General features: G+C 44.4%; 8 protein-coding genes across 10 annotated transcripts in view; 4 read left to right on the top strand and 4 right to left on the bottom strand.

The window, feature by feature from the left end:
* Nucleotides 1–7,981: 7,981 nt before the first annotated feature.
* On the top strand, nucleotides 7,982–12,369 carry LOC129338689 (sulfotransferase 1C2-like). Its single transcript, XM_054993107.1, has 7 exons — nucleotides 7,982–8,349; nucleotides 8,482–8,610; nucleotides 8,930–9,027; nucleotides 9,425–9,551; nucleotides 9,822–9,916; nucleotides 10,115–10,295; nucleotides 12,107–12,369. Exons 1-7 carry the CDS (start codon nucleotides 8,178–8,180, stop codon nucleotides 12,217–12,219), a joined length of 915 nt encoding a protein of 304 aa, XP_054849082.1. The 5' UTR covers nucleotides 7,982–8,177; the 3' UTR covers nucleotides 12,220–12,369.
* Nucleotides 12,370–14,257: 1,888 nt separating this feature from the next.
* Nucleotides 14,258–22,312, top strand: LOC129338960 (uncharacterized). 2 transcript variants are annotated; one of them, XM_054993532.1, is made up of 12 exons: nucleotides 14,258–14,439; nucleotides 14,526–14,637; nucleotides 15,786–15,879; nucleotides 16,252–16,306; nucleotides 16,563–16,703; nucleotides 17,140–17,300; nucleotides 17,436–17,534; nucleotides 17,682–17,827; nucleotides 19,284–19,458; nucleotides 19,890–20,002; nucleotides 20,118–20,202; nucleotides 20,408–22,312. In XM_054993532.1, exons 1-12 carry the CDS (start codon nucleotides 14,316–14,318, stop codon nucleotides 20,462–20,464), a joined length of 1,362 nt encoding a protein of 453 aa, XP_054849507.1. In that variant the 5' UTR covers nucleotides 14,258–14,315; the 3' UTR covers nucleotides 20,465–22,312. The 2 variants fall into 2 exon arrangements, with proteins under 2 accessions (XP_054849507.1, XP_054849506.1); XM_054993531.1 differs by having other exon boundaries at nucleotides 16,563–16,712.
* A 117-nt stretch (nucleotides 22,313–22,429) lies between these two features.
* On the bottom strand, nucleotides 22,430–25,576 carry NUPR1 (nuclear protein 1, transcriptional regulator). Its single transcript, XM_054995465.1, has 3 exons — nucleotides 25,380–25,576; nucleotides 23,399–23,556; nucleotides 22,430–23,105 (listed from the first exon to the last, which is right to left on the bottom strand). The coding sequence occupies exons 1-2, from the start codon at nucleotides 25,480–25,482 to the stop codon at nucleotides 23,408–23,410; spliced, it is 252 nt and encodes an 83-aa protein (XP_054851440.1). The 5' UTR covers nucleotides 25,483–25,576; the 3' UTR covers nucleotides 22,430–23,105; nucleotides 23,399–23,407.
* A 9,015-nt stretch (nucleotides 25,577–34,591) lies between these two features.
* On the top strand, nucleotides 34,592–43,793 carry SGF29 (SAGA complex associated factor 29). 2 transcript variants are annotated; one of them, XM_054993469.1, is made up of 10 exons: nucleotides 34,592–34,715; nucleotides 37,208–37,286; nucleotides 37,604–37,679; nucleotides 37,959–38,031; nucleotides 39,596–39,660; nucleotides 40,708–40,837; nucleotides 40,929–41,075; nucleotides 41,774–41,809; nucleotides 41,896–42,058; nucleotides 43,570–43,793. In XM_054993469.1, exons 2-10 carry the CDS (start codon nucleotides 37,212–37,214, stop codon nucleotides 43,684–43,686), a joined length of 882 nt encoding a protein of 293 aa, XP_054849444.1. In that variant the 5' UTR covers nucleotides 34,592–34,715; nucleotides 37,208–37,211; the 3' UTR covers nucleotides 43,687–43,793. The 2 variants fall into 2 exon arrangements, with proteins under 2 accessions (XP_054849444.1, XP_054849445.1); XM_054993470.1 differs by lacking the exon at nucleotides 34,592–34,715 and having other exon boundaries at nucleotides 37,206–37,286; nucleotides 37,608–37,679.
* A 5,449-nt stretch (nucleotides 43,794–49,242) lies between these two features.
* LOC129340062 (sulfotransferase 1 family member D1-like) lies at nucleotides 49,243–58,191 on the bottom strand. Its single transcript, XM_054994617.1, has 8 exons — nucleotides 58,115–58,191; nucleotides 57,319–57,467; nucleotides 55,657–55,782; nucleotides 55,400–55,497; nucleotides 54,910–55,036; nucleotides 54,073–54,167; nucleotides 52,952–53,132; nucleotides 49,243–52,046 (listed from the first exon to the last, which is right to left on the bottom strand). The coding sequence occupies exons 2-8, from the start codon at nucleotides 57,464–57,466 to the stop codon at nucleotides 51,934–51,936; spliced, it is 888 nt and encodes a 295-aa protein (XP_054850592.1). The 5' UTR covers nucleotide 57,467; nucleotides 58,115–58,191; the 3' UTR covers nucleotides 49,243–51,933.
* An 8,123-nt stretch (nucleotides 58,192–66,314) lies between these two features.
* LOC129340063 (sulfotransferase 1C2-like) lies at nucleotides 66,315–72,098 on the bottom strand. The gene is made up of 9 exons (XM_054994619.1): nucleotides 72,048–72,098; nucleotides 71,742–71,925; nucleotides 71,498–71,626; nucleotides 71,308–71,405; nucleotides 70,502–70,628; nucleotides 70,116–70,210; nucleotides 69,709–69,893; nucleotides 69,044–69,048; nucleotides 66,315–66,418 (listed from the first exon to the last, which is right to left on the bottom strand). The coding sequence occupies exons 2-9, from the start codon at nucleotides 71,911–71,913 to the stop codon at nucleotides 66,315–66,317; spliced, it is 915 nt and encodes a 304-aa protein (XP_054850594.1). The 5' UTR covers nucleotides 71,914–71,925; nucleotides 72,048–72,098.
* Nucleotides 72,099–81,516: 9,418 nt separating this feature from the next.
* Nucleotides 81,517–96,642, bottom strand: LOC129338226 (zinc finger protein 585A-like). Its single transcript, XM_054992282.1, has 4 exons — nucleotides 95,785–96,642; nucleotides 87,158–87,284; nucleotides 85,278–85,331; nucleotides 81,517–84,282 (listed from the first exon to the last, which is right to left on the bottom strand). Exons 2-4 carry the CDS (start codon nucleotides 87,198–87,200, stop codon nucleotides 82,976–82,978), a joined length of 1,404 nt encoding a protein of 467 aa, XP_054848257.1. The 5' UTR covers nucleotides 87,201–87,284; nucleotides 95,785–96,642; the 3' UTR covers nucleotides 81,517–82,975.
* Nucleotides 96,643–107,872: 11,230 nt separating this feature from the next.
* The window catches only part of LOC129339009 (zinc finger and SCAN domain-containing protein 16-like), a 9,221-nt gene continuing 999 nt past the window's right edge, over nucleotides 107,873–116,094 (top strand). The window contains exons 1-4 of the mRNA XM_054993601.1: nucleotides 107,873–108,688; nucleotides 109,823–109,949; nucleotides 112,066–112,155; nucleotides 113,695–116,094. The exon at nucleotides 113,695–116,094 is cut by the window's right edge and continues 999 nt beyond it. Coding sequence (XP_054849576.1) covers nucleotides 107,888–108,688; nucleotides 109,823–109,949; nucleotides 112,066–112,155; nucleotides 113,695–114,155 — 1,479 coding nt within the window. The 5' untranslated portion in view covers nucleotides 107,873–107,887 and the 3' untranslated portion in view covers nucleotides 114,156–116,094. The remainder of the gene's footprint in view (nucleotides 108,689–109,822; nucleotides 109,950–112,065; nucleotides 112,156–113,694) is intronic.

The following is a 116,094-nucleotide window of genomic DNA, read 5'->3' as shown; positions in this document are numbered from 1 at the left end:
AAACTCATTCTTTTAATGAAATTGTTTTTTAATGTTTAACTTTATTTAACTGAAGCCTCTTTTTGTCACCAGCGGAAAGTTCAGGTTGTATCACTGAGGGCACTGGCTGCATTCTTTCCAAGCTGAAAGCACATGGAATAAAATTTCTGTTCTCTGCTGGCAATTGGCACATGATATTATTCTCCCAAAAGCACACCTATCACACACAGGTCAAACTCATCATCAGTGCATGGACTGTCCTGGCAGAATGTCCAGTTCTAGGCTAGTGTGCAAGAAACCTCAGCCAAGAGTGCCTCTCCCCATTTCTGTTGCTTTCACTCTCTCTCATTCACAAACCCCAGCCAAACCGTAGGAAGCAAGACAGAGAAGGCAAGGAAAGAAAGGACCTCTGCCTGCCTGAGAGAACTGAAGCAGGTAAGTGGCCATGCCGTTTTATACAGGCAGAGCCAGAGAAAGAGGGCTAGGACCCCAAAAAGCAAAGCAAGGGGAGGCCAGGCATAATGATCTCCTGTTTCCTGTTTTAATGTCCTGTCAGACGATGGATTTCAAATCTGAACTTGAATGTTTAGACTCCATGAAGCACTTGAAGCTGGTGGAAGTTGAGGGGGTCCCTTTACTGAGCACTTCTGCAGACAACTGGGACCTCCTGTGGATATTTAAAGCCCAGCTTGATGACTTTCTTATCAGCAGTTTTCCAAGATCAGGTACATGAGGGTAGACTAAAGGAACAAACTCTTTAAGAAGGCAGTAGGTTGAGAGAGAAAAACACAATTTGAACTATTAATAGCTGGCGATCTGAAGCATTTCTTGGAACAGATCTACAAAATCTTACTGCAATACCACACAGAAATTGAGCAAGTAAAAACCTGTATGATAAAATGGATGGATGAACTTATGGGAAAATTTATGGACTAAAGACATTAAATTTACAGATTGCCAGTTATTGAGAGGGAATTGGTATAAAATGTTCTTTAGATGGTACACTACCCCCAAAGACACTGCAAGGATGAGTAAGGGTTACAGTGGACTTTGTTGGAAATATCAAAGCATGGACGCAACATTTTACCAGTTGTGGTGGACTTGCAAGAAAACACAAAAATATTGGATAAAGATACATGAAGAGATGCAGAAGATACTTAGATTTAAGTTAAATCCAAAAAATATGCTCTTAAACATCCTACCAACTAATGTTAGAACAGAGAGATCTTTTCCATTATATGGTGACAGTAGCAAGAGTATTATATGCAGCAAAATGGAAAACAGATATTTATCCTGATGTGTCATAGTGGAGGGATAAGGTTTATGAATATGCATCAATGGCTAAATTAACTACTTATCTGCATAATAGACCGATAGCCGAATTTTGGGGGAAGTGGAAGGATTTCTTTGACTATTTAGGAAGAAATTAACATTAATTAAGGTAACTTAGTATAAAGACAAGAAGATAAAATATAGAGAATTAAGGGAAGGAAAATAAAAGCTGATAGTATAGTTTGTGTAAGTAAAATTAACTAAGGAAAGAGATGGAGAGTTGTTACACAATTATGTTTAGTTACAGCAAATTTTGAACGTATTCCTTTATTATTTCAATGTAATTTTAAATGCAGTGCTTGTATAAGTCTCAAACAAATTCCAAATGTACTGTTTATATAAGACTGTATTAGTCTCAAGTCAATTTCCAGTGTAGTATTTGTATAATCTTTTACTATACACTTTCTATTTTTTAATATCTTTTCTTTTTAAATAAATCTTTTTAAAGAAAGAAAGAAAGAAAGAAAGAAAGAAAGAAAGAAAGAAAGAAAGAAAGAAAGAAAGAAAGAAAGAAAGAAAGAAAGAAAGAAAGAAAGAAAGAAAGAAAGAAAGATGGTGTTTCCAACACTACAAGGGAAGAAGCATGGGGTAGGAGGAGGCTCACAGGCTGAATTATAGTGGATCCAGGAAATTGTGGACATGCTCCAACATGGAGGGGATGCAAAGAAATGTGCTCAGGCCCCCATGTACAGAAGAATGCCCTTTATAGATATATTCCCTCAGGAATCCTTCCCATTAGGTCGGTAGAAAGTTTTACTTCAGGAAACTGATGTGTGAAGGTGTGTGTGGCGGTGGTGGGGAATCTCCTGGCATGAGGCTGAATATTGTCCCCTGGCATTTTAGGTTTGGAAGAGGCGGAGGCAATGCCCTCTCCCAGCACACTGAAATCTCAGTTCCCATTTCAGCTTCTGCCCTCTTCCTTCCTTCTGTAAGATCAGGACAACTGGGGTGATGTTGTTGAAGGGAGGACAAGTCCTTGGGAACCTGTTTCAGTTTCCTGGCTTAAGCTCGTTAAGTGTGAAGTGCAGTGAGTGCTTCTACACATGTTCAGATCTTAATTCAGCCCAGAGCAGAACAAACAGTGCCTTTTGGAATATGTGAAAGTAAGAAACTGATTCTGGGCACAAGTAGAGTACCTTTCCCACATCACTGATAGACGAGGGCCGAATCCACACTACCATCGTTCTCGCGGCAGTTTTTCACTTCCGCAGCACCATTCCTTCATCTGTTCACATGTATCGTCTCCAAAGCCGTCATTAATTCGGCATGGCGTCGCCACAGCCCATTGCACTTTCGCCGCGGGTTATCTTTTGATGAATAACTGCCCTCCGTTGAATTCCAAGCCTCTCTAGACCCGCCTCCCAATTAAGGAGTAATTCTCCGCCTTTGTCCCCACCCCTTTTTTTAAAAAATAAAAGAGTACCGTGTCGATATGGCGACATCTCATCATATTAATCTCATTTTAAAAAAGCAGGCAGACCTCAAATATCAGAGGAACAATTTCATATGTTAATTCAATTTATATATTTGGGGGGGGGCATCCACATGATACTGAAATCATGGCTCATGTTACGCCCCGACACGGACTGTGCCGACGAGTTAGGCACAGATGTCAATTTTCCAAAGACAAAATGAAGCTCTGCTGTGGGATGCTGCTGTAGGTGATAGTGACCGCTCACCCATTCCCGGATGATTTCAACCAGCATGCAGGCTGTGATGTTCCGAGCGCTCATCGTAAGTGTCTCGGTGATTTTTTAAAATATATTATATTAATGGTGTCATTGTACCATTGAACCAGGATGCTTATTTGTCGCTATAGCATCAATTTGTCCTTTAAAAAAAAACAAAAACGCGGGGCCGTTCGGGTTTTTCCCGCCCCTTTACCCGTCTTTTTGAAAGGGGATGTGATCAACGGATTGCGCAGGAGAAGCGCTATTCAAAGGGTGATGTGGACAAACAAGCGAAGAACGCACAATAACAGATGGAGCAATCATTGCACAAGAAAAGCGGGAGCTAAGGTAGTGTGGAATCGGCCCAGAACTCTGAGACTTCCAACATCTTAATAATTTTCCAGATCAGAATGTTTATGGTTTCCAGGGATTTGAATCCTGATGCTTTTTCTGAGAGAGAGAGAGAGAGAGAGAGAGAGAGATGGCAACCCCTGCTAGGGCTTTCAAGGCAAGTGAGGAGCAGAGGTGGTTCACCGTTGCCTTCCTCTTCAGAGTCTTCCTTGGTGGTCTCCTATCCAAGTACTGATTCAGCTTAGCTTCTGAGACTTGATGAGATCGGACTATACTATGCCGCCTTCCATCCTAAGGATGGTCAGCAAATGGCAGAATTTAACTTGCAGGTTTAAGTGAGGTAGAGAGTAAACTCTTTAGAGCTTGAACTCTGGAGTCCTTAAGATTATTTTGTATGTATCCAACTTCACCATCAAAGGGGACTAAGTTTTAGACCTAAGGTGAGGGGAAGTGTGTATTACTCATTTTCTTTGCTCAGATGTTGTTAGTCAATTTTTGCCCAGCTACATATGTTTGTGTTTTTAAAAATTTTAAAAATAATCTATGACTGTTTATACAAGTAAAAATTTATTTGTCTCGGTGTTATGGTAGTTGGCATGCACCCACACAAAAACCTAACTGGGCTTACACTTGCCAAGATACAAAAAGGGTAGAGTAATGTCTGCTTGGGTCTGAATTACTCTAAAAATTGATAGATCCAGAGGAGTTAGCCGTGTTAATCTGTAGTAGCGAAATAGTAAAGAGTCCAGTAGCACCTTTAAGACTAACCAACTTTACTGGAGCATAAGCTTTCGAGAGCCACAGCTCTCTTTGTCAGATGCATCAACGAAGAGAACTGTGGCTCTCGAAAGCTTATGCTACAGTAAAGTTGGTTAGTCTTAAAGGTGCTACTGAGTGAGATTTCCAGAGGGTTCTTCTACATCCATAGCGGTTTGGAGTAAGAGGAGTGGATCTTAATTTGAAGAGGAAAGGCATAGGAGCAAAGTATATAGGGTCCAAAATATTAGACAATCACATATCTAATTCATATGCTGATGGTGACAGCAATAAGAATGTTATAAACATTTGGGGGAGGAATAGACCTGGAGATTGCTTGGGACCTAGGCCCACTGAGTAAATTATTTTATTTTTATTTTATTTTTTATTTATTTCAAATTTGTATTCCACCCTCCCCGCAAGTGGGCTCAGGGGGGATAACAACATATTAAAATACAGTTAAAAATTCATATTCATTAAAAACAACACATTTAAAACAAGATGGTAGACAGCCTTCACAGGGAGGGTTTTATACACCCCTTTTTTCCAGGCCAGCGGAAGCCCAGCCTTAGCCATATGCCTGGCGGAACAACTCTGTCTTGCAGGCCCGGCGAAAAGATAGTAAGTCCTGCCGGGCCCTGATTTCAGCAAACAGAGCATTCCACCAGGTGGGAGCCAGACCTTTTCCGCTGTAGTTCCTTCAGGCAGTGGGAGAAAAATAAACAAAAAATCACCAGTATCGTGCATAGTGTGACCCCAGTTCTGGGGAAAACCCAGAAGTAATGTCATGTCACTCTAGCAATTACTGGAAACTCTATGGTTATATCAGATAAAGTCGAGAGATTCCTAGAGTAGTGTGACATTACTTCCTCTGGAAGTGACATCATGCCATATGTGATGCAGGGCCCCATGTCCCTGCCACCCCCCATCTCCCACAGGGTGCCAGCCATTGGCTGTCAAATTTATTCTTACAGTTGCCAGATGTCTGTTTTTCACCCAGACAGTCTGGTATATGTGCTCACTGTCTGGGAAGGGTCAGTCTATGGAGAACAGGATACGGTGGAGCTGACTCCCCCCTTGCAGCAAGAAATCCAAGCTCTCTTGAGTCAAGGTTTTTTAATGAGAAATCTTAACTACAGCGTATATATGTCCATAGTTTACACAGAAGCAATAAAAGCGTCTGGCTGTATACAGGGCTCTTGTTGAGAAAGACGTATGGAATGTTTGCTACAAGGTTTCAGTCCCTCTCTGTAAGCCCCCCACCCTTGATGTCCGACCAGCTGGGCATAGTCAGTGGGAGAGTAGGAAGGAGCTGTCCCAAGGCTGCTGTGGTGAGCCATCTTAGATAAGAGTAAAGTCTTCCGAGCAGCTGGACAGCTTATGTGAAAAGCTACACACACACACAGAAGATGAATGCAAAGTTCAGAAAGATGGAGGGACTGTGGGCAACAGACCTGACAGGAAGTAAACTGACATTCCTCATTACTATGTATGAATGTGAAATTGGGACAATGAAGAAAACTGACACAAAGAATATTGATTCATTTGAAATGTAGAGTTAGAGAGGAGTTTTATTTATACCATGGATGACCAAAAAGACAAATAAATGGGTTCTAGATAAAATCAAGCCTGAATTCTTCCTAGGAACAAAAATGACGAAACGAAGGCCATCATATTTTGGTCACATAACGAGAAGACAAGACTCACCAGAAAAGACAATTCTAGGAAAAATTGAAGGCAGTAGGAAAAGAAGAAGACACATCATGGGATAGATTTAGGGTTACCAGTCCCTCACTGGGGGCAGAGCATCCCCTGCTCTCACCCTCCACCCCCTGCCCCTGCTTACCTGGCTGGCAGGGGGAACATGCCTCTCGGGCGGTAAGGCATACTCTTGTGCTCTGCAGCAGCCTGAATTGGGCTGGATTTGGGCAAAATCGGGCTGCTGCGGAGTGCGGGAACGCTCCCATGCTCGGAAGCAGCCATATTCCAGCTGGTTCAGGCCCAATGTGGCCCCCTGAGGAGCATGGGAGTGCTCTTAGGGCAGCACATGACCCACATGCTTCCTGAAAGTGACATCATCACGCAGGCCAGAAGCATGCATGCACAGAGAGCACATGCGAAAGGGCCATGAAAAGGTAGGTGCCGGGCCTCCAACCTCCCACCCAGGGAGGTAGGGGGACCTGGCAACCCTAATACATTGACTCAATAAAGAAAGCCACTTTGCAAGACCTGAGCAAGGCTGTCAATGAAAGGAAATTTTGGAAGGCATTCATTCATAGGGTTGCCATTAAGTTGGATGTGACGTGATGGCACATAACACACACACAAATGCTCAGCAATCCAAGTATGCCTATTTTGGAACACCTCTGGTTATTGTTATTTTTAGTTCTTCCATTGTTAACTGTTTTATTTACGTTCCTTATAATGTGCTATTTTGTGTGTAAAGTGCCATCAAGTCACTGCTGATTTATAGCGATCTGTCATGGAGTTTTCAAAGTCACCCGGCAAGCTCTGTTCCTCTGTTTCAAGGAACAGAGGTGGCTTGCCTTTGCCTGCTTTTGTGTAGCAACTCTAAACCTCCTTAGTGGTCTCCTATCCAAGGGCTGACCAGGGCTGACTCTTCTTAGCTTCCAAGATCTGATGAGATCAGACTAGCCTGTTATTGTCCATGGATATTGGTAATAAATTAATATCACTTTTTTAAAAGAAAGAACACTTAGTATGACAATTCATACTTCACAGCATCTCCTGTCAGTTCATCCTTCTTCTTCATTGTCTGGATTCGTTCGTTTTAGAAACTACAGTGTGGAAGGTCAACGGATGATACCAGTTTGTTGCATACCCAAATGTAGTAGTTCTAAGCCTACCTCCACACTGCAATCAGCAAACCCTCCATTGAAGCCATTTTGACTGTTTGAAAAAAACCATCTCCTACTTCCAGTCAGATTGGTACATATTATCTAGTGAACTTCATAACTGAGTGGAAATTTGAAACCTGGTTTTGTCAGTCCCAGACCAATACCACATGGTACAACATACTGGCTCTTTCCATCACATGTTGAAGCCATTGGCTCAATCCTTGATTTATAAGAAGTCCCCAGCCCTCTTGGTTTTTATGAAGTCAAAAATTACAAAAGGATTCAAATGGTGAAACTGAAGAGGTGGAGCTTGTGGTTTTCATTAAGAGCCCCCTTTCTTTCCTTCAAAATGCAGACCATTGCATAAGAAACACTCCCACAGGGCAGGGGATTCACATGCAAGAGCTACTCACTCACCAAATAATCAATCATGCTGACTGTGTTGTCAGCCAACTATCAGTAACCTCCGAGAATGTACAGTACGACTGGTGTAGAAAAGAGGATACTATCAGGACTGTCTATGAGTTTACAGTTTCACGTTACAGCTACCTCACAGAGGCACCACAACTTGGATGTGGTTCTAACAGTTCCTTCATGGTAGCCGATAACATTATTGTTCTTAGGGAACTTTGTCCTGTGACTATACAAAACCTCTGAGGCAGAAATGATGTTTGATCCCAGTACGTTTGTGCCAGTCCGGTTTGTTTTCCCGTGGTAAACAAGCTCTCAGGGTTTCTAGGTGTTATCCAAACCATCAAAGATTATTGTGGCATTGGTTGGGGCAAAGGGCAGCTGTATCTACCGGGGTTACCTGGGTACTCTACAGGGAATAAACTTTAAGGCATTAAAAGCACATGAGGTGACAACAGGTTATTCTGGCAGCAACTGTCCTATATCTAAATATATACCCTCACATAGTACTTTATTACAAAATCTGAACCATTGCCTAAGTTGCTGGCAGAATGCCCAGCCTTAGCGTGCAAGAAACATTTATCCAGAAATACACCCCCTCGATCTCTGACAAGTTCACAGGCTCAGCCCATTTTTTTAGGCCCTGCAGAAACCTAATAAAGCACGAGAGAAAGAAGAGACTTAAACAACGCTGCATCTAGAAGAGAGGAGTGAATCTGGCATGCCTGATACGCCTGCCTTTTTACCTCAGAGTCAAGCAGCGGTACCAGAGTGAGTGGAACAAGGTCTTCTACGACTGTTTCTGCCACCCTGCCAGAAGATGGCTCTCGACTCAAAGCTGAAAGATTTGGAATCCATGACTATCAAGCGCTCAGAGATTGGACTCGTTCAGGGAGTCCCTTTGGTCAAAGATATGGCAGACAACTGGAATGTCATATGGAACTTCCAAGCCCGGCCAGATGACCTTGTCATCTGCACTTACCCCAAAGCAGGTATGTTGGGGTACTGGGCATTAGTCAAGGGTCTGGAAATACAGCAACAGGGGTCTATGGATCTGTGATATTGAAGGCAACAGGCAAAATTAGGGGATCACCATGCTTCCTTCCCCCTCCTTTCCCCATCAGGGACCACATGGATCCAGGAAATTGTGAACCTGATCCAGCATGGAGGTGATCCAGAGAAAAGCGATCAGGTTCCCATCACCACACGGATGCCTTTCATAGAGTTAATTCTTCCAAAGCCTTTCCCCTCAGGTAAGTAAGATTTCAAGTTGGGGTTGCCAACCTCCAGGTGGGGTCTGGAGATATCTCTCAGAATTACAACTGATCTCTAGGCTACAAAGATCAGTTCCTTTGGAGGAAATGGGTTCTTTGGAGGGAGAATTCTATGGCATTATAGCCCAGAGGTCCTTTTCATCTCCAAACCCCACCCTCCCTGAACTTCACTCCCAAATTTCCAGGAATTTCCCTACCCAGAGGTGGCAATCCTAGTTCTAAGTCATGGTGCTTAGAGGCAAATGTAGAGTGAAGAGTTTATCAGCACAGGGCTCCATGTTGCCCTCTTACATTTCAGACTTAAAAAAGGCAGAAGCAATGCCTTCTCCACGCACGCTCAAATTTCATCTACCAGTTCAGCTTATGCCTCCTTCGTTCTGGGAAAAGAACTGTAAGGTCAGTATAACAGAGATGTCATTGATAAGAAAACAGGATTTAATATAATTCTTCCCTGGGACCCTTTCCTGTTTTCTAAGCTCAAGTCAGTAAATGTTTCTAAACTTGTGTGGTGTGAACTGCTGAATTTCACCCTGGGTTCAGTTGTGGAATCTGACTGCAGTGTGAAGGCTGTGCTCTCGGATATGTATAACAAGTAAGTGGCTGCCTTCAAGCATCAACAGAGTGCCTTTCCTTTACCACCAGTTCACCACAACTTCAGGCTTTCCCTCATCTGAGTAATAAGCTGAATGTTTGAATCCATGTTTCTCAAACGAGTTAAAAATTGGAGTGGGGGAGGTAGAGAGGCTTGGCACTAAATCTTGAGGGTTCTCCCATGTCCATCCTATCTCCAAAGATCATATATGTGGCCAGGAATGCCAAGGACAATGCGGTCTCCTATTTCCACTTCCACCGCATGAACCAGGGGATGCCAGAGCCGGGAAACTGGGACCAGTTTTTGGAGGATTTCCTTGATTCCAAAGGTGAGTGGAGACTGGAGCTGGAAAACAGGAGTAAAAGCTTTCTTCCTTGTGCTTTGTCAAGGGCAAAAGGCCTGGACTCAGTCTCTAGATAGGGAATAGGGATGCTGCTATTGGCCTCATGGAAGAGTTGGGGATTAGTAAAATGGGAAATAAATCTGAGCACCTGCATAGCTCTTCATGGTTTTCTTTCCAACCATATAATATATAAAGCCTGTCAAGGGACAATGATGGAAATCAGGATGCCACAACTCTGTATCCACCTCTTTGCAGTTGCTTGGGGCTCTTGGTTTGACCATGTTCGAGGCTGGTGGGAGGCCAAGGACCGACACCCAATTCTGTATCTCTTCTACGAAGACATGAAAGAGGTGAGTGGGCCATGCACGCACAGAAACACAGGGCTCTTCCAAATAGTTCTTTCTGCTGCAAAGGAAAACTGAGGATAGAAACGCTCGGTGGAATTACTCTGATGCTATGGACTTGTCACAGGAGTGTCCCAATCAAATGCTTGCTTTGACATCCTCTTAAGACTTCCCATCAACCCTTTTGTCTCTCTCCCTTGCTAGGATCCAGCCCGGGAAATCCAGAAAGTAGCCCATTTTCTGGGCACGGAGCTTTCAGAAGCAGTTCTCACCCGGATTGTACAACACACAATGTTTGAGAACATGAAAGGAAACCCAATGGTGAATTATTCCACTATTCCTTCTTTTGTCATGGACCATACCATATCGCCTTTCATGAGAAAAGGTAAGTTAGTTTGGTCACAGGATAATGTCAAGGAAGAATTGCTGTGGATCGGGCCAGTATAGGAGTCTTGCTGACCGCACTGTGAGATAGTTCTTAAAGTATGCATGGAAGTGAACACTCTCTGTGGCTGGGATCCAGCCACTCACTCAATTCTCCTCTTTACTATAGATCCCAGCCCACTCGGCTTTTGTACATGCAAGTCTCCTTTTTTGATGGGCAAATGTAAAAAGAGCTGGTTGGATCCCATTCTTGGAATCTTTCTTTGGTTTCTTAACATTGAACATTTCACTAGTTTTATATACTAATCTTTATTAAAATCTGAATTTCATTCTAATTCTTTATCTTCAGTCCTTGTCTATGGCCTTTCTTTTGAGGCTCTCCAAGTTTGTATTATTTTAATCATTAATGACATTTAAAAGGAAAAATGTGAAGGGAGAGAAAACGTCACAAAAATAAAAGCGTCACTGGTTCAGTTCACACAAGGGAGAAACAATATCAAAACAGGCATTTTCCAGGAGGAAAAAAAACAGGGCTGCAATATTTGGGAGCATCCTTCATCCCTACATTCAAGTTCTTCTGAGGTCCAAGAGGGATCCCTAATTCTAGCTGAAAGTGGATTTGCATAGTGTTGATTGGCCAGTCCTTGCATTAGTCTGAATGAAACCCCTGCCTCCTTCTTGAGGGCCATTTCAAAGTTCATGTAAACAGCAGGAGTGGGATGGTTTTTAAAAAGAAAATAAAGTGCCAAACTCAGGAGAAATGAAAAATACTCCTTTGGGGAAAAACAGTCAAAAGAGAGTAGACAGCCAACTCGATGTAGAGGTTGAAGAACAAGGACAACCTTTCGATCTGAGGCTGCATCTACAGATCACTGGCTATTGGGCTACTGTTGTGCTATAACAATGATATGCAATTGGATTGTCTTTGTCTAGGGCTGTGGCTCAGTGGTAGAACATCTGTTTTGCATCTAGAAGATCCCAGATCCAGTCTCCAAAGTATCAGGAAAGATCTCTGTCTGAGACCCTGGAGAGCTGCTGCCAGTCAGACTAGGCAATGCTGACCTCAAGAGACCAAGGGTCTGCCTCATTATAAAGCAGCTTCACATATCTACACAGGGAAGTCCACTGATTGCTATAGTGTAATGATAGTGCAATATCTAATTGTGTGTGGACGCAGCCTGAAACAAGAGTCCAGTGGCACCTTAAACACTAACAACATTTATTCCAGGAATACATTTTAAGTGCAGTCATAAGCAGAGTTACTCCATTGATGTCTGTTGGGGGATAAACACCGTACCCCAACTTTGGGTAAAAATTCCCTTACAATTTCAATAGGCTTAAACTAAAGTAACTCTTCTAAGATTGCACTGTTTGTTAGCCTTTGAAGGGCCACTGGAATCCTGTTTCATTTTGCTGCTACAGACTAAGAGGATATCCCCCTTGAATTACCTTTCAATCTGGAGGCTGTACAGGAGTTGGGCGGGGGCGTGCTCTGCAGCTACAAAAATGGCACTTGTACCTCTTTCGTGGTGTCTCCTAGTGCAGAGAAGACATCAGCAAACTGATCCATGGAAGGTGATTCCTGAAGCCGGAAAATCTGAAAGCCGCTAGGTTAGAAGAGCAGAAAAGGAACTACTTGGAAACAAGATGGTTGAGGATAGTTTTAGGTGGGTAGCCATGTTGGTCTGTAGTAGTAAAGCAGGAATTAAGTCCAGTGGGAACCAAGAGTCCAACAAGATTTTCTGAGTGTTAGCTTTTGAGTCAGAGCTCCCTTCCTCTGATGGCTGAGTTCTTTCTTTTTCTCACCTACAGGCACCGTAGGAGACTGGAAGAACCACTTCACGGTCGCTCAGAGTGAACAGCTAGATGAAGTGTATGCCCGGGAACTGGAGGGCAGCGGCCTGACCTTCCGCACAAACCTATAAGCCTCCCTCGGGTCTCTTCAGCTATTCACCAAATGTGCCTGGATGGATGATTTTTTCAGTGCTAACAAGTCAAGCGGAAGCTTTTAAAAATGTTCAGATATTTTGTAAATGAATATTAATGAAGTGAAATAAAAACTTGGCATATGCATATTCTCCTTTCATGGGGCAGTTCTTAACATATTTGTATCCTAGCTTTCCTCTAAGGAGAGCAGGACAGCACATTCCATTTTATCCGCTAAACAATTCTTACTAGATTTGGCAAATCTTACTAGATTTGGCATGGACAGTGTGATGTAGCGTAGTGGTCAGACTGTTAAACCAGGGTCTAAGGGTTCCTCAATGTGGCACCCACTAGTACTTCCCCTAGTGCCTGCTGAGCTTTTCAGAAAATGGGCAGGGCAGTTGTAAGGCAGGGCTTGTTACTGCCGGACCTCATTCAAAGAAAAGGACTTTCCACAACTGCAATAGCAGCTGCAGCCACTGGAGGATCAGGGGGATCGGTAAGCATTTGGCCTTTCCTTAGCCAGTGTGTGGTTCTATTCCTGCTTCAGACAGATTGCCATCTCTTGGCTGGGAAATTCCTGGAGATTTGGGGGTGGAGCCTGGGAACAGCAGGCACTGGGGGCAGGAGAGAGCTCTGCAAGGTATAATGCCATAGAAGCATTATACAGACATTTACTCCAGGGGAACTGATCTCTTAGTCTGGAATAAAATTTTGTGGTATGTTAACATGCCCCAAGACTACTATTTATTTTATTAAGAACCTAGACACTATGTTTTATTAGCCACTTTTTGATGTATGGATAGTTTTTGACTGTAACTGTGTACTAATGTTTTATTATGCAGTTTGTTTTAAAATTGCTTTGAGCTCCTTTAGGTAGGGTAGCCAATTCTGGGTGGGAAAATTCCAGGAGATTTGGGGGTGGAGCCTGGGGAAGGCAGGTTTTCAGGAGGGAAGGGATCTCAGCATAGTATAATTCCATTGAGTCCACAATCAAAAGTAGCCATTTTCTCCAAAAGAATTGATTCTGTAGTTTGGGGATCTACTGTAATTCTGGAAGATTGCTAGGCTCCGCCTGGAGGTTGGCAGCCCTACCTCGAGGTAGGAAGGCAGCTAATAAAAATCTTAAATAAATAAATATGTTATGACTCAGTAAAGACAACAGATTCTGTCACCCATCCATTCTATAGAATTTCAGTATAGTCACTGAATGCCGAGCCAGCGAAAGGGGCAGTGGAAATATTTTGGCCAGCACCTGCTACCCTTTGCTGCTCCCTTTGACTGTCTCTAGATAGGAAGCTGCAAGGACCCGTTAAGAATTTTGGAATATGCTTCCACGTTAAAGTTCTGTTAGACGCTGCCTTTAATGTCACGATCCTCTGCCCAAAACGCTGCCTAGGAAGTAGAAATGAAACACATGCAGTCCCCCCACCCCATTGTTGTATTTCTGTGATGGGAACAGTAGTGCCTGTTGCATGTCACTTGCACTGTACAAGCCTCTTGCTGTCTCCTTCTTTAGCTTAATGACCCCTCCCCCATTATTTTGGGTAGAGGGTATGATTATTTCGAAGCCCGACAACGAAATACAGTCTAATCGACTTTATCCGAGTTATTTATTTATGTTATTTATAGTCCGCCATTCTCACTGAGACGCAAGGCGGATCCACGAGGCAAATCAGCAAAGTCAATTCCAATGACAGTTCAATAAACAGTGCAAATTTGCAAAGATTTAAACCAGCAGAAATCTGGTGGAAGAAACGCGGGCACAGAGCATAAGCAATTCTAAGGACAACATATTAAGCACCTTTCTCATTCATTCATATGTATTCCCACCCACCTTGACCCGCACGTGGAAGTTACAACCGCCAGTAATCGCTCTATCACCGGAGCCTAGCGAACCAGTGTCTCTTTCGCGCCTGCGTACGCTTTGCCTCATGGGAGTTGTAGGCCTCTTCTTATAAGCCCGTGTTGCTTGATGGGAAACCCGAGCCTTTCCTATGAAATGCCCCCTGGGAGTTGTAGTGCCTTCCCTTGTGAGCCTCTTCCCAAGTTTCCTTCCTTGCCGTTTCCGTTGCCCGGTTACCAGTCACTAGCCATGCCCGGGGGCAGAGGCGGGAAGTCCCGCGAGGCCGCGAACCCAGCTGCAGGGAGTGGGGCTGAGTCGGTAACTGAGCGGGTCTTGCGAGAGGCCCACTCGCTCTATGTACATCCGGGTCATGGTGAGAAGGGGCTGGGGGAGGAGGGTTGAAGTGGGTGCGGGATACTTTAACTTTGTATCTGAAAACCCTAAACTTTTTCTTCCTAGGGCTGGTGACCATTGGGGCACGACTGGGCCTCACCCTGCTCCCTCCACGCCGCAAAGTGACTGTCATGGTGATGGGGAACCACAGTGCTGGCAAGAGCAGCTTCATCAATTGGTGAGCCCTCACCAAAAGTCTAGGGTGGAGAAGGATAAAGTTAGATTAGGGTATTCTGCCAAGGAGTGTTGGCATGGGTGTAAGGCATTGTGGGAAAATCTTGCGGAGTTGACATGGGTGCTGCTAAGCATTGTGGGAAAATCCTGAGAAGTTGACACAGATGCTAAGCATTGTGGGAAAATCTTGAGGAGTTGGTGTGGGTAAAAGGTAGCATAGTCTCAAAATTATCCAATGAATGGCGCTTTCAAAAGCTTATTCCCTGAAAATCAGAGATATTTTAATACTGGTATGCTATAATAAGCCCTGACCTGCATAGCCTTAGGTGAGCCTGATCTCATCAGATCTCAGAAGCCAAGCAGGGCTGGCCTTGGTTAGTAATTGGATGGGAGACCTCCAACAAAGACCAGGGTTGTAGAGGCAGGCAATGGCAAACTACCTCTGTTAGTCTCTTACCATGAAAACCCCACCAGGGGCATCGCCATAAGTCAGCTATGACTTGAGGGCACTCTTGACCATGCTATAAAAAAGTTGGCCTTGGTTAGTTATTTGATGGGAGTCCTCCAAGGAAGGCCACAGTCGCTATGCAGAGGCAGGCAATAGCAAACCACCTCTTGTTAGTCTCTTGCCTTGAAAACCCCACCAGAGGTCGCCATAAGTCAACTATGACATGACAGCAATTTCCACCAACACCGCATGTTGTAATAAAAAAAATCAACGTTATTTAGCTTGCAGAAAGGAATGGGCATGGTCTGATATAGGAAAGGAAATGTCTATTAAGTATATCCTCAATTCCTTGTTTGTGGATTATACAAGATAACCAGTAAGGTTGGCATTTACACTGATTTTTCAGTACTTGGATGTGGGTTGTAAGCCACAGGGCATCTTGAGTATTTGACTGATGGAATCCAGCAGCAATTTGGAAAGAAGGTAGATGCCAAAAAGATGCAGGGGAATTTAAAGGCAGTTACCTGTGCAGACCTTCTTGTGCAACTGGTGGTGGTATCTGATGCTTTGCCAGGTTTTATGGCAGAGGATTTTGGTGTCCTTGGGATGTTGTATTTTATCTTTCTGGTTCCATCTCCCACCCTCAGTGTGGAACCAGACATATTTGTATATTCCCTCTTATTTTCTTGGCTGCTTCCTTACAGGTATGTGGAGGAGCACATCCAGCGAACTGGGGTAGCTATTGAAACTCAAGGCTTCACTTTCATCACCAGTGGAAGGAAGCGAGAATCTCTCACGGTGAGATCTTCCTGCCCCAATTTGCTATCCTCCCAGAGAATCCATGTTCCTGAATTCTCTGAACTAAATATTTAAGGAATTCTTGTTGTGTTAAAACACAAGCCTGTCAAGTCCAGCACTTCGTCACCTATAATCAGGTGCCCAAGGGAAGCTCGGAAACAAGCCAAGATGGGCATAGCCGTCCCTTGGTTTTTTTGGCCCCAGTGGAGATACACTCTTTGAGAATAGTTCTCTGTTTTGGATTATAGTGGCTAATAGCCATTGACAAACCCTCTCCTTTATGATTTCACGTAACCTTTTTTTAAAAAGCCAGCTATGCTGAAGCAGCATCTGTGTCCTAAATCCCCCTCTTTTTCCTTTCTGTTGCTGCAGGGTAATGCTACGCTTCATCTGTATCCCCATTTCCAGGCCTTACAGGGCTTCAAAGGTTAGTTCAGCTGCTGCAAACAATTGGGATGAGCGCAGAGGTGAAGAGAAGTCTGTTCAACATTCAGATGAATTGGATGGAAATGTTACCTTACGACTGCAAGTTGGCATCTAAACTTGCAATCACTAAGATGCTGCATGTGTAATGAAATCCAGGGGGTGGCATTTCTAGTGGAGACAGTAAACAGGCAGGGGGTTTAGTGACTGTCAGTGGTAAGAAGCTGAGAGAATAACTCATTTCCCCCCTCTTACATTAGGAGTACCAGAGTACCTGAGCACAGAGATCTGCACCTCAAAACAGAAGCAGTTCCCTCTGGTCACTTTCCTTGACACTCCAGGCTTGGTGGACGGTGATATGAAGTACCCTTTTGATGTTGAAGCAGCGCTTATCTGGTTTGGTGAGCAGGGTGAGGTAGATAGGTGGGATTTTATTGGTTACTGCAGTGGATTCTGTTAATCTGGATAGTGGTAACGCAAAGATAAGGTAATAGAAATATTGTCAGCCTAGCAGCTCAGAGGCCGAAAGGAGTTGGGCTTCTCATAAGGAAAGCTGGAGCAGGGTAGAGGTGTAAAGAGAGGGGATAGTGGGTAAACGAGGGGGAACTGAAATCTCTGGGGAAATGTTAATGTAAAGTATGGGGTTTTAGGGTCTTTCGTTGGTAACGATAAAGGAAAGGGCATGTATGAGAGAAACTCAGAATATTTCTCTGTGAAGAGAGGACTTTGTGGACAAAGGGCAGCGCTTTGGTATCATGAGATGATATTTTAGCAAGACGCATCCTCCGCTGTGTTCATTTCCTCTTTTTCCACTCTCCTCCCCCCATCTTACTTCAGGTCAGCTCTGTGATCTCATCTTGGTCTTCTTTGATCCCATGGGACAGGCCCTGTGCAAGCGCACTCTCAACATTGTGGAGAATCTCAACGAAGGGCATGGAGACAAGCTGCGTTTCTACCTCAGCAAGGCTGATGAGGCGGGCGCTGAGGGGGACAGGCAGGTAACTGCAGGGAAAGCATCCCTAGGGAATTAGCCAGGACAGACTCCTGTTTCCATGGGTAGGAAACAGCTAGGAGTAGGAAAAAAGCCTCTTGGTGGATTTTTCTTGATACGGGTCCCTACTTCTCCCTGGCAGAGGGTTTTGATGCAAATTGTCCAGGAACTTTGCAAGCGCCCAGGCCTCAACAAGTGCGGATTCGACATGCCTACAGTCTACATCCCCAGCCCCAGTAAGGTGAGTGGTAAGCTGTGCAATTTTAGAGTTAGGGGAGAGGGGTGGGATTCTCCAGAAAGCAAAACGTGTTGTGACTTACTGTGATTTAAAAGTCAAATGTTGACCATTGGAAAGTGGTGACATTAGTAACCTGTCCTCCTCCTTCAGCCAAGCCGCTGTGTCAATCAGATTGAGGAGATCTGCCGAACCATCGAGAAGACGATCAGTCAGACAGTACAGCACACACTCAATTCCCTTGAGCGGGATTGCCACCTCATTGACAAGGCTACGTGCAATCTGCTAGAGGAGGACAGGTCAGAGCATTGTGGGAATTAGAAGGGTCAGCAGTGTCAGAAGGGCAACGGTAATATTTCTAAGGCCATATGCTGGTTGTCTGCAAAAATTGAAGTGGCTAGTACCTAGGGAGGAGTGTGAGAAGAAAAATGTCTAGGAGAGGGGATGTCACATCTTGAACAGAAAGCACAGTTTTGGTTTGAGGGGGAAAATAGCCTGAACAGCAGACTGGCCCTGCTGAACTTTGAGGTAAAGAGAAGTCAAATTATCAGTGGAAGGAAATCAAGCTGAGTGCAGGAGATTGGGTGGGAAGTTAATATCTGTGTGCAAGCCATCCTGTTTCGGCCTGATTTTCCTCAAAGAGAGTCTGAGAGAGTAAAATCAGCTCCTGAGAAGAAAGGTGAGATGCAACTATAGTGGGTATTGCATAATGGAGATCATTTCAGATTCTTAATGTTGGCTTTTATGGTTATTTTATAACTAGCAACAAAGCCCATTGTGGGAAAATATACAACAGGCGCTAGAAAGGGGAGGGCGGGCAGGTAGGCATTCCCTCCTCCTCCTTCACTGATCCCAGCCGGATGAAGGCAGGGGGGGTGGGCATGGCCACTTCCTCTGCACCTGATCCCGGCTGAGTGAGGGGGGGCAGGCATTGCCACCTGCTCTGTGCCTGATCCCAGCCAGGTGAATGGGGGGCGGGCATTACCTTCTGCTCCACACCTGATCCTGGCTGGGTGAAGGGGGGGTATTGCCACCTGCTCTGCACCTGATCCCGGCTGGGTGAATGCAGGAGGTGGGCATTGCCACCTACTCTCCTCCTGATCCCAGGTGGATGAAAGCGGGGGACGGGCATTGCCACTTGCTTTGCTCCTCATCCCAGCTGGGTGAAGACAGGAGGGTGGGCATTGCCATCTGCTCCGTTCCTGATCCCAGCTGGGTGAAGCCAGGGGATGGGCATTGGCACCTGCTCCACTCTTGATCCCAGCTGGGTGAAGGCAGAGGACGCAGGCATTGCCACCTGCTTCGCACCTGATCTCACCTGGGCTTCTCACCGTGGTGTGCTCTCTGTAGGTCTGGCTTCCTCATCTGGGCTTCCCTCTACAACAGCGCCCTTTGGTGGCGCTCCAGGATAGGAAGTGAGTTGTCTTGAATATGCTTAGCCTTTTATATAGTAGGATTATTTCATTATATTTGTTTTTATTTTATAAGATGCCTCAAACAGGCTTCTCGAGAGGGTGATGTGCATTTTCTATAATAGAATAATCTATTAAACTATTATTAGATGCAGAGGAAGTTGTGGTCATCGATCCTTGGCAAAAAGAGTGAAAAGAAATGATGTTTGAGAGGAAGAATGAATACAAAAATGAGACAATATGTGCCTATGAAAGGCATTGTGTGATGGGATGGTAGTCAAGAGGACTTTCTCCTGATTCCTGGGCATTTTTACTTTACTATTTCCCCTTCTTCTTTCCATAGGGAGGCCAGAAACAGAAACTTCCATGCTCGGTTTCGGGGAGTCCTGTTGGGCATAGCCGGCTGCCTGATACCTTTCTTTCTCCTAATCACTCTGCTTTTTGGTACAACAATGGCTCGCCAATTGTGGACTCTTATCTTGGGGAAGGAACAGAGCCAGGCACTGGAGCTATACGTGGTGAATACTTTTTACTTAATGTTCTTGCTCTTTAAAAGATTATGCTATGTATTAAACTGTAAATCTTTTCTCAAAACAGTTTTTGTTGTTAGGATTTTAATAATAGCATTTATATAGCACTTTCAATGTTCAAGGTGCTTCATGTGTATCATCTTGTCATAACCCTTACAACATCCTTGTAAGGTAGGCTAATATCCCCCTGTTGTAGATGGAGAGAGGGGTTAAGTCCACCTAGTGTGGCAGAAATGAGCTTTGTACTGAGACCTCTCCTATGCTTATTTTGCATCATCTCTTCTCAATGCAGCGTTTAGATTGCCACGGCATGGTGGTTTTATTTTGTACAGAAGCATAGAGAGAGCATAAACTCTGTTCAGGGTTACCACTATGAATGCCAGTTCCATGCATTTTAAAACCCACATCCTGTTTTTCAGCGGCCGGTTGCCTCTGCTTGGAGCCTTGTCCCTGAAGACCACACCTTAACTGTATTCTTTGGCCTTCTTTGTTTCTCCATCCTCCTCCTGCTCCTGGCCAGCTATGCTTTCCAGTAAGAAGCTTTCTGCATTTAACGCTAAGGGCAGTCCATACAAAAAGGACACTTTGCATGTTTTGTGCAGAGTTCCTTCTTCCTTGACTGTAGCCATGATTTCTTCCCCTACTAGGACAAAGCCCACTTTATCAAAAAAACAGAAGCGGCAGCTAGAGGACCGGCAGGATTACGTGTTGGATGTGGTGCTGGAGAAAAAGGTTGAAAGCCATGGGGAATTAGGCATGGTGGTTTGGGGACTGTGTCCCGGAGCTTGATTCTGTGCCAAAGGATCATGGGTGGCAGAGCAGGGTGCCTGGGCCTAGTGTGGGATTTTAGGTAGAGCAAGGGTGTATCCCTTGAGGGATTGTGGGAGAGAAGGGGGTTGGCCAGTGCATGGAATTAATTAATGCTGTTTCCTTGCAGAGGCAGCTCTATGAGGAATACCTACGCCAAAGCATCGGCGAACAGGATCTGAGCTGAAGATTCCTCCCCAGTGTACCCCCCCAGAGACTGCCAACCTTATACCTACATGCCACATTATTGTTTGTCATCTGTTAGCCATTCCAGAGAGAGATTGTTGGCTCTGAGCAGACAGTATCATACGACAGTGAACCTTTGATGGGTGCTGATTTTTCTCCTCTCCTCCAGCTTCAATGCCTTCTCATCCAGTTGGCAACTTTTTATACCCCTTGTGTTGTCGATCAGCTAACCACCCATCCCCATATGAACTGTGATTCAGCATAGCTCAGATGCTATGCAACCGCTAAGGCATACCTTAGCTAGAATAGGCTAAGTATACCTCTTCTGCTAGTCTGTTGCACTCCTCAGTTCCTTTCTCTTACCTGGGAGGGGGGATAATATCAGCACTACCCTGCTGCTTTTTATGACCTATTGGATTGTGCCCCTCCATCCTTTAGGACCATAAAGCCGTGCATTGAAGTCTTAACAGACCAGTGATTTTTTTTTATTGGCTACTGTCATGAACACCTGGGGCATTTTTATCCAGTAAGATTGCAGCATCCACTTCCCGTATCCTAATTGGTACTCCCCTGCTTTGGCAATGTACCCTCCGCCTCTGTACATTTTGTGACTGCCCATTTCACATACTGACTAGCTGTGATGGGCCAGGGTCAAGCACTGTAAATCTTGATGACTTTTCTCTCTGTTCGCTGTGACATATTACATCTTCATCTGTTATTTGGATGTAGTACCCCACATCTGTGAACTTCTCTGGATGTGCTGTAGGATGTACATGTTCATCTCCATCTTTCTCACTAACTTGTGCCTTCAACTGATTACCAGTGCTTGGGCAGAAAGGGGTGGGGGGGGGACATCTTATGGCTTCTACTGTCCCCTGCTCCATGTCCTTTTCTCCAGGTCCTTCAGACTGACCTGGACTTTCGTTCAACACTGTGAAATCTCCATCAGCCTATGGTTTGCTAGAAGCTGTAATTAGCATCCTTTGGAGCATACTGGAACTATCCTCCCAGTCCCCTACAGTGGTAGATTACTAATAAGAGGGACTCTTTTGGCTATTGTTAACTCATTTGTTTCTCCTTCCTTGCATTTGTTAACTCTGGGATACCACCACTGTATTGTGACTGTCAGTATCTTAGGGTGGGGAACGGTGCTATCAGGAAATGAGATCATTCCAGCTATTGGAGTCGCTCTGTGTAGTGGGGCAAGTGATGTGAATAGTAGTTGGTGATCCAACTTTCAGGAATAGAAATTTTCATTCTAGAATTAGTCTTTTTTCCAGTTCCTTGCCTTAAGAAAACATTTCTCAGGTACAACCTATAATAATGGGATGAAGTTGGCTTAATCTAATGTTTTCAATAGCCCTCACACAGCCCAAAAGTTATTTGGGCTGTGGCTCTTTTAAGTATGAAATTAGATTGCAATGCTTTCCAGGGGTGTAACTTTTGTGTTCGTAGCCTTTTCCTCCCAGTAAATAGCCAGTATTGGGAGCAGCAAAGAATACATGTATGCCAACCACGGTGTCAGAGTTTCAGATCTCTGTTTTGGGAAGCAGGAGGAAGTGGATGGGTGTGCGGTTGCAGATTGGCTAACTTCACTTCTGCTTTTCTTCCTGCCTTTTTAACTCATCGTCTCTTCAGGGTAGCATGAAGTGCTGCTATAGTAGAGGTCGGGGGGAGAATGCAGTCTGAATCCATTCTGTGGTAAAAGTTACCTTCTGTGTACATCTCTCTTCCATTACCTCTTTCTGGAGCACCGCCAAAACACCAGACAAAGCCCTGTTCCTGCAATGGATGTAGCTGGGAATTTAGGGAGGGGGGATGTATCTGTAACATTTAATAAAGCTCACTTTAGAACATGTCTCCCTTCTTTTCTGTCTAAAAGCTGCTTTCTTGTCATCTTGTGCCTTTTGGTGCTGTTTTCACAGGAGTTTATAATCCAATTCCACTCAAATGAAGGTAATTAGGAAACAATTTAACATTTTTATTTAGCACAGAAAAAGACATTGACGTTGTGGTGTTGGAAAATATTGCCTTTCAGCCTGCCCCATAACATGCTTTCCCTTCTAGATCAGAGAAAATGTTTTGGCCTGAGGGTCGCATCTAGGTCTCCGCCTGCTCCTGAAGGCTCCCTGTTGGATACTGGCTCTAATTGTTTTAAGTGTCAGATGTGGCCTCTGGGCTCTAATAAGCCTTCCTCCACCCTTTACACATTTCATGTCTACCTTCCTAACAGGTCTCTGTCATGTCTTCATTCCATGTATATTCTATATATATCTCCATTCCACTTCCCCTTCCCTCCCAAGGAGAAAGGCAAAGGTGTTAGTAAGAACCAATATTAGCAAGAACCACTAATTTAAACAGGCGAGGAATTTCCCCATGAAAACTGGGTGGCTTTTCTATTTCTAGCCTAATAAAGCATCATTCCATTGGCCTTTATGAGGCCTGAGTGTCCATCTTGGCCATCTCTCATGTTTGGAGTGAGCTGCAGCGATCTTGATGCTCTCATTTTATGAGAGCAATGGACTCTTCCTCCTTAACACAAGTAACCCCACTGTATCGCCTGGCGTCGGTCCGTCCATCTCCATATCCACGTAGACATTGCCATTGTGTCCAGAACCTGAGTAGCATGTTGAGACTCAGAGCTAGGGAGGAAGAAGACAGTTTTTGAGCACTATGCAGCTTTTCATATTGTTGGGGGATGGGGGAAGAATACCTCAGTTTGTTTCAACAGGTTTGAGATCAAGTTACAGGTGCACAGAGTTGGTACATGTGGATTTTTTATATAAACACAAACTTACATGAGGGAAGCCCTTTTTGAGGGGTGAATGGTGGACATCTCCCCTACTTGTTCATACAGTATAGTGCCATTTTGGATGGTGCTCTGCCACCAGCGAGACTGGCGGCCATTTTGGTCCACCACACACAGATCCCTCACCTGCATTTTTCATTCCTTGGATGGGGTCCCCTTCCGTTTCTGCTCTGTGCGTTGCAACTTCAAGACGATCTTACGTTCGTGACCACCAGGATTTGGACGGTTTGTGTGATCCTCAGCCTCTCGCTTGGAACGGCCCTTGCGGGAACAGCCACCTGGTGCTACAGAACCAAGGACAGTTAAAAGCATAGTTTGAAGCACAGGCTTTGTGATTAATTCCTGGCAGATTAGTTGCTCTAAAATTTAACCAAGCAAAACTGGGTTTGTTGCAACAGTCTTTGATGTTTTTCTTTCACTCTTTTTTAGTTTGGGAAATTTTTTTAAAATTATGATTAACCAAAAATATCACTGTGTCCTTCTGTCTTCTGCAAGACTCTTAATTAGACTAGACGTTCAATACCAAAATGGGGAAGAATGGAAAGATCTTGAGAGATTACAGCCTGGGGCATCAAAACAGGATCTACAAACTGCTGCTCAGCGGCACTGCCATCATACTTTGAAATAACCGCACCCTTTTTTGGTATAGAATCTCTAGTCTGATGAAGAGTTCTGAATAACTTAAACTTGCTTATTGGTACTATGGTTCTGATTTTTTAAAAAACAGCACACTACTACTGTTTTTAGAAACTTTCAATTTCCTTTGTCTTTATCTCAGAAGCTCTCCTCTTTTGCATTCTTAACTTTGCTGTGTCACCTAGTCTTATTTTTGACACACATGGGTGAAAATCCATAAAGCTGAGGTCTACCAATGGGCTACCCTTAATTGTTTACAATTTCCAGACTCTCCAAAACCCCACGTCACACTCCAGGGTGACAAAGGACTGGTTCGCACAGTACATTTTTCCTATACGTGAGCTGTGTTGCTTTTCCTTGACCACAGAAGTGCCTGCAGTCAGGAGGAATGAATGATGGTTGAAACTAAAAAGCCTAAAGGAAGAGGAGGATGAATGGAGGAATTTTAATACTTTTGTGTTGTGTCCCTTTATATCCTGCTTCTTCAGCATGAGTTCAAGGCATCTTAAAGCCTACTTTGAGGGGGAAATGCCAATAGCATATTTTCCAGCCATAGCTATCACAGGAAGCACTGCGGCAGTGCATGCAAACCATTTGGTTCATGGTTCTCTCGGTACATGCAATGTTTTGAAGATTGGGTGTAGGAAAAGCCTACTGTTTGAACAGCCCATGTGGTGGAACACTGAATACAGAATAGATGTCATTTTGATTGGTCTTAATAAAAGCCTTTCTGTGGCTTTTTGTTTCTGACTGCAGGGCAGTTACTTTTAGTCTGTTGCAGGGAAAGGGAAGGAGGCTTAAAGAGGAGCGGGGTGGGTGTGGAGAGTCCTCCAGTCTCTTAATGTGGATTCTCATATGGAATGGAGAAGCATTTAAACACATAGACTACACAGCCTGCTTCTTGAAATGGAATGTGGATTAGCTACTGCAGGTCCAGAACCACAGAGTAATTGTTATTGTTGTTGTTATTATTATTGATGATGATAGAGCAAGAGTCCAGTAGCACCTGTAAGACTAATAACATTATTTGTGGTAGGGTATGAGCTTTTCTGAGTCACAGCTCAGTTCTTCAGACACCTGGTATCTGAAGAAGTGAGCTGTGACTCAGGAAAGCTCATGAGCTAATACAAATTTTGTTAGTCATATAGGTGCGACTGGATTCTTGCTCTTTTCATCTGCTACAGACAGCCTAACACGGCTGCCCATCTTGATTATTATTAAGACTTAGAATCTGTCATGGCTTGTTATACTAGTTCTACACTGGTCATAACCCAGTATGAAATAACCTACCTAAAAAGAAATCCACGATGCTTTACTATGCCCCATATTAAAAGGATGACACCCCCTCCCTTTTACACCTCTTCGGCTGTTTTTAAATCCAGGGCCGGATTCCCCAGGCTCAGAACCGCGCCCTGTGACCGTTATCCCCCACTCCTCTCCACCCCACCCGCTGGGCTGCGAATGCACTTACTGGTGTATCTGTCCGTTAGACTGTAAAAATCGTACTGGTCGAAATATTCCACCTCGAAAGCGGTTGGGCGCAGCTTCTCGGCTTGGACGAAGGAAGTCGACATGGTGGGGCGATTCTTTAGACACAAAGGGGGAAACCCCAGGCGCTGGTGGCACTTCTCGGCTACGCGAGTTTGTTTGTTTCTCCCTGGGTGCCTGGAGGGCTGCTATATATCCTCCTCCGCCGCCGCCCCCCCCCCCAACAACAACACCCACTATTGCATCATGTGCCTTCCACCCCTTAAAGCCACAGGCAAACAGAACATGATGGAACTGATCAAAACACCAGCCTGCCTGACTCATGAGACTCCCGGCCAGCCAGCACCAGGGGGCTTGGCCATCCCACCAAGGAATGCTAAGGGCCTAATAGTGTAAGCCTATGCAGAGCTGCAAGCCTATGCAGAGTTGATTTCACTAGCTTAGACTGGAGTAACTCTGCATAAACCTCATCCTCCCAGCCAGAGGGATTCATCCTGCGGCAGGGAAGTGAGGGTGGGGAGGTGTGTTTGTGAGAACCCTGCATACAGCTGTGATCAACAGAAAATTGAAACATCTTGTTCCTTGGAACAAATGTCCATTTTACTCTCCCTGGTATACATGCAAAGTTGCCTGATGGACTAATTGCTTAAGTAATTATAAGTGGCTAATGACAATTAATTCCAGAAGAGGAATCTTGACTGTCTGTTGTAACAAAATTCAACAGGAATCCAGTAGCACTTAACTACTATTGCTAACACAATGTATTCCCACATAAACTTTTGTGAGTCACAGCTCAGTTCTTCACTTGAATGGACACTCCAATGCATCCGATGGTGAGCTCTAGCTCAAAAAAAGCTCATGCTGCCATAAATTTTGTTAGTCTTTAAGGTACTACTGGACTCCTGTTTCATGAGGACTAGTAACATATGTTAACTTAAAGAAAGAGCTGTGGCTCAGGGGCAGAGCACCAATTTGACATGCAGAAAAAAGATAGGTTTAATACATCTCTTTCTCTCATACCTGTGGGGTGTTAATTTCTATCAGGATACTTTCCTCCAGGAGGGGGGAGGGTTAACCCCCCTGCCTAAGAATCAGAACCCTGATCCCAATTGCAGCCCTTCCGAATGGCTGCTTTTAAATAAAGGCGCTGGAAGATCTGATCAAAGGGTCAAAGTGAAGCTGTAAGTAGCAGATATTAGGAAAGATCTTATTCTGCCTGTAAAAGCTGCTTCTAGGGCTTTGGGACTGCATAAACTGCTTCCACGCAGTTACAATTCTCTGTGTTTGCAGCAGCAACGGAACATCAGCATAGTAGTTTCCCCTGAGCTTTCCTTGCTTCAGTCTCTCACGGCTGGCAACCACACCAGAGGGTTCTTTTGGATTTTTTAAAAAATTTGCATTTGCTGTATCTCTGTAATGCTATAGCAATGATCTTTTAAGCCCAAAAAGTCCTAGGAAGGTGGCAGCTGGGTTGGGGGGTTGAGGCAAGGAAAATGGTGCCATTGAAGCCAGGACCTTCAAAAACACACACCTTCCCATCCCCACAGTGCAAACAGGATTTGACTGAGATCTTTCTCAAAAGAGAAGGGGAAAACAGGAGGGGGAAACCTGGCTAGTGGGTGATTAGGGAATGATAGAGAGCCAGTTTGGTGTAGCAGTTAAGAGTGGTAGGACTCTCTCTGGAGAACCAGGTTTGATTCCCCACTTGAAGCCAGCTGGGTGACCTTGGGTCAGTTGTAGCTCTCTCAGAGCTCTCTCAGCCTCACCTACCTCACAGGAAGTCTGTTTGTGGGCCTAGTAATGATATTGACTTTGTAAACCGCTCTGTGGTATTAAGTTGTCCTGAAGAGTGGCATATAAGCACAGGGCTGTTGTTGTTGTTATATCATGTGGATGCTCCTTTCTCTATTTATCCTCAGAAAACCCTGTGAAGTAGGCTAGGCTGAGAGAGTGACAGGCCTAAAGTCACCGGTGAGTTTCTTGGTTTAGTGGGGGTCTAACATTCTAACTGCTACACTACACTGCCTCATGCCCACGCAGGGGCTTCTTGAGTTCTTTGTCCTTCAGTCTGCTCATCTGGAAGTACAGACAATTCTGTCCCTCTCCTGGTACCTCATGCCATCCATGTGCAAACCATGGCTTCCTATGCAGGTGGACTCATAAGGTATCCCTAGTATTGATGACATATGATGCTGTGTGAATGGCTGGGACTGGGGTCTTTTCCACATGGAGACAGGCTTGTTAGGGTTCTCTGTTGCTTCTACAGCTGCTGATACGACATAGTGACAACTGATCAAGAGGAGTTAGCCGTGTTCGTCTGCAGTCGCAAAATAGTAGAGTCCAGTAGCACCTTTAAGACTGACCAATTTTATTGTAGCATAAGCTTTCGAGTACCACAGTTCTCTTCAACAGATGCATCTGACAAAGAGAGCTGTGGCTCTTGAAAGCTTATGCTACAGTAAAGTTGGTTAGTCTTAAAGGTACTACTGCACTCTTTATTATAGTGATAACTGGGCATTCATTCCACATATTTTTCCCTGACCCACTCTCCCAGGCGGTCCTCCCCCCACCCTCCATGCCACTGGGGTGCCTTTTCTTTGAATTGGCATATCATTATACATTATTATAAAATTCTGTCTAACTGAATTCCCAGCTTTTGTTGTAAAAACACATCTTTAACTCCTTTCATTGTATGTCTCTGCAACGAAAGGGGCTAGAGACTTGAAAGTGGGGAATTCAGATAGATTGTTAGAATATTATACAAACATGTCAATTACCATTTTTTAAAAATGACCCTCAGTAGGCTGTAGGTGACCAGAGAAGGGAAAATGGCATTGATGTGGGTGGGACAGGGAATATCTGACTTTCCCATTCACATGGATGCTGCCTCTACTTTGCTGTGATCTTCCTCAAAAAGTTGCAGCTGGAGGTGGGGGGTGGGTGGAAAAGATCAGAGGAAAGAAGGGGAAAACCCAGGAGGTGGGGGGTGGGCAGAGAAAACCCTGTTCCCCCAACAGCATTCGAGTTGGGCCAGCCACCTTGTGTGTAAGTAACCTGGGCATTTTGCTTTGAAACAAATTTAGGCACACATATGGAATCATGCAACAGTAGCTATTCCAGATTATTTTGTTCGTAGCAAGGGGTATCTGCAATTGTGAGGAAATATGCTCTTCTGGCTTTTTCAGGGATACTGAAGGAACTCTTGTCCTCAGAGAGTCCCCAAACCCTGATCCTCCAGATACCCACATTTCTGAGTGGGCTTTCAAGGTCCCCCTTTATGGGGGCCCCGTGTATATGAGCCAAGTCACTGTGGTTTGGACTGCACAAAAAGCATACAAACAAACCAGATCACGAGAGAGACTGAGTCAATGTTATTGCTATTTTCCAAGGTGACTTACCCTGTATGGCTTTGTTCCTAATTCGCTGGCACACCCTCTTCCCGCCCAGTCTCAAAAAAGCCTATCAGTAGCACATCCAACTGTTACTGCTCTGTATGGGTAATTTGATTGTATCAGAAACCGGGTTTGTTTTAAGAGATAAACAAGGGAAAGTGAAGATATTCACGGTTCCTGGTCAAACAGGATTTCAGAATCAGGTGCTCACATCAAATATTTTTTCTCTCAGGCATTCTCAGCAACAATCCCAATAAGAGTCAACACCTGACATTGTTTGGGCATGAAAAGAGATTTGTGGAAAGATGTGTATCTTAAACCTATGGTATCTTTCGCCTGGAAAAGACTGGGGAGGGGGAAGGGATGATTGTACTCTTCCAGTACTTGAAGGGTAGTCCCATGGTCTACAGAACTTCTTCGAACTCTGTGCTTCTGTAGCACCCTTGCAGATTTAATCCATACTATATTGCATTCACACATCATTAGATACTACGTTATTGTTGTGCTACAGCAATCATTTACAGATGGATTTTTCTGTGAGGACAAGGCAATCCATAAGGTGAATGGTGGCTGTAGAGCAACAATTCCCAATATGGTCCCCATGGGCTTGTCAATGTCCACTAATGTGTTTCCTAGTGCCCGCATCCTTCTTCCCCAAAACAAAGAGCCAATCCTGTTTTTCTTCCATCTTACTGGAGCCCACCTTTGTATCTGCCCAGGACATCCATTCAGAAACAATTACCTCCATCATAGGGGGACACTTGGCTTGGAACTTCCCAACGTTTTCTGACTGGCCACAGCTAGGGTTGCCAGGTCCCCTTACCCTCCCGGCAGGAGGGTAGGGGAGACCTGGCTCTTATCTTGTTCTTCCCTTCTTTATAACACTGTGCAGTGACATCACTGCTGGTGACATCACTTCCGGTGACATCACTGCATAGACGCAGGGGGTACACCCACTTCACAGTAGACTGATTTGGGCCTCAAACAGGCCCAATTTGGTCCATTTGGCGCTCAAATCAGCCCACAGTGAAGTGCAGAAGTGCTCCTGGGGCAGTACGATGACGTCAGTGATGTCGTCGTGCCACCCCGGAAGCATGCCTTGGAGGCCTGTTCCCTTGCCTTCCTCCCCTGCCAGCTAGATAAGTGAAGGCCGGGGGGGGTGAAAGCAGGGGATCCCCCACCCCCACCACGGGGAATGGAATCCCTAGCCACAGCCCCCATGACATTTCTTTTTTGGATTGCTGAATCCCCACCTGCAGCAGCCATTTTGTGGTGTTTTTCAAAATTCCAAACGTGCCCACAGGTTCAACAAGGTAGAGGGCACATGCAATAGGGTAACAATCGTGCCATATCCAGTAAAGTATGGATGCAGCTGTATGCAAGTGCCATTTTTCAATCAAGATTGGCTCCCAGTGCAGGTTACAACCGTTGAAATCCAGCACATAGATATACTATAGGATGTTAGGGACTGAAGGAGCTCCCGGTGCACTCTAGAGCTGACTGATGGTAAAGATAGTGTGCCACAGAAGCAGCCCTTCCATGGATAATTACAGCTCAAAAATCAAAAACATCTCATCAGCTCAGCAGATATTTCCAAAAGAGTTTTAGAGCATTTGTTTTGTACAAAGAACTGAGTATTGAGCAAGCTAAAAAAACATTGTGAAACTCCCTAGTATTTAGCAAGAAAATATTTCTTAGCTGTACTTCTCAGGATGGCAAGAAGTTCCAGTCCCGCCCCCATCTGCTTTCTTTGAGGAGGGTGTTATTAGACTCATGAAATTTTAGAATATTGGTTTATTCACCAGCAGATCACGGGAGAGCAAGCAAGCACCCATAGTAAAGTGAAGTTAGTGTTGGGCTCAGACATTTAGAATAAATAGCTGAAAATGGCAAGGTCTGGTAGCTTCAACAAATGTGCAGAAAAGCCTCCAAAATCCTTGGTTATAAAAAGCCCTTTCTAAAATTGTTCTTGAAAATATTCTGACCATTGTGAGTGCAAGAAAATTCAATTTGATTCCTTAGTTCCACATATGTCTTGTTAGTTGAAGAGACAATGATTATTTTAATTAAACAAAGAGAATTGTTGGGACCTTCTGTATGTGTATCACAGCTGTTGGGATGGAAGGAAGGTGGCAGCATAGCCCGATCTTGTCAGATCTTGGAAACTGAGGAGGACCACCAAGGAAGACTCTGCAGAGGAAGGGAATGATAGATCACCTCTGTTCCTGCTCACTGCTTTGAAAGCCCCATGCTGGGGTCGCCATAAGTGATTTATGACTTGGAGGCACATGCGTATTTATCAGAGCTATCAAATCAAACACACTGCAACATTCTGTTTTTTATTTGAAATATCTAGGTGGCGCTGGATTACCAACGAAGAAGAAAGAGGGTAGGGGGAAAGCCCGCACAAACTAAACCTAAACAAGCAGGGGGGAAAAAAGAGGGGTCAAGACACATCCTAAAATATAAAATATATTCCAAGAAGGTATTTATTATGGATGTGCACGAAATATAGGTTAAAAAGTTAAAAACTTAAGGCCTGAATGGCAGGCTACATGCATATGTTAAAAATTGCTAAAACGTTCTCCATACACAGATGATGATACAGTTCAATAATTAACACAAAGACAGACCATACGCGTTTCGGCCCTAAGGCCTTCCTCAGTGGTCATCTGTACCATATTTATAATCAACCACACCCATACATTCAGAAACCAATATAGAAATGCTCCTGATGCTTTATCTCTTATATTGTGTGGTATAATGCAAATGTTACTGCAGACCAGGACTGCACTCACTCAGTGCTCTTCATTTGGTATTCTATTCTGAGGTTTGATTTCCAGTGTATTTGGGTAGGTTTCATCAATCTGCAGTTGAAATAAAATGGCACTGGATTACCACACATCTTCATTTGTTAAATTTTTTATCCCACTTACCCTCCAAGAAACTCAGTATAAGACACGTAATCCCCCCCCCCCCCGTTTTTATTATCACGACAATCCTGTGATGGACATTCAGTTGAGACAGCAACTGACCCAAGGTCTGCCGCCTATATTTATTTTATTTACATTGCACTTTTCGACCCAATAGGAACCCAAAGTGGCTGACAGCATCCTCTCCTTCTCCATTTTATTTATTTATGTGAAGTGCAAAAGTCCATTTTGAGACTGGTGGTCCCTGGCCAGAGCAGGTAAGGGCAGTAACAGAAGTGATTTTATTCAGATAGGTAAGAACAGGGGTCATTTTGTAGAAAAAGAGCAGGAGGGACTCATTAGCATAACTCATTAGCATATGCCACATCCCTTGACAGCACCAGAAATGTGTCATTGGCATAACTGATTTGCATATGCCACACACCCTGACATCATCTATCTTGGCTGTTTTGGACCCAATCCTGGCCATTCAGGGTTGAAATTGGGCGCAAAATGGCAAAAAGGGGCTGAAAATGGCCAAAAAGGGGCCCAAAATGGTCAGGATTGGGCCACTGCTGAATGGGAGAGTGATCCACCACCCGTCAGAGGCCCGATCTGGGCCATTTCAGCCTCAATCCAGGCCAAAATGGGCCCAAAATAGCTGAGAGGTGGGCGGGGCCACCTGACATGTGACCTCTTTGGGGAACTACCAGAACTGCATTCCGTTCCCCCTCAAAATGAGCCCTGGGTAAGAACCTAATCACAAAATGTGAATGTCCTTGTTTCGTTTTTATCTCCCTGGCCTTTGTTCAAGGTAACCCTGTGCTTGTATTAAAAGTGAATGTACAAGAAAGCAGACTACATTTTGTCTTCCCAATCCAAACAAGACTTTTCCTCAGCAGGTCTTTTGGGGGAAAGAACCTGTTTAAGAGGCAGTGGTTACAATTAGGTTTCACTTTCTGCACAATCTGCGGTGTGTGCATGTGTGCAATGTTTTGTTTATTTACTTTAAAAAAGGCTAACCTGCTTTTCCTGTCCAGTATACAATCAAACAACAGACTGTCAAATTAAAAAAAAAAGATGATATAAAAACACACACAACAGTGACTGAATGGTAATGCACTTCAATCTAAACTAGGCCAAAATCTATGAACCTCATACAGTTGCCTTGCCAACAGGCTGGAAGAAAAATGTCCTGTCTGTTTAATAGATGCTCAATGTATTGGAATGGGCAGTTGAAGCTTTTCATGGCATGGAGGTAAATAATATCCTCTGGTTAAAAAGTTCCATTAAACCTCTATTAAAGGGGGTAGGCTATTTTTCTCTAGGTCTATTGGCAGCTCAAGGACCTGTTGTCTAAAGGTGGGCATGGTTTGAGTAGGGGATTTCAAATGACAGATGCCAGAGCAGAAAAGGCCTTGTCCTGCCTATACCCTCTGTATTTTGTTAGGACCTTCTGGGGACACGGTAGGGTTGCCAGCTCCAGGAAATTCCTGGAGACTTCGAGGTGGAGCCTGGGGAGGGCAGAGTTTGGGAAGGTTGTTCAGCAGGGATGTGATGCTATAGGATCCACCTTCCAAAGTTGCCATCTTCTCCTTTTCCAGGGAAGCTGATCTCTGTTGTCTGGAGATCAGTTTTAATTCTGTGAGAACTCCACCTCCCAGTTAAATCTCCGAGTTACACATTCTGTGACAACTGAGTATTTTTTCAAAGGCAGCTGCATGCAGGAGAGCATGAAATAAATAGCTGCCAACCCCCAGGAGGGGCCTGGAGATCTCTAGGAATTACAATTGACCTCCAGACTACAGACATCAGTTCCCCTGGAGAAAATGACTGCTTTGGAGGGTGGACTCTATGCACTCTATCCTGCAGTGGTCCCTTCCCTCCCTAAACCCTGCCGCCTCCTGCCCCAGATCTCCAGGAATTTTTCAGCCCATAGTTGACAGCCCTGCGCAATATGCACACATTTCTTCTGCATATCAACACATTGCAATTTTCAATTTTTCTTGAACATCAAGTCTGAGGAAGAGTTCTGCATTACTCAGATCTCTGCATACCTGAAAAACATAGCTGGGTGCTTTTAATTTTTTTGGACTCTGTTATCCTCTGTCTCCCCTATTAGTGCCTGTCCCTGCTCAGCCAGTTCTGTGCACTCTTATCTATGATAAAAATGCTAGTTCAGTTTGTTCCTTGGAGCTATGAGTCGAACAATGATTAACTGGAGCCAGGAGGCAGCGCAGGGTGCATTGAGGGGGGATCCTTGAATGAGAACCAAACTACAACCTGAGAACTGAGTCCCCAAAGCAGCTATTTCCAGGCCCCCTAATATGTTCTTTCTCGTACCCTTTTGCAGAGTACAAGCATGGGGAAAGAACGAACACACTTTCCAAAGGCTCAGGAATTCCAGACAGACTGTGCCCAGCTGCAAGCCCATTATATTTCACACATGCTGAATAATGTACTTACTTTCAATCCACTTTCAGTGCTTTGCAACTGGACTTTACTGTGTGAAATACGAAAATCCACTTGCAAACGATCGCTAAAGTGCATTGACTGAAAATGCATTAATCAGCGTGTGTGAAGCTTTTTATGTAACTTCAGGAATAAAATAGAACGTTTTCTTTTGTGATGCACGTGTGAATGGCAAGAGGACTAACTAACTAACTAACTAACTAACTAACTAACTAACTAAAAGAGGGCATCTGAAAACTCAACCTTCCCTGAAGATTTCGGGAGGGGCAGGCGGGTTCTAATGAATTTGAAATCGCGGGGGGGGGGGGGCTCCGACTGCAAGCGTAAGCAACGAACAGCAAAAACTAGGAAGTGTAATAGATAAAGGACTACATTTCCCAACAGCCTCTGCCTCTGATGTAAACATTAGTTGCCTTTTGCAGAGGGGAGAGCTGGGTGAGAAAAGGGAGGAGAAGGAAAAAGGTCTGGGGGTGAACTGCAACCCGGGAGAAGACCCGGGAAAATCTTGGAGCAAAAGAGTCCTCCATTCAGACTGAAGCAAAGGTAAAACAGACTATGCCAGGAGAGCCCTAGGAAAAGGGCCTATACTCCACGTAATTCTGATTCTTAACTAGCCGTCACCAAAAGCAAGAAAGAAAAAAGCCTACTAAAAGCTTTACTCCTTGGAACCCAATGATTATTTCTCACTCCCCGGGGGTGAAGTGGGTTAGCTCCAGCCAGCTTTTTAAATTTAATCTTCTCCAGTTCCCTTCCTTGCTATAATCCTCCAGTCCACATGGTTTTTGTACGTTCAGGTTTAATGATCCCCAGCGTAGGGGTTTCTTTTAAAACAAAAAAGCTAAAAGTTGCAGTCAGCCCAGCGTGATTACTAGAACTCAGTGAGGTCAATATGACCCCACTGCCTTCCCTAGCCTCAAGGTCTGTTTCCACAGGCTCTCTGATTCGTGATTGCATTACAAAAGCTTACAGAAATAAAGAGGAGTCTCGTGACACTATAAAGGTTGACACGTTTTTCTTCTAATGCAAAGGCTTCTGTTTATCTGATGCAACAGGCTCAACACAGCTACTCCTCTAGAATGGTTGGACTGAGTTGTTGCCAGTGGCTGCAGTCAGAACGGGTTTTATGATTATCTTGTGTAAATTGGAGATGTGTCATATAGACTATATGCTACACTCGCACCCCAAACAGACAGAAATTCAGGCAGCCTTATTGGTGCATTAGAAACAAAGGTCAAAAAGCAGGATTCAGAAGGTATTATACTGTAGTTGGATGTTGTATAGATTCAATCTGGTACAGTTATAGTCCTTAGTAACAAATTTCACTGAGGTGGCGATGTTCATCTGGTACAGAAAAAAACAAAATAAAGACTGATGAATTGATTGAAACATGCTTTCGTGGGCTAGGTAATCCTGCTACATCAGATGTGTGAAATGAATCTCTCGTCAGTAGATAGATGGATATCTGTCTACACGCGCAGAGAGAGTGGCAGGAATATTGTGAACAGTAGATTTAAAGATCATAAAATGAAAACAGGATTGTTTGTGTCATTGCTAGGCAAAGCTTTAAGGTATGCCAGATAAACATGGTCACCATTACAATAGCTATAATTGGTGATGTTGAAAACAGATGTTCTAAAATATGCTTGAGTAGGTATCTTTCTTTTCATCCCATCATCTAACCTGATACCAGAATTTTATGCAAGTGATTCTTTTTTTTTATAAAAATTTTTTATTTTTAATTTCTAACATAGAAAACTACAAAAATATAAAGGAAAAAAGGGGACTGGGGAAAAGGGAAGAGCAACATATAAACAGAAAACACACACTACATCTACATGTCTTGTATTCCCTTCATACTTCAATTTTTCTTTGAAGTTAACTTTCTAATATGCTATCAGATTGGTAGATCTTATAAAATACAGACTACATTCAGGATCAGGTCTCCCCCCCCCCCCCCCCCCCGCGTCTCGGTCTCAGTTCTCTCTGCGCAGCTACAATAGCTGTGCTCGTTCCCTCCTCCCCCCCACTCTCCCCTTCAGACTTTGGACTTTCTTCTTGCTGAAACTCCTGATGGTTAAACAAAAACCAGCTGTACTTCCGATGTTATCTTGTAGTGTAGCCTGGGATATGGTCTTGTCCTAGTTAGTTCCCATCCTTTGAGATAAGCTTTAACCCTACTGAGATTTAATTGGTATCATTCATTGTTTTGGAAGGCAGATTTGCCTATGTTCCATATCTCTGTTTTTGTGCAACTGCCTCATCTAAAATGCCCCATCTGTGTATCTGTTAGGACTAAATTTCTTAACCAGTTGCTGCTGGGTATGTCAAAAAGATGTGAATGTCAAAAGATGAATGACAAAGATGTCAAAAAGTGTGAATCAAGTGTGGTATAGTGATTAAAGCATCAAACTAGGATCCGAGATACATGGGTACAAATGTTCTCTCTGACACAAAGCTTACCAACAAATTAGCCTACTTACCTTGGAGGGTTGTTAGGAGAATAAAATGGGGAAGAGAGAACTATATATTGCCACCTAAAGTACCTTCAAGGAACAGGATAAAAATCCACAGCTTATGGTTAAACATGATCAGAATCTCATGCTCCGTTTACCGAGTCTCATATTGTAAACTGTTACTGAGAGTGCTGTGATGAAAACTTTTTAGAGAATTTTTTGATATTTATTTTTACTTTATTTATACCCTGAATTACCCCCAGTAAGGACCCAAAGCTACTTAAAATGAAAAAGTTACCTTTTTCATTTTATCCTCACAACAACCCTGTGAGATAGGTTATGATGAAAGTGTGTGCCTGTCCCAAGCTCACCCAGCAAGCTTTTGTGGTAGAATGGTGGTTCGAACCTGGATCTCCCTTCCCTACTCTGACCCTCTATCCACTACACTACACTGACAGGTGGAAATATGTGCTGCATTTTTTATACTTAGGCTGATATGGAAATAAGAACTGAATTGGCTCAAGCTGGAGGACATCCTGGGAATTTAATATCTGAGTTAATTTTTCTTTTTGTTCCCATCAGCGTCATGGCTCTGGTATCAGCTGATTCCCGCATTGCTGAACTTCTGGGAGAATTGCATCAGCTTATCAAACAGACCCAGGTGATGAGACAACTTTTCTGGAATACTTAAAGTTGTAAAGGCTGGATTGGCTGGGACAGAGGGTTTTTCCTTTTTTCTCTCCTTGGTGCTTTTTCAGGATGGGAGAAGGAAAATTCCGGCAGCTTAGTGGGATAGAGGATATCACTGATTTTACAGACACCGTTTTGTGTCATGACATGTCAGAGGGGCTGTGTCATTAAGACTGACCAAGGAAGGGGCAAGCAAGTAGCAGTTTGAGTAGGAGGAAATGGCTTTGGAGTTCGGGTGGGAATTGTGGTTGCTTAGAAAGTTACATAGAAACCCTTTTTTATCACCAGGAAGAGCGGTCAAGGAGCGAACACAACCTGGTGAACATTCAGAAAACGCACGAGAGGATGCAGACTGAGAACAAGAGTGAGTTGGGGTTTCTTGGGACACAGCAAGCTGCCTCATTCTCTCAGTGCCTTCTGTGCTGTTCTACCCGAGGTGCCTTTTCAAAGCCTTTAAGACTGCAGGCCTACAAAGGGCACCTGAGAGTAAGTCCCACTGAAATTAGTGGGATTTCCTTCCAAGTAAACACATACGTTTGGGCTGAAAAGGGTTAAAATTGGGCGAGGGGGAGACAGGCTGTGTGAGAAACCTCGTGGCAAGATTGGGAGTACCTCCTTATTGCCCTTTCTTTCTCTTCCTCAGTTTCTCCATATTATCGGACCAAGTTACGCGGTCTTTACACAACAGCCAAGGCTGATGCAGAAGCAGAATGCAAGTGAGTGGAATTTATTGTTTTAAAATTTAAATCAAGTATGTGTAACTTGCCACTTTTCTCCTCAATAGGGACCAAAAGCAGCTTACAGCATTGTTGTGCTCTCCTCCATTTTATCTTCACAACAACTCTGTGAGGAAAGGTTAGGCTGAGAAAGAGTGACTGGCCAGGGTATCCGGTCTTGCCAGGTACTACCCCAAACACTTCACTGCATCACTCCAGTGTATGAGTTAAAGATGTTTTGTTAAGGTAAATACCAGTATCAAGATTCAGTAACTAGGGGATTGACAGGAATCCCTAAAAGGGGGGGGGAAGTCAGATCAGTTATAGGTCAATGTCTCCTCCCCCTCCCAGTAGGAAGAAGAGACAGTAGTTTTGGCGCGCATCGCCTGGGAAGAAGGGAAGAGGGAGAAGATGAGCTCAGTTCAGTCTCTGTAGCAACTCCAAGGTCACTTTTTCAGGTTCCAGCAGGAACTGGTAACCAAAACACCTTGCTTGGAAGATAAGCAGTTAGCAACAGGTCTACATAACTTTGGCTCTACTCTGCACGCACGCAGAAGCACTGAAGTAATACATACATCCAAAATACATATGATGCACGAAGCATAGCAGATATGCTGACAGCCTATCTGACACAGGGTCACCCAATGAGCTTCTGTGGGAGAGTGGAGACTCTAACCTGGTTCTCCCAGATCCTAGTTTGGCACCAGCTATACCACATTGGCTCTCAGGTACAAACATGTTTGTGGCCCATTTTGCCATCACAAGGCTTTTAATCTGGCATATAAAAAGCAGGGCTTTTTTTCAGCGGGAACGCATGGAGTTCCAGCACCTCTTGAAAACCCCCTGATCTCCAGACAGAGGAGAATTTAGATTGCCCTCCGCGCAGTGGCGCGGAGGGCAATCTAAACTCCCCTCTGTCTGGAGATCAGGGGGCGGGGCCACCGGCCATGTGACCATTTCGCCAAGGGCGATTTAAACTTTAAAAAACTCCCCCCTTCTTCCAGCTAACCCAAAGTGACATCATTGTGTGATCCTGAGTTCCACCACCTCTTTTCCCAGAAAAAAAGCCCTGATAAAAAGTAAAGATGAATCTACAACAATTTAAAAACAATCCATTTTGAAAGCCATAGACAGGCAGATCTTGCTCATCTGTCTTTTCCTCCCAATCCCCTTGCATATCTCAAATATTGTTTAGCCAGGCAGCAAGAACCTGTCTCTCTTCACCTGATGTGAACCACTTTGGAAGAAAACTAGATACAAATAAATGAAAACAGCTGCCCCAAAGTGGAAGGAATGGGACTCAGGATGCTAGACTAGGGGGGCTTTGAGCCTGACCTAGCGGGGTTGATCTTAGATTCTAGATACCCAATAAAAATTTCTGGAGAGGGTTCCAGTCACGACACTGCCATAGAAAAAGACTCATCCCTGATCAGTGGTGATTAATCACTGAAGGTTGGATTGCTCTGATCAGTACCTTATCTGATGAGTTCCATGTGTTACTTTCCCAGTTACTTCTAATGTTTCCATTTACTCACCTTCACCTCTGCCCTCCTCCCTTTTCCAGTATCCTACGGAAAGCCCTGGACAAGATTGCAGAGATCAAGTCTCTTTTAGAAGAACGGCGTATTGGTGAGTGCAATGCAGTCTCGAGGAGGCAAGATCAAATTTGTTGGGTGACCTACTTTAGAGCATGGGGCAAATTGCTTCAATGCCACAACAAGCCAAGTTGACAACGTTATGGTAGCCAGAGGTACTAAGTGGGAAGGGGATTGTCCAACATTGGGCAATTGAGCTTGACTGTACTCAGAAGCAGGCCATATGAAAAGAAGGTCCTGTATTCCTTTGAGGAAGGAGAAGGGGAGGCCACTGAGAGAGGCAGCAGCTGTGGGTAAAAAGTCAGTGCTTCAGTTTGTTAGCAAAATAGCAAAGAGTCCAGTAGCACCTTTAAGACTAACCAACTTTATTGTAGCATAAGCTTTCAAGAGCCACAGCTCTCTTCGTTAGCTGCACAAAGAGAGCTGTGGTTTATGCTACAATAAAGTTGGTTAGTCTTAAAGGTGCTACTGGATTCTTTGCTATTTTACGACTGCAGACTAACATGGCTAACTCCTCTGGATAAGTTTGTTAGGTGTCTCAAAGGAGGAAACATCAGCCACCTCTTGTGGTATCTCAGTGATGGAGGCTTTCAGCCCTTTATATTCATTTTCTGGCGCTGTCCATCCAAGGGTCGATAGGCGGGTTTGGTTTGCTGCACAAAGGAAGCTCTGTAGGCCCCTAAATTCCATTCTGGAATGTGAGGAGTGAAGACAGAGCTTCAGTTTGTTTGGGGATGAAGAGCAAGTAACATAGCCCCCTCCTGTCATGCAGAATATCCCATGACTGGTCCCTGAGGGATGTGATGTGCTAAAAAGGGAAGAAACTTCCGGAATTTCTCATGACTAAAAAGTCACGAGGTGTTTGTATCTCAGCTCATCTATGACATGGAAGTAAAGAGGAGAATGTGGTTGTGGTGTTGAATAGGAATAGGTCTGTAGCATAGGATGTTGTCAGGAGAGCCTTCTCTCTGGAGGACCAGAGTGTATACTTTGTAATGTAAACCACAGAGCTAGCTTTGAATGACTAGAGCGGTGCTTTGAGTCAGTCTTCGTGATCTGTTTTCTTTTCCTCCCCCTACAGCTGCCAAAATTGCTGGTCTCTACAATGACTCGGAGCCACCGCGCAAAACCATGCGCCGGGGTGTACTGATGACGCTCCTCCAGCAATCGGCCATGACTCTTCCTCTGTGGATCGGGAAACCTGGAGAAAAGTGATTATTCTGTGGGTGTGGTGGGTGCTGAGGGTCTTCTTCGGCTTGTTTGGCCTTACTTAAAACTCCCAACCCACTATTTTCCCCTCAGGCCTCCTCCACTCTGTGGCGCCATCCCTGCCTCCAGCGATTATGTGGCCAAACCAGGGGACAAGGTGGCTGCCCGTGTCAAGGCCGTCGATGGAGATGAGCAGTGGATCTTGGCAGAGGCTGTGAGCTACAACCACGCCACCAACAAGTGAGTTTGTTCAACTTCTGTCAGCACTGCCAGGCCACTGACCATTGATGGCCATCATTCAGTACCTCAGTTGAGGCACAGCTGCTCAGTGTGGTTCCTCCTTCTCTGCCTTGGGACAGTAAAAAGGTCTGCAGTCCTGGGGAGGGATGGGGGTGGAAGTAAAGAGGACACAGCTGACCATCTGATCATCAGTGGTCAGGAGAGTAGAGATTGGATGGAAGGCGCTGGAGGCAGCTAGAAGGGCTTCATAAGAATTGGAGTTTGAGTGGGATGCCTCTTTGGAGTATTCCTATGTCAGAGGAGAGGGGACTATCCCCTAATGATCATTTATGGAGATTTTTATTGATCAGAGCTGGATTAGAAATCAATATCAACTGGTCTGCAGTAGAACAGCAGGATTTGAGTCCAGTGGCACCTTACATCCAGACTCCTTTCTTTGCTCCAACCCTCCCACCTCCGGACTGGAATATAAAGGCTCAGGGATCTCCTCTCCCCCTTGTATCTGAAGAAGAGAGCCTTGACTCTCAAAAGCTTACTATATCCTGGAAATCCTGTTGGTCTCTAAGGTGCCACTGGACTCAAATCCTGCAGTATCAACAGACCTGCAGAATCTCAACTTTACCTCAGACTCCAGCTCTCTTTCTGATATGGTTTAGATGACTTTGGATTCTCACCCACCATCTTCTTCTCTTCCTCAGATATGAAGTGGACGACATTGATGAAGAAGGGAAAGAGTAAGTGATTGTAGAGGAGGGCCTCAGCGGGGAACGTGGGAGATGGTGGAGATTGCCTCATCTCAATTTTTACGTACTCTCTCTAGGCGCCACACCCTGAGCCGACGGCGTATCATCCCCCTGCCCCAGTGGAAAGCCAACCCTGAAACAGACCCTGAGGCCTTGTTCCAGAAAGACCAGCTGGTGCTGGCGTTATACCCACAAACCACCTGCTTCTACCGAGCACTTATTCACACTCCTCCTCAGCGGGTAAAGGAAAAGGCTTGGGAATCATTTCTTCTTCCTCAGTCCACAAAGCACCTGCTGGGCAACACCTCTTTTTCTCTCACTGTTGCTTCCTGATCCCAGCCAGCAAAAGCATTTCCCTGTTGGATCATATAAAGGTCCATCTAGTCCATCTTCCAGTCAAGGATGTGAATGTCTGTGAATACAAAGTGTTTGTCGTGGCTCATACTCACCTATAAGGCCTATCCTCCGTGAATCTTCCTGTTCCCTTCCGAAAGCCATCTAAACTGGCTTCAATCTGCTACATCCTCTGTGCCAGAAAGTTTATTTTAAAACATTCATGTACCCCACCTTTTGGCTCTAATCCTGGAAGAAGGCAGCCAAAATTCCCACCCCCAGATACAGCACAGCCAGAGTTTCTGTGTACTTGTGGGACTCACTAGGTGTACAGAAAAGTTTTTGTTCTTTAAAAGGGTCTTTTTACAAAGACCGTCTGTGGTCTGATGAGAACGCAGCATACCCATTGCCTCAAGAATGTTGAGAGTCCCTTCAGTTCCCTGTGTTCACCTCAGCTTCTATCGACTAATACCGAAACAGCAAAATTCAGTTTATCAAAGCATACTGAATGCCCAGCTAAGAGTATACCAAATGTCTTAAAGAAGGGGTCCCTGATGTTTTTGAGCCTGTAGGCACCTTTGGAATTCTGACACAAGGTAACAGAGCCAACCACAAAATATCAGGGCATGGGGTTATGCCCAACTCTAAGAGTAACTCTTCAACATTTCAGGCACAAGCTCTGTTTAACAGGATGCCTTTTAAAACAAGTATCCTGTTTTGAAGTATTTTCTTGTTTACACACAGCTTAATTTCAGACATGCAGTGAAGATCCTTGTGCTGTGGTCACAGCTGCTGCCAAAGCAGTGTTTTAAAAATTCTGCACAGTCAATGAGCTCTCCAGTGGCCAATCAGAAGCCCTGCTGGGCAGGAGCTGCATCTGGCTCCACCCACTTTCTGAAAACACTTTGCTGGTGTCGTGAAAGGTGGTTAGCAGGTCTGACAGAATAAATAAGGGAAACGAATATCCCAAATGAGGTGCCACTGCACAAAAAGCCCTGTTTCTGATAGATTTTCTCTTAACCTCAGATGGCATACAGAGTAGGACCATTTCAGAGACTGGGCAGCCCTTCAGTTGCCCCAGTGAGCAAGTAGTGTAGTGAGGAAGACTGCATTGTCTGTCCTGAGCTTACCACAGATCATCATCATTGTGTAATCTTGACATTGGGTGACCTAGCATGTTACGTGAGTATGTGAACTAAGATGCCAGCAGATGTTGTAAGCCCGGGACACAGCCCATTGGAATCCAGGTGGTGAGTTAATGGTGTGTGTCATCCTGGCCCATCTTTAACTGAGTAACATTGCTCAAGAATTGACTCTCAGTCCAAACTTGCTGAGTCAAGGGGGTACGAGGGACTGGATCTGCAGCCTTTCCCCTTCTGCGAGATAATGTGTACCTCTCTCTCCTTCCTCTTTCTCAGCCCCAGGACGATTACTCCGTGCTGTTTGAAGATACAAGCTATGCAGATGGCTACTCCCCACCCCTCAACGTGGCTCAGCGTTATGTAGTGGCTTGCAAAGAAACCAAAAAGAAGTGACAGTGCCCTCTAGTGGCTGGTGGTGGTGTAGGCATGACGAAGAACCAGCTCTAGTGAATAGGGTGTTGTGGGTTTTCTGGTTTTAATAAAAAAAACATGCGTTTTAATCCCTTTCTGAGCACTTCTTTCTACCAGAAAAGGGGGTGGGTAGGTAGGCAAATTCAGTATCTCACAGCTTGTCATGGAAATACGTGAAACTGAATCTGTGGACCAAGTTTTGACAAGTGAGCTTGGAGCTGCCATTTTTGGCTCTGGTAAAGGAAAATGGCCCAGGCCATCATGAATTCGAGGACTTTCAACTTCCATCGTATATTAAAGGACTTGTCTTGTTTTGTCTCCTAGCAGGCTTGAGATCTAGAAGGGTTTGCTGCCCTTCTGATTCTCCAGATGGAGATCCACACAGAACATTTGAGTGTGCACCAACTCTTATGAGCACTAAGGGCTTCATTCTGCCAGAAATATGAATCTGGTACTACTGTATAAAGCTCTTGTTTTGGGCTGGGGGAGAGGAAGTTTCAGAAGGCGGAGGTGATTAAAACTACAGTTATTCTTCCAAACCCTGCCCTTGCTGTTCCATATACAGCTAAACAGCTTGAGTTGGGGTTTAATTGTTTTTAATGTTTCTCTAGCAGCGTGGGTATGAGAAGAGATGTGGGGGGGCAGGTTTCCCGCCCAAAGATGGAATCCAGCAGCTGCAGTCTGAATTGATGCAGGCCACAGATGTAAAAAAATAGCACAGTCAAAGCATCTTTGAATGCCATGTGGATAGGGAGATGTGCTGTTTTGTAGGTCCTATCCACACTGGTGTCATTTCATCTTCGTCCTGTGGCTGCTATTTTTTCAACCCAGCAAAATCAGTAACTGACAGATAATTGCTACAAATTGCTATAACACAATGGTGTATTAAGCTGTAGCATAACAATGTACTAGTTCCCAACAAAAAGCCCCTTTTGTTGCAGTTATAGGGGGAAAGGTGTGGATGCACATTTTTACAGTAAGTATAGAGACAATTTTTTAAACTAATGAATGTTGGGAGATAATACATGGTTGCAGTTGATTGTTACAATATTAATGAACTACAGCTAACTTAATTTCCATTTTTTTTCCAAAGCAAGTCCGGTAGTTGCCAGGGCCTGTTTTGAGCTGAGGGTTGCCAGCGCCAAGATGGGAAATTCCTGAAATTTGGTGGAGCCTTGGGAAGGCAGAGTTTGGGGAGGGGAATGAACTCGGCAGGGTATAATGCCACAGAATCCACCCCCCAAAGCAGTCATTTTCTTAGGAAGCAGATCTTTTTTAAAATTTCAGGAGATGGCCAGGCCTGACTTGAAGGTTGGCAACTCCCTAATCTAAGAACTCCCAAGAGGTGATGAGCCGACACCAGAAGTATAGCTCAATGAGCTAGATGGGGCTGGGAGAGCATGTACTAGTGAGAGTCACAGAAGGGAATGGGAGCCTGAAGGAACCAGGTGAGTGGAGAAACTGCTTAGCCAGCAAGGCCCCCCCACCCACCCACAGGCCCAGCATGGTGTACCTGGAGAGAACTGCACTGGAGGAAGTGCCACTAGCTGGCAAAAACATGCCTTCCCAGCTGCCAAGCTTTCCATTCATAGCCCAAGTAGGCAAACATAATGGGCAAATTCTGTCTAAAAGCAGCAGTCGTGAGCATTGCCTATTCTTTGGAAATGGTTCATCAGCTTTTTCTTTCCTTGCAAGGGCTCTTGCAAACTTTCCGCCTTGCTAAGTTGCTTTTGCAAATCTCACAGTGCAAAATTACCTGTCTCCTCACAGCCCTTGCTTGGATGTTCAAAGACAAAAAGTTATTTTCCCTCCCTCCTTTGGTACATTGTTGTGATGGTGGCAGCTCAGTATCTGGTCCTGTAGGTGTAGCTGGGCCTCTAATCCTTTCTGAGTTTGCTTCCTAGAGGAATGGGCTCAGTGTCTAGCCACAAGTGGTTCTTGAGAGGGACATGTTCAACAGTGCAATCCTGTGCAGAGGTCATCCAGATTCAACCCATTGAAATCAATGGACTTAGGCTGGAGTAACTCTGCATAGGATCACACTGTTAAAGAGCGGAAATCAGACAAGCAGACATGCTAGTCTGTAGCAACAAAATAAAACGGGAGTCCAATGGCACCATAAAGAGTAATAAACTTTATTCCAGCATGAGCTTTCAATATGTCAGAACTTGTCTCAACAGGAGCATGAAGTGTTCATTTATTAAGCAAGCAGCAGAAAGAAGCAGGAAGCAAAGCCTTGTGTTGAGAATGTTACTGGTAATATCCTTCAAAAGAAACTCAAAACATCCTAATCATGGCTGACTGCAAGAGAATGAGGTGCAGTGGTGTTTTCCTTCTCTTTTCTCACCAGCAAAAAGCCAAAATACAGCTGGCAGGGAAAACACACATGGGTGCACACTCCTTTTCCTTCACCTGCCCAAAGGAGAAGCTCTCCACAATTGTATTAACTTGCCAGTGCAGGTGTAGACCGTAATTATGCTATGCGCATTATGTTGCACGTTATGCAACAAACCACAAATCCACTCTCCCCCAGGCACAATGGGAGAAGCACAGAACGGGTGAGAGTCGTGTCTCGAAGCACTAAGGACAGGTCTGCCGGAGGCTTGGTCTTGAGCGTGTATGTGTTGAAAGAGACCTCTTCAAGCAGCTTCTGTTGTGGCTCCCACCTTGTGGAATGGCCTGCCTGAGGAGGTCAGGAGGGCTGTCACTCTCAAAAGTTCATGCCCTGGAAATCTACTTGGTCTTTAAGGTGCTACTGGACCCCAGTCTTGCTCTTCTACTACAGGCCAACATGGCTACCCACCTGAAACTATCTGCAAACTATGTAAAGCAGGATTGTTCAGGACTTTCCTATAAAAGTAATAAGGCTGTACCATAATGGAACCGTTCAAGGAGGTGCTTATAAAGGGAAAGGAACTGTGGCATATACTACTGGGCACAGGACATATTACCTGTTTATTGTATTATCCTGCTGTCACTGCCTTGTTTTCTACTGACGTAAAACTCCCTCCTGCATTGTTCTATCTGCCAATTAAGATCATATGCTTGTTGCACACAATCTGTGTTGTGAATGTCCCTCAGCCAATTCAATAAGAGACAGATGCAGAGTCCTGTGAATGAAGCAAGTCTACAATGTTTACTTAAATGTGGAGGAGCGTCAGTTACAGAAAGAGTAAAGGTCCCTTGTGTCCAATGCTCGTCCAAGCTACAATGGCTTGTGCAAGGCATTTTGTACCCGTGGGTTAATTACAATGTTGGGGGTCCCATTGGCTCAAGCTTTATTCTGGACCCCATTGGTCCATTCTGGGGGACACCCCTCATAATCCAGTGGCTATCCATTAGCAGAACAATTCTGACAAAATATAATACTCATATTTCTAATTAGCATCACTTATCACCTTCAAGCATTGTTTTGGTCTCTTAGAGGAACATCTCACTCTTATCGCACACTTTCCCTATCTGTAGAGTTAACAGCATTTCCTGCTTTCCATTGCCATTGTCACAATTGCCAAGGGCATCTTATTGCAGCCTTAGCAACTTTTCGCTATACAGAGTAACTTCCTTGGCCCCTTTGATGGGAGGGGGAGAGGAATCTCCCCTTTCCCTTTCTCCTGGTTCTTTGCCACTGTTTCTCTTCTTCTTCTATCTGCTGCTTCTGGACTAAAGTTCAACTTTTGCTTCTGGTTGCTTCTGAAAGTAACCTTTTCCCTACTTTGCCCCCATCTGCAGCTGGCTTAATTCTAGCATAGGTTTTATCAGCCTATGAATAGTTCATGCTGTATAGTGTGTAGTGATGCAGGTGTCTACTTTTGCTAATAATTCTATTGTTTCTTGTGCCTATACGGGTGGCCTAAGCTACAAATGTCTATTATTTCTCACACTGACTGGTATACATCCGCATGTCTTCTCTGCTTCTCTACTTTGAATAGTAATAATACAGTGTAAGCACCTGAGAGCGCAGAAAAATTGCATAGAGACAGGAAAGGCACATGAAAATATTCTAGTACATTAAATTCACTTCCATCATGCTGAAGTCCTGCTGTCTGTGCCCCGCACCTGTAGAGGAGAGCAGGGGGCAGTCTTAGAGATTTTGGGTCCGTAGCCAAAAGTCCAGGATGGGTCCCCAGTACCACTGTGACCCTAACCCCCCTCTAGGCCTGCCGTTTGCCTAGCTGGGGACAGGAGATCTCCTTGGCTGCTCTTCTGGAAATTATAAAACTAAATATTTGGGTGATGTAAACAACTCTTTTATAATACTTTAACAATTACATAACATGCGTTATACAGTATCTTAACATGTAGAAATCCATTGTCATCACTCAATGCATCCCGCTAATCCTCCTTCAAGGGAACTTTCATTGCACAATCTTGTGGGAAAGATACAGATGGTTTTAATGAAAGCGGCTCCCTCCCAGCATTGGTGATCTGAGCTGTAACTTTTCAAGTCTCTGTGGGATACTGGTCTGCTGATCTCTTTCGACTCTGACAGAGTTTGAGAACAGTGAAAATTCCTGCTTTCTGTAGCGAGAGGCGATGACCACAGATACTGGGTTCAATGTAGTAAAGCTCTTCGGGGATGCTAGCTTTTTATTTGATCACCAAACCTTTTTTTCTTTGGAGCTGGGCCGTTTCCAGATGGCTTACCTGCACCCGGGACGTCGCGCCACGTTTCAGATCGTGCCGGGGAAAACGCGAAATATCGTGTTTTCTCGCGCAAGTTTTGCGCGACGTTGCGCAAAACTCGTGCAAGAAAACGCGATATTTCGCGTTTTCCCCAGCATGATCCGAAACGTGGCGCGACGTCCCGGGTGCAGGTAAGCCATCTGGAAACGGCCCTAGTTCAGCTTGGGCTGTATTGTTTGATGTATGTAGCAGAGGTTGGGGTGGGGGTGGCCCACCAGGGTTCACAGAGCCCAAGCTGTGAGATCAGGAAAGCACATGGATTAGAAAGGGACAGGAAGGTTGGCTGATCTGAGTGCCTTACAAATACCCTTCTCCACATTTAAAAATCCTGCATTGCACAGCCTGAAAATTCAAGATCTTAACCATCTTTGGCTTCCTAGCTCTGCCCAGTGGGAACTTCAGTCCTTTAGGGCATACTCAGAACAGATCAAAGACTTAAGCCGGAAGTGGCTTGAATGACCCTTCATTCATGCGCCACGTATGCACCTTCTATTCAAGCCCAGAGTTCTGAAAAAGAATAAGGGATGTACTACAGAAGGAAGAACAGGGTTTCAAGAAAGAACGCCGAAAAGGAGATCATCAAGGAGGAGGCTATGCTGTAACATATTTATATTGAGATGTTGGCCCTCTACAGCGGAGAGGTTTTTGAACATTTGAACATTGTATGATCCCCTCCCCCACGTTCATGCTGAAATTGGGTAATCCTAGCAGACTTGAAGCACGTGCTTTTTTTAAGCAGAGAAATCAGCTTGCAGCTAAACCTGCTGATAATATTTGGTTAATGCGATCTAAGAATAGTTTGGTAAGGTTCGAACAATGTATTTAGAGTTCACAAGCAGAGGCAAAGAAAAAACGTCAAGAAAAGGCTTTGTTTTATTTCATGATTGGAAAGAGAGATGTAAACCGTGTAAATCTGAGTATCTATGCCATTTATATAAATGCTTAGTGTTTTCAAGTGAATATATATATATATATATATATATATATATATATATATATATATGTCTACATACAAAAGTTATTAAAATTCTATTAAAAGACAAAGAAGTGAGAAGTTCTGGTTTTAAAAATCTCCCCAACGCCTAAAAGGGTAAACAGTATTCAAAAATATATTGCTTTTGGAAATATAACAATTACCAGATGTTCTTGGACTCTTTCCTTTTCTGCTTACAAGGGAAGGGAATCAGAAGTGAATAAACAGCAGGACTATTAGTCTCGGCAAGGTATCAAAAATATTGTTTTTTAATTTTCATTGCTATATGTTTTCCTGATGTGGTTGATAAGAAGAGAGTAGCCTCAAAAGTTACAGGGTGGTTCACAACAGCATTAAATTATGCCCAATAACGGGGAAATTGTCTTCCTGTTCAAGATTTTTTCTGTTTGGGGGAAAAGTTAGAGGGATTGTGAAGGCACTTTAAATTGGTGCTAGACAGGAATCTTCCACTAAACTAAATGAATCCAGAGATACAATTTTTAAAAATCCTAAATGTTGGAGGAAATAGAGAAGGCACGGATTTTTCCCTCTAACAGGGAAGAGAAAGTCATCAGGGAGGGAGAAAACTGGAGCTGAGGACAGACTGCCTCACTCTGGTAGCGGGTGCAGGTTTCTCTCCTGCAGAGCAAGCTCTGCTTTTCTATCACTTCACTTTTGACACACAAACCTGTGAGCAATGTAGGGCAAATAAGTGGAGCAATTCAGAGAGTACAGCTAAGTGGTTGTGAGTGCGTGCTGATAAGGCAATAAACTCACACTTGCTTCAGTAAAGAAAGTAAGAGTCCTTTTAGAAACTCCACTCAAGATAGGAAAGAGGAAAGACAGAATCTAACTAATCAAATCTATCTAAACTATGGTGGTGGATACAGGGAGCAAGCCCTGTGTCCTCTGCGGTGGCAAGATGGAGAGAGAGTGTGTGTGCACATGAGGGATAGCATCAGCTAGAGCAGTATAGTGTGTCTTCCTCTCTCTCTCTCTATTGTAAGCCCCCTCTGTAACTTGAGATTAGGAACAGGGACAAGGTACAAATCCTTCCATTTCTTACAATCCCCCTTGCTGGCATTTGGTCGGGTCGTAGATCCTTGAAGCGAAGCAGCCGTCTGCTCAGTAGGGCAATAGGTCAGCTTGACTACATTTTCTTCTGTATTTTCTTCACCCTGTGCTACTTTATGTCAATATGCTTGTCATGTTGATTCACATTCTCTTGCTGTGAAAACTGGAGGCTTGATTGTCTTCATAGATTGTTACAGGCTTTAGAATATTTATGCCTAGATCTGTGAATAGCTGAAGTAGTCTTTCTGCTTCTTGAGAACTCAGTGATGCTGATACGTTATGTCCATGGTAGAAATTGCAACCTTGCCTTGCTTCTTGCTGGACCAACTTATGGCTCTGCCTCCAAAGAAGAATAGATGTCCACTAATGGAGGCCCTATCCTTTTGGTCTCCTCCCCACTCGGCAGAAAGGAGCCTCAAAAGTTACATGGTGGTTCACAACAGCATTAAATTATGCCCAATAATGGAGAAATTGTCTCCCTGTTCAGTATTTTTTCTGTTTGGGGGAGAAGTTAGAGGGATTGTGAAGGCACAATGTAGAGGGGAGACATTTCCCCATTTCTGCTGCTCCACATGGAGGTATTGTATGCATCTGCGGCACTGGTTAATTAAGAGTTGTATTTTATAGGATGTTTATGCTTATATTTATTAACTGCCTTGAGTGTTTTTGTTTAATGTTGTAACCTGCCCTAAGCCTGCTTGCAGGGCGGGCAGGCTATAAATCGAATATAAATCAAATAAATGAATTAAAACTCCGCACTGTTTTTGCACAGGGAGAAAAGCTTGGGAGAAAGGCAGCTTTCCCTCCCCTGGCGGGAGCTTTCTGAGTCTATCTGCATGCTGTTTTTTTTTTATAGAAGTCAGTCCCAGAGGTGATGTGTGTCTGCACAGAGCACGGGTTGGCTCTGTGGAGAACTTGTAAAAGAAGGAAGGTGTAGAGTGATTGTAAGTGGGGGATCTGACACTGGTGATGGTCTCTCTCTCTCTGTTTTGCATTAAAAAAAAAACCCTGTAAGTAGTGTTCTGCAAAAGGAGAGGGGTTTGTGATTGTTTTCGGCCGGCCAATCAAAACTCTGTACAATGTGGCAGTGGCTCCATGATTGCCACTAAGGATAGCCAACCAACACTTCACATAGCCAGCTCTTCCTAAAAATAGGAAGAACAAGTAACTTCTGGGTTTGGAAAGGGAGGAATGGATGTATGGCAGTCTGTCCAAAATGCAGTGAGTGAATGTGAATGCAGATCCACAAAAAACTTGGCACTCAAGCAATGTCTTGTCTGTCTTTGTGATAGAAATTGTGAGTGTTCAAAGGCAGTTGAATGTAAGAGAGAATCCAGGAAACCATAGACTCCTTTTTTTCACTTCTTTTCTGACATCTTACCTGCAAATTTAATTATCAGACGAGAACCTGGGTAGGTAGATTTACAGAAGCTAAAAGTACCACTATCTTGCTTTTAATAGGATGGTGTTTGAGAACAGCTCAGATGAAGCTGGAGCATTCAGATCTCTGTCCGGAAGTGGAGGGTTGTTCCTTCCATTTGCTTCTTGTAATCAGCATCAAAAAGTTCATTTTGAGCCACTGTGAAAAGGTTCTTCCAGTCACCAGTGATTCCTGAGCAGAAGAGAAGAGAAAAGATATGAATGACTAAACAGGAGAAAGGCCAAGGGCGGTTGCCATCTGGGTTGGGAAATTCCTGGATATTGGAGGGCAGGGCTTAGGAAGGGAAGAGTTAGTGGAGGGGAGTTCAGCAGAGATGCAATGCCACAGAATCCACTATCCAAAGCTGCTGTTTTCTCCAGGGGAAATGAGCTGTTTAGTCCGAGGATCATTTGTAACACTGGGAAGACTCCAGGCCCCAGCTGGAGGTTGGCTACCTTAAGGCTGAGGTTTATAAAACTGCTTCCTAAAGAAAGACCCATCACTTTTGAAGGAAGAAGAAATAAAGAGTTCCTTGGTCTCCTGATTCTCCCCTACCACCAGTTGAAGGCGTGACCTTAAACAATAGGTCCTAGTTTTCCATCGCTGGCCCTCCTTTTTATTCCTCTAAAAAACAACAACAACAGCATTCAATTTATATATCACCCTTCAGGACAACTTAACCCCACTCAGAGTGGTTTACAAAGTATGTTATTATTATCCCCACAACAAACACCCTGTGAGGTGGCTGAGGCTGAGAGAGCTCTGGAAGAGCTGTGACTGACCCAAGGTCACCCAGCTGGCTTCAAGTGGAGGAGTGGGGAATCAAACCTGGTTCTCCAGATTAGAGTCCCGCGCTCTTAACCACTACACCAAACTTGCTCTCTAGTCTTTGGGCCCCGAATAAGAGGATACTTACATCCTCTCTCCCAGCCCAGAAGCTGCATTTGGGATTGGCATAAGAATTCACACATACAGGGCAAGAAGGCAGAGCCCTGTGATAGCAGAATGGGTAGCAAGTTTGTGATGGTAAATTCTGTTTTTGCACTATACCAGTCCCCACCTCCCACCCCAACCCTCCAGCTATCTGCCCGGCTCACCCTTCCTCATGAAAGGGGAGATACTGTGGTCCATGACGGAGGTGGGAATGGTTTTGTAATTGGCCATCTCATTCTGCTGCATCTGTTTGAAGGAGGTGTGGTATGCAATCTTCTCTACCAACTGGGCATCAGGGGGCCTCTCCAAGAATTCCATGACTTTCCGGATTTCCCTCTTTGGATCCTAGAGGGAGAAACAATGTTGGATATTAAAATCAGGCCTCCTAGATCAGAAAGGGAGGCAAGGAGAAGGATGTGGTATTCAGAGCGCTCGACGTTTCTGTTCTGCTGGATTTTTAAATTAAAGATGAGGTCAAATTTTTTAAGCTGTCTGGTTTAATTGGACCACCTTGTTTAGAGAAACCACTGAATCTCAATTTTGCACCAGTTTCACTTTCCTTGCACTGAGTTTTTCCCCACTAAAGTTAACACATTTTCCTCAACATTATTATTGTGTCTGCTGCACATCCATGACTTATGAGTGATATTAAAATGGTATATATCCTAGATATGACATGAAAGAAACAAAAGAATCATCAAGAAGCTCAACGAAAACAAGGTAAAAGAAACCAACTAGCATGACAGCCTGCAAAGGCAAATAGAAACAAAAAGAGCTGCCTCCATCACTGTCAAATACATTTTCCACCCTTTAGCTGGTTGACTTCTGCTGCTGTTTTGATTTGATTTGATAAGAGTTGCCAGATGCAGCTAGGAGAAACTGGGTGTGTGGACAGTCTTCTGTGTTGGCCAAACATGCAATGTCACTTCTGTTGCAGAAGCGACATCATCATGTCTTGGTGACACTCTGGGATTTGCCCATGACCATGAGCCGTGATTACAAAATGGAACCTCCATGTTCAGAGGCAATATACCTCTGATTATCATAGGCTGGGAGATAAACCATGGTGGATGTTCATCACCTTCAAATTTTATTTGTGAGCTTCCAGAATTGTTTGGAGGACTGATGTTGGGAGGAAAAAATAAATGTTTTGACCCATAGTGGCTCCAGCACAGGGAAAACAAGCCAACTTAGGGGGCTCTTTTTTTTCTTTCTGAACTGGCTTTGAGAGGTTAAAATGGGGAGGAACAGAAAATTGGGAACTGAGGAGAGGGAAGGGTCTTGCCTCTTTCAGGTCTTCGTAGAAGAGGTAAAGCATCCTTTGTTCCTTGCTCTTATCCCACCAGCCTTTGACATGGTCGTACCAGGATCCAAAAGAAACTGAGAAGAGACATTTGCAGATAACAGGCTTCAGAAAGTGGCTCTGTGGGGTAAAAGCCCAGCTGAGTAGACAAGGGTCTGCCTAGGCCAAAGCAGCTGGAGATTTTGAACTGGAAAAACGCAGCTACAAAGGCCCTGAATCAGATAAGGACCATAGTGTTGGGGGATGTTTTGATGTGTTTCCCCTGCTTTGCACCCCTCCCCCTCCAAAGCTGTTATTTGCCCCCAGGAAAGAACAGAAAGAACATACTGCATGTATGTTCCACCCCCACCCGCATACTTTTAACTTTAAAAATATGTGGAAGGTCCCGATTACAAATTTTTCACATCTTGTCAAGTTTGGCCCTCTGAATAAGGGAGCTTCATGTAGTCATGAGATCCCACACCACACAGATGAAAACACAAAAGACGCCCATAGATATCAGCATGTCCATTCCACCCCAGATTGTCCCCATGGTTCCTTTTAACTTTTAAAAAATGTGGAAGATCTTGATTACACTTTTCACATCTTGCCAACTTGGCCCTCAGAATAAGGGAGCATCTCAGGGTTATGACCTCCAGTTGTTCACAGTCTCCACCCTTCGTGCAAGGACAGGCAACTGGAGAAGCATGCACCAAAGATAAACCAGGTCCAATGAAGCAGTTTGTAGACATCACATAACGGATGTCAAGCATTTCCGACCTTTGCGAAGCCCTACAGGATAAAAGCCTCAGACCTCCTCTCCTACTGCTCAGGCCTTACCATTTCCGGTCATATATGACTCCAGGAATTCATTCCAGGTTCCAGGATCAGGGTGTACTTTTGCCATTTGGTAGAAGTAAAAATATGAGACGGCCACATCTTTGGCATTTCTGGCCACATAGATCATCTGCAGTGTGGAGAAGGTAATGCAATTTAAGCAGTTCTGCATAATTTATTCTGACTCCTCTGATTATGCGGAGGAGTAAAGAAGGCCTTGAAACCCATCCCCCTGAATTAACTGTAACTCTAACATTATCCCTAACCCAGTCTTGGTCAGCAATTTCCCCTACCTTTTGAGATTTCACTGGGCTTTATCCATACACTTTCAAGCTTGTTTTCACACCCAGGAGGACTAGAAACCTACTTTTTATTTTATTTTTAATGAACATTTCCCAATGCTGAATCAACATGTTTCTGCCTTGGCTACAAAAGAAAAAATCTTTGCTATCTGTTCCCATTTGTGGTACATTCAGCCAGTGTACTTGTTTACCTTGCAATCCTTGTTCCAGAAGGATTCGGGGAGCAATTGGACAGGAAGGTGGGTTTTAATCATACGTGGGGGTGATAATTTATTCAGTAGTTCAATGCCTGAAGGGGGACATAGAGGCAGAGAAGAGATTTCTCCTACCCTCTCCCAATTGTTCTTTATCCCTGCAGAACCCCTAGAGCAAATCTCAATGATTCCTCCATCCCAGAAAACTAATGTGCCCTTCTCATTACCTGGGGTGGAGACCAAGGGTGTCTTACCTGAGGGAACTCCTGGAGCTTTAAACTCCAAGAAAGGGACTCGTGTGTAGATGGGATTTCGTTTGCATTTCTCTGTGTCACCCTCTGTAAAGATCAAGTCTATAACCTCACTGATCCAGGTAGTTCCTGAAAAATGTTGATAAAAGGGGCTCAGGCACTTCAAATCAAAATGGTGGTGCAAAAGGGAAACTCAAAAATGAGACCATGTTCTCACAAATAGCAACTTCAACTTCATCCCCCCACTCCTTGCATTTTTAACTCAAGGTCTTGGAGGGAGTCATCAGTACGGTCTCCTCTTTAAAGAGGAATACTTACCCATCTTTTGAATTGTTTGCATGAATCTTATTCGAATGGCCAAGATCTTTTAAAATGAAGGTTAGGAAGTTAAGCATTACCACTGTTATATTTAATAGTAAAATGTGTGGCTTGTGCCAGTCTTTAAAGCTGCAAAACCAAGCAACCCACAGACAAGGCAGGGGGGTTGAGACAAGTATGACTTAGTAAGTTAACCAAGGAAAAATGAATTAAGACCCCAAAGGCCCTGAACGTTGAAAACAGTTGAGAGGCAGTTAAATTGGCCTGCTCAACCCCTGAGACCTTAGAAAATTTTAATGAGGGAAATACGGGGAAGGAAGGATTCCAAATCACTGCTGTACTCTGTGAAAGAAAAGGAGTAGATAGAAACAGACACTTTCAGCTATTTATTAAAATATTATTGGGATTTTGATTTTTTAAAATAATTATTTAAAATCCTTTATAAGCCTCTTCCATGTGTTTGAAATAGATGGTGGAGGGGAAGATATTTTGAGGAGTGCCCTAAAAATTAAAATAAATAAATAAATAAATAATGGAAATGAGTCTTTGGAAGCTGCAGTTTTGAATGGTGTTCTGATGTAAAAAGGAGAGGATGCTTAACTCTTTCCCCAATGGTACTTTTCTTGCCCAAAAGCACGCACGCGCACACACACAGAGAAAGAGAGAGAGAGAGTTCATGTAAGTCTGTGGGAAGGAATTAACTTGGGGCCAAGCTTGACAGGCAGGTTTTAAAACTCAAGTTTCTGCAGCCGTACAGCAGTTAAAAAGTAAATGGATGTTAAAAAACAGAGAACAGTCCAAAGAAGCCTCAGAATGCCTTGGTGGCGGGGGGGGGGGGGGGGAGGGAAGGGCGCCTCCTTCCCCCTCAAGCCATTCCCACCCCATGTCAAAACAGCACAGGGGGAGCTCCCCCCCTGTTTTTACTGCTCCACATGCACAAACTTCTCCATGTAGAGCAGAAAAAACCTCCCTCTCCTGCTATTTTGACATGGGGAGAAAGAGGAGCCCTTCCTCCCTCTCCTAGAGGCATTCTGAAGCCGTTTGGTGTCTCGTTTATTTTTTAACAGCATTTCGCTAAAGCTGCTGTGTAGCTGCAGGAAACTTGAGCTGGGTTTGAGGAACCCAGATCCAACCTAGACCCAGCTCTTTACAGACCTGCACATCTAGCTTGGTCCTTGGAAGGGAGTGGTTTTTGAAGAGAAGAACAGAATATGAGGAAAACCTGAACCACCCTTCGTCTTGTCCTCCTCAGGCAAATTGTAAAACCGTGCTGGAACTTCTTGAAGAAGTGGATCCCTACCTGATATCCTGGCAGTTGAATATATACAGCTTCCAGACCTCACTCACCAGACTTGGGATAAGTAGAGATGAGCAAGTCATCCGGATGTGCTTCGAAGCCTTCCACCTCACTCCAGACCTCAGAAAAATATTTGATCATGGGAACCCCCTTAATGGGAACTAAGGGGGGGCGCCCCACCTCTTCTTCTGGCTTCATCCTGCCGGAGAAAGAGTTAATGCAGACAGCTACACGTCTTTAGTTCAGCCTAGTGAACTCCAAAAGGACTGAACGGCACATCCTCCCTCCCTCCCTCAGCAGCTAAAGTTTGTTCAGGGGGTGGGACGGAATGCCTCCTCCGCCCTCCCCTGGCCAGGCCTTCCTGGAGCTCTCTGGAAGAGTCTCCTCTGCCTTCTGACTACTCCTCCGACTGCCAGATGGTCAGAAAAACAAAATAGCATCGAACTTCACTGGCCCATCCACTTCCTCTCCTTTCATAAAGAAACTAACATTCAGAAATCAGCCAGTGAAGCTTTTCACAGCAACACCTAAATATTACTGGTGCTCACAAATACGTGCAGCGCTGGCAACCTTCTAGGGTTGTTAAGAGAAATTCTTTTCATTCCTCTTTATCCAGTTTTGCCCTGAAATCAGCTCCTATCTTCCTGCCAGATCATCACCCTGGGGTGTTTAATATAAAACAACCGCAAGGGCTGAAGTTACATAATGGTGCCTTGATTTCTCTGTGAAGAGAAAGGAAAGTGAAATGCTGCTCTTAAAAGAGAAAAAAAAAGAGATCTATTATCTAAAAAAGAGAATTTTGGAAAAAGAAATTTTTGGGTTTCCCAGAGATGTCATTATGCTTACCTAGAGGGGCTAGCTGACTTGGTGGCAGCTTTGTGGCTGGCTCCAGTTTGGGTGCCAAAGTACAAGCCTCTTTCTCTTTTACTAGCTCTAGCCAGAAGTGGGAGGAGGAGAAAGACTTTGTGGAAAGTTAATTGGCAGAAAGAGGGAGGGAGATTATTTGTCAAAGTGCTACTGGGATTAATTCAGCCCTTTGATTCAATGGAGGGACAATCTTGTATTATGAAACAAGACACATGTCGTAATAGTTTGGGGCAATCTTTCCTGTCACCTAGTGAGGGCCAAGCCTGCATTTCTACAAAGTGGCAGGGGTCTGAGCTGTACATCCCCTCTGAATATGACTCATTAATTCAAGACATGCATTTTGTGCATGCTCAGGAATGCTCTCTTCTTTATTATTAGTTTATATATTTTATGACATCAAAAAGAAGTTTCTTGGCTGACTCCAGCCCAAACTAGACAGAATGTATTTAAATGAGTTGGCTCCAGATTCCCTAGCTGCACAACAGCTGGAAGAAAATTAATTTTAAAGCACCTCAGGGGATTTTAAAGCATAGCTGGGGACTGTGGCATTGGGGAGGAGAAGTTTCTGCCTTCTCTCCTTCCTGCACCATTTTCTTGAGGCAAAATGGTCCTGGGGCATTACTTGCCCTATTTTGGAGCTGCAAGAGTGGTATTCAGTGTGCGTGTGCGTGTGTGTGTGCGTGTGCGTGTGTGTGTAGGCTGAATAATGTAGAAGAGGCCCGCTGGTCAAATAATGCTCCTGGAGCAATTGTAGCTCAGGGTAAAAACAAAACAAAACACAGAACACTAGGATCCAACTTGTTTTAAAACATTACATCCAATTTGACTCTAAGATGAAGATTTGGCATCCTATAGAGGTCCTTAAGAATAATAACTGCACTTATATATTGCTCTTCTAGACAGATCAGTGCCTCACTCAGAGTGGTGAACAAAGTCAGTGTTATCATTATTCCCACAATGCAGCTGGGGAGCTGGAGCTGAGAGGAGTGGCTTACCCGAGGCCACCTACTAAGCTCATGGCAGGAGTGGGATCTGAACCAGCAGAGTGCTGATTCATAGCCCAACCACTTAACGACTATGCTTCCAAAACTGAGCTAGATCTTAGGCCTGTGCACCTGAGGATTCTGTCTCATATGGCCTGCCTGACAAAGTTAGGAAGGTTCCCAGGCTCCCATAGTCCTGCAGAAAGTGTCAAATAGAACTGTTCAGGAGGCCTTTTTATAAAGGGAACAAGGTCACAGTTAACATTCTGTGAAATTATAGGAAGTTTTTAGTATACAGGTGTGTATACTTCATTGTCTTATAATTCTGCCTTTTGGCTTTATTACATGGTTTATTGTATGCAGTATATTATTTCATTGCAAGGTTCCCCATTCTTGCAACCCCTGCTATATTGGCCATTTCCACACATCCTTAAAGGGACAACTCACTGAACGCTGGCAGCTTTCCCCCTTCATTCCAGACATCTCTATTTTCAAAACGGTTGCAGGCTGTTTGACTTCCATTTTTTCAGCATCTTTTTGTGGACCATGAGAAAGTGCATTCCCAGAAAAGGCGGCGAAGAAACTGAAGCCAAATGGCCTGCAACCATTTTGAAAACAGAGGCATCTGGAGTGAAGGGGAAAAGCCCCCAGCGTTCGGTAAGAAGCTGTCCCTTTAAGAACGTGCGGAAATGGCCATTTTCTGTATTACTGCATTTTTAGTTCAACTGTTACTCTCTGGTTTGCTAATCAATTCCTATGGAATCATCGGTTGTATATACTCTTCTGCTCTCTCTGCATTGATTTTAGTTGTAATCTGTCTTGAAACTCAGCACGAAAAGTGGACTATAAAAGAAGTAAACAGTGCCCTGCTGTCTCAAAACTCAGCAAGAAAGGTAGACTGTAAAAGAAGTAAACAGTGCCCTGTTTGCATTAGCTGTTTTCACACACACCCATAATCCTCTGGAAAATCGTGCAAAACTCACGGCTTGAAGTGTCTTCCTAGCGCAATTTCCTGTTTAATGGTGCAATGATGTCAGAAATTGCGCCATTAAACGGGATCATGATGGGAAATTGCACTAGGAAGACGCTTCATGCCATGAGTTTTCCGCAATTTTCCAGAGGCTACAGGTGTGTGAAAATGGCCATTGTTTCCTAATTTCTGTAGTCTTAGTCCTATTGCATTGTTATGGGAGGTTTTATGCTGTCTGATTGTTTTCTATATTTTGTAATGTGCCTTGTGTCTCACTTCACTGAGAAAGGTGGGCGATGAATAATATAGATAAAAATAAATAATACAGAGAGAGATCAGATGATGTCTTGTGTCTGGTTTGGTGTATGTGTTTAGTACTAAGAAAGAAGTTCAAAGAGATTTATGGAGAGGCCAAATATTCCACTGAACATTCTTAAGGAACTGTTTGGGTCACTTGACTCTCATATGAGGCTTTAGAAGCCAAAGCAAGAAGAAGCTTTTGCAAAGTCAATTAATGAAGGGGCAGAAAAAGCTGCTTTAACTGTGATAAAATAATTGGATGAGTGCCCAGGCCATGCTTCTTGATGTTACCAGCACATAGAAGCATCCTTATTTTCATTCATGAAATATTATAGCAGTAATCCTCAGCATGGCACATAAGAGGAGAATGGTGCCCCCTGATGAATTTCCTGAAGTGCATTTGCTTGAGTCATGGCCAAAAAGGGTCTCGAAAGGAACAGAAAAAAGAACCAGGGAATTCTGGAGCATACCTTACCGATTGACTGACTGGTAAAGCACTGAGCTCAAATGGAGCAAGCATGCCACTGCTGTGCATCTTCTGCTTGGCTCTAGACCCAGACTCTCTGTGAGGGAGCAAACTCTCTTCCCTTTAAGAAATAATTCCACTTACCTCCCAGCCCCCCGCTGGTTGCCCATTTGTGATGACCCCGCCCCAATGGCAGACCCTTTATGACTGGCCTTGCCATCCGTGGCAGCCATTTTGTGGTTGCATCTACCCTTTCCCCAAATCCCCAAGGCTGAAAAAGGCTGGTGATTCCTCTACAACATCTGGTGTTGGATGCAAGCATAAGCCGCAGGTTGTTCATGGTTGATACAGTTCCCTGCAGGATAAACCTGTTTTCAGTTTAATAGTTGTGGACCACCCAGTTGGGGCAAGGCTGGGTAAATACCAGGAAGAAAGTCTAGTTAGCCAAGGTTACAACTTCTGTCACATTGCTTTATAGACATGTATAAAAATCTCAAATGTGTTTATGGAGGGAGGGGGTAACACAAATTTGCCTGCATTCCTTCCAAATTGCTCAAGCAAGTAGAAGGATTTCACTGGCCTCTGGGGTGAAGAGGCTTTATCTCAGCATTCTCATGGCCAAATGAGTCCAGAAAAGTCCATATGCTCTAGAAGATACCCAAATTGACAGAAGAAGTGATCTTTAGCAAAGAGAGAAGTGGCAGCTGCCCCTTGCCTATTTTATAAGACTCTAAGAGCCCTGCTAAATGAAACCAAAGGATCATCTACTCTCGCATCATGTTTTCGACAGCAGTCAGCCAGATGCCCTCCAGGAAGCTCATAAACAGGACACAAATGTTCCCCCTTTCATTGCTCTCCTGTGTCTGTTCCTCAAAGGTACACTGCCTGTGGACGTGGAGGTTCCATTTAGCCATCATTGTTTATTAACTGCTGTTAATAGCTATTCTCCATGAATTTTTGCACAATTTTAGGTTTTCATTATGCAATACTTATGGCTGTCATTACCAACCCATCTTGTGGTGGTGAGTTTGTATTATATTAAGATTTATGTTTTTAAAATCTATTCTGATTATATTGCTAGTGAATTTCACAGGATGACTCTGACTTCTAGTTCTAGTGTTGGGAGGGGGGGCGTCTCTTTTCAAAAGATGCACAACTTTATATGCCTTTATATTCCTGCTGTAGTCACCTGTTTGGGAACTAAAAATGCATTTCCTAAATGTCTCAATTGCTAATTGCTCTTTCCTCCACCTTTTCTACCTCTGTGATATTATCACGTAACGCAAGGAAAACATTTGTCAAAATTTGACAATTTTTTTCCTTGCGATATCCTTTTGGAGATGGGGAACAGGATGTACTCACTGTTTCCAAATGTGGTTGTGCTGTAGATCTAGGTTCCCACAGGACGCAGTAGAAATCTTAGATCGCTACCTGACAGCCGTGGTGAAATGGTTGAAAAACAACAAATTGAAATTGAACCCAGACAAGACTGAAGTGATGCTTGTTGGGAAGGCAGAGATCTTGAAGGATATTGTACTCCCCGCTTTCAATGGAGTTTGTTTGACCCTCGCTGTCTCGGTTAAGAGCCTAGAAGTTATACTGGATCCAGTACTACTACTAGAAAAACAAGTTAAGGCAGCAGCAAAAAATGCTTTTTTACAACCTTACTCTTGCCTGGAACATGGCTTCTTATCTCGACACGGCCAGCCTGGCCACCTGGATCCATGCTATGATAACATCAAGGCTTGACTATTGTAATGCATTATACATAGGTCTCCCATCTAAGCTAACTAGGAGGCTCCAATTGGTGCAAAATGCTGCCGCTTGACTGATATCAGGAGCGAGCAGGAGCATCACTCCCATCCTACAGTCACTCCATTGGCTACCTATCAGTTACTGTGCTCAGTTCAAGGTATTGGTTATTACATACAAAGCTCTTCATGGTCTTGGTCTGGCATACCTGCAGGACTGTCTCCCTCCCTGTGTTCCTCTATGGCAGCTTCGCTCATCTGAACAGGGTCTCCTGCAGGTGCCAGGCTGCACATAGGAGAAATCAACAGCAGCCTGTACACGGGCCTTCTCTGTGGTGGCCCCCGTCCTGTGGAATGACCTGCCTGAGGAGATCAGGAGAGCCCCCACTCTCTCCAGCCTTTCCGCAAACATTGCAAAACTGAATTATTCAAAAAGGCTTTTTACTCAAATGGGAGGGCTGTATTGTAGGGATGGGGTCTCAGATGCTTCACTAATGACTTAGGGACCATAGACTTCACTATTATGTTGCCTTACATATTATCTGTTGCTTTAAATATGTACCTTCCTATGTACTACCTGTGCTTTAAGTTGTCTAATGTCAATCCTAGAAATGATTATGTTTTGTTTCAGTATTTTCTTCTAGTTTGTATTGGATTCTTGCTAATGCTATGTCTTTTAAAACTTGTATCTATTTACCCTATGGCATTGTTTATGGAAATGTCCTTGATACTGTATGGAAATGTACTTGATACGGATCGTACTAATTTCATACTGTGTAATTCACCTTGAGTCTCAGCGAGAAAGGCGGACTATAAACAAACAAACAATTAAATAAAAGATTGCTATATAAGAGGTATGACAATGCTTCTTTTTATGCTTGGCATTTTTGCAAATCCTTTTTTTCTTTGTAAAATTCTTGAATTTGGTAGGAAGACCTAAAACATTGTTGTTAGAAACTGCCATATCTTTCTGAATTATTAGGCACCATAAAGATGTACTACTTTAAAAACAAACAAAACAAAGCAAAAAAAGCTTTTCTTGCCTATGAAGCCAGAGTATGTCACTGTTTGGAGCCAGAGTCTGCACTGGGTCATGATGGAGGAGAGGGAAAGATTTGGCTGGCCTGCTTTTACCTCCTCAAAGTTGCACAGAACTAGCTGTTGACCAGGGGTCATCTTTGTGGGTTTTTTTTTGTCATTTGGATTTTATTTCTCAGAACAGCACCTTCTTGCAGTTTCCAGAAGAAGATACAAAACAAGATTTGGTTTCAGGCATAAACTGGCTGTAGAAAAGAACAAGAGGTGACCCCCATGAGAAAAGCTCTGCCTCGGCGCTGGGGCGTGTTGATCCTCCAGATGAATGACCAAGGTCTCACCATCTCTCTGGCACGGAGGAGTCCACTTAGCCACCAGCACTTCTCCTTGACAAATCTCCCATGGAGAAGATAAGGAGACTGGAAGTCATGTTGGCAATTGGAATATGCCGTTCCCAAGCCCATCCCTGACCCAAAAGTGACAGGCCATGTTTTCCTTTTAAAGAAGATGACTGAGAAGACGATGCCCAGCCCAAAACCGGCACCCAGCTTGACTATCAAGTCAGCCAAGCACCGGTCCCACTTCCTGCCCAGCTCACCCTCCGACGCCATCTTGGCTCCTTCTCCTCGACTAGGGCCATCTTGAGGAAGATATTCTACTCTCTAGCAACATGCAAGGGAGGGTAGGTAAAATATGACCTAGTGTGGTGTACTTGTTAGGGTTGAACTAGGATCTGGCAGTCCCAGGTTCGAATCCCTGCTCTGCCGTGAAAGCTTGCTGGGTTACTTTGGGCCAGTCATACACTCTCAGCCTAACCTACCTCACAGAATTATTGCAAGGATAAAATGGAGGAGAGAATGATGTAAGCTGCGTTGTGTCCCCATTAGGGAGAAAGGCAGGGTAAGCAAGTCAATAAATAAATATTAGCTATAGGGCATGAGGCCCCAGTTACCTTCTCAAAGGTGAAAGCAGTGAGTTCATTTTTTATTCTCTCTTTTGCATTTCTATTATTTACTCTTAGGTTGTTTGAAAGTTCTGGGCCCAAACAAGTGGATCAAAGGAGACCACCCCTCCCTGACACTACCTGTAGGCACTGCTAAATTATCTTGTCATCATATGCGACCCACAACTATTTTGCACTGTTCTCCCCTTAGGTGGAAGAAAGAAAACATAAAAAATAAAATAAATAAAATCTTATCCCTCCCTGTGAAGGCTGTCCACTATCCTGTTTTACACGTGTATGGATTTTTATTGTATTTTAATATGTTTTTATTGTATTTTGTATTTTAATATGTTGTTATCCACCCTGAGCCCACTTGTGGGGAGGGCGGAATAGAAATTTGAAATAAATAAATAAAATATATGGAATAACATATCATAAAGAAAGGTATCTTTGAGTATGTACAGGTTGCCTTTTCCCATATTTGAAACTCTGTCACCTATCTACATGCATTTAGGCCATCCACATGCACAAACTGAACTGGGCCCATACGACATTTGGGAACTCCCAGCAGCTGCTCTGTGAATGAGGGAAATGAAAATAGAGGGGACCCTAACTTGATACTTTTAAAAAGTCACATCTGGCTTATATTTCAGTTTCAGAGCTTCCTCACAGCCAGGGCATGTTTCTTGACATCATCTCCAAGCAAGTAAATATTATGACATTACTCAGGCATAATACATCAAATTGACATCAGGCATCTTTGTTGTAAGAATTTGTTATTAAGGTCATTCTCCATTAATAGATCCAGAGGAGTTAGCCGTGTTAGTCTGTAGTAGCAAAATAGAAAAGAGTCCAGTAGCAGCTTTAAGACTAACCAACTTTACTGTAGCATAAGCTTTCGAGAATCACAGTTCATCTGACGAAGAGAACTGTGCATCTGACGAAGAGAACTGTGATTCTCGAAAGCTTATGCTACAGTAAAGTTGGTTAGTCTTAAAGCTGCTACGGGACTCTTTTCTATTTTTCTCCATTAATACAAATTGAATTAGAGAACAGCAGCAGGATGGCGAGGTGAGGTCACTCTGTGGTTGAGAAGATTCCTCCTGGACTCTGATCCTTGCCTTGTTCCTCACTGTGGTACACCTCCTGGTGCTTGGCTTTTATTTCCCGACCACTGCCCTTTGATCTGCTGCCCATGGTCCAGGCCTTGACACTGATGACATCATAACTCAGGCTGCCCCTCTTCCTGTTGCATGACTGATGTCATGTGACTTCCTGTTTCATGTTTGCAGCTGTAAATTTCATGCTCACCGCTGCGGATCCCATGCTCAGTAATTACTGTGTATGGAAAGGTTGAAGATCAGTTCCCAAAATAGATTTTCGGTATTTAAAACAAATGTTTGGAAAATATTGGTTGGGATTCTGTCTCATTGGTGAGTTATTTAAAATATTTATATCCTGCATTCTTAAGACTGAATTCCCAAGCTGATAGCAATGCAACATTTGCATATGATTTAACTATGATAATTACTATCAGATTGTGATTTTATCAGTAATTGAAATTCATTTACAAATGGGAAAAACCACACAACAGTGATAAATCACATTTTTTTAAAAAAAAACTGGATACAAAATTTGCTTTCACTTTTGGCTTATTTTATTTAGCACAAGCAAAATTAACACTCCAGGCGCACTTCTGTGTAAGTTTCAGTGAGCAACACAAAGGTGGACTTACAGCTGCGTGTGGAAGGTCAGGCCGCTGCCCTCCAGTTTCCGAGCACAGACATCATCTAGCTGTTCACTCTGAGCCACTGTGAAGTGTTCCTTCCAGTCTCCTAACGGTGCCTGCAGATGCAGAAAAAACAATCAAGACAGAAATAAATAATCTGTTTTCCCTTCTTCCTTCTTGTCATTCTAACCCAGAGGGTCTAAAACTTTTACCTTCAGTAACTTCATTTTAAATCAATTTCTCTGCCACTTCTTTGTACATATGCCTCACAAATTCCAAAGTGTTGCAGAGGATTATGGGAGTGTTCCATATTGTAAGGCGCTGATCCAGCAGAGGTTTTCCTGATGCGTTTCCACCCACCCTGCCTTGCTTAATGAATAGTCTAGACCGGGGCTTTTTTTCAGCTGGAACGCGGTGGGACAGAGTTCCGGAACCTCTTGAAAATGGTCACATGACTGGTGGCCCCGCCCCCTGATCTCCAGACAGAGGGGAGTTTAGATTGTTCTCTGTGCCACCAAGCAGAGCAGAGGGCAATCTAAACTCCCTTCTGTCTGGAGATCAGGGGGGCGGGGCCACCAACCATGTGACCATTTTCAAGAGGTTCCGGAACTCTGTCCCACCGCGTTCCAGCTGAAAAAAAGCCCTGGTCTAGACAATAACCACATTATAAAATTCTCATGTTCTCCCTTGCTCCATGTTCTGTTGCTCTTTAAACTTGCCATGTGTTCCCAGAATCACACCAATATTTATTTCCATGTTCAAAACCTTAGTGCTGATACAGTGATATATGGCCAGACTTTACATATTATATATTAATTTAAACAATTTATATTTATTTAAACAATTTATACATCAATGAAATATGCTTGGAGCTGGTCACAGCAAAAATTTAAAACAGTAACAATATATCACTCCATAATATAAGAAGCAGAAACAACAGATGCAGGAACAGAATAGACATGTTAAAACATAGAAACGGAGGCATATTAAAATAAATCCATGGAACAACACTTGAATCCTGAAACACTTTATAACTCAAAGGTATAAATATCCTAAAGCTCAGAAAATTAGCAAAATTCAGCTAAAAAAACAGCTGCACATTTAAAACAACATACAGAGCAGAGATACAAAACACTCCATCGCTGGGGAAATTTAACAAAATGCTTGAGAGAATCGAAGTGTTTTTGCTTGGCACAGCGGCTGAAGTGCTTGAAGCCAAAGGAAGTGAAGCAAAGGGCCCAGTGAAGGGAAGCAAATCTGATGCCCATCCAATGCCTTTTGGGAGGGAGTTGTTGCCACAACTGGTAAGGCTTTACCTTCTCATGACAAGGCACTTTGGCAGAAGGTGAGGCTAGCCCCTACGATGTCCCCAGAAAGCCTAGGGGACTGCACAATCAAAAACGGGTAGCTCTGACATACCCAGGAAGGCCAATCTGGTGGGCTGAGCGTGGCCAAGCACTGCCCGGCTCGATCAGGAGCGGCTGGCAAGAGCATTGGCCCCGGGGAGGAGGCCAATGGTGCTGGGGTGCCAAGGCATCTGAAGAGTTGGCTGCTCCCTGCCCAGCAAACACCTGCCTCTTGGGCTGAGCACTGAAGCAAGTTGCCTGGTACAGCCTCAGTTTGAATGAGCGGCCAGCAAGGGAGGAAAGACAAGAGCACAGGAAGCAAGGGAGTGGTGGGAAGTGTTCGCTGTAATTGGGTCCCACTACACAGAGGAAAGAGTAAAAGAACTTGGCTCCTGACAACATGCCCTTGTCTCGCCTGCTTTATTGGGAGAGCACAGTAGACCAGCAGCTCCTGTCCTAAGCCTCCCCATTACAGAATCTCATTATTTCAGATGCTACAGGGTTAAATAATTGTCCCCCAGTATCACCTTCTGAAATTGGGCAGCTGGGTATGAACAAAACCACTGGAAGCAGCTGAAGGATACCCTGGCTGAGGATATCAAAAGCTGCTGAGTTGTCCAGGAGGGTCACATTCACTGCTGTCCCCTTCTTGGTGAATCAGGTCAGAAACTAGACTGAAAAAGGTCCGGGCACTCTGCCTCATTCAAGAAAGTCTGGACTAGCCTGACCACCACACCATGCCCAAAAGGGATATTTGCAACTTGAACATCCAGGGTAGCCTCTTTCTAAGCAGTAAGGGCTGTCCTGTCCCTCCATATCACCACCCTCAGGATTCAGCTACGCCACAAGGAGCAAGTGTCAAAAATCAAAATGGTTGGTTGTATTCCTCCAAGAAGGTAGCCTGTATTTTTGAACTACAGCAATGGAAATTCATCCAGATAAATAAGACTGTATTTTAATGAGCAGTTTAAAAAAACAGCTAGGGGTGATGGAATGTAATGGGGGAGGGGGATATAATCCCTGTGCCATTTAGTCTATAAAAATTGCCTTCCATTGCCCGAGGAAAGGGGGAAAGGCAATAGGTGGGAAAATGGCAAGTTATCTGGAGAAAGCCCTTCCACACAGCACTGAAACCCAACCCTCCTCTTTCCCGGTGGCAGCTTTTTTAATATTAAAGAAAATGTTAGAAATTCCAACCGTGGATTTCCTAGGGATGTATACTTTACTCCTGGGCCATCATCTTGTTTAGAGTCGGAGAGTAAACAATGAGCGGGAAATCTCTCCCACAGAATATACACTTTTATAGATACGCATGTGTATGAGATTTGTTAACAGGCTTTTGCTGACCTTTGTTTTGTAGTCTGATACCCACCCACCCCCCATACCAGGCCTTAACTGCAATCATTTAGCACCACTTCCTCACACCTTCTGCTCTTCTCTACAGAAACAAGGTATGGCGTGATATCTGTTAAGGAAAGGTGCCTCTGAATTTGCCTTTAACTGTCTGTATCCACTCAGAATTATGTGCCAGAGCCGCCTTGTAGATCAGGTATCCTCAGGGCACTCCCGCAAGTCTCAAGTCTCACCTCATTCCTTCTCAGTTTAGGAATGAAGCCTCACCGCCCCCCCGCCCCCCCCCCCCGTTTCCTTGACAATGTTCTAAGTCCAAAATCACATTTCACATTTCTAAAGCACACAGCTTACTTTGTTACTTCAGGACCACTGCCAACAGATTACGCCACTTGACCTTTTGGCTCTTGAATCTAATGATTCCCACAAAGGATTTCCTCCTCTCTCCGCATTGAGACCAGAAGCCAGCCTGCAGCACTCATAGGGTTGCACACATCCAGGTGGTGGCTGAAGATCTCCTGGAATTGCAATGGATCTCCAGGACATGGAGATCAGTTCCCCTGGAGAAAACGGCTGTTTTGGAAGGTGGATTCAATGGAATTATAAATTGCTACGGTCCCCTCCCCAAACTCTGCCATCCTCAGGCTCCACCCTCAAAATCTCCAGGAATTTCCCAACCCAGAGCTGGCAACCGAAGCACCCACCTTTTCTCATGAAAGGTGACACGGTTTGGTCCAGAAAGGAAGAAGGGATCGTGCTGTAATTAGTCATCGGGTTTGCTTTCATGATCTCAAATGTTGTGTTCTGCTCGATCCGTTTCAGAACTGGTTCTGTGAGCTCTATACTGAGGAACTGGGCTACTTTCTGGATTTCCCTGGCTGGGTCCTAGAGAGAGACAAAACTGTTGAGTGGAAGGTTATGCTGCCGTTAGCAGTTGTTTCTTGTTCAATTGAGGCACTGCTGTGAGAAACTCAATGCAGCAAACTAATTCCTCAGAGTATTTCTAGCAGCACAGCTCCTTCAAGGTAAAATAAATACCTGAAAGAAGTGTGTGAGAGAGAATGCATTTGCATATGTGTGACAGAGAGAGGGAGAGGGAGTTCTCACCTCCTTCATATCTTCATAAAAGAGGTATAGAATTGGGTGCCGGTCCTTGGCTTCCCACCAGCCACGGACATGGTCAAACCAAGACCCACACGCAACTGCAGACACAAAGTGTAAAGTAAATTGTAGAATTTTGACTTGCCTACTTCATTCATTGCCCACTGATGTCTGTAATTTTTTGTAGGGTTGAAAAGAAAATAGCGAACAGCTATGCACATTGATATCATTTCCCATTTGTTCTGCTAACCAATACCACCCAGTTCTTGTGGTAAACCCCACACAATATCTACAGGTTGAACCCATGTGTGTGTGTGGGGGGGGGGTGGACTAGCCCTTCTCCAAACCAAGCACTGTCTCTTTCCTAATTTCCAGCTCCAGCGTCCACTCACCTTTCCCAGCAAGAAAATCTTGTAGAAACTGGTCCCAGTTTCCTGGTTCTGGCATCCCCTGGTTCATGCGGTGGAAGTGAAAATAGGAGACTACATTGTCCTTGGCATTCCTGGCCATATAAATGACCTGTGGAAATGTAGCAGAAACAAGAGAGAACCCAGAAGTCCTAACATCAGTCCTATAACCTTTCCCTGCTCCAGTTGGCAAGATTCACCTCCCTCCATTTTCTCACTAATGTTTAAACCCTCTAAGAAGGGTTGGAAGAAGAGCCTTCCATGCAGGGGGCAGCAAGGATCACTTAGGACAGTGAGAGCAGCATCTCTCTTGTTTCCTGGGGGTCATTTCCTTGTCTTGTCTCCTATTGGGCTAAACAGGGCAATATCCTGCTTCTTCTCTCTCCTGCTTCCACTTCTTTTCTCTCTCTCTGCAAGATGTAGTCAGATAGCAAGGAATCTCTCTCTTCTCTTTACTATCAAGTATGTATTTCCTCAGATAAACTTTGTTTGCCTCTTTAATCAGCACAGCGTAACTTCACTGCTCTTTTTTGCACTCAGCTTTGTTCTTAGAGGACTTAAACATTAGAGGCCAGTTTGCAGAGGCACTCCCAGGTGGATTATTTAACATTTGCTAGAGCATAACTCCAAGGTTGAGATTTGGGCCAGATTAAGCCCTGCACATATGCTCAGAGGCACTCTCAGCTTGTATTATATGACTACAGATGTTCCACCCTCTTGAGTCTAGAAGAGGCCCCAAAGACTAATCAATCCTGTCCCACCTTCAGTTCCCTCACCCTAGTTGTCCTGACCTTGCATTTCTGTACCCAGAAGGAAGGAGGCAAGAGCTGAACTGGAAGGTGAGTTTTCAGGGTGCGTGGAGAAGGCATCGCCTCTGCATCTTCCAGTCCTGAAACACCAGCAGGCAAGACCCAGCTCCATGCTGAAAAACCCTTCCACACAACTTGACCCCTATTTCCTCAAACAGCACCCCTTACACACCTGAAGTCATAGGTTTTGGAGGGAACAAGTCTGTGAAGGGCATACGCTCATGTATTGGGGCCCGAGCACATTTCTGTGGGTCTCCTCCGTGCTGAACCATGTCCACAATCTCCTGAATCCAGGTGGTACCTGATAGAGGTGAGGGGAAGAGACATACAGATCTTATAATCCAACTATTGGTCTTTAATCTGCCCAGATCCTTTTGCTTTGCTAGGATCGCTGGTTTTCAGTCTAACTCTGCTACCTGCTTTGGGATAAGTGCAGATCAGAAGATCCTCTGGTCTGGCTTTAAAGGCCCACAAGTGACCCCAGTTTGTTGCTGTATTGATGATCAGAGGGACTCCCTTGACTTCCACCAGTTTGGAACGCTTGATCAAGTTGCAGTCCAAAACCTCCTGCCTTGGTTTGAGATCCATCACCTTGAGGGCCTACAAAAGAGATAATATGAATTAGAAGCTCTCCCCGCTTCTAAGTAGAGTGCCCCCCTCCTCCACTGCTTGGTCTCTGGTGCCACCTGAGGGAACTATTGTAAAAAGGCACACCCACTTACTGATTTTACTTGCTTCTCAAGCAGTCAGAGTTCCTTACTTCAGTTTTTCTCATTCTGACTGCTTTAAACTTTTTCAGGTTTGCCCACTCAGCAGGGCCTATAAAATGGGTTGCGTGTATCTGACTATAAGAGGGAGTGGAGGCCAGAGGGTGTGCAGTATGCCACGTGATAGGGCCGGGCATCTTGCCAGGACCTTCCCTTCACATCCCTTGATAATGGATTAAGCCAGTTGGCATGTCATGGTGTATGCCAGGGAACGGCATCTTTGACCACAGGTGCCATAACCACCTTTAACACACACATTTGCAGAGAAGAACTCAAGTGACTTAGGAGATAGTCTGAACTTTGTCCTTTCTTCTACTATGCTAACGAAGGCAGGTCCTTGCTTAGCCCTGGAAAATAAAGATTTGGGAGCTGGAAAGAGAGCTGAGATTGTGATCCATCCCCACTTCTGCTACATACCAATAATGTGGTCTTATAGCTGAACTATGCCCTGTCACTGGAAGGGTTCCTTGACTGACCTCTCAAGTGTTTTTTATTTTGAAAAGCAGGAACACGGGATCCCCAATTCAGGCTGAGACCACGACATTGGGGTAGGGTTGCCAACCTCCTGATGCAGATCTCCTGAAATTATAACAGATCTCCAGACCACATTGATCAACTACCCTGGAGTAAATGGCTGGTTTGGAGGGTGGACTCCAAAGCAGCACTCTGTGGCATTAAAAATCTCCAAGGTCCCTCACCTCCTCAAACATTGCCTTCCACAAGTTCCATCCGCATATCTCCAGCTATTTTCATGACTGAAGTTGTCGACTCTGCATGGAGGGTGTGTGAGGTTAAGGCTTTCCTATCTGTGCCATTTCCCTAAAGTGAAATGGTCTCATTAGGTCTTGCTGTGTTTGTTTTTCAGCTGGGACACTGCTCTGAGAAGCTTACAGCATCAGAGTAATTGTTTGGAGTTTCTCCATAAGTGAAATTGCTACCTGGAAGGGATTGGTTTGCTCACCTTTCAGGTCTTCCTAACAGAGGTACAGAACTGAGTGTCTGTCCTTGTCCTCCCACTAACCATATATATGGTAATACCAAGAGCCCCAGGCAACTGCAGAGACAGAAGAGTGAGTGTTGACTGGTGTCCCTGTAATCCCCCCTCCCCCAAATCAGCCTGTAATTTCTTAAGAAGAAAAATAGTAACGGTGTTTGAAAGGTACGTTTATCTGTTCTCTGCCTCTCAGTATCCTTGAATAACACTTCAGATGCCACTTTCCCATCTCATATTTAGAAACTGAGCCAGGGGTCTTGGCCCTCCTTCTTACACCAAACGCTCTCTCCTTTCTTGTATTTTCCAATGCCAGTCTCTACTTTCTGCATAATTTCAGCTAAGAAATTATCCAGAAACTGATCCCCATTTCCCAGGTCTGGCACCCCCTGATTCATACAGTGCAAGTGGAAATCAGAGACTGTTGTCCTTGTTTTTTCCAGCCATGTCAATGATCTGGTAAAGACAACAAAGAAGGGGAGAAAAAAATGTACAAAAATACCTGTATATGAGTGCTTTTACTATGTATATATACAAGGTTTTAGTACTTATATGTTGAACCATATTTTGGAATCTAATTTATTTATTTTTAATTGATGAATTAAATTATATACTGTTTTAATCTATTCTCTTACACTTTTAGTTGCACTTATTTTTTCTTTTGTTTCATGTCAATGAACTACTCAAAGACATCAACAAAAAAAGAGAGAGAGAATCCAGGTGTCCATATACAACAAATTTATCCTCTTGCGAAAAAATAAACAAGACTCAACAGAAACAACATGAAATTCCACCAAACCATCTTTCCAATGAGCTACAAAGATAACAGCTCAAGTCCTGTTTCAGCCGGTCTTGCTTCTTTTCCTGAAACCACTCAGTCCTAAGTTGTTTTGTTTAATGTAGTTCTTATTCATTTGCTAATTTTCATTTTTTTCCATTTTATACTTATTTTTTGTTGTTGTTCTTTGTTTTGGTGATCCATGATTGCAAAGTGAGATATTTCAGCAAAAAAATTGATTATGCGGTCTTGCTATAGGAATCTTGAAGATTCCTATAGCACCCTTGATCAAGGATAATGTTCTGTGTAGCACCACAGTGTGCAAATATTTTACAGCACGCACTAGGAATGCAGTCTCCACCACAAGCTATAAGATGCCTTGATTCACATACGTGTGTGAATGATTGCACACATACAATCAGCAAAAATGACTTAGCTGGAATGCCCCCTTCCCCCAGTTTTAGATCCTCTTATCTGTCTTTACAGCCAAAATGGGCTGGGTTGTACAATATGTGTGCTGCTGTCTTAGAAATTTCAAAGGGTTTTTTTATTAGAATACTCTGTTTGCCAATACAATTCCCCTTTCACCCAGTACCTCACAAGCATTTTAAGACACCAAGTAATCTATCAAGAAATATGAGTTATATTGTTTCCAAATAAAGCTCAGATGCATACTCTCCTTAACTCATATGCAGAAAGAACAGTTACATCAGAGAACCTTTTATACCTTAATACTAATTGCTTACAGAATAAGAGATCAAAAAGATTAATACAAACCTCTCTTCAGAATTACATTTTCCCCAGAATACATGGCATTCCACAAGCTTGAGTGACAGGACTGTCAGACCTCACTATAATACAAATACCTCAAATACTGGAGCCTTACTTTTGTTATGAGTTCGAAACAGGTTCTGGGAAGAAGCTCAGCCAAGGCTAAATTCTTAGTTATGGAACAAAAACAACAGGATATTTACAATTTGAAAGGAACTTTCTCGCTTACTGTGAGATTGGTCTGACCTGCAGTTTAATCTCAGAAGTGAGGGAGAAAGAATTTGCCACCAAGACAGGTTTTGTCTCCTGCCTGGGTGTCTTGCGAGAATGAATGCTCACAGACAAGTTTTAAGGGAGGGGTCCCCCAATGAAAAAAACCCTTAACAAAATTGTAATACATATTTATTGATGTTTTTATCTTGTTTTAAATTAACATGTTTATGCATTTTTATATATGTTGTATTCCGCTCTGAGCCTGTTTGCGAGGATAGCGGATTAGAAATATAATAAATAATAGCAAAAATTGGGCAGGGAATTTTATTTATCTATCTATTGACTAAGTGCCATATGAGACTGTCTCCCACCTGCTCCTTACTTCCATGTTTCCACACATCTGTAACCACTGCAACAAGCTCCACATCTCCCAAGAGGGATCTTCTGAGAATTGGGGGAACCCTCTTGGCTGTACTGTTCAAAGAGGACTGGGAAATAAGCAGGGAAGGAGAGCTGGCTGTTCTGGCATAAGTAGGGTTGCCAGCCTCCAGGTGGGTCTGGAGAACCAGAATTACAAGTGGTCTCCAGACGACAAATATAAGATCCTCTGGAGAAAATGGCTCCTTTGGAGGTAGATTGTACAGCATTTTGTCCTGCTGAGGTCCCTCTCCTCCCCAAACTCTGCCTTCCCCAGGCCCCACCCCTCAAATCTCCAGGAATTTCCCAACCTGGATTTGACAACCCAGGCATGGGTGCAGTTCAGAGAAGATCAAGCAAAAGGGTGTTGGCTGCCAACCATCCCCAAATGCACTGTCTAAAGACACTGCTTTATCTCATCTCACTAGAGATGGCTGCTGGGAGTCCAGGTGTAAGGGTTCTCATCTTCCTATGAGTTGAAATATATAAGGGTAAGAAATCGAGCTTTCTCGCTTGTAGCAACACAGCTGTAGAATTTGCTCCCATCCTAAGTCCTGCCAACTTGTAAACTTCCAGAAGACATATATGTTAATTTAAAAATACCCACACTTTAGACAGGTGATTGTGGGCTAAGGAGGATTTGGTTTATGACACTATATTCTGTTTTGGTATGATGGTTTTGCATGGTCTGCTTCATAGTAAGTTTTTGATCATTTTGTCTGAAGTTTGACTATGTTTTTATTGCTGTTTTGAAAGGTGGCCTGCTCACCATCCAGCAGAAGGGCAAGGAATAAAGTTGAAAGACAGGCCCAATAACTTTTCCTGACCTTAGTAAACATTTAAAATGTGACAGAGTGACCTTCTTGTGGGTTCTTCTGAGCCTTGGGCTCCTCCTAGTGGTTGAGGTTTTGAAATCATGACAATAATGGAACAACTGTATGCCTATTTTGACAAGCTAAAGCAGCCCCCCACCCCAACTTTTTGATCCTGAGGGCACCTTTGGAATTCTGACTCAGGAGTTGGAGCCACAAGAAGCGGGGCCAACCAAAAATGTCAAGGAGTGAAGTTATGCATAATTCCAGTAGTAACACTTCAACATTTCAGGCAATAGGTCTGCTTCAGGGTGCCTTTTAATAGGAACATATTGCATAAAAATAGTTTCTTGAACACACACAGCCTAGCTTCAGTCACACAGTGATGGTTCTTGTGCTGTGGTGACAGCTGCTGACAAAGCATTTTTTTTAAAAAAATCTACACTGCTGACAAGATCACCAGTGACCAATCAGAAGCCCTGCTGTGTAAAAGCTCCATCTTTCTTAAAACATTTGGCGGACACCAGGAAAGGTGTCAGCAAGCACCATGGTACCTGCAGGCGCCCCATTGGAGACCCCTGAGCTAAAGAATTCCTTCCAGATTCCACAAAATAGTAAAGAGTCCAGTAGCACCTTTAAGACTAACCATAACCAACTTGATTGAGGCAGATTCCGGTACTGAGTGCCTGTATGTATAAGTCTGTCTAATATTTTTGTCACACTTTTCCTCCAAGGAAATCAGAGGGCCCCTCTTTCCTTTTAATCCTCATAACACCCACTTGTGAAGTAGGCTAGGATGAGAATGACTGGCCCAGGATCATCTAGGCAACTTAGGACCAAGCTACAAGTGACGAATGACACTTGAATGGCAAGTGTATTTCTCCTTGTTCACTTGCCCTCCACTCAATCCACTTGCCGTTCAAGGGTCATTTGTCACTTGTAGCTTGGCCCTTAGATGCCTGACACAGGTTGGACACTTGTCAGCTTCCCTCCAGTTTTGATGGGAAATGTAGGCAGCTTGGCGGAATGTTGGACAAGTGACAGTTGAAAAGTCCATTGGACAGCAGTCGGAGAGCCAAGCTGCGAGACCAGGATGCCTACATTTCCCATCAAAACTTGAGGGAAGCTGACAAGTGTCCAACCTGTGTCAGGCGTCACTTGTGGTTCCGCTCTTAGATTTATACCCATATCTCCCCAGTCCTAGTCTAACATTGGTCACTTCACCATACTGCCTCCCATTGGAATACAGACTCTGTCATTAATAATAAATATTAATTATGCAGCTTATCATTAGATTATTACTTGTATTGATAAACAGATATAACAGACCAAGAGCCAGTGTGTTGTAGAGGTTAGAGTGTCAGACTAGGCTCTGGGAAACCCAGGTTCAAATCCCTGCTCGCTGTGAGACTTACTGAGTGATCTTGAGTCACTCATTCTCCTTCAGCCTAATTTGTCTCATAGGGTTATTGTCAGGATGAAATGGAGGAGGGGAGAACCATCTAATATCACTCTGAGTTACTTGAAGGGAGGTTGAGAAAAAATATGCTAGCTAAATATTAAATATTAGTACTAAATATTAATAATTAATGTTTCCTTTTAAAATATGAGATATGTTTCAAAAGTAATAAACAGCTCATTTATTTTATACTGTTGTTAGTAATGGTTAATTATGATGGATATATTAATGGATACTATTTGTTGTAATAATGTTAATAATTACAGCTTAATGCACGTCATTACTCACAATAAGATAAGCCCATGGAAATAAACAGGGCTTTCTTCTAAGTAAGTATGAATATAGAAAAGGAGTTTGAGGTGTGAATACTGTAAATATGGGCATATCAAGTGGAGGAGAGTGATTTCTATATTAGTACCTTCCTGCTAATACAAGATAACGTTTCTCCTGAACATTTCATTCATGAGTTGATCGGGGGGGGGGCAGTGGAGTTCCAGCCCACCGATTAAAACAGAGCCTGACTTACCAGCTGATCAACTTCATTCCTACATCTGGTGCAGCTCATCTTCAAGCTCTGGCAGCTGGGGTTGGCAAAGTATTTTGGCCTAACCCGATCCCACCTCCATTACTTATTTATCTCCATAAAATACTGGAAAGTACACTGGTTAATCCTGAGACGTATTTTCAGAACCTCAGCCAAACTGAGTTTTGCTGCAACTTGATAGTATTTGTCCTATCAACATAACCCATTAAAAACTCTCTTTCTTCCGCAGGCAGATCCATATTTCTATCATCCGTTGATCTTAGTTTAGACGTCTACATGGCAGTTCTCTGTTCCAGACAGTCCAGTTATCATAAAAGTTATCATGAAAAACAAAAAAAATTGTCTGAATAAAGTTCTGACACATATGCAACAGTGCCAGAAGAGTCACTGTGGTAGTCAAGCAGGTCTCTGGAGAGGCAGCATACAAGTTTTCTAGCAAAACCAAAAAAGGAGACTTGCCCAACTTAAAAGATTCACCTGACCTCTTGAGACGTAGACCACATGAGCTCTGGTTCTGATCCTCTCTGATCTCTTCTGCTCCCTTTGTCTCCATCTTCCACGCTGATCCATGGGATGGCTTGCCCTTTTTTTCCTGCCAGGGCTCCTACATCCTTATCAGCTAGAAATTCAAGATATTTGGCCTGAATGACCAACAGAATTTTAATCATGCTGCTCCAACTGCCTTGGAGAATGGACCAGATACAGAAAGGAATAAACAAACAATTTAAATGTCCGTTACGAGACACAAAGTGCTAAGACAAATCAAGAAACACAGTATCATCTTACAGACTCAAAACAGAAGTCTTATTTTTAGGATTCATTGGTGTTTTAGCACTTAGCATCTAATTTGATGGTCAGCAGTGGGGAGGGAGACAGAAGAGAAACACGGCCAGGAGGGCCTCCTGGAGAACGGTAGTGATTTCTCCCAAGTGTATGAACTGCTGCAGAGTAGAACATTCAGCATTGTCACCATCTCAGCTGTTGATTTAAAAACCAAAGTTTCTAGAGTTTTAAGCTGCATAGGAATCGAAGTTTGTTGGGCCTCACCAGCCTCTGGAGAAATGTTTCAAAATGCAATAGCATTTTGCTAGATCAACCTAGTGGTCCATCTAGATCAAGATCCTGTTTCAAGGATCCAAGGCCTTCCTCTGATGTTGCTTCCAAGCACTGGTATTCAGAGGTGGCCAGTGAACATGGAGTTTCCTTTAGCCAACATGGCTAGTAGTCACAGATGGACCTCTCTACCATGAATCTGTCTAATCCCATTTGAAAGCTATCCATTCTCGTGGCCATCCCTACATCCATTGATGGTGAATTCTACAATTAAATTACATGTTTAGTAAAGCTTTTTTCTTTTGCCTGAACTGAATCTATTGGTAACATCAATCCGTGTGGTGTAGTGGTTAGTGTCGGTCTAGGATCATGGAAGCTTGCCTTGGCACACTCTCAGCCTAACCTACCTTATAGCATTGTGAGGATAAAATGGGGGAGGAGACCAATATAAACTGCTTGGAGTCCCCACTGGAGAGAAAAACAGAGTATAAATAAATAAGTAAACAAGTAAATAAACTTCATTGGGTGACCCTGGAAGTTCTAGTATTAAGGGAGAGGGAGAAAAAGTTCTCTTCATCCACTTTCTCCAGCAAGACAGAGAACACTACCACAATTTTTTTCTAAGAACATCATCGGATATCAGCTTGTCTCCAGCCATGATTCAAAGAGCTGGTTTCGACCCTACGTGATCCTGGCTCACAGTATCCAAAGGGCCATATGAACCTGCCCATCCATTAACAACTTCTGGAAAGGTCTTCTTCTGCCAATTGAGGGGAGGTGACAAGAAGCAGTACTGCCTCACATGCACAATTTTAGTGGCATGGGCACAAGTCATGTGCTGTCATATAGTGTATGGGTTGATCTAGATGGCATGGATAGCACCCAGAAGGAATAATTTACTGGGGGCTAAAGATGGTACTCTACAGCCTTGACAAAGAAAGGACATTCTAATGAAAGTGTCTCAGTTCTAGAACGTTCTTTTCCCCAAGACTCACCTGGTGTCTTCTTTGATGGTGTAAAGCATCAAGTGCAACATGGCTGTTTTGTGTAGCTTCTCCCAAATGGACTGAGTTACTGCTGCCTGCTCCTTCCCTCTATATCGTAGATAGTGATTGCTGATTGTGCTCCTGTGGTCTTTTAAACTTTGGACTGGTTTTTAAATCTTTGTTACTACCAGCAGAATGTATAGCGTAATAATCATTTTCTTTGTTAACATTCGAGAGTCATTTTAAACTGTGAGAAAGGCAAACTAGGAAAAGCTTTTAAGTAAACACAATACTTTTTATTGAAACAGGATGGGATCCTAAAAGCCACAGGGCTGGATCCTGACTGTCTTCCACCAAGTCTTCCTCCTACAGAGAAAACTTCCAAAGAAAGACACTTTTTCACCAGAGGAAGCCTTTCTCTACCAAAATAATTCATTTTCCACGAAGAAAGTCTTTCCCCCTTGATGGCTTAGCAGAATAGAGTCACATGATCCAACTCAATAGAAGACTCACAGGATCCAACTCACAGTATCTGAGCAGGATGCCGGAGGATGAGGTTTCAGCAGTTACTTCCCTATTGAAAGCCACTGCGGTGTAATGCTTAAGGTGTTTGACAAAGCTCAGGGTTCAAATCCCCACTCGGCCATGTGTGATCTCAGACCAGTCACCCACTCTCAGTGTAACCTATTTCACAGGGTCACTGCAAAGACAAAGGTGGGTAGGGGAGAATGACGAGGTGCAACCCAGAGATTCTAAGAGAAAGGGTGGGATACAAATGGACAGAGATTGCCCCTGCACCCTTCCTGACAGTTAACAAGATCAGAACTCTGCGAAATAAGCCACGGCAGCTGATTTTCCTGGATCCAGGCAGAGCATAATATTCAGGCTAGCCAGCTTAAGGCAGGACTCTGTCTTTTAAAAGGCTCTTATTTGCTTGCAAAAAGGAGAGATCAAAATCTCAAATCTCCAAAGAAACTGGGGATGATAGGGTTTGCTGTTTTCCTAGACCTCAGAGCAAAAGGTCTAGGGCAAACCTGAGTTTTCAGCATTGTTTCCCTTCTTATACTGAGGGCTGCTGAATGGCCTGGAGAAAAATGTTCTGTCCTTTTGAGAGAAGCTTAATGTGTGGACGTAGGCAGCTGAAGCCTTTCACAGAGGTAAATAACATCCCCCAATAAGATCCCATTAAGCCTCTACTAAAGGGACAGGTTATTTTTCTCCAGGCCTATTGGCAACACTAATCTGTAAAACATTCATAAGTTTATTAACTACATCTGGGGTCTGGTTTAACAAGAGTTGAGCACCTGATCCTGCTCCATCCTCTGCAAAGCAGCAAGTCACACACAAGGAAGTTTGTAGAAAGCTCTTTATTAGAAGCTGATTCAAAAAAAATGAGTCCATTCTTGTTTTTAGGAGGTCCCAATTGTCTCAAGTGTTAATCCAAAGAGGAGGAAAAAAGAAGATAAATGTCCTTCAAGAAAATGTTGACCCTTTTCTCCCCCTATAACTGAGAAGCACTGCAGAGAGGGAGTGAAATCAACCCAAGAAGCCACAGAATTGGCGAGGGGGGACAGGGTTGACTCAGTGCTTCTGTACTCTCAGCTGCCCAACACTCGGGGGTTATTTATAAAGTTGAATCCAGTTCAGAGTTGAACCATCTACCCCCATTTTAAATTCTGGAGCTGGCTGGTCCAAGTTTGCCCTTTTTCCTACTCATATCCCAAGATCAATCGATTATCTACTTGTTCAATTATCCTTTCAGAACATCCTACCACTGAAGTTGACATTTTATGCTCATCCTACTGCAGCTCATATTTCTACTCCATGAGGGTGGTCTCATATTCTCTTGGATATAAATAGCCCACACCCAGAACGAAAATGAAGGAAACCCTGTGCAGATCCATCCTCCTTGCCCTTTGTTTTCCAAGAAAGGAATGGGGAAAGACAAAATGGAAGAAAGTGCTCTGGAAGGTGAAAATACCACTGGCAAAAAAGGATGATACTTCTGCTTCATGCTCTTTTATAAATTAGGTCTATTAATTGAATTTCTTGTGTAGGAGGGAAAGAAAAGGGGAATTTGCTACTGAGGAAACAGCTTGCCAAATTTCATTCAGAACCAAGTTCTCGTGCTTTGTGTGTGTGGGGGGGGGATTGGGAAAGTGACAACTTCTCCCACAGTGTCTGACAGGAAAAGTGGCTCTCATCCCAATTCTCCTTTCTGTATGAGGATTTAAAAGCAAAAATGCCCTGCGGCACATGGAACCCAGCAATCCTGCAAGCCCAACAGAATGAGAGGCCTGAATGCTGGGAAAGTCACCTTCCACAGACCTCTTGGGAGATGGATCCAGTGACTCAAGTCAAACTGTGATACAGTACTAAACTGAAGAACAGGAATCAGTTTGAGAGAGGAAAAAAGTACAGCTTCCCACCCACTCAATAATTCATCACATGTTCCAGGGAAGAGTGTTCTGGCTGCTGAGGGGAAGAGACCCTCTCTACAGATTCTGAAGTGCTTCTCTCTCCCTGTAGATACTACACAGGGGAAGTCAGCAGGGCTAACCAGGGCAGCTTTTGAGGGGTGGTTGCTAAAGAAACAGCACACAAATCAAGAGGTGTGCGGGTTCACATCCCAGGATCCTATACAATGGGCACACAATCCAAGAACTTGAGTCTCCAGTGTCCTTCACCACATTGCAAAAGATTCCAGGGAACGTCACTCGCATTCCACAGTGCAGACACTTAGGATGGCAAAAAACTCTCAGGCCAGCTCTGTAGGGCAAAGGAGTACAAGAGGAACACTGTTGGATTTTGTGACAATCAACTTAACACCCACCCACCCTGTGTTCCTGTTTTCAAGTTTCAAATTGTTACATGGATGGGGCTCTGGAGATGGTCAGGAAGGTTTGGCAGGTCCGGTCCAATGGAGGATTCCCTCAAATGGATTCTCTGGTGGTACATCATGCTGTGTCTCCGCCTGAACCGTACCCCACACTCTCCGCACTGATACGGTCTCTCTCCGGTGTGGATTCTCAGGTGCCGAGTTAGGTGAGATTGACGGCCAAACCTTTTCCCACACTCAATACATGGATACGGTCTCTCCCCAGTGTGGGTTATCCGGTGACGAGTCAGGTGAGATTGCCGGCTAAACGTTTTCCCACACTCAGCACAGGGATACACTTTGCTTCCCAAGTGGGTTTTCTGATGTCTTGTAAGTGTATAGAGGTCATGGAATATTTTCCCACATTCCATGCAATGATAAGATTGCTTTTCAGTATGGGTTCTCTGGTGAGCAGCGAGCTCTGAGGGCCATATGAACCCTTTCCCACACTCTGTGCAGAAATAACGTTTTTCCCCTGTGTGAATTCTCTGGTGTGTGGCAAGCTCCGATGGCCATCGGAATGCTTTGCCACACTCTCCGCAAACATGGCGTTTCTCGGCTACGTTTGCTCCCAGGTATGTAGTGAGATGCTGTGGCTGACCATTGCTATTCCTGCAATCTGCAACAAGAGGGAAATTGTCTCCTGTGTGGGTTCTCTGGTGTGCGGCAAGCTCCGATGGCCACTGGAATCCTTTTCCACACTCTGCACAGAGGTAGTGTTTGTTTTTGTTATGGGTTTTCTGGTGCGCAGCAAGCTCTGATGGCCACCGGAATCCTTTCCCACACTCTGGACAGAGGTGGGGCTTCTTGACTGTGTGGGTTTTTACAACCTCAACAGCCGGAGGGGTTTTCTCACTAGTGAAAATACTCTGGTGGCCTGCGAGTTCTGATGGCCACTGGAACAAAGTCTCGGGGTCCAAGGCATAATGTGGCTGCCCACCCGTGTGGATCAGCTGGTGGATAGCAAGCTCTGTCGGCCACCGGAACCGCTTGCCACACTCAGTACAAAGGTGGCATTCCTCAACCATATGGGTTTTCTGGTGCCTGGTGAGATGCGAAGATCGGCCAAACTGCTTCCCGCACTCAGTACAATGATAGGATTTTGGCCTTGTGTGAACTTTTTGGTGTAGGGCGAGCTCTGACTGGCACCGGAACCGTTTCCCACATTCTATACAGGGATGGCGTTTCTCTCTCACACGGATCCTTTTAGGGACCAAGTGTTGCATTGCTCCGTTGAGCCGTTCTCCAAATTCAAACTGGGGCTCTGCTCTGCTTGGGGTCCTGGCACCTGCTTTGGAGATGGGGTAGGAGAGAATTCATGTGTTTCACCCATACAAATTCACAAATAGCTACCACTCACACATCACCTGCAGACAGGATTGAACCTAACCCAGTTCCCATTTTACAGATCAACTTTGGTTCCCAGTAATGACAGCGTAGCCCTTTGGATTTTTTCGGTCCAGTCTCATATTATGACCTAGATCTTTATGCTGCTGTAAAGATTCATGGTAGGCAATGATCTATGATTTCTGCAACTCTGCACTCAACAAACACAAAAAGTTCTGGATGTGGGACTCAGTGTCCTGAAAACCTGACGGTCAAACTAAACAGGACAGGATTACCGATCCCTGTTTATTTCTGCTATGCAGGACAGAGGATGTCTATTCATAGACTCCCGGTAGATGTGGCTGGCTCTGTGTTTGCATGAACAGAATGGAAATTAATTCTGTTGCGGGCTTCTGTGCATGGAAACTGCCTGCAGAAATCTCCAAAGCCCAAGAGATGCTGAATAAAATTGCCTGTCACTGAAGGAGCAACCCTTGGCCTCTCAGTGCTATTGACAAGTGCAGAATAAACTATGCAGAACAGAGGAGCAAGACAAATTATGGGACATTTGCTTAATTTGGGTAATTTATGCAGGATGGGAGAAAAATCAGATTAGTTTGGTGCAAAATTTGGATTCTCCAGCCATGTTAATTTTATTTAATTTTTAGCATGGATTCCATGTAGCTCTGCCAATGAGTTACAACATAAAACCAAGCCACAGCAAAAAGCCTGGTCAGTCCTGAGGCTTGGCTTTAAATCCAAGTGGCGCTCCCCCCCCCCCCCCTTATACACACAGTTCCCCTTGTGGTGGAACTAAATAAGTGACCTTTCGCTACCCTTGAGCAAGATCTCATCACCATTCACCTGAGATGGGCTTGTTTCACCCCGCTGAAGGGGGAGGCTGGCTTGGCAATGCCTCCCTTGCTGCCAGAGGACAGCCTTGCTTTAGGAACCCACCTGAGCCTCCTTCATCTGCTGAAGAATCCCACGTGGCCTCGGTGTCAGAAGAACCTGCATGGGGAGAGGAGGTGCCAGGCCTGGTTGTAACTTGCAGAACATTTCAGGGAATGCTAAGCAGGGTAAAGCACATGCATCCCCCCCCCCCCCACTTCCCTGAGCAACTCTCAGCTGGGTTGCTTCTACACAAGGATCTTTTTTGTGTTGCTTTTCCACAATCAGATGGGAGCAGAATTCAAATTGTGGTCCTACATGGACCTTAATATGGTGCTATATCTCTCCCATGAGATCTGGAATGTTCACCCCTTTAGGTCAAGAGCCTGCAGTATACCCAGTATGTTTTTAAGGAAGGTCCTGCCTCATCCTTCCACTGTCAATTTAATTAGCAGTTTCCACTCTTTTCATCTAAAACAATTTTTGGTTCTTAACCCCTTTAATTAAGCTGGCCTTTGCTTATTTGCATGGCTACAGCATTCCTGAATTAACTCTTACTGATATATTGTCGAAGGCTTTCACGGCCGATCTCTGAGAGATCTCTGTCTTTTGGTGCTACACGTCTGAAGATGCCAGCCACAGCTGCTGGCGAAACGTCAGGAACTACAATGCCAAGACCACGGCTATACAGCCCGGAAAATCCACAACAACTAACTCTTACTGAGTTAGCTCCTGTCCCCCACAAGGGGGATAAGAGCAGGGATGGTTAATTACTGGCTTTTTCTTTGCAGCCAAAGCTATTGCTCAGTCATTTAGTGCATTCACTTTTTCATGCGCAATGAATATAAAACAAAATAAAATTTTAAAAAAGCAACTGATTTGGCTGCAAAGAGAAAAGACTCAACCATAGAAACAAAACTGAGCGATAATATTTCACTGTCACCATTATAAAAACACCCTAGGAAAGCATGCACAGCGAGGCCCCTGATTACTGAAGCAGAGAGCTCTGATGCTACCTGAGGCAAGGACGGCATGTTACCGTTTAGCACTAAAGGTCTAGAAGAAGTGGGAAGTCCCTGCTTCAAATTCTTTCAGTGGAACTGAGATTAGTGGCAGCTAGAAACAAATAGTAGGATCCAGACAGCTTTTCTGCTAGTGAACAAGGGAGGAAGGGTCCCCTTTGACCACCCCAAAAGTCTACGAGACCTGCATGGACAGAAAGCCATATGGGATGGGGGTCTGTTGTAAGGAGGAGAAGAGAAGGAGAAAAAGCTGGCTGGATCCAACCCAAGGTCTTGACAAGTCCAGTTCAAGTGTTCAAAATCATGCAATATTGTACGCACATAAATGAGAGCAGGATCATGCCTCTGGTTATCCCCTGGGTGTTCACACATACAGCCAAGTGTGTATGTAGGTACCCTCGTGCAATCAGTACCCTGCTTTCCCGCAGCATTCCTGATGTTTGGAGGATCTTCTGTATGCACACAGGGTCTTGTGATGCTGTGCGCATTTGGCTGTACACACAGATATCAAGGGCCAAGCCAGGGAGTATGAGTCTGCTCCCTACCACAAACACACAACATACATAAACTGTGAGTACCTGAATATCCCTACTGTTGTTGCCTCCCAGGCTTTGAGATGAACTTCCCATCCTTCAAGGGGAGGCTTCAATGAACCTTCCCTTTAAGCTCTTGGGCAAACAAAGCTCAAGGAATGTCTTTTTAGGGTTACACTGGAGTTTTAAAACAGAACATGTATTTAGCTGTCTGATGTATTTTTTTTCATTATTATCTTTTACTTGGATTGTTTTCTGCTTTGCTAAGACCTTCAAACTAATAAAGAAATGAACTGCTAAACAGAAAAAGCCCTTGAGCACCAAAAGGAAAGCAGCTCTGGTTGGATCAGCTCAGGAGTTAACCGAGTGATGAAGAATGCAAGATGCTCACCCAGCAAACAAATGTCCACATCATCCCTTTGCTCTGCCTCCATGCAGGTCTCTCCCTGCTCGGCATCTGAGAGGGCCTGGTCTTCTTCGGGAAAAGTCACCACCACCTCCTCAAACAGGTCTGATTCCTGCAGGGCCAAGCAAAAAACCACAGTCGCTTTCACACGTCAATCAAGTCAGTTCACAGTTATCAAGTGAGGTTCTGTAAGCCTCTGTTTCCTGGGTTCCCTCATCCTCTCAGGTTTAGTGTTGGAAAGCAGTTTAATATTGCAGCATTTACAAAAGACACTGAACAGGGAGGGAACTGCAAATATTTTGGAGGACAGCCTGGCTCACTGATGCACAGGGCAGATATTAAGAACATGTAATTCATATACAACGTGCTGAAGGTAGAAAAATAACTCAGAGTCAGAGGGGTTAGCTGCGTCAGTGTGTTGGAGCAAGGAAGGTGCAGTGGGAAGGATGCAGAACTAACCATGTTTCACACTGTGCCTTCCTTGATTTGATTGGTTTTGATGTTTCTCTTACAGTGCAATCCTAAGAAGAGTTACTCCAGTCTACACCCACTGAAATCATTGCACTGTTTTGCACTGCTGGGTTGCACTGTTACTCTGCTCAACTACCAGCAGTTAGGAGTCGTCTTTACCCACTCTGCATTGGCTGATTTTCTCTTTGGCTGTTGTTTCAATGTGGCCTCTGTTTACAACATCTCCCCATTTCTGCCTTTCTGTTGCTTGTACCTTTAAGTACAAATTGGCTGTGGATGTACATTTCATGCACCTGATGAAGGGAACTCTGAAACTCAAAAGCTTATATCAGAATAAATTTTGTTAAGTCTATAAGGTGCCACTGGACCTTACTTTAATTAAAAAATGTAAAGGGAGCTGTCTATAGTCTAGAATATTCGGGATGGGAATCTGGGGTGGGAGATGGAGGGACTGCCATCCAGGGGCCCATGTTTTGCAGCATTCGCAAATGGTTTTATTTCTTTTTAGCTGGGCTATTTTGTTTACATTTTAGTATACTGTTACGCTCTGATGCAAGTAGTATGTATGGACTGTTGCAAAGTTTCACTGAAACAAATTAAACCTTCATCTGGGCTGTAAATATTGTTATAACAACCGGCAAGAACGGGTGTTTATGTAGAAAACCGTGATTTAAGTTTTACTGACTAGATGATTTAAATCAAATCCACTCTGAATTCTATGCAGAGTTGCTTCAGTCTAAGCCCATTTAACTTAAAACTGGAATAACTCTGCAGAGGATTGCCCTGAAAGAGTGCTAAGTTACATGATCAGCAACATTAAGACGCAGCTCTGGCTGGACTGTACCGCTTTGCATGGGGAAAGGGGGATAATATGCCTGGTAAATAACTCCCTGCAGATGCAGATTTCGGAAGCTAAGCAAGGTCAGACAGGGGATCACCTTCTTACTTGCCTTGAAAGCCTCTTGCTGGGGCCCCACATTTCACTCAACTATGCCCCACCCCCTCAACTTGCAGTTTAAAATGGAATGGTCTAAGAAGAGTTCAGTCTCGTTTCCTCTGATGGGCAATGGATCTCCAGGAAAGAAAGGCCTTTCCCAACTCCTCTTGTCTGAAATCCTTTAACTAGAAATGCCAGGAACTGAACCTCAGACCTTCTGCATAAAAAAGAGACATTCTTCCTGTGAGCCACAGCTCCTTCCCGAAAGCTGTGGGCCATTGGTCCTCAAAGTCCAATATTGTCAGAATGGAGTCAGGCAGCAGTTTTACATAAGATAAATATTTCTCCCAGCCTCCCCAAGATTCTTTAACTGGAGATGCCAAATACTGAACCTGTCACTTTCTGTATGCAACGCAGCTGGGTTACCACTAAGCCATATCCAAGATGACTGGGTTCATAGGTATTTTCAACCCAGTTGTGAGGAACACAGCTGGTGAATGGACCAGACATCCTGAGGTTCATTCTGCATAGCTGTACAGGCTGCTGGGAATATGGAACAAGATCTTCAAAGACTAGGCATTATTAAGGCATCCCTGTCACACGTCTTCTTCAGACTCAAAGGTCAAATTCTGCGTTACTTTGTTTTTTAAATGCCTGGAGTTTTCTGTCTCAGGTACACAAACTGAAAAGATGGTGTGTTTTGTAATCATCAGAGTGCCAGACTAGAATCTGGGAGAACCAGATTCAAGCCTCCACTCTGCCATGAACACTTGTGGTTTGTACCTTGGGCCAGTCACAGACTCTCAGTTTAAACTAATAGTAATGACATAATAAAATTTTATTTATATACCGCTCTTCAGGACAACTTAACGCCCACTTAGAGTGGGTTACAAAGTGTGTTATTATTATCCTCACAAGAATCACCTCATAGGATTGCTGTGATGATAAAATGGATCCAAGGAGAATGATGTCGACCATTTTGAGTCTCCACTGAGGAGAAAGGCAGGATATAAATGAAATAAAATAAATAAAAATAAATAAAATGTTCTGGCCTGTATGAGTGTGGCAGGCAAACCCCCACCCTTCTGCTGTACTGAAGTTTTACAAAATAAGACTCTCCCCACTCCCCATAGAGGGGCTAGATGCTGGGGAATATCTTTAGAGAATGTAGAAGCACTACCTATCTACAGCTTGAAGTTGCAACTTTCGAGATTCTCCCTTGAGTCTTTAAACTCGCTTGCCTACACACACACACACCCCACGCACACACTGTAGCCAGGAAGCTCTGTCTATACTGCCCAAGAGCCAGGGAAGGGAGATAGATGAAACGGCTCTCCCAGGGAAAGCATATAGAAGAAGCTATGGCTTCCGATTCCTCAGCAAGCGTAAAAGCGTAAAAGGAGGAATTTCCAGGTGGCCAGCCAGCAGCACTGCACCACTCCATTTTTATAATGCTTAAACATTTAGTGCAGCCAAAGGGCTATCATCTATTTGCTTTTAAATGTAGGGGGGAAATCCCCCCCCATATGCTTAGAGCTGAGGTAATTTTAAAAGAGCTAAAATACAAATCCGTGCATACTCCAGAACTCTGGAAGGGTTGAAGGAAGGATTAGAATCTCTTCGCTTCACAGCTCGAGAGTTAGAAGCTGAACTTCTAATCCATGGCCCCCTCCTCATCCGTTTCCCTTAAGAACCCCTCCTATAAAATAAAGCCAGTGGCACAGTTCTGGGTAGCATTCTGATTTCTGCGCTATTTCTAATTTCAGCTTGGTTTTTTGCAGGGAAGCCAAGAAGCTTTTACAAAAGCTGAGCTCTACGCAGGACTGCTTCAGCCTCCAGTTGGGAGTGGACATTTTGTCCACAGCACTGGTTGTGCAGAATGCCAGATGGCCAGCTGCTTGGAGGAAGGGAGGAAAAACCCTTTGTTTCCAGGCCTGGAGGACTACAACTCCCAGAAACCTTCGCAAGGTACCAGTGCAAAGATTCTTGGGGGGGGGGGGGGCGGAATGTATGAAACATTGCAACCTTCTATGTAGAAAGACAAGCAGGAGTGAAGGGGAACAAGATGAGAGGCAGAATGGTGTGTGTGTGGGGGAGCTCAGCTAGAGATACCGAGGCCCTGAAGGTCTGGGAGGTGGGGATTTCAGGACCTCAGATGCAATACCCAATCGGTGCCACTAAAATATAATGATGAACTAAACAACAGATTCTTTCTCATCTTTTAATGATATCCTCAAATCTGCTGCCTTACCCTACCTAACAGCACCGCCAGCCCCGTGGGACACTGAGGACCAAAGAAAGATAGTAACCAGTGTTTAATTTTCAAAAACAGCACAAGACGCAGGAAGGAACATTGCCTACAGTCACTCATACTAAAGAAAATGTAAAGTATATTGCAATTTTTCTTTTTATAATACAAGACAAAAAAGCTCTTCCTACCTCACAATGGCAGCAATACTGAGCAGGTCTCCTCAGAAGTAAATCCCACATAGTTCATTGGGCCTTACTCCCAGAAAAGAGGTCCATAGGACTGTCACTAGGTGGCCTTACAGATGCTAATTAATCCCACAGTTCACCTTGCACTGACTTGTATATTCTACTTGGCTTACCAGGCCCCTGCTGCGGGCAGGGGATCCCCCGCTTCCACCTTTCACCCCCTTGGTCCCACTTACCTGGCCAGCGGAGGGAAAGGCAGGGGAACATGCCTCCCGGGGTGTGCTCCTGGGCGGTGCAGCGCACTCCCGCACTCCGCAGTGGGCGCGGATTTCGGCCCCAAACAGGCTGAATCGGGCCAGCTGCAAAGCACGGGAGCACTCCAGGGCCCATTCTGCCACCCGGGCAGTGCTCCTGTGCTTTGCAGCGGGCTGATTTCAGCCCAACATGAGCTCACTTTGGTCTGCGGAAGCGCTGCCAGGAGGGCCGTGGAGGCCCTGGAGAGCTCCTGAGCGTCACAGTGGGCCAATTTAGGCCCCCAACAGGCCCGATTTGGCACATTTGGGGCCCAAATCAGCCCACTGTAGAGTGTGGGATTGTGGGAAGGCTCCCAGGGGCAGCATGAGGCTGTGCGCGATGACATTACTTCCCAGAAGTGATATCATCGCACAGCCCAGGAGTGCGCGAGCGCTTTGTGCACGAACAAAGAAGGCAACGAAGATGTGCCAGGTCTCCCGCCTCCTGCCCAGAGGATGAGGGGAACTGGCAACCCTATGCTAACTGCATCTTACACTCATTCTATATGAATACATTACTCCTTTGATTGGATCTTGTTTCACACTGGCATCTCCTTGTAACACCCCTCCCCCCACCAATATAAAATCAGGCCCAAGGTTATCCTTCATGTATCTGAAGTGAGCTATGATTCACCCAAGCCGATGCCAACATAAATTTCATTAAGTTTTTAAGGCACAATTTGACTCCTGCATAAATTAGCTCTTCCTCAGGTTCTTAGCCCTTCCTGCCTCTCCCCCCGCTCAGTAACTAGAAAGGAATTCATGCAGCTGCATTATACCAAGTCACACTCTTGGTCTCTCAAGGTCAGTACTGTCTGCTCTGACTGGCAGCAGCTCTCCGGGGTCCCAGGTCTTTCTGACTTGGATTTCTTCCCTGCTTCTAAATTCCCAGTTACTTGTGGTCACTTGGATATTACAGAGAGTGCACGGCTACCGCTGAAAATGGCACTCACTCTTCCCCTTTTCCAGACAGTTTTATTGAGAACTGAATTTGACTGGGAGTTTTAGAACTGTAATTTTAAATTGAGGTTTTTAAATGTATTTTTATGTCTGTTGTAAGCCGCCTTCAATGCCATAATGTAGAATGGCTACTAATAAACGTTTTAAATCCTAAAATATAAAAGAGTAAGCATGTTCCAGACAACTTACTTCCTACCTTGGTGCATCTCAAGAGGGCCCTGCCATGGCAGGAAACCCAGGCCGGGATCAGGAGCAGAGCAGGTGCCAATGCCTATCCCCCACCTTCACCCAGCTGGGTTCAGGAGCGGAGCAGGTGGCAATACTCATCCCCCACCTTCAACCGGCCAGGAGCAGGAGCGGAGTAGGTGATAATGCCCACTCCTCTGCTTTCAACCAGCCGGGATCAGGAGTGGAGCAGGTGGCAATGCCCGCACCCCTGACTTTACCTGGCCAGGATCAGGAGTGGAAAATGTGGCAATGCCCACGCACCCCCACCTTGCTGGGATCAGGAGTGGGAGGCAATGTCCATCCCCTTTACCCAACTGGGATCAGGAGTGGAGCAGGTGGCAATGTCCCTGCCTTCACCTGGCCAGGATCAGGAGCGAAACAGGAGGCAATGCCCGCCCCCCACCTTCACCCAGCCAGGATCAGGAGCAGAGCAGGAGGCAATGCCCGCCCCCTGCCTTCACCCAACTGGGATCAGGAGCAGAGCAGGTGGCAATGCTCCCCCCCACATCTTCACTTGGCCAGGATCTGGCACGGAGGAGGAGGCAATGCCTGTCTGCCTCCCTCCACTTTCTATAGCCCGTTGTATTTCCCCCCCCCCCCCACAACAGTAAATAAGTAATCAGTACAACGTAAGTTTAAGGGTGAGGAATGTAAAAAACACTCGGGGAATATTTTTTTCTAAATGGCTTTAGTCAGTGTAGCATAATTTTTTTCAGCACTGGACTACAGCAGGGGAGATCCAGGTTCAAATTCCCCCTCAGCCACAAATCTCACTAGATGATCTTGGGCAAGTCACTCTCTTGCAACCTGCCCAACAGGATTCTTGTGAGAAGGAACAAAGAACCATGTATACCATTCTGAGCTCCTTGGAGAAGAAGTAGGGGGGGGAACTATCCACTTTCCCTACCCCATACCTAAGTTTATAAACCTCTTGTTATGTTCTCTCATATTCACCTTTTTCCTAAACAACCTCAAATGTTTAACCTATTCCTCGTAGGACAGGTGCACCAACATCCTGTTCATTAATCCTGTTCACCCCTTTTCCAGTTCTGTGATACCCTTTTTGAAGACAAGTTGACCAGAATTGTACACAGGATTCCAAATACTGGTGCACCAATGGAGACATATAAAGCATTAATATGTCAGGGCTGATTTACGCTCAAACTCCAATAATCCCAAATTTTATCTTTTTCACTGTTCTTGGCACTGTTGATGTTTTCATTTAGTTGTCCATCATGACCCCCAAATCTGTTTCCTAGTCAATAGAAGTCAGTTTGGATCCTATCTTTTCTGCTCAACCTATCCCTGACTCTCCAACCTCTTTTTTGAAGACCTCTTGCAAGGGAGTGCCTACTACTTTTAATGTTTAATATGGAATGTTTTAATTGATTTTAATGTTGTTATCCGCCCTGAGCCTGCTCGTGGGGAGGGCGGAATACAAATATGATATAAATAAAAAATAAAAAATACACTCTTGCAGAACTGGTTACATTTTTAAACTACCATTAGGATGTTTCTTCTAACTTTTAGTCAAAATCTGCTCTTCTTTTGTGTGACAACCCTTCGGGTATTTGAATTATGTCTCCCCAGTCTTCTCCTCTTCAGGCTGAAACATACTCAGTTCTTTCAACCTTTCCTCGTAAGACCCCGGTTTCCAGACCCCCTACAATCTTGGCTGTGCTCCTTTGAACCCCTTTCAACTTGCCTCGACATTTCTCAAATTGCTTCACACACAAAACTGGGCACAGGAAGACGTCCAAGGAAGTCTGGCTGACACACAGTAGAACAAAACCACTGCTTCTTGTGACTCAGATGCTTTGCTTCTATTAAGGCAGCCTAAACCACGTTAGCCTTTTTTTTTTTTGCAGCTCCATCACACTGCCAGTTCATGCTTAATAAATATTTTTTAAAGTAAATAAATAAATAGCTTGCAATCCAGCACAATCCCAATATCCTTTTTTAAAACTAAGGGGAAAATTTATACTGGGAGCTAGAAGAGGTAACAATCCCACCTGGAACGTGTGAAGCTGCCTTATACTGAATCACATCACTGGTCCATCAAGGTCAGCATTCTGATGGTAGTGGCTCTCCAGAGTCTTAGGTAAAGGTTTTTCCCATCACTCATTACCTGATCTTTTTTTTTTTAAACTGGAGATGCCCAGGATTGAACCTGGGACCTCCTGTATGCCAAACAGATGCTCTGCTACTGAGCCACAGCCCATCAGCCTAAGCAGAGTTACACCCTTCAATGAGTTCAATGTCAGTGAACTAGCAGCTTATTCTAGACCTTCTAATAACTGAGAGATTGGGAATGTCTTATCCAGAAAAAGTCTTCAGGCAAGGGCCTTCCAGTAACCTCTATTGCACTGAGAGAAAACTCAGTGTCCTAAAGGCCTGGGAACAGGAAAGAAGGCTTCAAATGTTTTTAAAATGTATAAACCAAACATATAAACCAATAGTGGTTGAACAGCCAACAGTTCCTACTCCTATTGAATCTAGATTTAATCAGATATAATTAGATCTAATTAAAGGTCTCCCTCCCAAAGCACACTGGGAGGGTAATGCATTCTGCTCTCTCTCTGTTCTCTTTTCCCTGTTATTTTGTATGTTTTAGGGCAGCTCCAACAAAAAAGATCAAGCCATTTTTCTCCAGCTCTGTTGGTAACCCCAAGTTCTGCATGATTTTAAATACTGATGAGGTTAAAGTATTCTAGCATCAGGCAATAGCTGCTTCTAGTGTTCCCAGGCAAAGTGTGCAAATATGAGTTGCTAGGCCATGCCTGGCAACCAGTGGGAGGGCTGCAGGTGGAGATATGGTGGGGCCATGATACCAGCTATGGTGTCACATCACTTCCAGCAAAAAAAAAATATGCAAGTGACATAGGTAGCTCTAGGATTTGCCAGAAACTCTATGGTAAAACATAGAGCATAGCATTTTTAGCAATTCCTAGAGGTACCCATGTCACATCTGTTTTTTTACAGGAAGTGATATAATGCTGCATGTGATACTGCAGTTTTAAAAAAATTTCTCATGCTGCTGCTCTCAATGGTGGCAGGCAACAGAAGTGGGAAGGGCAGGGAATTCCCTGCACCGAATTGGGAGGGGGGGGGGAATTACACAAAAGGTGCAGTGTGTCACCAGTCCAAAGTGAGCAGCATCATGGCAAACTGCACCTCCTACTCCCTCCCCTTGCTAGCACTCCCCACTCCTTTCCATCCCATCACACCTGCAGACATGGGACTCTCTTACGTAACCGGGAAAGGTGAAGGTCTGAAAATCCTCTCACCTCCTCTTCTGGTCGCTCCGCTTCTGGTGGCTTTGCTAGAAACTGCTCCGCCAATGCCACTGCTCGTGCACAAGTCTCGGGGCTGCAGTCCCATACCTGGTTCCGTATCCCTGGAGGGAGAACAGCCAGGAACTGCTCCAGGATCAGCAAGTCCAGAATCTGCTCCTTGGTGCGGTTCTTTGGCTTCAGCCAATGGTTGCAAAGTTCCCACAGCTGTCCACAAGCCTTTCGTGGCCCCTCTGTTTCCTTGTAGCAGAACTGCCGAAATCGTCGGCGAGCAGTCTCCAGGACAAAACCACCCCCTCCAGATGCAGATGACCGTGTCTTCCCACCATTCCCTCTGTCCAGGCTAGGAGGGGTGAGGTGGGTTTCTCGCTGCCGTCCTTCAACAAAGGTCTCCCTCCACTGGGAGGTGTTCCCCACTGACTCCAGTGTGGTAGAGAAGGCCTCAGATTCTACTTCTATTGGTTCTACCTCAGGAACCGCAGGTTCTACCTCTGGTTGCGGCAGCACCACCTCAGTAGGTGGAGGCTGTAATGACTCAGTCACCTCTTCCCAATGCACTTCCCAACGCTGGGGTTCTGGGGCTTCAAGTTGTTCTGGCTCAGCTGAGGATGCAGATGCCAAAAGTTCCTCAACGGTACCAGTGCATACCACAAGCACCGAACTGTCTCCTTCCTCAGACAGCACTATCTCTTGTTGAGGACCTGGAGGACCTTCCTCTTCTTCTACTTCCACCTCTACTTCTTCCACCTCTGCTTCCTCTTCCTCCTCTTCTTCTTCATCTTCTTCTTCTTCATCATCTTCTTCTTCCTCCTCCTCCTCCTCTCCCACAACCGCCTCCTCTTCCTCTTCCTGCACCACATCCCCATCTTCTTCTACTTCTACTTCCACTTCCCCTCCCTCCACCTCCTCCTCTTCCTCCTCCTCCTCTTCTTCTTCCTCTTCCTCTTCCTCCTCCTCCTCCTCCTCCTCAATTGTGATTTCTGGATACATTTCCTGTCCAAGCAGCACCTTGAAATGGAGGTCCAAGTCCCCTGAGCCCTGTTCGGGTTCTATTTTATCTTCCAAGAGGTAGACAGCCTTGTCCCAGTTATAGACAGAGGTCTGGCCACCAAGGCCCCAAGTTTCACAGGCAAACATGGTGGAAAAGAATCTTCTGCCTCACAGTTTGCCCTCCAGACTAGGCCAAACGTCCGGCGGACACCAGAAATTTGATAGAGCTCTGTCAGTGAGCCGATTGTATCTTGAGGTCCCTGCATATACCAGGCAACTGCCACCGCCAAGAAGTGTTTATGAGGGTGTTTTCTCCCTGAGGGGAAAAAAGTAGGTCTGTCACCTAATTAAAGAAACCTAAGATTATTACTCATCTTTGATGAATTATTTATACCTACATATAATTAAGAACAATACTTCCAAAGGAAAAGGCATACTCCCTTAGTTTTTCTGTGATGGACACACGTTATCAATAGCACAACCCATTTTAGGAGAGGCATTCCACCATGTTTATGAGACAAGGGAAAATGCCTCTTTTAAGAGTGTGCTTCTCACTCCACTTGTTAAGTGCTTATATTAAAAAGTGAATTGCCTGATTAATTACAAGCCCCTTTCTTAAATTCACAAAAAGGGATTTAATGGATTTGTCCTTTAAATATTGCAGTCCTTAGATTGGCTCCCACCAGCTTTTCTGTTGGGGAAAAGGGGAGGAAAGGGGTCCCTTTTGACCTCCCCCCACAAGGCTATGCCGGGAAGCATGAGGTCTGCAGAGGAAAAAGCCATGTGGGATGGGGGTGCAGGAAAGAAGAGAACTGGGTAAGATTAAATGAGAAAGCTGGCTGGATCCAACCCCTTTTACAGTCACATTTCTCCCACAGCAGCCACTTGTCTCTCCACAAAAGGTCAGGGATTAAACATCTTTGTCCCAGCATGACACTACAAGAAAGAGTGAACGCACAGCCCCCATATTATTGCTTTGCGTTTTCTCTCTCTCTGGGCCAAAGTACACACTCAGAATAACCATGTGGTACAGCCTTCTAAGTACTGTATCAATTCAGAATGTGGATGAAGCAGCATTGGATTAAATAATACCCCAGTATCAGAAACTTCATGCCCCTAAAAACCAGCAATCTTTCAGGCATATTACTACTTTACGAGTAGGAAGTTTCTGATCTCAGGGCACATTCAAATATACCTCTGTTCTGAAATGCTACAAACTTAGTAGGGATACACCAAATTATTTTTCTGAATCAATAGGTGAGTATGCAATCTTCTGGCTAAAATTGCTAATGCAGCACTGCATGGTGTTTCCGTATTTTGAAAATGTAACACAGTGCTACGGAGGCTGCAGAAGCGATAGCATGTACCCTTTGCTTTTTGGCAACATCCCTCAAGTCAGTAGCAAGCATTATAGCTATGCTGATCTCTCCTTTGCAGTACCTCAAGCTCTCATCCAGGGATAGAGTGCTACATGTCTTAACAGAGCATGTACTAAACCAGTGTGGCACAATGGCTCGAATGTTCGTGCTCAATGCTTTAGCACCGCTCTCTGGCCATTTCAGATAAGTCTGTGGAAATTTTGCTTAATTTCAGAGCTGAAGGTGCTCTTCCCATTTCCAACTCCTTAGTGTAATATTTGCTGTCGGCGTTTGGTAACCAAATCAAAAACATTGCTTTGCAGGATTAACTGAGTGAGCAAATTTTCCCACTTACCAATGGCCCGATGTGTGGTTTAGCTCATGGCTGATAGCTAGCTGTAGGGTGTGATGAAAAGTAGTACAGAAATACTAAAAAACGGTATATATGCAATTAATGTATCCTGATCACCCACAGCTATGTTAAATTCTACAAGGTATATCAAAATAGGGATGTATTGTAAACTACACCTTGAAAACATCCTCTGAACCCACAATGACACACGTGATGTTATTTTGCATCTCACATAGCGTGGGCCCAAGACTTTTTTTGACTCGTTTTGAACTGATTGATGGCTTTTTAAAAAAATGAATAAACAGGATAACACAGGTATCTGAAGAAGTGAGCTGTGGCTCATGAAGGCTTATACTGCTACCACAAATGTTGCTTGTCTTATAGGTGCTACTAGACTTTTGCTCTTTTCTATTGCAGGATACCAGAAAAATGTTCTGATAAAGGTCTACTTTAGTAAAAAAAAGTCTACTTGAACCAGAGTTTGGCCAGCAATCCATAGTGTCACACATGTTAACTTCATTTTGATATATATTTTATTTATTTTTATTATTCATTATTTATGCAGTTTATTCTTCTGTGTATTTGCACGCTCACTATTGGTACATTGAATATTATAAGCTTGTCACATTTTTTTGTTTTTTGGATTCAGGTGATGTTTTCCATTTGTAGCTTTAGTAGTTCACAATATATCCTTACTTTTATATACCTTCCTTTTTCGATTTACCTTCTTGTTCTTGAGTTCTTTGTTTTTTGCATTCCTGGAGGGTGTTCCTTTTTTGTTTTTTCTATTTCATATTCTAATCATCCTTTTCTTGCCCAAAGCTAGGAAGATGCACATTTTCTGTATTTGCAATTCATGGAAAGAAATGGGGGAAATCTGAATGTTTTGTAGTGTTCTTCATTTTGGAAAATACAATTTTTCTTTCTTTGCCACCACATCTGGAAAAGAAATGGCTGCTCTTTAGAGCAGATTGGACTGATAAAATGGTTTGACTGCACCAAGCCAAGCCCTGCCAGGACCACATAAACTACTGGGCCTGTACCCAGGTTACAGCTGCTGCTGAACAGGCTCCTCACAGCCTTCTCCAACCCACTGGGGACCAGCTGTGAGTTAGTCCTAGCAAGCTATCTAGGCATGGTTTGGCTTGCTCTTGTCTGCCAATGGCTATCCAGGGCAGTGCCCACTACGAATTTCCCCCCTGAGTTGAAGGACCAATTTGCCCCCCCCCCCCGTCTACAATGAATTTTCGTCACATTTCACATTAACAATTTCGACTGACATTTTGAGTTCTCACAAATAAGGGCAGGAGGGAGTACAGTCTTCTGAGTTCATTGGCTTTTTAACTCATATTAAAGTTTTTTTTAATAGCAAAAAACCTGATGATACTTGCACATCAAAACCCTCACATTTTTGGAAGACCCCAGATAGAAACATAACTGTTGCCACTAACCATTGTAAACAAACCAGCAAGAGCACATTTTCAAAGGTCTGTTCAGACACATAAAAACAAAATAAAAACAGCAATTATGTTTGAATGCTTTCCCTTTTGACCCCAGGCATCTTTCCAGCAGATACCAGCTGCAAATTCACATCCTCCAATTTCTGTTGTGGACTTTACATATCAAACGGCTGAGACTTCTGGAAAGAGCAAAATTAGTTTCAAGTAGTGCAATTCCAAACAGTTACATCCTTTTCAGTGCTTAGGATGGCACTGAAAATCTTCTCTTTCTAAATTGATCATGCAATTGAGGCATAATTATAATTCATGAGTGCAAAAAGTAAACCTGAAAGGTCCCTAACTTTCCTTGCAAGTCAATGCATCTAAGAAGTCCCCTGGGGTGGTCCCATACTAATGGAGGGGGGGGCACTCTCATGATTGCCACTGAAACCACAGATTAGCATATTTACTAACTGTGAGAAAAACAATGCACAAAAAATAGATGTCCTAGTTTACTTCCTAATATTAACCCTCCAGCAATTCAGCAAGAAATGCTATGGTTCATTTCCCACCGTTTCAGTTTGTGATTCCTGACCACTGGGATTAAGTAACAGATTGATCTGTTAATTAATTAACAGAATAACTAGCAGATTACTAATTCAGAGCGAAGGAGGACTTGAACCTGCATGCATTTCCCCCTAGTTTCCCCAATGTAAACAGAAGTGGCCAATCCAGAGTGCAGCTGGACCCTAACTCTAGTATAGGGCAAAAGAGACTTATCCCTCCTACCTAAGAATGCCCCCCCCCCAATCTTTTGGTTGCTAACTCAGCTTCCCGTCCCTCCCAGCACAGATCTCCCAACTTTTTGGACATCCCCTCCCCTTATCTCTTAGCTTCCCTCTTCCCCTCCCAGCAAAAAAAAAATTGACCATCCCTCCCTATATTCCAAATCCTAGTCCATCTTCCACCAGCAAAAAAAGAGTCACCCCCCAATTAACTCGCCCCTCCCCCATTTATATCTGACTGGAACCCCAGCTGCCGGCTTTTACCACCACCCGTTCCCTAACCGTCCCTGACCATTTCCCAGTTCTAGCCCTCCCCCACGCCAATCTCTCATTCACAAGCACAGCTCGCTGCCCACCCCCGTAAGTAGAGAGGCCCTTGTTCATTTCAGCCCCCTTCCATCCCCCCCACCACCAATTTGACACTCAGACAAGGGAATTCAGCCATTTTGCCTCTTTGATGTGGCTGGGGGTGGGAGGGGCAAAGGAATGGCCAATCTCTCTCGCGCGCCCCCCTTCCCCCCTTTGACATTTCCAACCGCAAATTTGGGGGAGATCAAGGAGAGCCCCCCCTCGCCCAATCCACTGCACCTCCTCCCCCATCTCCGGCTTGCACGTGGCTTTACAAAAAGAGGGGGCGGCCCCTGCAACTTACCCTTTGCGGGGAGAGCCGGTGTTCCCTCCCGCCCCCTTGCACCAGATGCGGCTGCTTGGGGGTGTTGCAACCCCAAACCTCTCCCCCCCCCACCACGTCCAGGCGGAGCAGGAAGGTGCCTCCTCCTCTTCCTCTCTCCCCACGTGGGCATCCCAGCCTTAACCCTTCGCTGCGTAACGAGTCAGCCAGGAGCGCTCCTCCTCTCCTCTGCTCCCCAGCCCGCATGGTTCTTCAAGAGGAGTACAGTTTTTAATGATAAATTCTTGGCCATTTAATTCCCAACTGGAATAAATTGTTTTAGAAGCTGTGATACAGCGCAAAGTGGACCCACTGGAAAAGCGAGCCGCAAAAGCAGCAGGACTTGGGGAAAATTAACTTTTCCAATTTTTAGACGCATAATAACAATAACATAACATAACAACAACAACAATAATAGCGAATTCCCGGACTCCTAGATTCTTGGATAAAATCGGAGTTGGTGACAGACCCAAAAAAATCCAATCCAAACATCTGGTAGACTGATCATAACATCAAATAATAATAATTATATATAATTAGACTTTTTGCATGAAACAGAACAAGATAAACTAATGACTTGTGCTTTTGAAGACTAGGGCGAATTAAGGAATATTTAGATGAAAAGGGGAAATTTCTATTAACGATTATGTTAAAAGTTGGTGTAGAATTATTTTTTGATTTCCTCAAATGGAAAATTAGTATTTATTCCTATTATATAGATGTTTTCTTTTTTTCTTTTTCCTTTTTAATAATTATTTTATAAACAACAACAACAATAATAGAATTTCCTTTTTAAAAATTACATAGTGAGATAGAATTTTTTTTCTTCCTCTCACATAATACTTGTGGCAAGTGCCCTCAAGTCATAGCTGATTTATGGCAACCCCTGGTGGGATTTTCATGGCAAGAGACTAACAGAGGTAGTTTGCCATTGCCTGCCTCTGCAACCCTAGTCTTCATTGGAGGTCTCCCATGAGTCTCATCCAATTACTAACCAAGACTGACCCTCTTAGCTTTTGAGATCTGGCTCACCTGGGCTATCCAGGTCAGAGCACTTATAGTTGTAGTCATTCATAAAAACAGGCAGTAGTTTCAGGGCCAGACAAAGGAACATAAGAACTTAAGAGCAGCCATGGTGGTCCCGCATCTCATTTCTCACAGTGGCCAACTAGATGCCTCCAGAAGCCCAGTGAGTTGGGCACAAAGCTGGGTTGCCAACTCTGGTTTGGAACATTTCTGGAGATTGGGGGTGGTGCTTCGACAAGGTACAGTTTGAGAAGAGGAAGGAGCTGAGAGTGGATATGATGCTGTACAGTCCACCCTCCAAAGCTGCCATTTCTTCCAGGAGAACGGATCCCTATAATCTGGAGATCAACTATAATTCCAGGAGATTACCAGGCCCCACCTGGAAGCTGGCAACCTAACACAAAGGGCAAAGCCTTCATCTGTTGTTGCTCCCCAGCAACATGGCAGTTCCATTTAGTCATTATGACTAAGAAACAAGCAGCCATTGCGACGTCTTGTGACAGTGAATTCCTCACAGTGAATTCCACTATTTAATCACTTACTGAATCAAACAGCAAGATTTGAGTCCAGTGGCACCTCAGAGACCAATAAGATTTTCAGAGTGTAAGCTTTCGAGAGTCAGAGCTCCCTTCTTCAAATATGTGCTCGTGTCTGAAGAAGGGAGCTCTGACTCCCAAAGGCTTACACTCTGAAAATCTTATTGGTCTCTGAGGTGCCACTGGACTCAAATCCTACTGCAGACCAACATGGCTACTCACCTAAACTATCCTCACTGAGTCCTTTTGCCGTCCTGAACCTATCACCCATCAACTTCATTGGGTATCCCTGGGTTCTTGCATTACAGGACAACAAGATTTTTTTTCTTTATCTACTTTCTTCACCTCATTCATGATGCATAATGTGATACTGGAATTTCTGTGACTGGAATTGCTGAAGTGTTGTTTTGCCCTGAAAAGAAGCTGAGGGTAACCCTATGTAAATCAGGGCTGCAGTGATGTGGAAAGATTTTTCAAACCTCCCATGCCGTTTGTCTAATTAAAAATGTCTCCTCTCAGCTGCTTTAAGCCCCCAAAGAAGAAAAAGACAGATACCCTTTGCACCTGTCTTTTTTTCCCTGCCAGGGCTTAAAGCAACTCAGACAGGGTCCATTTTATAGGGTTGCGAGCCTCCAGGTGTGCCCTGCAGATCTTCCAGAATTACAACTGCACTCCAGACTACAGGGAACAGTTGCCCTGGAGAAAACAGCTACTTTGGAGGGTGGACTGAATGGTATTATACCCCCACTGAGGTCCCTTCCCAGGCTCTACCCCCAAATCTCCAGGGATTTCCCAACCCAGAGTTGGCAGCCCCATATCAGGAAACACCTCAAGAGGAAGAATTAATGTGCCCAGCGTGGTAGCCCCAATCCATACCCCCCCCCGCCATGCTTTTTCAGAACAAATAACTTATTGGGCATTCCAGACACAGAACTCCCAACATCATATACAATTTGGCCTTCAGTTCTGAGAAAAAAGTATTTTTTCCAATATGTAATTAATGTATGAAATTTGCTGCTCCAAGATGTAATGCTGGCTACTGGCTTAAATGGAGGACAGATTACTCAATGGCTATTAGTCATTATGGCTAAATAGAACCTCCTTGTCTTGAGGCAGTGTATCTCTGGTTGTTAATTTTTCGAGGTACAAAAGCAGGGAACGGCTATTACCTTCTTGCCCAGTTTGTAGACTGCCTGAGTCCATTCCATGGCTGGACTGATTATGCAACTTGCTAATAAGGGAAATAAAAGTGAATGGCCTCAGGGAATAAAATGGAAGCCACAATGAAATTAATCTGCAGTTGGTCTGAGATGGCAATCCATCTTGGAGGCAATTAGCCTCCCAAAGGTAATAGCACATCCTGAAACTCAGCATCAAATAGGAGATACGCAACCAATAAGGAAGGAAATGGAAATCTTTCAAATGCAATTAATTATCTCTTGTAGATACAAATAAGCTCACAAAATTACAAGAAGGGTCTGTTCCAGAACAAATATGTCAGAATTGTGCTCAGAGGAGTGGCTGTGGCTCAATGGAAGAGCCCATGCTTTGCAGCGAAACACCTCAGGTTCAGTCCCTGGCATTTCCAAAGTGAAAGAACTCATTGCGTATCCAAGTACTGTATGATGCATAAATTATGCAAATCAAGATTATTTAAATATGTTTGTGTAGTGTGCTATAAGGTTGCCGGCATCCGATTGGTGCCTGAAGATCTCCTAGAATTGCAACCAATCTCCAAACTATGAAGATCGGTTTCTCTGGAAAAAGTGGAAACCTGGGAAGGCAGAGTTTATTGAAATGCATCCCTGCTGAGCTTCCTCCCTTTCCTGTAGACTTCCCTCCCCGGACATTGCCCCTAAATCTCCAGGAATTTGTGTTCTAATTCTGTAATTCCATTCTCTGCATCATTTGACATATCATGTCTGAAGTTTGATACTTTTTAGAATTAAACAAAATTCAAGTGCAGTAGCACCTTAAAGGTCAACAAACTTTTCCAGGCTATACTCTTTTATGAGTCAAATCTTACTTCATCAGATGCTGATGAAGATATTACGGACAAAATGAACTTTGATTCATGAATAGAGTTGGCTGCTTTGGGTTGGGAAATTCTACATTGGAGAAAATGGCTGTTTTGGAGGATGGACTCTATGGCATTATACCCTGCTGAGGCCTAGGGTTACCAGGCATCCCACTATGGCAGGAGGTCTCCTAGTACTGGGAACCCTTGTTGCTTGCTGCCACTCAGAGGGAAAAAAACCTGGCATCATGTATGATGTGACACCACTTCTGGGGACAACCTGGAATAAATGTCATGTTGCTGTAGGAATTCCCAGAATCTCTATGGTAAAACCGTAGAGTTTCTGGTGGTTCCTAGAGTGACATGACGTCACATCTGGAAGTTACATCATGGTGCATGCAAACTAACATCCCCTATGTCCCTGTTCCCTAAGCTCCCTCCTCAGTTCTATTGAGTTCCCTCTACAAACCCTGCCCTCGTCAGGCTAGGAGTCTCAAACCTGGTCATTGGATTCAGCATGATTGTGGAGATTGCACTGCCAAAAATGAATGGAAACAGAACATACTGGCCTGATATTTGCAGAATCTCCCCTCCTCCACAATTTGCAGCAGAAGCTAAAGTTGTCTGCAGCAGGCATAACTTGTTAGGAAACAAATCTCGGGAGTCTCAAAATTGGCCAACAGATTCAAGATGATGGTGGGACATGCAGAGCAAAAATTGTGACGCAATTTAGCTTCACAACATCCCTCTCCTATTTGCAATGGAGCAAAGGTTTATTCAGGAGAAGTGAGGAAAGTGCAGGCAGGGAGGGTTGAAAACATCGCTTGTTACAAACCAAAGTGTGTGTGTGTGAGGAGGGTGGGGTTACCAGCTTCCCTAAACCATCAGAGCCTGTGTAACGTAGTGGTTAGAATGTCAGACTAGAATCCAAAGATCCAGGTTTGAATCCCCACTCCACCATGGAAATTTGCTGGCTGACTTTGGGCCAGTCACACATCGTCAGTCAGACGGAGCTCACAGGGCTGTATGTTGTGTAGAGAAGAGAACGACATCAGCTGCGCTGGGTCCATTGGGAAGAAAGGTGGAACAGTGACATTTGTTATAAATCTAATTTTGCCTCTAGCTCACCCACAAAAGAGGATTGCTCTTGCTGTCGCTTTGTCAGGTATTGCTGCAACTCTTTTAGCAGGAGGCAGAACTGTTAATTTAGTCTTCAAAGCACTGTTAAATATTGTGAGTGTGGTGAACTACAGAACGGGCGGGTAGAGTGAGGAGGTGTGGAGACCCTAGTAAATAAATAAATGAAGTAGCCATCAAGTCAAATCTTTTAACCAGGAATGGGTGTGCAAGAACAGTGCTAACGGCCAAATCTGACTTCTTTCTTTCTTTGTGATTTAATTCTTTAGAGAGAAGCCATTAAAGTTACTAGAGCCCTCCTGAGGTTTGTGCTTACTGTTGCTCAAGCAGGCCTGCTGGGGTTTCATCTTTCTGTGGCTAACTGTGTGATATGTGATATGCTCCAAGGGTTAATACGATAGAGCAGGGGGATGAGTGAGCCAGGTGGTGAAGCCAGCCACGAAGGGAGCAGCCCGGGCTCCTTCCTGCTCCGCCTCCTGGGTGGTTGTTGCAGCCGGAGAATCAGCCACTTTTGGCCGAGACAATCCACAGGGTGAGTTGACAAGGTGTCTGGAGGGGGGTGGGGTGGGGTGGGGTGGGGACAGCACAGCATCATGGGAGGAAACCTTTAGCTGGAGGAGAGAGAAAGAAACAGGGACCCAAATCCATCAACACCAGCCCAGGTGGAGTCCCTTAGCTCTTCCCCATGCTTAATTTCCCAAAGAATATAGTTTTCTAAAGGGAGGAAGATGGAATTTTTCCTCCATTTTTTTCTTAGCCTCCCTGTGTTGTGACTAACAATTTGGGTGATGCAAACAGTCATTTTTTCTTCTTTTTATAAAAAGTATGTAATTTAGGAATAAATGAGGGCAGAACATTTTGGGGGCAGCTCTGTAATAAGGAGATGCCCCCTCCCTGAAATCTTTGCAGCAAATGTGTGTGTGAATGTGATCATAAATCTTCTCTGGAGGCAATCCTGGGTGCAGACAGGCAGCTTTTTCCAGATGCACAAAAGGGAAGCTTTTAAATCAGTTTGAAATTAGTTTAAATGCGATGATTTTTTTTTCTCAGACAACCATGGAAGGAACTGTGAAGGTGCTGAAACTTGGTCCTTAGCATTATCATAGGACTAATTCCATTATTATTGGTTAAGGAATTATGAAAGTTTGAAACTGATTTCAATGTGCCATGTGGACATATGCCAAAAGGGACGTATGCTCCTGTGGGGGCTAGAATTGAATCCCATCCCTAGGCTATGCCAATAATTTCTTTTCAGCTTTCATCACCTCAGGAAAGATTGGTTCCCATCTGTGAGAAGTGATGGCAATACTGAGGTAAACCCCCTAGCTCATATTCTTATTAGGGATATCTCTCAATTAAATAAAGCTTTGTCTATGAATAATCATTCAATAATTAACTGTTTCTGACTAAAAGGTGCATATGAATAAAGCAAATATTCTGAGGGAAAAAGTAATGCGTGCTTATGTTGTATGTTGGAAGAGGCATTCCCCTCTGCATGTGAGAGCAGGGATAGCTCTTCCAAGATACTTGCTGTCCGTAGTTTTTAAGTTTGCCTAAAAATAATTATTTAAAAAATCAATTGCCTAATTAGTTTAATCAGTTAAAAGATTTGCAATGATAAATCTATGAACTCATTAACCATTGCAAACCTGACTCTTACACATTTCTCTCAAATTTTCTTTTGTACTCCCTGAATTACATGTCCAGATTGGAGAGCCAATACATTTCCCTCCATTTCCTAGTGAATATTGACAGCCTAGGGCACCAGAGAGTACCACTGAAGTGCCATGAGAGAGAAGATGCCCACGGAGGAGGGGGTCGAGGCTGATCTAGGGACCTTTTTCCAAGTGCCCTTGGGACATCGAGGAATCAAAATAGAAGAACACATACTAGCAGATCTCAAAATGAAGGAGAACCCACAGAAAGCAGGACAAACTTCCCACATCCTTCATGCCAGGGAATTGTTGGACTGGAAAGCATGTCCATTGGTGAAGGAGGAGCCAGAGGTATTGAGGGTCCAGAGCTGGGAAATCCAAAGCCAAGAGACAGAACAGCCCCTTTGTTCTGGATGGGGGAGAGCACGTTCATTGGAACTTGAATCCTGGAGTGACATGCCTGCTCTTTTGGCTTCCTTTGAGCATGTGGCTTATGCCTGTCAGTGGCCCCGGGGAGAGCTGGTAGCCCGACTCTTGCCAGCCCTGAATGGGGATGCCCGAGAGGCCTACCTCAGCTTGAGTGCTAGCGACAGACAGGATTATGGGAAGGTGAAGGTTGCCATCTTGAAGAGGGAACCCATGGTGGCAGAGAAGCAGAGGCAACACTTCCGGCAGTTCCGGTACCAGGAAGCGAAAGGGCCAAGGGACGCATACAGGAGGCTTCGAGAGCTTTGCCGTCGCTGGTTGAATCCGGAAAGACGGACCAAGGAGGAGATCCTGGAGTTGTTGATCCTGGAGCAGTTCCTGAACATTTTGCCTCAGGAAATCCAAAGCCACGTTTGGGAACAAATCCCTGAAACATGTGCCCAGGTGGTAGCCCTGGCTGAGAATCTTGAGGCCAGGCAGCAGGAGACTGAGAGACGGGAGGTTCAGGTGACAGCCCCCCTCTTCCCTGTTAATCCTAAATCAACTGCCTGTCAAATTACATATGCCATTGCCAGTCTATGACAGGAACTCCAGATGCGTAATTTGACCCCAAAAAGTAGCTTTGGAGGCTGAAGTAGATCAAGGTCACAGAATGGGGTGGGGTGGTTAACTCTTCCTATCCGCACTGTCCCCTTCCAGGCTACTTTTAGCCCCTTTTAGGAAAGAAAAAGAATCAGGCACAATGCAATTATGTGTACCCCACCTTTCTATTCAATGGGAACCCACCTCTTCTATTTTATGCTCACAACAACCTGTGACGTAGGCTAGGCTGAGAATCTGTGACCCCACAAGGTCACCAAGGTAACCCCACAAACTTGCACAGCAGATTCAGTCCTCTTTGCAGCCCATTCCAGAATTTGTGTGTATGTAAAGTGCTGACAAGTTGCAGTCAAGTTATGGGAACCCCCATAGGGTTTTCAAGGCAAGAGACAAACAGAAGTGGTTTGCCATTGCCTTCCCCTGCACAGGAACCTGAGAGTTCCTTGATGGTCTTCCATCCAAGTGCGAAACCAGGGCCAACCCTGCTTAGCTTCCAAGATTTGATAAGATTAAGCTAGCTGAGCCATCTAGGTCTATATCTATATCTAGTAGAAGCCAAATAAATTATGCAAAGTAATATATATTTTTAATCGGATGGCCCTGCAATCTTAACGACATTTTCCTGGAAATAAGCCCCATTGAATAACATTGGGATTACTTCTGAGTAGACCTGCTTAGGCTTGCTCCCTAAATTACTCAGCATGGGAACAACTGGCATGCTGTCCACTGGCATTTTGTTGTACACAAGCCACTGTGTCTGCGGATCTCAGATAAATTGCAATGATTTCAAAATAAAACTTTCAAAGTGCCATGAACACCCAAAAAGCATCTGTGCTAATTTTCAGAAGCGCATCCACTGTCTTGAACCTAGCAGGCCTCTCATTGCTCCTATAGCTATTCGAAGGACTCTGGGGCAGGACTTTTGTTTATTTATAACCTGCTTTTTCTGTGAACACAGCTTGCCACATTCTCTCCTCCATTTGGACACTCCCTTCTACCATTTCTGCTCTGCCCTGAACAGCAGCCTCTTTGCAATTTCAGGTCTCAGGGCTGTTGAAGGATATCGCTGTGAATCCTCCCAAGGCTGAGTGTCTTCCATCAGACAGCGGGCAGAGGCTCCTCTGTGGGGAGGCCAAGCAGACCAGTGGTGGGGATGCCAGCTCACTGGGTAAGTGTCTTCAGGCTGGGGTGCTTCTCTCCCCAGCCACAGATCCAGAGGAGTTAGCCGTGTTAGTCTGTAGTAGCAAAATACTGGACTCTTTACTATTTCTCTCCCCAGCGTGTGTGATTCAAGGCCTTTTGAAAGGATCCAAAGGCCCAGTTGCTCTTAATGCATAACCTGATACCCCTCCAAGCCTTGATCAGGCATGAGCACAATATCCCATCACCACATAATGGGAGGTGGGCAATGCATATCCTACAGGGTGGTGGGTACTGCTACTTTTAAAAAATGGATGAAGAGAAATTGAGCACTGGCTTAAGGTAGCAGGAAGGCACACGACCAGCCAGGAAACAGAAAGATAGAAGTTGGGTATCCATAAGAAATTGCAGGAGGGGGAGGCAATTTAGAAATCCTCCCCCCAAATCTCCTCCAGAGCTGTATAGGCACTCAGGGGCTTGAGAAAGCTGATGGCCCCCTTAACCCCCCCCCCTTTTTAAACACATGCCTCCGGGAACATACTTAGTCCTCATTAGGCTGAGTTTTAAAATTTGTAATTCTTTTGGTTAATGTACAAAGTCCTATTTTTCTACATATTGGGGAGTAAGCACAGAGCCCTACCTAGTCTATAGGTGGCTCCATAGTGCTGCTTTTATCATCCCCACATAGGCCAGCTAGTTTACTACTAGATAGAATTTTTTTACAGGAAAGGTACGATGAGGGTCTGTCTCTACCCTACTACTGACAATGGCTTTCCAAAACTGCAAAACTGTTCTGAAGCTATTTAATTTCTTTAAGATGAGATGGCAGGTATAGAACATGGGGCCTTCTACATGGGAAGTTTAGCCTGTTATCCAAGGGCCTTATGTCAAAAGAAATATGGGTGACCTAACCCTTGCTAATGTTCAATTTCTTTTTTAACCCTATGGGACACATTTTTAAAGGTTTGAAGTGAAAAGCCAGGAATTACACACATTCAACAAGAACATAAGAACATTAAGGAACAAATAGTTGCACAATGGAGCAGGATCTAAGACTGAATGACGTCACAGACCCTAACCAATAGGGAGACCATAATGCTGTCTAATTTGGCAATTACAAGAGCAGTAGATGATGCATCTCCAGGGAGGAATCACATTTTCCCAGGTACAAAATATGGTACTTTTGAATGCTAAGCACAGTATCAAGATATCCCTGCAAGAGAAGCATAGCATTGAGAGAAGATGTCTGTACTTGTGCATTTATAGAGCTAGAAACTGGTTATGTAACATATCCAAAGCGAAGCAGATGATGCTAAGCTGCAGATCACTCTATGAATCAGGATACTGGACTAGCTGGACCACTAGTCTGATCCAGCAGGCTGTTCTTATGTTCTCTAGTTTTTCTGAGAGAGAAAGAGATGAACAAGCCCTCTGCTTGTTATCTTTTCTCCCTATGTGATCTTGGTTGGAATAAAGTATTGCTACTTAGCACAGAATGCCTTCCTTATTATGGGTGGTTCATTTGGGAGCAGGGTGGGGTGGGAGTAGCAGCCTTATCTAGGAGCTGACAAAGTAGTTGGATGAAAGCCAGCAGTGTAAGTTTCATCCTTTCTCTGCTTATCTTTCTTCCTCTGTGTAATTCCCCCACCAACCTCTCAGCTCGGAAACTTACTGAGCTAGAAGCAAGTAGCATTGTGGAGCTGTAGCTCAGCATTCTGCCATCCAAGTTCTCCCTGTGCCCAGAGATTAGTGTTAATAACAAAAGGGTGTCCATATAATTATTTATGGGTGTGTCTGTGCCCACTGTTGTTCCATTGACGCAGGAAGCAGCTGTATCATACCGCTGCTCTACCGGAGCTCTATTTCCTGATTGGCAGGATCAGGCCAGGGCTGAAGCCGTGGTACGTGCTATGAGTGAAGTGCCAGTGCTCCAACTCAAGATCTCAGAAAAAAGGGAAATTGACACAATCTACAGACACTTCTTACCAGCTGACCAGGCCGTGCCCCTTGTATTTCTGTTAGCCAATCCTAAATGTAATAAAATTTAAATTGAAAATAGCAGCTGTTTTGCCCCACAGACGTTGTTTCTCCTGTACTGCAGCCATTTTGGGTTTGAGCCACTCTGAGCTCTTTTTCCGGTACAGGTTCTTCGGACACAGAGACAACGTGGGATTCGTCTGTGGATGAAAGAGGCTCTGGTGGGTCTGGGAAGCGAGGCCCATCCACGAGGGCAGGTAAACAGGCTCCTAACCTTATTCTCACCAAAGGGGAATCAGAAATCACACTTAAGACAAGTAAAGCCTAACCCTTCCAGTGTACAGGACCTTTTTGGCACAAAAGGATCTTAGTTCGGATCCAACCACAGTTGAGCTAGATGCCTGTCCGTGTGTTGTGAAAGGAGGTGGGTTGACACCACCCAGACAGGACATTGGTCCATTTAATTGCTATTGTTTACTTACAACTCTTCAAGATTTCAGGAAGAAAAGGGTCTTTTTCAACCCCTGCCAGGGATTCAATCATGGACCATCTGCCTTCAAAGTATTTGTTCTAGTGCTGACCCACAGCTCCTTCTAGGAGCAGCTCTGTTGAGTAGGAATTCTTGCTATTTTTCTTTTAAATTAAGTAAAATATTTAAAAAACTTTTTACAGTTACTTTAGTTTAAAAAAACTTTTCGAAAAGAAACTTAGTCAAATAGATTAGAATTTAATTCTCCCAATATACCACCTGATTTTTTTGTGTAGTAAACAAAATATAAGGGGCTGGATTTTTTTTTACTTCCTTTATACCCTGCCTTTCTCCCTAATGGGGCCCAAAACATGTTACATCCTCCTCCTCACCTCCATTTTTTCATTGCAACATCCCTGTGAGGTAGATTAGGCTGAGTTTGTAACTGGCCCAAGGTCAACCAGCAAGTTTCAATGACTGAGAGTTTCTCTACACAAGACCTCTTACACAAGGATGCTCAAGGGTAGGGAGACGCAATGTTAGCTGGGAAGCATAGTTTAAAAAGACAGAGCTGGCAGCGATCCCTCCTCAGAGGGTTTGTTAATTTCATCTTCGCCTTCCGGAAGGCTCTGTCAATTTCACCTCTTCCCACACAGGGACACAGAGCAGCTTATATCATTCACCCTGCCTCCATCCTCACAACCACCACCCTGTGAGGTAGGTTAGGCTGAGAGTATGCGATTGGCCCAGAAGTCACCTAGCAAGCCTCCATGTGGGGGAATTCAAACCTGGGTATCCCAGGTCCTAGTCGAGCACTTTAACCACTAGTATAGCACTTCCAAGTATTCAGAAAACTTTATCTCATTATTTTGCTATAAAACATGCAACAGTCTTGTAAGGGAAGCCAGTATTACTATCGCTGATTTATTGAACATAAAAAGTTGTCTTATACCAAGTTGGATCATTGGTCCATCTGAGAGCCAGTTTGGTGAAATGGTTAAGAGCTGCAGGACTCTCATCTGGAGAGCTGGGTTTGATTCCCAGCTTCTCTGCTTGAAGTCAGCTGGGTAACCTTGGGTCAGTCACAGCTCTCAGAGCTCTCTCAGCCCCACCCACCTCAGATGGTGTCTGTTTGTGTCATTGACTTTGTAAACCACTCTGAGTGGGCATTAAGTTGTCCTGAAGGGCAATATATAAATTGAATGTTGTTGTTGTCATCTCCTGGGTCTCAGCCAAAAAATGCTGTAAGCCACTATTAATTTGCCCCTTTCTTTTGATCACTGGGAAGCTGACAGCTGTGGATTAACATCCAGATTCTCTGCCTTAGCAGCACAGGAGGCAACGCCAAGCAGAACTGAGGAGCACTTTCAAGGAGAAGAGTACAGGGAAAGGTTTGTGGAAGCAGAGGGCCTCCGGACTCGCCCTGGGGCTGCTGGCAGGGACCATGCTTACTCATGCTCCCAATGTGGGAAAGGGTTCAGATGGCCATCAGCGCTGGCTGTACACCAGAGGACCCACACAGGTGAGAAAAGGCACCGCTGCACCGAGTGCGGGAAACGCTTTGGCCAACGCGGACATTTGACTGTGCACCGGAGGATCCACTCGGGGGAGAAGCCTTACGCCTGTCCCCAGTGTGGAAAGCAGTTTGTGGACTCTTCTCACCTCAACAAGCACCAGAGGACCCATCTGGGGGACAGGCCCCACCACTGTGCCGAGTGTGGCCGAAGGTGTGCGAATAAGCGGTCGTTGGTGCAACACCAGAGGATTCACAGCAAGGAAAAGCTCTAGGCCACAGATGCTCCCTGGCCTTTCAGAGAACACTTAGGGGTGGTGGGTACAGCAACCTCAACTGAGAGCAAGAGAGCTGCTTTTTCTATCCTGGCCTTTATTTTCTCTCAGGAGAAAGAAACCTGAGTCAAGGCCCCTTCCTGTTTGCCTGCAAAGCCTCAGTGCCTACTACAATTCCAAATGAAGGGATACCTTGACCCTCTTTCCCCGTCATCCAGCAAATCTCTTGGCTCCAACATAGATCCCAGAGGGGTGGTGTACTTGGGCAAGGGAAGCATGGGGGTTCATGCACCCATATGTGGAGAAGGGTACAAATGAGATGGATTCTGCCTGCCCCAGCCATCCTCCCAGACAAAACATTTTCAAGCCATGTCTGTTTTAAGTAGATCTTGAACACTAAGGTATGGGGAGGGTAAGTGATGATGGCATAAAGAAATGCTCTTTGCATCTGTGATTGAGGGGAGGGGAGGCCTCGACACAACATCTGTATGCTGAATACTTCCCAGGTGAAAGAAAAGAGACGAGTCCCATTCAAAAGGCAGAACAGCACATCCCTAGGGTATGACCAACAAACCCCTGACCAAGATAGGCTTCTGCCTGAGGCCACCGGGTCTGATGGCTGATAAAATAGTTCAATATGGGCTCTGTATGGAAGGATTTTTTTAAGGCTTATGGTGCTTTGAACACTTCTCAAGTACATGTAGCATGTGAGCCAATCCAATAGTGACCATCTATGGCCATTGGCTACTCTGAGGCAGCTGCCAGCTTTCTCTTCATCCTTTTATGGAGGAACGAGAGCAGGATTCTTCTCAGGCTGCGGGATGCCAGCAGCTGAGAACTAGCAGGGAATGGCTGCATCATGCAGGTGCTTTCTTTGCCTCTGGCTCACCCACCGCCTCATCACTTCCACCTGAGGCGGTGGCACTGGCAGCAGAGACTCCACCCAAGGCAGCACTGTGAGCCTCTTTAAGGTGCATCCTGAGAGGTACTCTTCCAGCATTGAGCCTCCCTCACTAATGCCCTGAAGTTTTGGTTTACACTAGAAGGGACAAAGTGGGAATTCTGATCAGCATTAATGATTTTTGAGAAAATAATAGGTTCACTGTGATTCTCAATCAATGAATCCAGAGTAAAAAGGCACAAAGGCAAGCAGATATAAACATAACAGAGTGAGAGCCACAAAGGAGCTCTGAAGGGCCCTCTCCGTCTTCGTTTCATCCCTTTCCAAGGTCAAGAGTTGTAAAAACAGTTCTGTGAGTCTGAAGTATCAGTATCAGACAACTTACTGTGCACAGCACTGATTGGTTGGTCTCCCTGTAATGTCACCGAGAAACCTGTCCCCAATCCTCAGAGGAGTTTTGCACTTTAGAAATTAACCATTCTTTTAAAAAGGCAAAGATTAAATGAACGGATTGCCATATTTTTTAAAAGACTGTGTGAAAGAAGATAACTGAGAGCTAAGCCAGCATCTGATTTTTGGTCTGCACGGCTTTTCTGTTTCTGTTAACCAGAATGAAATCCAAGTAATACTTTTTATTAGGATCAACCAAATTGACTCAAAACACTGTGCAATCTTTCAAGCTCACCAGAACTCTTTGTCAGACTGGATGTTACAAATTTTACAAAGACAGAAAGGTGGGAAGCAGATTTTTGAGGCCATGTGGTCACACTCTGATCTTGTTGGCATCCTCAGGCAGATACAAGCAGGCAGTTAGCTTAACTTTATTGCTGAGGTGTTGAGTTACAGCACATTCTCCAGGAAACCGTGTTCAGTCTATGTCCTCCATCTTCGTTCTCTCACTGAACTACAGAAATATTCCAAGTCTATCCCAAATTGGCTCAAATACCAAATAAGACATACGGTTCCTTTGCAGGCTGTCAGCAATAATATGGAGAGCTTGTAGTCTCTACATTGCACTGTTTTGCATTTTCTTGGTCT

The sequence above is a fragment of the Eublepharis macularius genome, chromosome 12 (genome assembly GCF_028583425.1).
Source record: "Eublepharis macularius isolate TG4126 chromosome 12, MPM_Emac_v1.0, whole genome shotgun sequence".
In the NCBI taxonomy this organism is placed as follows: domain Eukaryota; kingdom Metazoa; phylum Chordata; class Lepidosauria; order Squamata; family Eublepharidae; genus Eublepharis; species Eublepharis macularius.
The sequence above is the reverse complement of the archived record's forward strand: the minus strand, read 5'-3'. Positions and strand labels throughout refer to the sequence as shown.

Coding starts and splice junctions, on each gene's coding strand:
- LOC129338689 (XM_054993107.1), top strand. CDS start 8,178: ATGGCTCTCGACTCAAAGCTGAAAGATTTGGAATCCATGACTATCAAG. Junction 8,350..8,481: donor CTGCACTTACCCCAAAGCAG/GTATGTTGGGGT, acceptor TTTCCCCATCAG/GGACCACATGGATCCAGGAA. Junction 9,028..9,424: donor TCTGGGAAAAGAACTGTAAG/GTCAGTATAACA, acceptor CTATCTCCAAAG/ATCATATATGTGGCCAGGAA.
- LOC129338960 (XM_054993531.1), top strand. CDS start 14,316: ATGCCCGGGGGCAGAGGCGGGAAGTCCCGCGAGGCCGCGAACCCAGCT. Junction 14,638..15,785: donor AAGAGCAGCTTCATCAATTG/GTGAGCCCTCAC, acceptor GCTTCCTTACAG/GTATGTGGAGGAGCACATCC. Junction 17,828..19,283: donor AATCTGCTAGAGGAGGACAG/GTCAGAGCATTG, acceptor TTCTTTCCATAG/GGAGGCCAGAAACAGAAACT.
- NUPR1 (XM_054995465.1), bottom strand. CDS start 25,482: ATGTCGACTTCCTTCGTCCAAGCCGAGAAGCTGCGCCCAACCGCTTTC. Junction 23,557..25,379: donor TCTAACGGACAGATACACCA/GTAAGTGCATTC, acceptor TTGGTTCTGTAG/CACCAGGTGGCTGTTCCCGC.
- SGF29 (XM_054993469.1), top strand. CDS start 37,212: ATGGCTCTGGTATCAGCTGATTCCCGCATTGCTGAACTTCTGGGAGAA. Junction 37,680..37,958: donor GATGCAGACTGAGAACAAGA/GTGAGTTGGGGT, acceptor TCTCTTCCTCAG/TTTCTCCATATTATCGGACC. Junction 38,032..39,595: donor GATGCAGAAGCAGAATGCAA/GTGAGTGGAATT, acceptor TCCCTTTTCCAG/TATCCTACGGAAAGCCCTGG.
- LOC129340062 (XM_054994617.1), bottom strand. CDS start 57,466: ATGAAGCCAGAAGAAGAGGTGGGGCGCCCCCCCTTAGTTCCCATTAAG. Junction 55,783..57,318: donor CTCTACTTATCCCAAGTCTG/GTGAGTGAGGTC, acceptor AACATTTTTCAG/GAACTACCTGGATCAGTGAG. Junction 52,047..52,951: donor CTCCCCTTTCATGAGGAAGG/GTGAGCCGGGCA, acceptor TCTTCTGCTCAG/GAATCACTGGTGACTGGAAG.
- LOC129340063 (XM_054994619.1), bottom strand. CDS start 71,913: ATGGATCTCAAACCAAGGCAGGAGGTTTTGGACTGCAACTTGATCAAG. Junction 71,406..71,497: donor TCCAAAACCTATGACTTCAG/GTGTGTAAGGGG, acceptor CTGGTGTTTCAG/GACTGGAAGATGCAGAGGCG. Junction 70,629..71,307: donor TCTGGGTACAGAAATGCAAG/GTCAGGACAACT, acceptor ACATTTCCACAG/GTCATTTATATGGCCAGGAA.
- LOC129338226 (XM_054992282.1), bottom strand. CDS start 87,200: ATGGAGGCAGAGCAAAGGGATGATGTGGACATTTGTTTGCTGG. Junction 85,332..87,157: donor TGTGGACATTTGTTTGCTGG/GTGAGCATCTTG, acceptor CTCCCCATGCAG/GTTCTTCTGACACCGAGGCC. Junction 84,283..85,277: donor AGCAGATGAAGGAGGCTCAG/GTGGGTTCCTAA, acceptor TCTCCAAAGCAG/GTGCCAGGACCCCAAGCAGA.